Source organism: Peromyscus maniculatus, chromosome 3, assembly GCF_049852395.1.
Source record: "Peromyscus maniculatus bairdii isolate BWxNUB_F1_BW_parent chromosome 3, HU_Pman_BW_mat_3.1, whole genome shotgun sequence".
NCBI lineage: Eukaryota > Metazoa > Chordata > Mammalia > Rodentia > Cricetidae > Peromyscus > Peromyscus maniculatus.
In genome coordinates, this window is record NC_134854.1 from 22,685,667 (window position 1) to 22,797,503 (window position 111,837).

Below are 111,837 nucleotides of genomic sequence, written 5' to 3' on the forward strand. Positions count from 1 at the left end.
TCTTTACGTGCCTAACTCAATATGCCATTTAAACATCAAGACCAAGGTGATCTCATGTTTGTTTTTAACTAGTTGCAAATAAATGAAGGCTAAAGGGGAATTTACCTTAGAAGCACACAACTTCCTCTCACAAGGAGATCATAACGCACCAAACTCCTCTTGTTACAAGAAGAAAATTTTAAATGGATGACAGATGAACTATAGAGCCCAAGGCTGGATACAAATAAAATGCATCAGTGATACCTCCTGCCCCCGCAACAGCCATTGCTGAAAGGGTTTCACATCACACTGTTCTGTCTTTTGGCTGAGGGAAATAAGTGGCAACTGTCTTCTTACCAGCCCCATGCCCAACCATATGCCAACCAGTGCGCCTCACCTCATCCCCTCAGACTCACTAGGCACAAGGCCAATTTCTAATGAAGTTCCACAGAGTCCTGGGGGCCACTGATGTCAGGATCCTACACAGTAATCCCTGGCCCAACACCATCCAGCTTAGAGGGCTCTACTCTAGGTGAGAAAGAATACTCATTCAACATTGACTTTCATTATCAGAAGATGCTCGACTCCAAAAGTTCAGAGCAGCAACACACAGCAATTAGTTGTGTTCTAAAGCTCTACATTGATACACTCCAAGATTTCACTGGGTTACAAAAAAAATTTAAGGAAGGTATATGTGTGACCCATACTTATACATGACTAACAACAGCTCTACCTTCAGCCATTCAACCAAGATTCTGCTGTCCTAAAAGTTGAATTCAGAGACAGCAAAGCTTGAGTGTGTGTGTGTGTGTGTGTGTGTGTATGTATGTATATATGTGTATATATATATATATAAATTTATAACAGTCATTCAACATGCTGCTTGTGCACTGAAAAGTACGTGCAATGAGAAATGCCCTCCCCCCAGGTGTTTAGGACAGAAGAAAACTAAAATGAGAGCACAGTAAAAAAAATGACATCACTGTTTCTTGAAATCTTCCTGTCAGGTAGAAATATCAAAATGCAGTTCACAAAGCTGATCATTTGAGTGTAACATTTATTAAATTTCATCATTTATGATCACTGTTATAACCAAATCAACCCTGGCAGAAGCTCTGACAGTTAAAAACAGAGAACATACTGATTTTCAACTATTTTACTTACATGTTCTTTTTAAATTCTCATGCAGTGCTCATAATTAGGAAATACTGTACATTCATCCTCTCATGTTTATTAAGACACTCTCTAAAAACTATTCATAGACACATTAGTTGCTATTCCTTCTGACTATGTATTTATAATACACTCTTCTGTAAAATGTATAACTGTGGCCACATAATAATAATTACGACAATAAGATAATTTCAGGAAAAGGTTACAACAAAAAAGAGCAAATTTGAAGAGACTGGGGCATATAAAAGTCACTTGAGAACACCACACACACTTGAGTATTTTCATTTTCCAGTTCAAAAGGACATGCTCAAAGTTTTCTTAGCAGAGAATTGTCAGGAATGCATGAAAACGAACTTTCATGTCTTATCCACTGGCAGAAGATCAGTGCCTCTGAGGAAAGAGAGCTGTGGCCATTATCTTTTAGGTCTGTCCACATCATCTATGGCTGCTAGGAGCTTTTGTCTTGCTTTCTTATTGATATGAGATCCCAGGCAAACATTCACCAGGTTGGTCAGCTGCTTCGTTGAATATTCCTGCCGAAGGAAGAAAATTCAAGTTCAACACCCAATCTATGGAAATTGATGCATCTGATGAGTACAAGAGGACAGCAGGCAGATATCGGATGCCGGTGGGTGGTTCTGAGCACTGTAAGCCAGGGTGAATAGTGGACGACGTTATAGCTGGAGCACCAAAGGCAACTGTCTACTGTGCTGTGAAGGTGGGAGCTAGGGCAGAAGACACTGGAGGAGGCAGCAACAGAATCTGTTTTAATACTACAAAGTGATGGAATATGCTGTTTATTGCTTTAAAGGGCACACATGCTTTATACTTGTTTCTGTGGTAGTCTTCATGTTATCAAAATATACTGCCATTTCAAATTTTAAAATGCACTCTACATTTTATACTTCAGTTGGTATCTCCAACAGAACAATGATTCCTTTATGATATGAAGACAAGGCAGTGAAGCAGAAAGACGCCCTAGAAGACTTAAAAGATTTATTTATTTTGTTTTTATGTATATGAGTATTTTGCCTTTATATAAGTATGTGTAGTATACATGTGCTTGGTGTCTGCAAAGGTTAGAAGAGGGTGTTGGGAGTCCCTGGCCCCGAGTTACTGATGTTTGTGAGCCACCATGTGAGTGCTGGGAGTCAAATCTGCAAGAGCAGCCAGTGCTCTTAACTGGGGGGCCACCTCTCCAGCCCAAAGTCACTCTTTTTCAACTTCTCAGATTATAACTATTAGGCAATTAGTAAAATGAAGACTAAATATCTTTCACTGTCCAAGTCTATCTAGTTTATGTGTTCAAGAGGACATTGGGAGGATGGGCAGATGGTTCCTCAGAAATGCTGCATAGTGTTTTTCTTGTAGAACAACACGAGTTAAGATAGGGAGGGACAATTGTGCACTTGCACCTGAAAAGAGACAAGAAGGCCTGCTTATAGTAAGGACATTGTTAAAGAGAGCAGTGCAGCATGTTACAGTACGAGGAAGAGCTCATTCTAAACCTCAGCAGATGACTTCACATGTACACCTGGCAAAGCATCTCCTCTGTCTGCTCAGCACTCAGTGTCCATCATCACTGAGCACTGGACTTGCTCTGGAGATGAGTAGCTCTAGAAGCTCCCAGCTTTTCAGCTGGAAAGAGCCTGTAAGAAATTCCCTACTGCTGTTGGGAAAATGTCAATGAACTGCAAATACTGTCTAGTTGAAGCTTCTAAAACGCCAAGCTACAAAGTTTACTTATAGCATTAAAAGAATAAACCCTAAAGAGGGCATCATTTCTGCATCAAGCAATAGACAGGTAAGAGCTGTGCTTTCTTTCTGTCCCTCAATAGGCACTCTGTACATGCTCACAACCTTCCCTCAGCACCAACACTGAACATCAGCAGCTCACTCTGCTAACCAAGTGAACATTTAACAGCCCATCTGCAAATAGTGGTTTTGGTTCTCAAATATCAGTGGGGAAAAGAGTGCTAAGTTTTTCTCCATTTTGGCTTATTTATCAAAAAGTCCTTAAAAGTAGCATGTACATCTCAACTCACTTCCAACAAGCACTAGGCATTTACAAAAATCATTTCATCTTTTTACAATGTTAAAACTCAAAAGGATAAACCAAATAAGGTAGATACAAGTGACAACTTACTTCCTTATCCAAATGAAATAAAACATTACTCAGCTTTTACCCATGTTTAGTATCAAGTGAACACTGGAGTTATTACAAGTATTAATATTCGGTGATTTTCTTTTCTTTTCTTTCCCTTTCCTTCCTTCCTTCCTTTCTTTGTTGTTTAGTTTGGTTGCTTTTATTTTGTCCTATTTGAGACAGAATCTTATGTAGACCAAGGTGGCCCTCAATTCACTATGAAGCCAAGGCTGGTTCTGAACTTAGGAAACCCCTGCTTGGTTACAGGTTCCTTTAATCCTCTCCACATTTTCCTCAAGACCCCTTCACACACTGTCTATCTAACAAATGATCCAAAGATCACACAGAAGTGCTCTCTGCTGTGTGTGTGTGTGTGTGTGTGTGTGTGTGTGTGTGTGTGTGTGTGTGTGTTTTATATCCTTCTGAGGTCACTGATGTAGTTGAAGACTAGGTAGTTATAATTATAAATTTTCCTTGGTTATTTTAAAAGATGAATTAGACATGAAACTTTAGACTCACAAATATAGGATAGATGATAGAATATTTTCTTTAATTTTACAAAATAGACTAGATATTGTAATTGTAATTCTTACTTGATAACTGTTCTATTATATGTAATTTTGCTATGTTAAAGCTAAAACCTTCCTTTTTGATTAGACAGAAAAGGGGAAGTGCTGTGGGACACTGTTCTGTATGCTGTGAATATGTGTTGCTCTGATTGGTTGATAAATAAAATGCTGACTAGCCAGTAGCCAGGCAGGAAGTATAGTATAGGCAGGGAGAGCTGATGAGGATTCTGGGAAGAGGAAGGCTGAGTTAAGAGTCACCAACCAGACACAGAGGAAGCAAGATGACAAGGCAGAACTGGGAAACGGTACCAAGCCACATGGCTAAACATAGATAAGAATTATGGGTTAATTTAAGTGTAAGAGCTAGTCAGTAATAAGCCTGAGCTAATGGCCAAGCAGTTATAATTAATATAAGCTTCTGAGTGATTATTTTATAAGCAGGCTACTGGACTGCAGGGGCCTGGCGGGACTAGAGAAAACTTCTTGCTCTGCATGCGTGCGTGCGTGCGTGTGTGTGTGTTCATTTCATTAAGCTGCAGAAATTCAGCATTCTAAATAACCGAAGAAAAACAATCAAACTTATATTAAAGGCAAAATCTAATGCTTGGTAAGAGTCTAGCCATATGTACTAATATTTTCAAATCATCCCTACAGGCCACTATGATGAGGATGCTATCATTTCACTGTTTAAGAGTACAAAACTTAGGTTCTACAGCTTATGAATCATTTCAGTCTTACTTCACTCAATTTATTTTGATACCAACCACGTTCAGTCTCAACCTGTGACGCAGCACAGGAAAAGCAGAGCTCATGTTCTAATTCTAGGACTCAAAAGGATGAGATGAGCTAAGACATCACATAGCTAGTGTGAATACAGTGAAGCCAACCTAAGCAGCGTTTCTTTGTATTACTCTCTTGAGTCAGACAAGAACAGCACAATGGAAAGGAACACAATCTGACCCCTGCTCTCACCCTGTGTTCTCTGATCCAGCGCTCCATGTCATTCTCAGTTAGGTAGTAGGCTTTGATATATGTTTCCACAAATTCTTTATCAGGAATGGGTCTAATATCAGTTAGTTTTTCAAGCTTCATTAAAAACTGTTGAAAATCCAATTGCATCAAGGCACGACCCTCATTACTGCACTTCTTGACATTGGCGTATCTAAGAGACACACAATAACATAACAAGTGATGAGATGCTGAGAAAAACAGACAGCAGCCTTGTGTCCCAGGAATGGGCTGTGCTCATGCTACTCCTTTACCCATCTGCTTAGTCTTTAGTACTAGTCCTATCTACTCCTTGCTTTCCCCACTTGCAAAACAAAGAAAGTAAGCCGCTCAAAGGTTCCTCTTTGCCCTATGGACTATAGTTTTCTGCATTCAGTTAACACAGTCATCTGAAAGAAAACTAGGTGCTCTGACTACCAAGAATTATTTTTAAAACTATGCTCAAATACTCCGAAGTCATACAAGTTAGAAAACATTTCAGTATTATAGCAATTCAATGAAAAAGGAACAAATGAGATAATTCTCCCATCAACATTATACATATTTTCCATAATAAAATAATTCATGGATGTATTCTGATACACCTCATTACTGAAATACTGGATTTAAGGCGGATGTCTAATAATAATGGATATATTAACCCTACAGTACAATATTTTACTAAGTCAGTGATATAGTCAATGTTAGGAAGTGAGCTGTTTTCTTAAAGAAATTGACCAGAAAAAAAAAAAAAAAAAACCACAGCTTATATTATTTAGTAATCAATGGATTTTTGTATTTTATTTTTTAAATAAAGTGGTTTGTGTGGAAACAACACATATTTATCACTTTTTATTTAAACAAATTTATTTGTAATATTTCTAAGCTGTGGCTATTGACACGGCCATCTTATATAAAGCATGGTGCATCTAACAGGCCATCCCCATGACTTTCCCACTTCCCAAGGCATTCTTCTCATAACAAGGAAAAAGGAAAGAGAAATCAGATGAAAGATGGTATAAAATTCAATGTGTACATGGTCTTAAAAGAGCTGTTTGCCAATTGAGCAAACTGTCTTCTTTGTGTCAGATGATGTCGACAGAGTAGGGATGGCGTCAAGTTAGTGGGAGCACTACCGTGCACAAACTGGGGGTCTAAGGGAGATGAAGACGGGACGAGCGATGACAGGCAATCTGAAGACGGACTTTGCCGTGGAGCACCAGGAGTTCAGGAGCCCTCTCTGCCGCTGAACACAGTGCACCTGGCCAAGTTACTCACCCTCTCTAAGTCTGGACTTTCTGACCCAAGATTTCCCAGTGACAATTATAAACAGAGGCAACTCAGGATTTGCCAACAAAATCTGTGAAATCTTTGGCTTAGTAAATAATATTCAGTAAATGTTAGGAATACTCATAAAACTTATTAGATAATAATTATTAGTTTCACTTTCAGATAATCTAATGGCTCTGTATTCCTCATTCATCTACTATCTTGTCCAATATCAAAATAACTCACAAAATAATCCACAGGGATAGGCACAGAGTGATCTATGGCTCCCTCTCCAACTTGGTTTCAAGCATGTCAGCTACTGATCATTATCTCTATCTAGTAAACAAATATGCCATTCATATACTACATCAGAATTTAAGACACAAGGAATGCTTTCTTAAAACTTACCCTTCCACAATAGTTCTGTTAGCTAATCGTATACAATGTTCCCAAAGTATATTTGACACAGGCAAGGGTATCCGAACTCTCTTAGAAACTTCATTTAACCGCTTGTTAAACTGCTCAAATTCCTAGGAGGGACAAAAGTCATGGCTATAATTTTAATGCCACAGTATTTTCACACACACACACACACACACACACACACACACACAAAAAAAAAAAAAAAAAAAAAGATTAAAAAAAAAAAAAAAGAACCAAATATGTAGATTTTAACTAAATGAAGCAAAAAGAAGGTGGGGGAGATTAATGTCACAGACAATTTGGACTTAGTATAAAAATTAAAAAACAAAACAAAACAACAACAACAAAACAACAAAACCAGGGCTGGGAAACGGCTCAGCAGGTGAAGCCCTAGCTGCGGAACACCGGCTCACACACTGACCTCATGCCCACGCAGATCTTCCTCCTTCTCCTCTCATACACACACAATAAGTAAACAGATGAACAAACATTTTAAGAAAAACATAAACTATGTTACAGCACAGAACATACTACATTTATCTAAAGAAAAATAAGCATCATCAATTGACTAAACAATTTTAACCATGATTAAATACCTTTACATCTCAAAATTTTCTGATTGTCTACTGTGGACTAAAAAAAGCTAACTGACTTAATCTGGAGACATAGTTTTAAAATCTATTTTTATTTATTTATTTATTTATTTATTTATTTATTTATTTATTTATTTATTTATTTATTTATTATGTACACAGAAGAGGGCGCCAGATTTCATTACAGATGGTTGTGAGGCACCATGTGGTTGCTGGGAATTGAACTCAGGACCTCTGGAAGAGCAGTCAGTGCTCTTAACCTCTGAGCCATCTCTCCAGCCCCTTAAAATCTATTTTAACAAGCTTTCAACTCAAAATTAATTATTCATAGCATGTCAGTATTTATACTCCCTAGAAAATAATCTGATAAACTGTTTTCATTCCTAATCATTATTTAACATTAAATACACTATTACATGCAAAACAATTTGAAAGTTATGTCACAGTCACAAAACTTTAGTACAAAGGAAAACCACCATTAAACATTTTTATTAGCTACTGAAAAACTAAGCATTTTTATTGTCTTAACTTTCACAGCAAGATTATATTAAAGCTGAGAACATAAGAACTAATTTAGGAAACACGAGTGACTTCACAACAGCAGTAAAAAATTCATCTTTCAGTGGATGGCCTCTTTGGACTACTCTCAACTGAATGTTCACATACAAAAGGAATGCCATTGACTCTTCCCTGGCAATGTATTTCACATAAATTGAAGAAGGATTAAGGTGGGATTTTGCTGAACAGAGAAATGACATGACGTTTAGCAAGTTGGGCGCAACATGTGCTCAGAGGTCCTAACGAGAGAGACACAGGAGGAAATCACCTGGGTCAGGCCAGGTGTGCTGTGTGGCTGACAGCTATCCTGCCTGGTACTTCTTGGCTACTTCCCAAGGCACAGCTTTCCTTGCTGATTTATTTTTTAACAGTTCATTGCTTTTAATTATTTCTTCTAAGAAATGTGTCTCCAATCCACTAAGCTTACTTTTTGAAATCAAAGCTCAATAAGTAATTGCTCTCCATCAGCTGTTTCATTTCACAGATCTCACAGAGCAGCAGCACTGGCCGTGGTATTTATTCATGCTTTTGCTATAGTAAACTACTTTGGATTTCAAGTCATAGTTTGGTCATTTTCATCACTATTTTACTTTAGAAAGCTATAGGCTTAATACACAAACAATATTTTTCACTAAGTTCAGCACTCACAAGTACAGCTTGTTAAATAAACCACCGAATTTTACTCAGGAACATGTAAAAGCAACAACATCAGGTTTTGTTTTTGCACAATTTAAATTCAGGAAAGTAACACAAAGAATAGCAAGTATCAGACAACCTGTAAATTTAAAGATGGCCTTGGGCCACTAAAAAGGATGGGTTCAGATTAATAATCAAATGACATTGGCTCTGCTTTAGAATAATCATTTTTCAAGGAATTAAGATGTGAAATCAAGTAGTACCTTCTAGCACTGTACTTCTGAGCAAGAAGTCTTTTCCCTTTTCTATGCATCTGATGTTTGATATGTTTTGTTACCTCAAGTTCATCTTGTGAAATCCCAACGCCCCAGGATGACAGTGTTGGAAGTAGGGTCTTTGGAAAGTAACTGGGTATGAGGTATGCCTGGAGATTGATACTTTTATAAAAGATATCCTTTTTTTTTTTTTATCACATGAGCATGCAACAGGAAGTTGAGATCTGTGAAAAATCAGCCCAGCCCACTCAGCTAATCTGTCTGAGCCTTGACACTAGACTTTCTAGGCATCTGAACTCTGACAAAACAAAACACAACACAACAACAAAACCGACCTACCATACCCTATGTATTGCCTCAATAAACCAAGGAAACATGTCATAAAAGTAGAATAAAAACCATATTGTTTTGAAATGAGGAGACATCATTATTTAAAATCACACTTATTTTTTTATTTTTTTTTTTTATTTTTTTTTTTGGTTTTTCAAGACAGGGTTTCTCTGTGTAGCTTTGCGCCTTTCCTGGAGCTCACTTGGTAGCCCAGGCTGGCCTCGAACTCACAGAGATCCGCCTGGCTCTGCCTCCCGAGTGCTGGGATTAAAGGCGTGCGCCACCAACGCCCGGCAACACACTTATTTTTTTAAATTCCAAATTTAAAGTGGCAACTGAAATCTCAAAGACAAGACTCTCTCAATTTCAGGAGAGCAAAGCCAGAAGATTTGCATTTGTTGCTCACCCCTTGGATCCCAACGGCACTCCTAGATACAACTGAGCACAGCCTTCGAGTCTGGAGACAGCTTGATAGCCCTATAGAAGGGTGCTGTACGCTGTGGTAAGGCACAGCAGACCAATCCTACCTAACCCATGTTCTAAACTATGGCTTCATTGGTTCTCAGGTACCCCAGCTACTAAGAATGATTTTAAATGAGATTAAAACCAGGACTCTATGAGTCAATTTCTTTATGCTGAGAGGAATGAAAAAAATCTTTCTGAAAGTTGCTTTTCCTGGATACTCTTTATTAGATATTCCACATGGTACCTTTTCTTCCTTCTGTGAGTAGGCTTCTGTGACCAGAGCAATCAAGTGACATTCCTCTCCCACCTACTTCCTATCGTTCCCCTCTTGGCTGCTTTGTCCTATGCAAGCATTATATACCCTGGGTATTACACACTCATCTGTGGGCCCTCTCTCTACACTGACTAGGATGTCCCTCAAAGTCACACAGGCTCCTTGGCTGACAGCTATCCTGGCAGATTTCTATCAGCTGAGGTACATGTCGGGTGGTCATAAGTATCAACTGATTCACAAATACAAAAAGGTGAACTGCAATTCTCTTTAGGGAACATATAAAAGCAGGCATCACTCCCACACAGCTGATCACCTAGGACCTGGTAAAAGTGATGTGATTTCTAGAAAACACAACCTGGAGTGAGAACAGGATCCTGTCAGAAAGAATATACACAGAGCTGCAGGAATGACTCGAAGTAGAAACACCTTCTTGGGTTAGAGCTGTGGCTACTGGAGTCCTATCAGGAAGGCAGCCATGGCATGCAATATTCAAACAAATTTAACATTAGAAACTAGGGAGCAAAGTCAAAAAAATAAAAATTAAAAAAACCCCACAAATCTGTAAGTATCACAACTGAAAACAAGTACAGAATTCAGAGCCCACATACCTCAGTTGAACCCCATGCCCCATCCCAGAAACGAGCAGTTATTAACCAGAATTTTAGAGCCTGCCCACCTCTCAACAAAGTGATCATTAGCAGACAGTTCCCAGAACACTTGCCTTCAGCAATGCATCTACATATATGTTGTGCTGGGACATGATCTCTTTGACATCCCATTTCACGTTAGTCATCAGGAGCAGCATCTGTTCATAATCAATAGCTTTACCAGCCACAATCCAGTAAATGGGTTTGCGGAGTTCACTGGCAGTTGAGACTGTCTGAAATGGTCCACAGAAACAAAAACAATTACTTCTAGAAGTGCTACACCTAAAAAGAATACTTTGTCCTTTTGTAGTATGTATCACATACAAAAATACAAATTATATATTTGGAGATTTCAATTAAGAAAATATTTTAACATGAGATAAAGGCTTTGTTCCCACTTCCCCAATCTCTCCTGGTACCTTATTTTGGAATTCCATCCTCACTCACAGCCTTCAAGTGCCCCACCCTCCACCCCTAGGATATCACTTAACATTCTTCATAAATCTCCAAAGATTCCTTCCAAAACAGACATGAAGCCAAGCTGTTCACCTCTTTCCAATCATCCCAAGACCCTCCTGGTACCTTAGAATGAAGTCGAATTCTAGGGTGGAGCACTTCAGGCAACAAGGCTTCTGCTCATCACTCCAACCACCCTCCTCTTCCCTGCTCTGACAACTGTCGTTTTCCTCAGACTCACTTGCATCCCACTCTCTTCTCACTGTCTCTCCAACTTGCTCCCTACCCAGCTGGGTCCAGTTTAAACACAACACAGACACACTTCCTCCTGACAGCCTTGCTAGGCAAACTTCTCCCAACTCAGCTCACTTCTAGTCTGAGTTAAACTTATCTCCAGCTACTGATCTTCAAAGCACTTTCAACAGTGTTCTAAATTCTAATTGGCTTATGCTATCTATGTATCTATGTATCTATGTATCTATCTATCTATCTATCTTCCTTCCTTCCTTCCTTCCTTCCTTCCTTCCTAGCTCGCTCCTCTCTCTCTCTCTCTCTCTCTCTCTCTCTCTCTCTCTCTCTCTCTCTCTCTCTCTCCCTCTATCTCTACCTATCTATCATATGTATGTATGTATGTATGTATCTATCTATCTACCTACCTACCTACCTATCTCACCAGACAAAAATTTGTAATGCTCACTAAGATGTTTATTTAACATAGGAAGCCATAAATAAATTAGGATGTTTATCCAGCTCCCCTGGAACTTGATCTCTAGTGATGAACTATCAACTTTAATGATGAATGACTTTCTGTCTTATTCACAGCTGAAATGACAGACCACACCACCTCTGACCTGAGAGTAAAACTGCTGCAGAAAGGGCTTTTTGGCTGCAGGCATCACAGCATCCAGATGTGGCTGAAGGAACTCAAACTGTTCAGCCAGAAACACCCTAAAGAGAATAAATAACCATGGCGTAAACAAATTGCAGGATTTAGAACCTGTCATTGTTGCTGTGTAATGAATCTGTTATGATCAAAACCCAACTGAAAATGCTTTCACTTTAGTGACTTTGTTCTAGGAGCTGGACAAGTTTCTTTAACACCGCACTTATCAGTTAGTGGAAGAGTCACTTCAAGGGACACAATCAGGCTCCAAGTCATGGAGATATGCCCTTTGTCATCTAAGATATGAGCTTGTGTAATATAAGAAAGAAAACAAACAAACAAAAACCCTAAAAATGAAATAAGGCTGTTTTTTTAAAAAAAGGTTTATTTTATGTATGAGTGTTGTGCCTATATATATGCACGTATGCTATGTGCATGCCTGGTGCCCAGCAAGGTCATAACAGGGCATTGGATCCCCTGAGACTGGGGTTATCAAGCCACCATATCAATACTGGGAACTGAACCTGGGTCCTCTGCAAAAGTAACAAGAGCTCTTAACCACTGGGCCAACTCTCCCGTCTGTGGCTTGCCTTTTAGAGGATTTCTTTCAAAGATTCCATTCGATAAATATACAGAAAAGACGATTCAAAACGGAGACTTGTCTTAAGTAACCAAACATTACTAACACAGCACACGGGCTCCTCGGAGGCAGGCACATCTATTCTGGGTGCAGGAGAGGCAAGTGGTAAGTGCGCCTGGACTGTTTATTGCCTGCAGACGCACTACCACTGCAAACCGCTCTTCTTGGCTTTCTGTTATGCACAAGAGAATATTTACCTTACATTGGGCTGCACCTTATGAACAGGTTATATGCTTTAACTAACTTGGGGGTTTAGAAAGATCAGCGAGCATTCTTGCTGATGCCAAAAGTGAATTCTATGTAACGGTAACAACGGACTACAGTTATTATAGATTCTGTGGCCAACAGGGAATAGAAATATACCATTCACTTCTTAAAGTTTCACTTAACAAGGATCATCTTGTTAACTATCACAATGTAACATATTCCCTTACGTTCATTTATACAGTTAAAACCAACCACAAAAATCTAAGGGTGATGGTGCACTGTAATCCCAGTCTTGTAAGGCAGAGGCAGGGGGATCTCTGGGGCTCACTCTTCTCCTGATCTACCATACTTGGTAATCTCTATGCCAATGAGAAACCCTGTCTCAAAACCCAAGTTAACAGTATCAGAAGAATGATACCCAAGATAGTTATCTGGCTCTTATATGTACAAAGACACATACTTGCACTAATAGGAACACTTCTATACACATGAATGGACACACACAGACACACACACACACTCTCCCATGCAATTAAAAAAAATGAATTAGTAGTTTATGCTAACATATATTTCACAATAATGCTTACGTAGTTTAGGAGTAGTAGGAGTAGTAGTATTATACAGCAATAAGTATAATTACACAAGGCTTACTTTTAATAATTTTCCTTAAATAGTTATGGCAAAGCAACTGCTTTCAACAACTTACAAGGATTCTGTGGCTACCACTCTCTCTGCCAACCCATATAATGTATCCCCAGATGTCAAAATCACTAGTTGATTGAGGTGTGGGCTGGGTACCTTCTCCTTTCTTTCTTCTGCTGCTGTGAGCGTGGCAGTAGGATCAGCTGAAACCTCCTAGAAAGACAACACACACAACACCTGAAACAGCAAGTCTACTAGTGCTCAAGCGTGGCTCTGATGACGGAACTATGGTGAGCACACTCACAGGCACACATGCACTGGACACACACTGAGCGTCAGCCCTTCTTTCTTATTGTTATGCTTTGCAACTACTAGAAATTTTCTTTTATACTAAATTAAAATGATGACACAGATCACACGCACTGCATGGCGCCCTATGTACACGACCCAAAGTTGGCCGATGCAGGGAATCTTCATTAACTAACAGCTGTTTCACAGAGAAATACCTCTCAAAATCTGGAAAGCAAGGGACTGATCCTTAACACCTAGTAATAACACTGTGATGCATGGTTTGAGTAACCATTTCACAATCAAAGCTTAACCAAGATAATCTTGGTATAATCTCAAGAAGGCAGGACTAGAATGCAGTTATAAACTTGAACAAAACTAACTGCACTGTATACATTTGGTTCAGATTTTTATGAGAACAAAGATGGTCAGTGTGAATCTAGGTGAAAGATGTGGATGGAAATGCTGCACTCCTTGGCACTGTCGAGGAGAGTGGCACTGAAACAGATGAATGGCCATGTAGCCAAGAGAACTGACAGTTCAGTGGTCAGGAAAACGCTCAAGTTCAAATCCTTTTCAGCTTTACCTGACAGCAGGCTCACATGCAATCTTCTCATCACTAAATGATCTTTGCCAGCACTCAGGTGCCAGGCAAGGAGTAAACAGGGTACACGTTACACACATTCCTGAACATCACAAAAATTTATTTCATATCATAAGTGGTCTAGAGATGAGAGTGCCTTGAGATCTTAGCTAGGGTGCTTGACTGTCAACTTGGAGTACCTGGAGACCAGAAGCTGGACATCCTGGGTCCTTATCACTCCAAATAGTTGAATAGAGTTACATCTGGGTGGACAAGCTTTATGAAACAACCATGAAAACCTGCTGCGGAGAATATTGTCCTCACACCAGTCACTTAAGTAGCCACTACAGTCAATGTCAAAGAAAGATAAATTCATTTACCCTTTTTGAGGGTGACTCAAGGGGGCAACATTACAATTGCATTAAAAAAACTCCATAGTTCACAAATAATACCCAACAATGCTACTGATATTAATCAATTATAACCTTTGCCTGGCTTATAGCACCTTTTCTAGCAATGACTTTGCAATAACATGCATTTATTACATTTTGAAAAAGCTCCTAGAAAAGAAATTCAGAGTTTAAGAGAACATATGTTGTGTACACGAGCAGTAGCAAAGCACTGTGGGAGGGGCTGAAGTGCTTGCCTAACTGCTTCCTTGGTCCTTTCAACACAAATGTGTCGGTCTCACCCTTCACAGATACATCCAAAGAACACTGCAAAGTTTTTACGCTAGCACTTTCCTTTGCTCCTGGTATTAGGCATCAAGTTTTCTGACAATTATTTGTTTACACTGAGTTACACATAAGAAAATACACTCAACTGCACTATCCACCCACAGAAGGGGTCAGGCTGACATAAATGAATGGAGTGCTTATCATGCATGGGAGCAGTAGTGCTGCAGTTTAGCTTGCAGCAGCCTCATGAGCAGAGGAAGAGAAATTTTAATCTCTAAGCACGTCGGAAGTCATGTTTTTACCCTTTGCTGCTGTTATCCTACCACTATAAAAAGAACTTAAATGAACAGATTTTCTGGGCAAATTGAAAATATGTTTTCAAGTTTTTAAACAATGTTCAAGCTGGATGTTGTAGTACACACCTGTAATCTCAGATTTAAGAAGTTGAAGCAGGAGATCAACAGTTTGAAGCTAGCCTGGACTACACAGCAAGGCCCTCTCTCAAACAAACAATGGAAGTTGGCCACAGGTTTTAAACAATTTAGTTATCATCACTGTAGTGGTTTAAATAAGAATGACTTTCACAGGCTCATATGTGAATGCCAGGAAGTGGAACTCTTGGCTAGGATTAGAAGGATTAGGAGGTGTGGCCTTGTTGGAGGAAGTGTGTCACTGGGGGTGGGCTTTCAGTTTTCAAAAGCCTATGCCAGTGTCTGACTCTGTCCCTCTCTGTCTCTCTGCACCCACCCCCTCTCCACTTGTGGATCAGGATGTAAGTCTCAGCTACTTCTCCAGCCCTATGCCTGCCTGCTGCCATGCTCCCTACCATGATGAGAATAGATTAAACCTCTGTAACTGTAAGCAAGTCCCAATTCAATGCTTTCTTTTTTTAAGAGTTGTCTTGGTAAAGGTATCTCTTCATAGCGACTAAGGCAATCACTAAACAGAAGATAAAAGACCTATTTCTGGCAGGGTATCAGCAGCAGCCACTTTCCCATGAACTTTTCCTCTATTAGACCTTACAGATTTTCCCTTGATGTGGAAAACACATTTTCTAAAATTTAAATTGAATTTCTATCATGCTGCAAGCCACAAAAATATACCAAGTAGGATTTCAGCTGATTATGACAAAGCTAATACCTGGAAGAAATCAAGGGCCTTCCAGAGGTTAAGTTGAGGCTCAAGGAGCCTTGGTGATATTTGGCTTTTGATTATCAGCCATTTTCTGCTGTGAGTTTCTTGTGTGCTATTGTAGCTTTTCCATCATTTATTGGGCACCACTTCCCCTCTACTAAAGGAATATTTAGATAACCTTGTGAGCTGACAGGTATGCTCAGCCAGAAAAACAGTTCAAGCCTCCCTGTAATTATCATCATTGGCAACATGTGGCCAGGTCCATCCCCAGACGGAGTTAAGTGCCATATCAGAGATGCCTCTGTAGAACAGACTTAAGTGTCCAGTCTACCTGTTTGAGAAAGCCTGGCGGATGTGCCAATTAAGCTTTACTTCCTCCTTTCCCAAACCTTACCTTTACTTCCAGATCTCCCTTTAACTATCACCAGAGGCATCTAGCTGTACACAGGTTGCCTAGCAACCGAGCACACTTTCCCCCACCCTGCAGAAAAACAGCAGATAGCTTGGACAGATAGGAGCCACAGGAAAAAAGAAGGCAGTTTTATTTTCTCCCACTGAACTAGCAAATTATAGATTCTTAACATTTTCTACCAATCACGTTTAAGACTATAGTGGAGCACATAAGATCCCTCTTCTTAGATATTACTCAAATTTAGCCTTTAGTGAATTCATTAGTCACTTCCCCTTTGGGTTGCAAATGATAATTAACAATTACTGTCCCTCTATGTGATTCTTATCACCCCTCCATATGACCCTGGAAGCCTAACAATCACTGCCTGAGGAAACTCTTACCTGCCTTTAGGACCACACAGGAATTCAAGCCTGGTGATCGTGCTCGACCAGGGGATTGCTATTACTTGGGTTTCTAACTGGATTCCTGAGAGACTTAGGAGGAAATGTGGAGAACAGAGAGACGGAGAATGGAGAAGGATAAGGAGGATTTTGACCACAGGGTACGTATAGACGAGATGGAAGATGAGGAAGAGTCAGATGGGGAAGTACTAGCTGGGTAAGAATGAGATGTAAAGGACCTAGATGAGGCAGAATTAAGACGAGAGAATTAAGACAGAACTTGGAGGGAACAGTAGATTAAGAGAGAGGAATCAGGCAAGAAAGGAGCTAGGCATGAGAGCAGAATAGAAGCTGTGTAGAGAGAGAACCATCACAGAATAATAAAATGTATGGACTTAGGAGTTTCATATACATAGATTCATTTCTTCTCATCAAAGATTAATTATCAGCTGGTTGTAGATTCTTCCCAGACCATGGGAGGGGACTATCAAGGGGCTGGACCCCCATAATTTCCAATACTATGATAAATTACTTCAGGTAGCATTTTTAAGAATCAAAATGGTTCCATTTGCCATTTATAACTTAAAAGTGAAAATCAGAAAATATGTATAGAGAAAATAAAATTTAAAAAGTCTACGTTTTTAACTGGCATGAGGAGTAATAGAAGAAAAAGCATTTCTACTTAGTTCCATGTTGATTGGGCTATTATTTGTCTATCTAAACAATGTCCACTATATTTTCTGTCACTGTGGAAGTGAATTAAAGTTTATATGCTAACTTAAAAACAATCTTAGATCAAGGTATATTAAAGAGCAAACCAATTTTTTTAAAACAACAAATCAAGGCTTATCAGTGCAAAAATATATAGAGACTAACGGGAAAACAAAAATACCACCTAGAAACAAATGTAAAATGCCTTGAAAACTTCAACTGTATTCTAGGAAGTGCTTTCCTGAAGTGGGAACTGGGCAGAGCATTCACAAGCAATCCTTACAAACTGAGGACCAAATGAAGGCTTGATGGTTTCCATATCCTACAGCCAATCTGCTGATTTAAGAGATGGTAAGACTAGCACTTAAAATTAGGACATGTTTGTTGGGGATATTCAGTCATTTAGCATTTGCATTAATTAAATAAAATTAACCTTACATCAGGAAGCTGAGTGAGCAACTAGTTGACAGAAAGTAATCATAGAGCATCAGAGGACATCTGGAAGAGATAGAGAGACACGAGGGGTTTTAAGTGGTGCATTCCCCCGCCCCCCAGCAGAAGAATGGCCCTTTCAAGAGATATCAGCAAGGAAAGAAGGTCAGCTAGTTGCTACTCAGCCTCTCCAAACTAGCAGGTTTTCATCCCAGCCTTGACTCTCAAGCCTTAATTATAAATAGAAAGGTAGAGATTTCGTTAAAGCTACCTGTAGCAGGAGCAACAAAGCCAGTGCCTGTGGGAACAGAATGTCTGCCAGGCTATGGCCTGAGCAGTTAGGCCGTTAACTGCAGAGTCACAATTGCTAGCTGAAACAGCCGCAGATTAAGACACAGTCACTGTGCCGAAGAAGAGAAAGCAAAACGTTAGAAGGAAATATGCTCAAAAAATAGGAAGAAAGGAAGGCATACTGTTTTTTAACATAAGACTGTAAATTTGACAATTTCACCATGTGGGACACATTCATTTAGTTATCACCACAAGAATTAGGCAAATGTCATGGGCATTTTAATGTCAGGAAGATGAATAGCAATGTGTTTCAGAGAAGAACTAGCTTGGGACCACTGTTTACTTGGTTGTGTGATTCCATTATACACCTTATGGCAAACAAGCAGAAGTGACAAAGAAATGACAGAATGATTTTAATGAAGAAGTTAACCCATCAATGGTCCTGAGGCATTCTATCAGTAACAAGAAAAACTTTAGTTGAGTACTAAGATTTACCTAGAATAAGATCTGATGGCCAAAGCCATTCTAAGACAAAATGCATAATGAAACATGGAAAACTATCCAAGTAGGCAAAAGCTATTGACTTTAAAAACAAAGGCAAGCAGGTTAAGAAGGAAATAAATGCTGGGTCAAAAAAAGGAGCCATTATCTAAAAATGAAGATTAAAGATTAACCAACAGCAAAACCTAAAGAAGTCAAACTAAACCAGGATACAAAGATCCTAGGATAGTCTATGCATACTTCCCAGGAGAAGCCAAGGTAAATGCAGTACTACAGCTACACTTTCAGGCCTCCATATTTACGGGTCTGTGTCTATGTGTTCAGCCAATCACAGTTCAAATATACTTGAGGGGTAGGTACACATCTGTACTGAATGTCATTACTTTGAAAGGACACAACATACTACTGTTTATAAAACATTTGCATTGTGTTAGGGATATATGTCATGTACAGATGATATACAATACATAGTTATGTGTAGGTTATATACAAATATAATGCTATTTTTACACAAGGGATGTGAACACAGGTGGTATATGTGGGATCCTGGAATCAACGACCTGCAAATACTTCAGGATATAGATGTGTGAGACCAAATTATCCCAAAAAGGTAGACACTACTTATTTCTTCTACTGTTAGCAATGGTCATCAGAGGCAGCAACACTCAAATACTCCATCACTGCTCAAGGTCACCAACTAAGCACTCTCCATTTGATTTCATCATAGCACTCCCCAGGGCCTGACGTGATATTATATACATTACGGGATATTTTTTGTTTAAATGCCTTCCCATGACAACAAAATATATAATTTAAGAACAAGAGATAAGATTTGCTGCTTTTGTCCACTGACAAATTCATAATACAGTAACAATACTTGACATATAACATTTTAGCTTTTCTTTCTTTTCCATTTTGTTTGACTATTTCATCATTTATATACCTAAATACTTTCTAAGACAGAGTCTTACTGTATAGTCCATGTTGGCCTTGACCTCTCAATAGTCCTTACTCAGCTTCCCAAGGACTGGGATCAGAGTCATGCATCTCCACACCACACTTAGTCATTATTTCTTAAAAGATACATTACCATTGCTTTATAAAAGTTCCAATAACATAAGTATGTATGCACAATAAACATTATGAAAAAAAGAGGAATGTGAATACTTGTTTTGAGTAAGTTAAAGGAAAAAAAGAAAATTAAGATAAGACTGGGTCAATGTAGAGGCTGACAGATGTCTTGGCAAGGTATTTCTCACTACAATGACTGATCAGAAGAAAGAAGTGCCTTTCTAGTTTTCAATACTTATGCTAGCTTTAAAACCACTGAGCATCACCTTCACTTTGCTATATAATCTTAAACCATGCATTCCACCATCTGACATGCCAGTCAAAACCAAGTAGTTCCTGCTACAAAGAAAACCACATCCAAACTTTGCTCTTGAATTCCAAGATGATTGTAAGTGAAGTCAGACACTTCCTGAACATAGATCTTTGGTATCTATCCAATCAGAGATCAGTCAGACTATCAGCAACAGGTTCTTACTTCCTGTAAGACTAAACACTGTAACACTAAAGAGCTCAGACACTCCACAGGTGTACAGATGCAAATTTATATACAGTTGATTTACGACTATTTGTTTCACAAACTCCAGTGAATTAATTCCAACTCTTTACTTACCAGGTCAATAAGGCTTTCTTGTATTCTGTTGAGTGTTGTTCTTAGTCTGCTACTACTGAGGCCAAGTCCTGTGGATTCCAACTGAAAATGAGGAAAAGCACGTCACACAGCTCTGCAGGTACTGCTGCAGAAGACCTGAAGTATTAATGGGCTTTTTAGCTCAGACACTGAGCGTCCGCGGGTTTCCAGAATTTCAAGTTTAAATGCCAACACATCCAAAAGAAAAAATCAAATCTTAGCCCAAAATGAAACAACAAACTATGCATGGCCTTGAAAGTCACAATAACACCTAAAGAGCCTGTGAATTATTAGGAGAGAGTGCATCAGAATTTCTTTCCTACAAGTTAGTATTTTGAGTAACAAAAGTTAAGGTTTTAGATTCTTAAAGATGGTTCACTTTGAAATATATTATCTCTTGTGTTTATATAGAAACAAAAACAAAGCATTGCTATTTTTTTATACACAAATTAAAGAAACTCTATTGTCACTTGGAATGAAATCTTCTTGGGCCTATCAAACATTTGACAGCACTGAATTCTGTTCGTTACAAAGAGTCAAAGCACTCACAGCCGCCATCCCATAGAACATAAATGAGAAAGCCTGAATGCTAAAAGTTAATCAGTCCCTTGTACAACAACTCAATGGATGAAATTAAATTTAATTGAAAGATAATAATAAATACATACAGGTATTTGGAAAAAAGTTAAACCATCCTCTGTGACCCAAGAAACTAAAAATGTTCTTAGTTGTAAACTATAAAATACAATCTCATTAACATAGCCACAGAAATAATGAGTGTGTGATTATGTGAACAGACACATGTACAAACATGCACACATGTTTATTCTTACTTCCCTCTCACCCAAGGTACAAGACTAAAAAGGCTCAAACTAAAGCAGATGCGTGACACACTGTGTGAGCTGATTTACTTATTCAGGCTTTATACGCTCCATTAATTCATCTCTCCCCTCTAAGAATTTATATGAAACTAAATCCATCAATGTAAGTGTGTGATATTCAAAAATTGTTATGATCTTTCAACCAATGTAACTAAACTAACACGCCGAGTTTTCTCCCCTGGGAAAGGCCACCACAGGCTATGCCTTTATCTCCTCCCCATCCTCAACCTCTGACCTCCCTGTATCGCTATGGTTTGTGTTTTCCTAAACAAACTCAGAGAGAATTTTATTTTTGTTGACTTTTTAAAACTTAGTATGCCTTTAAGATTCATCTATGGTGTGAGACTGTTGGTACTTTGAGTTTCTTAATTCTATCTGACACTGTAAACATAGCACAATCCCTAACTGCACATCTGAGTACCAGTTTGGGTTTTTGCATAATACTATCTGGTCTTTGTCTGACCATTACATTTATTTTCATTTATTGGATAAATATCTAAAAGTGAAATTTCTGGGTCACATAATAAATATAATTATAATTCTGTAAGTTACTGCCATGGTAGTTTCTAAACTAGCTATGTCTTTTTTTTCTCCTACAAAGGAAGAATATGAATTCTAGTTGTCCCAAGTCATGAATGGAGTATTTCTCCCCACTGCCCCTACCCCTCACCAGGATGGTTAGCATCTTACCAAGTTCTACTTTGTATAAGAACAAGCTTTTGGTTTCAAGGACTTCTGTCCTCTTGCTTTCAATTTTTCTTTACTATTTATTTCTTTCTGTTCTTTTTTGGGTTTAATTTGCATTTTTTCTACTTTCTTTTTTTGCTTGTTACATTTAAGTCTAGACTCTTCCCTCAAAGCCCTAGTTGAGATGCACTACAACTTTCAGTATGTTATGCTTTCATCATCATCATTCAGTTCAAAGAATTTTCTAATTCCCTTGTGATTTCCTCTCTGAACCCTTCATTTGGATGTATGTCATTTAATTTCCAAATACCTGGGGTTTTCCTAGCTATCTTATTGTTAGTTAATTTCCAACCCAATTACACTGTCATTAGATTATATCTTGCATATGCAAGTCTTTAAAAACTATTAAGATATGCTTAGTGGTCCAGATCTGAAGATCAAATTTTCATCTGGCATCATTACCCTTTAGTCTAAACACTTCTTCAAGGAAACACTCTTAACTGCTAAGCCATCTCTCCAGCCACCAGTTTCTAAATTCTGACTGATGCTCAGTATACTTGAAAGTAACAAATTCTGGGGCAATAGTTTGTTGATATTTTGTCTCTGATTGCACTGGCATCCTTTCCAGGAAACATTCCAGAATTAAAAATATGGGTCATCAGAACCTCTATTAAAGGATCATGTCTTTGGTATACTTGTGACCATGACAAAAATGTAAATATTCACAGAAATGATGTAAGTATACATTAAAGTTTACACATTTTCAAAAGGGAAACACATCAATAACAAGTTCTTTCTATGAATCAGGGGTCCACTCTCACACAGAAAACTTGCACAAATGCAGGCAGGTTGTACAATACTTTCCAGCATGAGATGAGTCACTAACATTCAAGTAGAAAGAGATAAATTCAGGAAAAGCCTGAACATGAAAAGAAAGTATAGGAGACATAATTCTGAGGAAGGCAGATGTACCAGTTAGCAAAATTAATTCCTTAATAAATATCTATGCTACAGTTGTGAGCCAATACTTAAAAAGCTGTCTCAATTGCAGTGCAATAATTATACATAGATCCAAGTTTACATAAAGAAGTCTGCACATTTTTCATTGCCAAAATATATCTCAAGGTTAGAAAAGGCTGTTTCATTTTTTCTGCCAAAGATATGAACAATATGCAATATTTATCATACCAAAGATTAAAATTAATATATAAACCACACAATTAGACAGACATCTGACAACAATTCCAAAATTTATGGATAATTCTCAATAGTGTTACCCACTCACACAAAATATAAAACTTACACATATATATGTAATTAAATACATATATAACTTAAATATAAAAAAACTTCCCATTTGAGAAAATGAATGCATTTGAAAAGAGATTATTTTCCCTCCAAAAGTTGACTTACTGAATCATTCCGACCAAAAAAGGTATATATTGCATACAAGTAATAATCAAACAGCTGGGACATAAAATGGATAACATCAAAGGCGATTGGCTTAAGAATGTTCATCATCTGCATGTACTTCCCTGAAAGGAAACGAGAACCCAAAGATTAATTAAAACAAAATTAAATTCTGTTACTCTATAATTACTGAAAGGCAATAAGAATGTTACATTAAAATATTTAAATAGTGAAATATTGCATTCCTCCTCACATGAGTGGAATTTCTAGTACTTGGCAGTAATTAAAACAGTTCCAGCATCTCTGCAATGTTCTATAAGGCAGCTCTTCGAATGCTCCTACTACCATGTTTCCCTGCCATTATAGTGTATTGCTTGCTTGTCAAATTCTGATGGACTCCTTCACTCTTCTGCAGATGACACTGTAAAAACACACAATCCTTGTTCTCAATGATTCTACTGAAAATATTGTCTTCAAAAATATTTAACTGCAGTAAGGTAATATAATATACAAGATACTTGAGAAAAAGGGTTTTTGTTTGTTTGTTTGTTTTATCCAGAAGATCACAGATACACAGCAAAAGTGAGAAAACTGAGAAAAGTGTCCATGGGAAGCAACACCCATGCCCTTCAAACTTAGCCCTGTGAAATCGTGTCAAAGGTCAACAACATTTATCACATCACAGCCACATAAGTTCAATACCCTCAAAAGTGTCAATAACACAAACACTCTTTCTTTTGAGGGAACCCTATGTCCTCTTCTAAACATCTGCTCAGACTGAGCTTCCCTCAAAATTAAGAGACAAATACCATTTACCAATTCATCTGAAGGACAGAAGAGGAGCGAGTGCAGTTTTAACTATCGAGAACACTACTCCAAGTCTCCAGTTAGGTTTCTTTTCTAACAGGAAATATGTAGACCCATGAAAAATGCTTTATCTATACTTCCTTTATAGACATAAAATATTAAACCAGACCATGTGTTGAATTTCAAAATAACCCAGGTCCTGGCTCAACTCCATGTAACCTGTAGCTATAGATTTTAAATTGGCACTATTAAAGATAACAAGATTAAAAAACAAAAACAAAAAAACATACATTAACTGCAGTAGAGGAAAAGAAAATGTCTGCTATCTATGCCATTTCTTCAAAGTGAGAGTATATTATCTTAACTTTTATGACAGAAAATTCTAAGAGTCAGATGGTGAGGAAGAAAATAAATGCAAATATATCAAAGTGAAATAAAACCCATCAATCATCAATCAATCTATTCATGTGACTGTTTGCAACTCTTTTGTTTAAAAATAACTTTCGCAATCATTTCATACATCCAGACCTTTCCCTAAAAGTCACATTTGAAAAATACCTGAATGATTTGCTCCTTGAACATTTCAAGGTCACTCTGCCAGCATCTACTCAGCTACAAACACACAATTTTCTAAGCAGCATCTTGGTAACAGGTAAAGTAGCATGACCCCAGAAAGGAAAAGTATAAAAATAGCCTATTACTCCAGTCATTTAAAGAAAATAATAGGTGGTTAATTAGAAAATCAGCGCTCCTACACATCCTCTCTTCATCTCTACTAATATGAACCATTGCTCATATAATCCTAAGACACATAGATAATTTCTCAGTGGGTAAAAGCAATTTAAAATATATGCCTAAAAAAGCAAAACCATTTTTTCTTCAATACTAAAAAAGCAAAAAAGCATGAATCAATAAGCCCTTTTGGAATACAACAATGCATTTGGCCTTGTGTTAAAGTATGAAGAACTACACAGAGTCCCAGCTCTCACACCTCAAAAGCCTGCAGGTGAAAGACAGCACGGATCAGAGGCCCCCAGAGTATTACAGTACATAACAGGGAGAAATGTCTTTCCAATGCAAGGGGGCAGAGCAGGCCCACAGTCTTTGGGTTCTGGGGAGGCTGGCATATATCCTCGGAGCTAACGAAATTAAAGACTACAATGAATTAAGCCCATGTCTATGAAGAGAAACAAGTAGGAAGGAAAAGAAAGGTAGGTTTGAAGAAAGAAAAGAGAGACAGACAGACATACACACAGAGAGATGAGGGGTGGGGGAGAAGAAAAGTCTCAAAATATCAGAATGGGTTGGTAAATCTTTGCCACAAAGGACCAAGTTGTAGGTAATTTCACCTTTGCACACCACACAGTCTTTATGGCAAATGTACTGTGCCACTGGTCTTTTTTTAAATCTGCTTAATTCTGCTACTATAAAACAATAGGGGCCAGCCACAGTTGGCAATGTGTAAACAAATGAGTATGCCTGTATTCTAATAAAACTTTATTTACAAAATGAATGTGGTCCATATGTAAGAGTTTGCCAATTCCTGTTCTAGAAAAAAAAGATGATGGATGGACAGAGCTGGGTCAATGGTTTATTGGTTAAAAGTACTGCTCTTGTAAAGTGCCAGAGTTCAGTTCCAAGAATACATGTTAGGAGAGTCACAGCCCTATAAATCTAGCCCCAGGGGGATCCAGCAGCCTCTGCAGGCACTTGCACAAGCAAGAGTATGAGCATGCGCGCGCGCGCGCGCGCGCGCGCACACACACACACACACACACACACACACACACACACATTATTTAAGATAATCAAAATGCATCTTAAAAATAAAAATGATAGAAACAGGTTGATGGAAAACATTAAGATGCCAAAAAGTCATTAAAGGCGCCTCTGGGAAGGTGGAAGGTTCCCAGCCAGGCAGCAACTTCAGAGTCAAGCTAGCACAGCAGGGGAGGGACAGACAGGCTGAGAGTGATGAAAGAGATCCATGGGAGACACCAGGCACTGGTCTCATTCCCCACCCCCAATGTCCTCCCATCAGCAGTTGGAGGAATGACTGCCAAGCTTACAAAACCAATGTCCTTAGGATTTCTTTCTTAAAAACAAAACAAAAAATTAAATAGCAGGTGACATTCTCAGTAGCTGAAACAATGGGCTTCAAACCCATTGTTTCCAAACAAAAGGGCGAGAGGAACCAGGGTTCTTCCTAAGCCCAAGAGGTCCCTGAAAATCAAACCCTTAAATGGCTTTGACAGGAAAGGAAGGGAGGAAGGGAGGCAGGCAGGCAGGTAGGCAAAAAGAAAGAGAAAAAAAAAAGAGAAATGTTAATTTTGACCGCATACATTACATGGTTTTAAATTCCCAACAGGAAAGTAAAACCAAGGATTAAAAAGATTGATATGATCTTTAAAAACCAAAGGGAATGTACTCTGTAGACAGAGGCTTAAATTCACATTCACTAGTGAATCTCTTTTTGATAAGGAAAATGCTGTCCAGACATAGGGTATCACTTCCTTGGCTCAATTCCAACACTGTGGTATCTACATACCACTTGAAGTCAAGAGACATGTCCTCTGGTGTTTTAACCTAAAACTCAAATGGTGGGTAAATCTCCCCCACACCCCATCCCCTTCATGCCATTTGAGAGAGACCTCACACTGCGATTCTAGCCACTTGACCAATAAGCTCCTGAAAGTAGATTATTACTCTCAGACTAGTGTAACCTCAGGAAAAAATACCCTGAGAATGAACCCAATGGATAGACAGATGTCTTACGAGCCCATCCAAAGATCCTAACAGACTTTAATTAAAACATCTGAGAAGTCTGGCATCTCCTGGTTCTCTGCCTCAGTCTTATAATGGTCTTATAATGGTAAGCCACTGCATTAACCCATGCCTACCCCTAGTACAATGAATACTTTCCTCTGCGCAAAGGGCTCCAGCTTCAGTTCTCCGAAATCCCCTCTTGCCTTTACATCCCCTCATCCAGGCCAGCCAACAACTTCCTTTGTTCCTTACACCAGCTCATTAGACAAATGGGACTAATGGTTCACTTTCAGAGTTACCTAAACAGCCCCATTTGAGGGGTACCCCAAAAGCCACATCTGACAACCCCACTGAGCTTGAAACAAAACAGATGGACCACAGTGCCTAAATGTCAGTTAGGGACTCTTCAGAGGGGAGACTGATGAGAACGGGGGGCTAGAACCTGGACAAGCAGACTTGGTGATAGGGTCCCCCAAAGCACCAGTTCCATGGATGTTTTTCGTTCCCTGGTCAGCAAAGACAAAGAGAGCTGTTTCCTTGTCTCCCCCTAAATGAACACCCTGCCTACAGACAGGTAACTTTTCCTTTTCTTCTCTCCAGTTTTCCTGTTGGGTGCTGGCCAGAGCCTGAGTATGCTTTCTTTGATCTTTTTGATGTTTTTACCATTGCTCTAAAGTGCCTTTGCCCTCCACGTGGCTGCTCCTCTGCCGTGTGAATGACCTCCGTGACTAACCCAAACATCATGGCTCTCTTTCTCCCTCTTAGGCTCTCATTTAGGAATCTATAATAAAGTTCTCTAAACTCAAACAAGACAAACGACCAGCTGAGCAACTGAACTTATTAAGCAAGCCAAGGCTTATGAAATGGGTACAGGCACCAGATTACAATCTACCTTACCTTGGGATTCCAGGGCTCTGTTCCCATAAAGCAAAGGTTGCCAGGAAGCTGGCTGAGGCCACTTTATTCTGTAGAATAAATGCTTCTAAGCACAGATTTCACTGAGAGGCAGCAACTAGACCAAACCAGTTCAAATTCCTGGGAAGATTCCCATGACAGCTGTCTAGACCTTGACCTTAGACATGAGTAGATAATCAAACGCCACCAAGGGACTGACATTACAGAGAAGCCGGTGACAGAAAACAGGAGAGTAGTCATGGAGAGGACGGAGAAAAGCAGGGTGAATATGGAAGGACTCTCAGGGACTAGAAATAGAATTTTAAAAACCAACAAGCAAACAAATGGAATGGACAACAGAAGTCTCCTAAAAGGTCCTGGAAAGTGACAAGAATATGGGAGAGGATTTAAGGGGAATTGAGAGTGCAGGGCCAATTCAAGAGACTAGGCACCAGTGCAGCAGTGGGAAACAGGAGGTGTCTACACGGGGACAAGGGGAACACTCACAAAGTTCCAGAGAAAACAGACTTTTCATGGAGAGTTCTGTTCACAGATGAACTGTCACTCAAAGGAAAGAGCACAACAAAGACATTGTCAGACCAACAGGAATGCAAAATATTTAGTGCTCACATTCCTTTTCTGAGAAATGACAAGATCAACAGAACAAGAGTCTACCTCTGTACTGCTGTCAGGGAGCTTCGGGGTGTCTCCTGCTTTTTCTCAGGAGCCACAGTATTCAGGGTGCTCCTATGAGATTTACTACCTTGACAGATGCAGAAGGCATGGCCCTGAAGTCAGCACGCCAGCTTTAGAAAGAGTGGCCATTGCATCTGATATCCACTGAACAGTTAGCTAACACAACCCAGATGGTCAGGAGAGGCTGTGAATGCCATGCACTATGGGAAAGTCATATGTCTTCTTCCAAGCTATATGATCTCTTTTCTAGTCTGGGAATAACTTAACTCTGTCCAGAAATGGGAATTAGTATCCATGATTTCCCCTCTGGTTGAGAAGCATGGAAATTAAGAACTTATTGGCTTTAGGAAAGGACAGCCTGGATTCTCCCACCTACCTCACACATCCCACAAGGTCTCTGAGTTCCAGATGTTTAAAAAGGTAATTACAAAGAATTCCAAGACATCAAACATTCTCAGATGATACACAGGTTAGAATCTCAGCTGTTGGTGTTACTTTAAGAAAATTATAATTATGATGAATGCATTAGAAAGGAGCATGGGATGCTGCCTAATGGAAACCCAGTCCAATCTAAAGACAGGGAAAAGCTTCACAGAAACACTTCAACCCTTCTTCACAACTCCAGGCCTAGGGAAAAGATACAGAAGGACAGAGAAGAAACCAAATGTAAGCATGGACAGAACCTAGAATTAAGAGACATAGCAGTCTGCCTTGGCCAACTCATCAATAGAAGACACAGAGAAGAATGTGGCTACCTCCAGAACGACACAGCCAGGGAAACAGGCTCTCCTCAATCAATATCCACACCTCCTATGTGGGAAAGGGAATGCAGAGGGTAAAGGAAGCACCCAGGGTGGAGGGAATTCCTGGCACTCGGGTAATGACCATTGGGAAAGAGCTTCCCTAATAGTCAAAATTTTAAACATTAAGGTTCTATAGACACTGGAGATCTACAAAAGTGAAATAATCTAAAGCTGTTTTTAAAGCAAATTTATATATTATAATAACATGTATGAAATAGCAGTATTAATGTTAATATTGTATACAGTCTAAAGAGTGCATACATTTTTCCTTACACACCATGTATGAAAATACTGCTTTCTAATTTTAAAATGAGCTTATGTCTCCACCATGGGGTCTTTTTCAGTAGCTCCTACCTACCTTTTGGCCACATTTTCCTGATCTTATTTCCCACCCCCACCCAACAAGCTTGACACATGCCTACCAGCTGAACCACAGTGCGCTCTAAACATTCCATGTGTTGCACACATTGTTCTTTCTATTTAGAATGGCTTTATCAATTTCCTCATCTATGAGAATATATTCAACTTTCAAAGTCCACTAGGATGTCAGCCCCATTCCCAATAACCCATTTAATCATTAAATAAAAGGGGGAAAATTAATCATTCTTTCTCCCTGTCTCTTCTCTGCTTATTTATGCTGATAAAATAGCCTAAGTTTTCTCTTTGGTGTGTTATTTCCTATGTTGGTCTCATTAAGTGCAAGGACTAAGTCCTTTCCATGACTCTTATATCCAGTAGAGAGCAAATTGCCTGAAACAAAGCAGAGATGCTCAAAAGAAGAGTAAAAAGATTAAAACATAACTTCCTTATTATAGAAAAGTAGGTAAGAGATATAAACAAGAGTTCAAAAATAAATAGAAATGTAGTTTAACATATGAAAAGATGCTTGAACTCAATCATTCTTAAATTCATATTTGAATGAGATGTCACTTAGCATATTGGACCGACATCTCAATCTATGCGATGAACAGTGTTAGTGAGACTGTGAAACCAGTCCTCCCAGATTGCTGGCAGAAGGGCAAACGAATAGAACTTCTGCAGTCAAACTGAGAATGACTATCAAGCTGACAAGGTGTACACTCTTTAATCCAGTTTGTCCTAAAGTTGTATTTTCACATGAGCAAAATTATTTCTTCCAGAATACTTGTCGTGCCACGGTTTGTCATGTCATGTCATGTCAAACGAAACAACAAATGTTCAAAGATAGAGAGTGGTAAGTGAAGTTACACACATCTACACGTCAGGAGAGAATGTAGAAGAGAGAATGGAACACATTGCAATATACCATACCAAGATACTGTCAATGAAACCTCATGGAATATGAAATGGGGAAAGGGCATGATAAAGAATAGTATGCACAGTGTGATGGAAGTCTTGAAACCAAAGTAAAATCAACCAAATAAGGAGGTGTATACTATACACACTTGGAAAAGCACATGAGCACTTCTAGTAGAAAACAGGAGAAAGTTGGGTGCTTTCTCCAAAGAAGGGGATCTGGACTTTAAGGGTTTTGTTTAAACTTGGAGGCATTTTATTTTAAAACTCTTCTATACATTATCTTTCAAATTAAAATCCTCAGTAGTAAAATAAATAATAAAATAACAATGGCAGTGAAAAACAAATGTGCCAATGAAGGAATGGGTCTCTTCCATCGTATGCAGGCCACACTAGCCACACCACAGCCACACTCGGCCGCACTATCCCTAAGACCAATTTGCTTTCATTTTAAGTGCAGAGGTTTGAGTGTGTATTTGTTGTTGTAAGCTCTATAAATGTTAGAAGTACGGCCTCTGCCAACGTTTCTCCTGTCTTTTGAACCTATTAACCACGTTCAAGTGAAAGATGCCTCAAGGAGCAAACCCTTGAGTGCCAAAGCCCTGGTGAGACAGACAGACAGACAGACAGGCTCTCTAAGAGCTTCTCACAGGAACACAGGCAAGCCTTTCTGCTCACATGGCACATCCGGCCATCACTCCTCCCTATCAGTGGGAAGCCTCCCCAGCCTCTGAAATGGGGAGCCCCACTAACTTTTTTCTCTTATTTACACAAGGAGAAGCACTACCTTTGCTATTCAGTCTTCAATCATTCAGCAGTTAGAGACACCCCTCACCTCCCGACCTCCCAGCCCCCCTCCCCACCTCCAGCCTCTCACCCCCACCTCCTGCCCTTGCCTTGAGTGGCTCTCCTCAAACTCTACTCTATGTGTATTCACAAACTAATGAGAAAGGCACCCGCAGGGAGACAGCCAAGTCCACAGAGGGGAGATGGGGGTGGGACAGTAAGATAGGAATGATTTCTAATAGACACAGGAGAATGCACACCTTCAAATTCCTACATCAACCAAAAAGGGAAGAGCTGTGTCTGATGCTTGGATTTAACAGAAGGAAACATGACAGCATCCTTGCTCACTTTGTTTTAATGTAATAAAATATTCAGACTAAGATGCAATGACTCCTCTAGTCACTTGAACTGGGTAAGGTTTAAAAAAAAAAAAAGACCCTTTCTATGTGGCCAGCAGCATTACTTTCATTGTTTCCGCATTCCCTATCAGGATATTATCCACATCTCTTGGCCACAGCACTGCCCCAAACACTTCCTGTGGCTAAAGCTGATACGGCACAGCTGCTTCTAATTTAACACATTCAGCAAAACCAGACAAACTATCTCAAGCAGTGTACGCAATACATAAAAAAACTTCTAAGTCCCAGGAAGTTAAGAAAGACGACAAGGCTCCTGGCAGGTTTAGAGGACCTATCATAAAGAGCACAGGAGTGAGTGTGAAGGCCGGGGGTGGAAGGCAGCAGGAAGTACAGACAAAAGACTACCTTCACATATTTGAGAAGTGACAGTGCAAAAACTCGAGCACAAAAAAGGCTCCTTGAGTCAGACCAATTCTAACAAATAGAACCAGGAAAAGAATCTGATTCAGCACAGGGAAGGGACTTTTAGCAATAGATCAGTCTAAGAGTAGAATAAGTAGCCTTGTGATTAGCTTCGAGCGACTCTGAGTCATCAAACAAAAGCTTGACAGGCATCACATATTATGGACAACCACTGAAAGAAAATCTCATTTGGGGGGACTTATACCAGATGACCTCTCAGCACCCTTCCAATTCTGGTTCTGCAAATTCTAAAGAGTTATTCATGCCAATTCTGCTACTTCTCCTGGATAAAAGAAGAAAAGCTAATTCTCTTGACAATAATTAGCCACAGAATGGCTTTTTAGAATCTGTCTTTTTTTTCTGGGGCTTGAAAATGTATACCTTTTCTTCTTATTTCAATATGACTTTTGCATATTTTTCTCTAAAGAACATAGGACTAAAGCATTTTGCACATTTTATCATATTCATTGATGATATTTAGAAATTATCTTAAATAACACAGAGCATTTCATCAGAACTGAAGTCACTCAAACAAGGCAGTAGATAAATGGCATCTTTACAAATAGAACACAGAGATCCTGCAGCCACCTGCTAAAATCCCTGATTGGTGTAGACAGCCTGTGAGAGAAACTCTCCTAACTTATCTGTCAAATGTATGGACCTATTTGTGAAATATAAAGGCTGAAAGAATGCAAGATGTTGATATACCGACATTAAAAATCGATATCCCCCTTGGAGCTGTATGTTTAGGATGGCATTTGTTCCTGTTTGCCTTCGATGAGATCATCTAAAGGTCTCATCTGTAACGAGACACATCCTGCAACTGGGATGTTTCCTCTGTGAAACCCCCTGTCTGAGAAGAGCAGGCAATCACTATTCACTCTGCTTATCTGACAGGAAGGCTGGGAAGCTCTATGAGGCAATTAAACTGAAAAATATGGTGCTGTGAAACTGGCACTATCACCTTGTACACAGACCTCTAACTCAATCAACTGGAATGCTTCAGAAAAATTAGAAGATACAATAACTGAAAAAGTCGCTAACTGAAGAAGCGAACGGACAGTGACATTTGTGGATGACTGTGTGAGCACTCACAAGGTAACAAGCACTGACATGGAAGACTCTTAAGTCTTTCCCTGCAGCAGACACTAAGTAATCATCCAAAGAAACTTAAGTAAAACTATTTCGGTAACTAAAGCAAACTAACGTAACTGAGGTAACTTTTAAAAATAGAAAGGTACAGCTACTCACCAACAAGTCTTATTACATTCAATGTTGTGTTTGTTAAGATGGGCGCGTTCACTTTATTTAGACTGTAATCTGATTTCTTCCTGCTCTTAAGGGTCTCTCGTGAAACACTTCATATGGAAAACAAGGGAGAAAAGCCTTTAGATTGCAGACTAATAAACCAGCCAGTTACTCTGCTTTTTGTCTAGCTCCTACTCACAAATTAGTTACTGAAATCCTACACACAGGTGAACTCACAGCCCAGAGGGAGGAGAAGTAATAAACAAAGTGATGAAGTTCTAGAAATGTATTTCTTTGATTCTAGGCATTCTGAAGACTCCACCTTAAGTACCTGTCAACATTTGTATTTCTTTACTGAATTCAGTTTTCAAATTCCAAATAGTCTGCTATTTTATTCCACTTTCGTCTGTGTTTTTTTTTTTGGACACCACTCTGCTGTGGAACAATCTTTGTACACTGTGAATATGTATTACTCGCATTGGTTAGTAAAGAGCTGACTGGCCTATAGCTGGGCAGGAAGAGATTGGGCAGGAGAGCCAGGCTAGCAGGACACTGGGAAGAAGGGCACAGTCTGAGGAGTTCCAAGCCAGATGCAGAGGAAGTAGGATGTATAGAAAATGAGGTAACAAGACATGAGCCATGTGGTAGAACTTAGATGAGAAATATGGGTTAATTTAAGTTGTGAGAGCTAGTTAGTAACAAGTCTAAGCTATCAGCCGAGCATTTATAATTAATACTAAGTGTGGTTACTTGGGAGCTGGCTAGAGGGACAGAAAAGTCTGCCTATACCACTCAGTCATTTACTGTTCTCTTTTAAATTCCTTGAGTTGTTTGTTATGTTTTTAACTCCTTAGGATCCCCGATGAAGTGAGTGCTTTCAAGTTCTGAGTCCTGGGGTTCATCTAGAGGATTACAGTTGTTTTTGTGATGTGCCTTAGGCAGATGGGCTGCTTTTATTGTATGTCCGATGTAAGGCTGAGCCAGTAAAGGAGCTGTGACTAAGCCTGGTGTATGGGAATGGCAATCATTCTAAAACCTGCATCATTTCTGAAACACAGGTTTTTCTATCAAAGTTATACGCCTAGGCATAAATGTATCAAATCTATGGATTTCAGAAACTTATGAGAAAAAAAAAACATCCTCTATGGAATTGGAATTAAAGGAAGATATGATGACTGAGTATGAGGTTAATGGGTGACAGTATTTTCAAAAGCAAAGCAGAAATTATATGGTAAGGCCACTTTTTAAAGGGTATGAGGTCATAGGGAAAGATGAATATAATCAAAATGAATGAAATTCTCAGAAATTAGTAAAAATACTTTGAAAGGGTGTGGTTATGTAACAGGTAGAGAAAACAGAGTTGACCAGAACTTCACCATGCTGCCATGTACAATACATGGGCAAAGGCAAGTGCCAGGGAAGAGGCAAGCAGAGACCAGGCCACCAAAAGCATCAAGCCTGAGGAGTACAGGGGTTCTCTAAATGCAAAGGTGAGCCAATAAAATATAAACCAGAAAAAACACCATGGAAGTGAATCAAATTTATATCTAAGAAAAAACTCTAAATGCACAGCTAGAAACAGTTTAAAGGTGAGAAAGTCTGGAGACAAGGAGCTAAAGCAACTCCAGCAAAAATGAAAATCCACATCCATGAGCAGCAGACACTACCTTACATGTCAATTTCAACTAAAACAGAGCTTTCCCTTTGGCCAAAATATTTCCTAAACATATCCAATAATAAATTCAACAAAATCATCCTGTTCAGCTCTAAGATCTGTTAATGTTTTAAATATGCAAAACCCAATAAAACCAAACCTTCCCAATCAATATATTTACAACTATATGGACTGCTTACAACTGAAGAATTATCTCAGTCAAGGTTCCAAGTTAATCAATTATTAACTAAGTGTAAAGTATACTTACATCTATCATTTAAATATATGTGTGCTATTAATTAAAAATATCTGACATTAACTCACTTCAGCATAAAAACACCAGGTCCACTGAAAAGGATAGAGGTGACAAAAATTCTTAATAAAATTATCATAGTTTTGAAGAGTAGAGGTTATCATAAAGCAAAACCTAATCCTAGCAGGGAACCTTAACAAAATCAAATACAGACTCCAAAAGACTGGAAAAGTAGAGGAGACACTGTATTTACAAGATCAGTGCAAAAATGATTGATCTCTAAACTGAAAGCTCTTTGATTAGGCTCAATATTTTCATGAGATGATAGAGTGGTAATATTTCTTATTCTGTTAATGACATTTATTTGTTGGGGTGGCAGTGGCGTGGGTGCCGCGGTGCATGTGTGGAGGTCACAGGGCAATGACAGGAACAGGTCCTTTCCTATCATGTAAAGCTGGGGCTCAGACTCGGGTCCTCACACCTGGCGACAGATGCCTTCGCCCACTAAGCCATCCCACCAGCGTGATTCTCTAATTCTCATAGAGAAACAAGCACATGGATGGAGAGAATTTTATGAGACCCCAGTGCTAGACAAAGAGCTACAGGCAATTATTGGCTGCTAAGAGAGTGAAATCAGTCTGTCTCAGCGACAAGCCCCTTAGAGGTTATGTAATCCCAAATGGTCGGCCCTAAAGCCATATATCAACGATCAACATAAAATGGACTGAGCAGACTATATTGTATGCATGTGTGTATGATGGATGTGTGTAACAAAAATACTTAAAAAAGACTTCATGAATTTGAGAAGGAGTGAAGAGAAACATGAGAAGACTTGGAAGGGGAAGAAGATGAGCTGGAAATGATGTAAATGTAGTACTCATATATTAAATTCAATAAAATAAATAAAAACTTTAAAAAGAAATTAGAATATTGCTGCAAAAATCAATGGCAATGACACATATGCACAAAGATATCATAAGACATTGCTCTGTGCAATCAATGTACAAAAAAAAGAAAAACAGGTTGGTATCTGTGAAGGAAAGTGTTCTGTGGGACAAAACCATTGACTGAATGAGCAAATTTCAGAGTAATTTTTATAATGTTAAATATACTGTATAAATCAAAAGAAAACATTTAAGCATGTTTAGCAAAGTAGGATCAACTAATACTTTCTGAGCCAGTAACAGTCAAATTCCATCAAGTAAACTGATTTGTGGAACACCAAGTTAGGCTTTGCTTAACTTGAGTTTTTCATATAAGTATTTTATTCTTTTTCCTGAAATTTCACCGTTATTGGGGGAAACCTACCTACTCAAGTCTTTCAGAAATCATATTTTTAAGGTACATGAATTGCCGCATTATCAGTAACCACTTAAAATTTTAATTTTTGTTCTCTCTTAACCTTCAAAGGAACGTAAGAACCACCCAGTCCCCATCAGTCACCTCTTCACGGGCACATCGCCTGTCTGCTCATCCACATAATCCCGCTTCAGCTCTTCAGGAACATCACTGTCGCTGTCATACTCCTGATAGGCGCTCTTCTCCTGCTCATCAGACTCATACTGAAGAGAACACAGTGGCATATGCAACAATGGCACACAGGATCACTTTACTGCAGTCTCTCAACACAAGAACGTGTGCAAGTTTAAAGAAACGGCTAAAGGAAAAGTCTTAATGTAGTTTTAATTTCACCATGAAGAATCAAATTCTCCTCCCATTTTCCTTTTTCATCTTACTTTAACCAGCTCAAAAGTAAAAGAAAACAAAAATATCATTTGTGTTGCTTATTTGTAAAAGAAAACTTAAACCAAATATTCACAGCCACAACTAATACCCCACTGGACCTCAAAGAAGGAAGAATGTATGTATTTTAGACTTAAAACTATCTTCTGATGGTTTTGTAATATTTGCTTTCAAGTTGTGAGCTCTTTAGAAGGTTGAGGATCCAATTCTAGCCCTAGCACCACTACTTCAGCTTCACAAATACACTCAGCATACAACTGATCATCTCACTATGAGGATGTTCAGCTGCATGGAGAGCTGAGAAGGTAACACTTAGCAGCAAGAGGCCTCTTAGGAGGCTCACTGCTGAGATGAGGATTCCTTCCTGACATCTTCCTTGTCCTTATGGCACTATGGACCAATACAGCAGGGAAACCGTGGTAACACACCATCGTCATCATCAGTGTCAGACATGCAGTGACTAACTACTGGCGAGCATTCCTTGCAGCTTTGACCATGTACTGTGCCAAGTTCTCTCAGTAAATCGATCTCTTGAATCCTAAAAACTCCATATAGAGCTTAACCACATACATAGTTAAGTCTTAACCTCCTATATATAGCTGAGGAGACCAACATGATAAAAACATGGACAGAAGTTTGTGCCCCTAATTCAATTACTTTTGGATAATCTGTTCCTGGGTTATAATGTCAGGCCTTATTCAGATATGAACCAGAGTCCCAAGAACTTAGATTGTATCTGGAAAGATGAGATTCTACACTACAAATTGTTTTTAAAAAAATCATGACATTTCCCTGTATTTAGATATAAGGTGATCCTATCAACATACAGACAAAAATTCTGCTCAGGAGGCAGAGGCAGGTCGATCTCTGTGATTTCAAGACTAGCCTGGTCTACAGAGTGAGCTCCAGGTCAGTCGGAGTCAGAGAGAAACCCTGTCTCAAAAATCTGCCCCAAATAGGTTTCAAAACTAAAATAGAAAACTAAAAATAGATCTTCTCAGACATAAACAATTCACATTTGGTTTCATCAAGTATAAAATTAAAAATCATAGAGGGTTCCTCTGGAAATTACAGAGAACAAAAGGACAAACCAAGTAATATCCTGGGTCAAATGACATGATTTTGAAAGCAGGCTACAGAAGACTGTGAGACAGGAACTGCTCTCTACTACAAATATGGACAGACCAGGAGGCACAAATGTAAAGTAAGTAGTCAAGGCCCACACAGCTAACAAACTGGTGTGATGTTACTGCATCTAAACCCGTCCTACCAGCTAAGCAATTCCTATACTGAACATTATTTCAAGCTGCTCAAAGGATTGCTAAAAGATCACACTTTGGAATCCTAACTGCTAAAACCCTTGTCAGGCAACTAGGTCGTAATTCTGTGGTGGTTTGAATATAAATGGTCCAATATATTTGAATGCTTAGTTATCAGGGAATGGCACTTTTTTTTTTTTTTAACTTTGGGATAATGTCTTATGTAGGCTGGCCCCAAACTTTTGAACTCCTCATGTACGAGGGTGACCTTGATCTTTTTTAATTTTATTTTATAATTTAATTTTACATATCAGCCATGGATTCCCCTATCTTCCCTCCTCCTGCCCCCCCTCCCCCATTCCCACTTCCTCCAGGGCAAGGACTCCCCTGGGGATTCAGCTCAGCCTGGTAGTTTCAGTCCAGGCAGGTCCAGTCCCCTCCTCCCTTCACCCAGGCTGAGCAAAGTGTCCCCGCATAGGCCCCAGGTTCCAAATAGCCAGCTCATGTACTAAGGACAGGTCGGGGTCCCACTGCCTGAGGGCCTCCCAAACAGTTCAAGCCAATCAACTGTCTCACTTATCCAGAGGGCCTGATCCAGTTGGGGGCTCCTCAGCTATTGGTTCATAGTTCATGTGTTTCCATTCATTTGGCTCTTTGTCCCTGTGCTTTTTCCAACCTTGGCCTCAACAATTCTCCCTCACACAATCCCAACTCTTCCTCACCGATTAGACTCCTGGAGCTCCACCTGGGGCCTGGCCATGGATCTCTGCATCCACTTCCATCAGTCACTGGATGAGAGTTCTACCACGACAGTTAGGGTGTTTGGCCATCTGATCACCAGAGTAGGTCAGTTCAGGCTTCCTCTCAACCATTGCCAGTAGTCTACTGTGGAGGTATCTTTGTGGATTTCTGGGGACCTCTCTAGCACTTTGTTTCTTCCCATGGGGTCTTCATTTATCATGGTCTCTTTTTCCTTGTTCTCCCTCTCTGTTTTTGATCCAGCTGGGATATCCCACTCCCCTAAGCTCTCTTTCCCTCGACCCTTGCCCTTCATTACCCCCCTTCATGTCCAGTTTGCTTATAAAGATCTCATCCATTTCTGTCGTTGGGTGATCCCTTTCTTGGGGTCCTCTTTTCAAGGTAGCCTCCCTAGAGTTGTGAGTAGCAGTCTAGTCATTCTTTGTTTTACATCTAGTATCTACCTATGAGTGAGTACATACCATGTTTGTCTTTCTGAGTCTGGGTTACCTCACTCAGGATGATTTTTTCTAGATCCATGCATTTGCCTGCAAACCTCATGATGTCATTGTTTTACTCTGCTGAGTAGTACTCCATTGTGTATATGTACCACATTTTATTTATCCATTCTTCAATTGAGGGGCATCTAGGTTGTTTCCAGGTTCTGGCTATTACAAATAATGCTGCTATGAACATAGCTGAGCATGTGCCCTTGTGGTATGATTGAGCATTCCTTGGGTATATGCCCCCAAAAGTGGTAGAGCTGGGTCTTGGGGGAGACTGATTCCCAATTTTCTAAGAAAGTACTATATTGATTTCCAAAGTGGCTGTACAAGCTTACATTCCCACCAGCAGTGGAGGAGAGTTCCCCTAGCTCCACATCCTCTCCAGCATAAGCTGTCTTCAGTGTTTTTGATCTTAGCCACTCTGACAGGTGTAAGGTGGTATCTCAGAGTCATTTTGATTTGCATTTCCCTGTTGTGGGATGGTCTGTATGTCAAATGCTCTGATTGGTCAATAAATAAAACACTGATTGGCCAGTGGCTAGGCAGGAAGTATAGGTGGGACTAACAGAGAGGAGAAAAGAAAGAACAGGAAGGCAGAAGGAGTCACTGCCAGCCACTGCCATGACAAGCAGCATGTGAAGATGCCGGTAAGCCACGAGCCACATGGCAAGGTATAGATTTATGGAAATGGATTAATTTAAGCTATAAGAACAGTTAGCAAGAAGCCTGCCACGGCCATACAGTTTGTATGCAATATAAGTCTCTGTGTTTACTTGGTTGGGTCTGAGTGGCTGTGGGACTGGCTAGTGACAAAGATTTGTCCTGACTGTGGGCAAGGCAGGAAACCTCTAGTTACATTTCCCTGATGATTGGGGATGTTGAGCAATTCCTTAAATGTCTTTCAGCCGGGAATGGCACTATTTGAGAGGTTTTAGGAAGTGTGGACTTGTTGGACAAAGCCTGTCACTGTGGGTGGGCTTTGTAGTTTCAAAAGCCCATGCCAAGCCCAGTGTCTCTCTTTTTCTGCTGCCTGTAGATCTAGGTGTAGAACTCTAGGAACTTCTCCAGCACCATATCTGCCTGTGTACCACCATGCTTCCCACCATGAGGACAATGGACTAAACCTCTGAAAGTGTAATCCAGCCCAATTAAAGCTTCCTTTATAAGAGTTGTTCTGGTCATGGTGTCTCTTCACAGCAATAGAAAACTGATTAAGACAATCTTACTCTCAGATAAAAAAGACATGGAATAAAATACCAACTTGGTTACTCAGAAAGGAGTCATGACAGAAGTATAGGTACATCAGTCCCTCAGTCATCTCTCTGTGTAAGCTACCAAAATATTTCAATGAGAAGACTTATACCATGACTAGGTAAATACACTGATAAGAATATCAAGCCAACAAGAACAAATTTATAGTTCAGGCCACCATTGTGAATAAGCACAGTGTAGTCATTATCTACACAAGGCAAGGCATTCTGTAGGGACACATTATACGGCAAGAATATGAGCAGTAGTCAACAGATGAGCAATCCAGCAAGTTAGCATTTCACTGCCCAACACTTTTAAAAAGAAAACTCACTTCTGTTTCACAAAGCATTTTAAAAACATCACATACCCCATTAGAAGCCAAGACATCTTCTGTTTCTTCATCTTTGTGGTTGGCTTGAATTTCAAATGGATTCCCACCACTACAATACTGCTCAAACAAAGTCACAGGTTTTGAAGAAGTTGCCAATGGTTGCTTACTAGGTGAAACTGATGGGGAGCGAGACTGTTCCAGGAATTTAAATTCCTACACATTGAGAAAGGATGAAATAGCTGTTAGAAAAATAATAAAATCTAAGCATACAAACTTATCCCCTTAATGTAAATGTAGAGTTAGAACAGGGGGAAAAACATGATCTTCAAGTTACTCATCTTTACATCTTACAAGTCGTCTGAGATCACAATCTTGGAAACACGTAACCATTCTAAAAGACAAGAGTGCCACTTAAGTCAGAGTGGCCTGGTCAAGCAACTCCGGCCTTCCATGAAGGAAAGTTACAGACACATTCTGAAATGACAAGAAATTTGAATGACTGAGCCACAGAAGTCCGGGCAGCATACTTTTTAACCCACAATATCCTTCAAAGGAGCAACTGCTAAGACACTGCTGACTCATGCTTGCACCATGTAAGACATTCTTGCCACCACAGCAAGAGGATCAAGCACATATCTATCTTTTCATGTTGGTACCTGTAACTATCATTTACTTTCCTTTACAGACCAAGAAGCCAAGAGCACAAACATTCATTTGGCCAGATGTGTCTTCTGCTCCTAGACTGCTATATTCAGGCCATTATGAATGCCACCTGCCTTCTCTTTGAGTCCATTTCCTCATCTTTAAAATGGGAGGACCAATCCAGACTGGAGAAATAAAAAATGACAGAGCTAAAAAGATGTAATACCTGATCCAACTTCCACATCACAAAGATGAGCAAACTGAGGCAGTCTGGAAAGACTGAGGGCCAAGTTCAAGGCTACAGCTAACTGGAGAAAAGATTCAAATAATCTCTAAAGTTCATCTGAATTACAAAGCTCTTGACTTGACAACTTACCGCAAAATAAACATTTTTCTACACCTAACAATATTAATCCCAAATTTAAATGTCTGTCATACTCAGTACTCAGTATTAATCTTAAAAGGCCCAAGGGCAGTATTAAAAAGTTCCTTAAATTTCTACAAAGTACACTGACTTGTTCACTCTATCATTACACCATGTCTCAGCCCCAGCTTTCTTTATAAATTTCAACTACATGTTAAATCAGATCCAATACAAAGCTTGAAAATCATGACACTATTTTTATAATTCTAAACAAGTGTTTAATATAACATAATTTTTTTTTACAAATCGACAGGAATGCATTTGAATAATAAGTTTTAAATGGTTTTTAAGGCAACCATTTTGAAAAAAATAATGCTTGCTTAGTCAGAAATGACATGTTTCTAGTAAAAGTTCTCTTACAATTATACCAAGTACACATTAAAATATGCAGCATCAATCTATTAATTAACCTATTAAATAAAAATTCAATAAAATTATTTAAATACATACTCTAAAATGTTAAGCTTAAAAATTTAAATGTTAAGGAATCATAACTATTTTAGAAGTCACAGATTCTGTTAATTTAATGTTATTTCATTGATGCCAATTACAATTTATGTTACTTTTGTTGTCCTTGAGCACATACTCGTCACTGCTGTTAGTATCTTTACTATTGTCATGTTAGGAAAGCAATATGTTCGGACTGGATATGAAACTACAGAACATAAAGACTATCTCCCCATTAAAATTAAATACAGGGAGAAGTGGCTCAGCATTGAGAGCACTGGCTGATCTCTCAGAGGATCTAGGTTCAAGTCCCAGCAGCCACATGACAGCTAACCACTGTCTTTAATCTCAGATCCAGGGGAGCCCGTGGCCTCCTACGGCTGCCACATGTGTACACCGACATACATGAAGGCAAAGCACCCGTATATAGAATAAAATTAAAACACAATAATAACCACATGTGGAACACCAACATACATGCATACACGAAGGCAAAGCACCTGTATATAGAATAAAATTAAAACATAATGATAATAAAGTACTTTTTAAATATATCCACTTTTTTTTTTTATCTTCTAGAAGCCATTCCACCTGAAGAAAACCACCAAACACAATGTACTCAGGCCACGGACTACAACACAATCTTTGATGCAGGAATATTTACGACATTGTATTTCAATCAAACCAGTTAAAGAGTTTTTCACAACCATTCTTTACAAAGAACCTAACTAACTAACTAATAAAATTAGCATTTCTTATAAGTGTTCCTTTCATTTATGAAGCATTTTGTCAATACAAGCAAATCTGTAACCGTGCTATAACTTAAGTGCCCATTCATGCCTTCAAAAAATTGCTAGTATTTTATATCTATAAATAAGCATTTGTGTGTGTGTGTGTGTGTGTGTGTGTGTGTGTGTGTGTGTGTGTGTGTTCAGAAGCCTTTATTCAACACATTAGTAAGCAGAAATTTTTAAAGAACTTTAATGGGTGATTGCTAATATATTTGAATATACATAATGAGAGACCCTGAAGATAAGACATAAAATCAAACATAAAATTCATATAATCTTCTTAAATACCCTGCAAAATTGTCAGAAAAGTGTCAGAAAACATTTTAAAATATTTTATTTATTTATTTATTTATTTATTTATTTATTTATTTATTTATGGTGCGCGTGCGTGCGTGCATGCGTCAAGACAGGGTTTCTCTGTGTGTTTTTGGTGTCTGTTCTAGATCTCACTCTGTAGACCAGGCTGGCCTCAAACTCGCAGAGATCCGCCTGGCTCTGCCTCCCGACTGCTGGGATTAAAGGCATGCACCACTGCCGCTTGGCTTTAAAATATTTTTTTAAAGGAAACAAAAGTTTCTTATGGTGGAATATCAATATCCATTTGTTATGCCAGAAAAACAAAAAAACACTTTTTTGAATACAGAAATTGAATGTAATAGTAAACAAGGAAAACTATACTATTTTTTTAAGTATTAAACATAGATTATCATTTTCTATTTGATCTAAAACCGACGTGAGAATGAAATTACTCCTTATGAATTTGACAGGATTATTTAAACATACTTCTATACTTAATAATATGGATCAATCATGGTATTAATTATGTACACTTACATTAAGCATCCTTAATCTGAGTGAAATTCAAAATGCCTCCACATTTGAAATAAAAAAGCATTTTCATCACATGGTACCAAAATACAACTGACTCATTTTCTGAAAAACTTATATAAAACAGTGGGTTCCCTTTTGAATTCAAAAGAAAATTCATTGTAATTGTTACTTTCTTTAGTCAAAAGTGTTTACTGAAGTATGTAAGACCAACGTTGTAAAGTAGACTTAAGTCTATCAGCAGTTAATTCTTATCAAATGGCCATTAGGAATCCCTTTCAAGGAAGGAGCTCAAGAAGTTGTTATTAAAAGAAAAAACTAAAAGTAGTTACTAGAAGACACATTTCTCTGTTCTTGAGAAAAACTTACATGAAGCTGCAAGATGCTGAAATTTGACTTAACAGGGCAAAGCTCCCACGTCTCATTCTCTAGAAACATTCTCAGTTCATCAAGTCGTATTCTTAAAGGAAAGAAAAGAACAGGAATAATGGAGCAGGAAATACAAGAACTGAGGAAACAAAATACAATGTAACAACAGAATTATCATCACCATAATCACCTACAAAAATCATTCACATTAGCACATAAACTACACGAGTGTGCTTCTGTTAGTTACCCTATGATCCTTAAGAAAAACATAATAAACATATGTCAAATATTTACTAAGCTGAATATTTTTGAAAGTGTAAAAATGATGTGTAAGAAATACAATTTTTATTAAAGAACTAAATTAAAACCTGTCACTAACTCATGCACTTAAATTTGTCTTAACTATTCATATACCAAGTTTGAAATAGAAAAACAACTATCAGGGTCATATAAAAATCACAAATATTTATGTATTAGTGTATTATAATGTGACTAAGCGACAATACCAAGATAAATATCATTCTGAAAAGGCCTTTTACAGTGTCTATCTCTACAAAGCACTTAAAACTTAGCGGGTCAGCACTTATACTCCAGACAGTCTACTAACTACCTACACCACATGGATTGCTTTTAACACTACTTTACTGCTCTCACTTTATGTTCCAAGTCATCGTAATATTATACAGAAAGATGCAGAAAAACAAAGCTTTACTTCTGCTTGAATAAAGTTGCATTATATAGAAAAAGGTAGAAAAACAAAGCCTTACTTCTACTTGAGTAAAAGCCTGGTGCTTCCCCTTTTTTTCCTCCAATACACCACCAGCTACTGCTACCACACCATGCTAAAACAAAGCCTAGATGTTTTTTAATAAATTCAGATTTGACAACAAAGAGTGAGTAAATAGATGGATCTAGACAAACAGGAACACTTCTAAACATTGGGATAACTAGGCAGGGACTACAGCTCATAAATACACTCAGCAAAGTTACAGGCTATAAAATTAACACTTAAAAATCATGAGCCTTCACAGCAAGGAGAAAATACTATTCACTATCCTCAGCATCCCCTGTCTCTCCCCTGCCACCCCATACTCCCAAAGAAAGAATCTGGAATAAATCTAATCACAGAAGTGAAGAATACCTTGTACAATGAAAAAGTTAAGATGTGAAAAAAAGAAACTGAAAAAGATTCTAGGCAATGGAAGATGTCCCATGCTCCTGGATTAGCAAGATTAATATTGTGAAACTGGTCAACCTACCAAAAGCAATCTACAGATTCAACACAACCCCCATGAAAATTCTAATACAATTCTTCACAGAAATTGAAAAACTTAAATTTCATATAGAAATACAAAATATCCAGGAATCTGCTCTGCTAGAGGTATCATCACCTAATTTCAAGTTATGGGTATTTATTCAAAATTGTAATGCTAAAGAACAAACAAGGACAGACATCATGGTATACACCTGTAATTACAACACTCATGGGATGAAGCAGAAAGATTATCAGTTCAGGACAGCATGGGCTACACAGAAAGATTTATCTCAATGAATACACAAATTTTAAAAGCCAAGCATCAAAACGACATTTGAGAACTGAAAGACAGGATACCTTCAGTTAAAGCCTGATTGGATAAGTAAACTAGCACAGCAGGATTATCAGAAGAAGGATCAGTAGAAAATATCTACAAACTATAGCACAAGTTGTAAGTAAAATGAGTGAACAGAAAGGATCTTAAGATTAGGTAGAGAGATGACAGATAGATGAGAGAGACAGAGGGAGACAGACAGACAGACAGAGTAAGTGAGCATGTGCCAGAAAATGGCTGCACTGGTAAAATGTTTGCTACACTAGCATGAGGAACTGAGTTTGTACTGCCAAGCACCCATGCAAACAGCCAGACGGACACCTGTATTTTAGTGTTAGGGAAATGGAAATGGGGGCAATCTTCCAGAATGGATACGCTTTGACTCAGTAAAAGACCCTGTCTCAAAAATACAGTGAAGAGTAATTTGGAAAAGACAATCAATGTCAACCTCCAGGCCCCCCCCCCACACACACACAGAGGGAGGCAGGCAGGGAGGGAGGGAGGGAGGCAGGGAGGGAGGGAACAAAAGATCTAGTGTTCATGCAATCGCATGGAGAAGAGAGGAAGGAGGAGCTGAAGCAGTGTTTGGACAGGCAATAGTTAGTAACTCCTCAAGATGATCGCGTCCATGTGTAACCACAGGGGAAAAGTCTAACTAGGAACTAAAACTATAAAATTTTACAATTTAACAATGAAAAGACTAATAATCCAGTTAAAAATGGGCAAGGCCTTTAAAGACACTTCTGCAGGGAAGATATACAAAAAGCCAATAAGCACATAGGAAGCTGGCAGTATCTTCAATCATTAAGGAAATGCAAATGGAAACCACAAGATACCACTTACCTCTACCAAGACAGTTACAAACAAAAAGACAGAAACACTGTGGGATGATCCTTCTGTATACTGTGGATATATATTACTCTCATTGGTTAATGAAGAACTGACTGGCCGGTAGCCAGGCAGGAAGCACAGGCGGGACAGCCCTGGGATGCTGAATAACCTGTCCTCTCTCTGAGAGCTGGCACACACCAGAGGTGAAACAAAACCTGAGCCTCCTCTCTCCCAGTCCAGTTCTAACAACACAGTGTAGCTTCATCAGTGAGAAGCAGGCTCTAAACATATGTCTAAAGTCCTGAAACTTGCTGAGTATTTAGGAAATAATAATTAACTCCTTTTTGGATTCTCTGATTTCCCCAAGATAAACTTCAGTGGGGAATCTCCACCATGATCAGAGTCTAAAGTCAAAATGTCTACATATGGTTACCAGAGAGGCAGACACCCTCTGACAGTCCCAACAGTACAATGCAGAATGGACACCACTCCCCAGATCAGCATTTGACAGTGCCCATACCTCCAAACACTAGGAACAGCAGAAGTCTTCCAGTGATTATGCTAGGTATAAGGCACTCTGGGAAAGCAGACAACTGGCAGAGAATTCTAGGTTTTTATCAAAAAGCCTTTTCTCTTTAACATAAATATATTTAACAATCAATCTTTTGACACCCAATAATCTCACTATTAACATGATACATAATCTCTGTACAAAGGTATTGACAATAAAAAAGGAGAGAAAGAAGAATTTCAAACAATGACGCTCCAAATAAGAATAACAAACTCAAAACTTGGTTGGAAAAATGAAAAGTAATTTATAAATAATTTAATGGTAAAATATGTAAGAATACAACTTGGGAGCTGGCTTACATCAAGAAAGATCATGCCGGGCGGTGGTGGCTCACGCCTTTAATCCCAGCACTTGGGAGGCAGAGCCAGGTGGATCTCTGTGAGTTCGAGGCCAGCCTGGTCTCCAGAGCGAGTTCCAGGAAAGGGGCAAAGCTACACAGAGAAACCCTGTCTCGAAAAACCAAAAAAAAAAAAAAAAAAAAAAAAAAAGATCTAGGGGTTGAGATGGGTCAGTGGGTAAGAGCACTTGCTGTCAGGCCTGAGAAGGCAAGTCCAAGCCCCAGCACTCACACACACTGGAAAAGGAGACTCGATGCCCTCCTGTAAGTTGTCCTCTGACTTCCACACATATGCCATGGCATGTGTGTTTGCACTCTCTCTCCCACTCTCTCTCAGTAAAACAAATTTTAAAAATGAGAGCATAATCAGTGCTTTTCCTTTTTCTCTCCATCTGGTATGGCTTGGGTAAATGATCACAGTACATGGTAACATTCATTCGCGTCTTCTTCCACTCAAAGAACACCTAATCATCCTTTCCATCTTTGCAGTGATGGTTAAGCAAAGCAATGCCGCATACAATCTTAGCTTCGCAGCTAGGGTCTGAGTAGCACATCCACTACAAGCCTTCTTTTTCCTGGAATGCCACACTGAGTGCTGCCTCTATATTCTTACTTCCTTACTACTTGCCCAGTATGTCTAAAGATGCAGACCAGTGACTAGAGTCTTTCAGTAACCCTGATGTAATGATCAATTACATGTAAGGATCATTTTACCTCTAATGAAACCAGTTCAATGTCTACTTCAATATGTTTAATGTGGACTATCCCTTTACACTGTGTGAATATATGTTGCTGTGATTGGCTTAATAAAGAAGCGGACTAGCCAATAGCTAGACAGGATGAGGTTAGGCAAGAGAACCAGACTAAGGACACTGGGAAGAAGGGCAGAGTCAGAGGAGTTGCCAGCCAGATGGAAAGGAAGCAGGATATGCAGGAAAGGTAAAAGCCATGAGCCTCAAGAAGGCACACAGATTAATAGAAATGGGTTAATTAAGTTGTAAGAGCAAGCTAGTAATGAACCAATAGCTCATATTGGCTGAGCATTTATAATTAATATTAAGTCTCTGAGTGGTTATTTGGGAAGTGGCTGCCAGAACATATCCTACATTCAACCCACTCAAAACAAAGAATTTTAGATTTACAAATGAATAGTGAATACTTTCTAGTACATTATTGATGAAGTATCCCCAACTATCCTACAAAGAGATATAATAAATTTATTTATTAAAAGTTAAAAATGGCTTTATATCAGTTACTCTTATAAGAGGAAGGCTTAGATAAATATTTTATTGTATTTCTTACCTGTGGTGGTTCTTGAAATAATTGATACTTTGTTTTCTAATGGACTCCTGCAAAACTTCAGACTTGCTACCACAAAATTCTTCTCCAACTTGCATCAACCTAGTGGGTCAAAAAGAGCTATATAAATTTCAGGACCATGCTTATAAAAAACAAAAACAGTTCAGGTTCTTTCTTTAACAATTATAACTAACAGAAATTTAAATTTGGGTATTCGAAAAAAAATTAGAAAGACTCTACAAGCCCAGTCCATCAGTCATGAGTAATTACATCCTCTTCCATGAAGAATTTAGACAGAAAACTCATTAATTTCTGATTTTTTATTCTTATGGTTGAATGAATTAAGCCACAGAAGACAGTATCTCACATTACCTGCTGACTATATCCAAAACAAAGATAAAATCATCATATTTGAATATAGATAAATCAGTTCCAAGCAAGTAGGTTTTTACTTTTAGTTGAACATCCTGTAAGACACAAACAAATAAGTAAATTTATTCTGTAGTAACATATTAAAATGAAATAGTGGATTCTTAGTTTGATAACATATCTACATAGACCAACAGCCAAGTATCTTTAAGACTAACCTAACAAGGATAGTCTAATGAATGTTTTAAGAAATAGTAATGGCCACAATCTCACTAAAACTTGGCATAGCTATGTTAAATTCTACTTAATGTAATGGCACACATATATACACACACAATTCTTATGATAAGAAGGATATCATGTGCTGAAGAGATGACTCGGCAGTTAAGCACAAACTATTCCTGCAGAGAACTCAAGTTCTATTTCCAATGCCCCAACCGCTCACAACTGCCTTTGACTCTAACTTCAAGGGATCCCATGTCTCTGACTCTGAAGACACCTACTCTAAGGTGCACATAACCACACAGACACACATACACATAATTAAGTATTAAATAAAATCCCTTTTCAAAAAATTATATTCTTCTAAGAGATAGAACAAAAATCATTATGTATGCATGGCTTTGGTTCATTAGAAATCCAAATATAATGCATTTAAAAATGAGTAACTGTAAAATAAGCATCAGGCAACTGACAGTAATGAGCCTGAGTGGATGACTAACCAGTAGAAACCAATTTTCCAAATTCATGAAATTCCAGCCAAAATCGCAAGAATTTTTCTTCTAAACAATTATTCTAAAATTCACCTAGGATAGGCAATAATTGTTTTTAAAAGTGAAACTATGTAAAGATGGAATAAAAGTTATGAGGAATCCTGAAAGACTTATAATACATTAAACAGACTACAAACTATTTAAAATGAATGAAATGTTCAGATAAATAAGCCAAATAATTCAGTAACAGTAAACAGTAGACATCTAACATAGACAATGGTTGAATTTTTTTAAAAAAAAATCTGCTTTGTGATTATTTAACCATGTCAAAAACACTATGCTAATAACTTTACATATGGGATCAAACCAGCTTTGTCTGGCAGGAATTTTTACCTCTGAGGAGCAGAGTCTAGAGGGCTCAAGTATTATTGTCTGAACTCTTGTGCCTGCTGCATGGCAAACCTAAGGTCTATCTTCCTTCAAAGTCACAATTTTATCTCTATGCTTTGTAACAAATGAAGTAGACAGAAGTAGAATTATCCAGAAAGTGGTGAAGAAGAAACTTAACTAGTAGAAAGAAAACGTCTACTATTCAAATATCAAACAAAATATACAATGGATTAATGATTCCTATATATTTTCAAAAGGTCAAAATTAGAAATTATATAATAATTTAATAAAACAAAAACATTTCCTGAGTGTCTATTAAACACTTCAGGTAATATTCTAGGCATTATAGATAGAACAACTAATATGCAGTTTAGAGGCAGATATTCAAAACTGCCATGTGAGCACTGGGCTGAGCTCTACATGGGCAAGGTTATATGTGTAGCATAAGAAAAAAAAATACAAATCACAGTATGGCATCATAAAAATACTATCTGCACTTAAATAAGTAAAAAAGAAAAATAACAGATAAGGGGCTACTCATTACCATAAGTCACTAAGAATCTATAAAACCAAATAATTCACAAAAGAAGTTATAATAATACAGAACAGGCTGAATACTGGAGTAGAGGAGGCAGGGACTGGCAAGGAGGAGAAGAAATAACAACACACTAAAACTTGAAACTGGAGTATGACAGGCAAGAACACACGGTCACGTTTAAAAGGACAATGACTTCTATAAACTGGCCAAATACTTAAGTGGGAATGGTGTACTAAATTTCACATTGAATAGATTTTCATTTACCAGGAATATCATCAAGTTGTCATGTCAGATGAGACTAACTGCATAAGATGCCAGGCATTACAAAGGGCACCACTGATTACCAGAAATTCTACCATGAATATGCTAATTTCAATTAAGTACAATAAAGGTCTATAAGGAGACTAAATCATAAAAAATTCATGTCTGGCCCTCTGTGTGTATTTAATGAACATGAGCATATATTCAAATATAATGCTCAAACAAAAAGAGCCCCAAATCACAAATAATTGTTAAATACATAATGGTTTAATATTGTCCTAAGAGACAATATAGAAATTAAAATAATTATAAGTACAACGTAAATATATTTAAATGCTAAGTATAAATTCAAATTGTGTAATCCAATATATGATTGTCATAAACCAGAGCACTAAATTACAAAGATTAAGTGATTCTTGAGGAAATTTACATTTTTAGGATGTTTCCCTAAATGATTTTTTTAAAGAAACCCTACATTAGATAATTAAACTGAAAAGCAAACTAATTGGGGGGCGTGGGTAGTTTTTCAAGGCTTTTCAAGTTTGGATCAAAGATTCCAAAGAAATTACACTTTGATCTAGGAAGAACCAAATTTTAAGTAAATTTCAGATTACAACTGAACCAGTCAACTGAAAGAAAATGTAAAAAGATGTCTTCTGGTCTCACATTTAGGTCTACTTAAAATTCATGTGATGCTGTCTGAACCCTCAAGGTGAGAGCAACAGAAAGGCAGGTCCTCGTAAGGGCTGGAGGTCATGTGGGAGGGGTCCCTATGACTAGGACTTAGAGTTGATGCCCCAGGGACAGGCTTTCCAGTTCCACCAAGTACGGGCACAACAAAAGGCACCATCTGTGAAACAGGAAGAAGAACTTCACCCAACACAAACTCTAAGAACTCTGACCTTGAACTTCTCAGGCCCAGAACTATAAGAAACAATTCCTATTCTTTTAAAGCAGTCTAGTCTAGGGTATCTTATTATATATAGTAGTCCAAATGGCATACACTGACAGGAGCCCAAATTAAAAACAAAACAAAAACTATAGAGCTTTCCTCAAAGAAGCTCAGTGAGGAACTAAAATTTATTCTTCCCTATATTCTGCCCAAATGTCACCTACTTATTTCTTTCCTAAAATTAAGCAAAAAAGGAAATCAAGAAAACTAAATAAAATAAACAGGACAGTTCAATAAAAAAGGCACAATTTTTTTTTTAGAAAAGCAAATTCCTTAGTCATGCAACACATGAATATTTCTAATGGAAATTTTCAAACTAAGAGACTTTTTTTCTATTGCTCTTGGTAGTTAATATAATTATCAACTAATTACAGAAATTAAGTTAAATGATAGCCTTGTTCCAAAGACGAGTGAACATATGATTAAGCCTGCAGAGAGTACAAACACACAAAGTTTAGAAAAAGAATTTCTACAGCAACTATAACATGAGTGTTTTGGAGCCCAGCTTGAACACAGCTTCTGTGAAAATCAACACGAAAATAAACCAAACCTGCCATATTCGCGTGAGGCCATGCTCCAGCTTCTTTTTTACATAGCCACGATCAAAGTTGGTCTCTTCAGCACTCAACACATGACTTCCTTCTGAAAACAAAAATCGGCATGTTTTTAATTCAATCTATTTTTTCCCTAAATTTTTCTTATGAGCCAACCTAAGATAAAATACAATTTTTTTCAGGGCAGGAGATGTGGCTCAACAGTTAAAATCACTGGCTGTCCTTCCAGGGGGTTAGATTCCTAGCAAATACATGGCTCTTACAACCTTCTGTAACTGTGATCCTGGGGGAAGCCCACACCCTCTTCTGGTGTCTGCAGGCACTAGGCATAGTGTACAGGCACACATACACATAAAATAAAAAAGAAAGTATACTCAATATATGTGCATTCAAAATAATCGTAAAATCAGGCATTGGGATTAAATCCCTTTGATACATAGATAACTTAGAGAAATGCTATATATCCCAAGACTATGCACTCCCATGTGAATGGGCCTAGGAGTCCAATGAAGGCAGTGCAGCCCCAGAGCCACACACCACCTACTTCACTACCACGTGACAGGCTGATGTCAGAGCACGAGAAAATCAATTAATTCAACTGTCAGGTAATGTGTATGCCAACAAGAAGAGAGACAGAAGGAGGTAAATATGCATGTCTTTATTTTCCATAATTTATATTATGTTTTTATAATGAACTATTAATATTAATAATTCCAGATGAACAATTTAGCAATATTCAGTCCAACAAGCAAGATCAATATTGTTCCTCAAAATAAGTTTCTCTCCTGAGAACACAAACACACATCTGTATTAAAGAAACTGTATAGCTTTGTGTACAGCAGAACAACAGCCTATTTATTATCTTCTCCCAGGTTGGCAAGGTGTCCAGTGGTTACTAGGAAAAGACCATCCTTGCCAGTCAACAGACATGCTTGGTCTACCTTAGCGCTGCTAGAGCTTGACTGCATACATGCTCTAGCTGTGGTGAACCAGCAGCCTAGCTATGCATCTAGACTACATCTTTAGTGGTTTCTTTAGGACCTAAAGTGTTAGAATGACAATCAATACCACTACAGAGCTACAGAAAAGGAATTCTAGAGGCCTTCCCTTCAGCTTTACAAAGGGACTGGGAATAGTTTCATATCTCTGGTTCTTACCACTGTATTCTTGCATGTCTGCATGTAACTATCCAGAGTCCTAAATATTGCTGGTGGACTGCCGAATCAGTCAGAAAACCCAAATTCTCTTAAGATATAGATTAGAAGAGGGAATTTCAGCAAAACAGTCTAAATATGCAAGGCCCAAATCTGGTGTGACTCAGTATTCCATCACCATAGAGGTCATATCTTGTTCTCTGTATTTTTTGTTTCAGCATTTGTATTGAGTCTGTAAGTATGCATATCTAGAAGTTCTTCTATCTAACGTGTATGCTAATGCTACCTGAAACCCGTCCTTAGGTTTATCTTTTATTAGAACCATACCCAGAAAAATGTCAAGGAGTAACAAAGCCGAGAAAGTGTCATGAAACCCTGGCTCAGTGAGCCTGGGATTCCAGCTTTGACCGAACCCTGGCCCTGCACATGCTCAGCAGGCACTCAACCACGGAGCTGCACTCCTAGTCCACTGGTTTGCAATTCTGACTTGCCTCAACGCTCTCTCCTTTCTCCTCCCTCTCTCTTTACCCTCTCCTACAAAATTTCTAGTCCATGATACAATTTTCCCCTCTTAATTTTTACTGTCTATATGTATGATGAGATGTGTCTTCAAAACATGGCTTCAAAATTCTGTTTAATCAAACAGTAAGATTTTGGTATTTCCTGTTTGACCAAATCACAGAAACCAGGTACCCCAGAGACTGGAAGTTATCAAAAATAAGTTCAGAAAAAAAAAAAAAAACTGCATTAAATTGTATGACACAGCACAGTATTAAACAAATGCTAATAGAATTATTTGCTTTAAAAGTAATTGTGTGTGTAGGTGAATGTGCATGGGCATGCAGGTACACATGTGTGTATATGCATGTGCTTGTGTGTGCAGGTGCACATGTGTGAATGTGCTTGTGGAAGCCACCTGATTGTTTTGCTTCCATAGGCTCATATATTTGAATGCTTAGTCACCAGGGAGTGGAACTCTTTGAAAGGATTAGAAGGATTAGGGGGTGTGGCCTTGGTGGAGAAAGTATGTCACTGGCGCAGGCTTTGAACTCAATGCCAGGCCTAGGATCTCTCAGATCAGGATGTAGCTCTCAGATACTGCTCCAGCACCTTCTTGCTTGCCATCATGCTCCCTACCATGATGATAATAGAGTAAACCTCTGAAAGTGTTAAGCAAGTCCCCAATTAAATGCTTTCTTCCGTAAGAGTAGCTTTGGCCATGGTGTCTCTTCACAGCAATAGAACAATGACTAATGCAGAAGTTGCTGTGACAGGCCTGACCATGCTGCTTGTTGGCAGAATGCAGACTTTGGGATTTTGGATTAGGTAAGCAGTTGACTTCATGGGCCATACCAGTAGATGCATGGAAGGCAGTGGTGCTGAGAGTAGTGTCAATTATGACGCCCAGGCTCAAAAAGTTTCAGAGGTTAAGAATATTGGTAAGTAGCCTTCAGACCATGCTTATTATATTTTGGCAAAGAATGTGGCTGCTTTTTGGCCCTGTCCTAATAATCTGCTTGAGGCTAAATTGAAGAGTTTTTGATTAATGGCATTGGCAGAGATTTCATAACAGCCTAGTAGTATTGACTATTTCATACGGTTATTAGTGATTGCTCTTATGCAGATTTATAATAAAAAGAAGCAAGCAGGGCAAGAAAAATACAGACTGTTCAGTTTGAGGATAAAAGGAACACCAGGGAATGTTTTGTTGGAGCCAAATCCAGTGTTCAAGGAGATAAAAAGATAAAAGCCTGATGATAATGGAATAAAGGGAATAGTGAACTCAGGGCAAGACCCCAAATGGCTAAGCTTCCAACTTGTGAAAAAGAATTAAAGGAAAGATTAGGCAGAGAAGGAAACCATCAACAACAGAAAGCTGATGTAGATGTAAATGAACATGGAGGCTATGTTCCAGCCCTAGCAAGCAGCTTTGGGTATGTGGTTCTGGATTTAGACACAAGGATACAAGAAAGGGATTGTAAGATCTTCCTCTTTGGCTAAGCAAAGCCTCTGAGGCCAGGTATGTGTCAGGGGTGTCCCTGCATGGAGTCCTGGAGAGGCCATTGTGTGAAACTATGAAGGTGAAGCCTGGATTGCCTTGGAGACCTGCTGAGGGCTGTGGCAGTATAAAGCAGGTGACAACTAGTGTTTGACAAGTCCACCGACCAGACAGACATATAACTCCCTGATGCGGAGCCCAACCAGGCAAAGCCATAGGGTCACTGGCTGTGGAAACCGGTTGTTTTCTGTCTGCAACTTTCTCAGGTGCCACTGCTATGCCTCCCTAATAAGGACAGCTGTGGGGTGCTTTCCACAGCTCTTTGGTAGTGTGTTTTATATCTCTGGGCCCACATTTAGCTGTGGATTTCTGTTTAAGCTGTATAATTCTGATGAACAAAAATAATACCAGAATATTCTTCTTTACTGACACGGGAAAGTAACAGCATTCTCAGTCTCAAAGACAGCCTTTTACACACTTTGCAAAGACCTGAGAACTAGTCCAAAACAGACGAAGCTGCCCCTACAGAATGTACACAAAGACTAACTCCCAGGTGTTGTTTATTGCTAAATCAAGGCCAGGCTATTTACATCAACACATAGTCCTTGCAGTAGCTCCCTTTCTTCACGTACCCTGACAGCTCAAGGTTCAGGCAATTGTTTAATGTTGGGACCCCTCAACAACTTCAGAGCTACATGCATGGGTCAATGTGACATTGCTAGCCTAAGAGAAACCATGTGACTTTACCTTGTGTTTTGAGAATGGGTAGGGCCCTAAAAATATAACTTAGAACTGTCCAGAGTTTGGCTGTGAAGGAAGAGCAGCCACAATGTGAAGAGAGAGAAGTGTGAGGGAATGAGTGGGTGAAAGAGTGAGTGAGTAAAGAGTGAGTGAATAATCTAGAAGTATGTGTGTGAGTATGAGGGAGAGAGCTGTGTGTAATAGCTGTTGCTACATAGAGGAGCTGTGTCTAGGAACTGTGTAAGTGCTGTATGCCGAGAGAGCTGTGTAAATGAGAGGTTTAGCTGTGGCCATGTAGAGATTTGTAACTGTGGAGATAAGGAAGATGAAGCTGCATAGAATAAAGATATAGAAGAGAAATATATGTAAAAGGTGTGTAAACCTGTGACAACAGATGTAACTGTGTATAGAGATGTATGGCCATATGGACATAAAGAAAGACATAAAGCTGTATGTATAGAATGTAGCAGTGTGGAGATATGTAGCTGTATGGAGACAAAAGAGTCAGAGACCGTTATTAAGATGAAGTAAAAGAGAAAGTTAACATCAGAAAGCATGCGTGTTTTCTTAGTTTACCAGTCAGATAGCAACTTATTTCTAAACACCCTCAGACAGAAAAAGTCTAGCCCTTGCTGCCTTCGTGGATTTTCTTGCATTCCCATGGAGGTGGACTTGGAGCAGGCTCTCCATAGGCCCCAGATAGAGACCCCAAGATGTTGGAGATGCCAGAGTACTGGGATATCTGCCAGGAACACCTGAAGACTGGGTATGAATCCAGCCCAAGAGAGCGAAATGTTCAGCAATCAATGAAGCTGAAAGGAATTAGAGATCTGAAGAACACTTTGATATCAGACAAGAAGATGCAAAATTTTTTAGTTTGCTCTGCTGGTTTTGAATGTTGCTTTGGTCCAGTATTTCCACACTATGCTCCCTTTCTCCCTTTTAGAATGGGAATGTATATTCTGTGTCATTGTATGTTGGAAGTATGTAATCTTTTTTATTTTTACTTTATTTTATTTTATTTTTGGTTTTTTCAAGACAGGGTTTCCCGGTGTAGTTTTGGTGCCTATCCTGGGTCTCGCTCTGTAGCCCACCCAGGCTGGCCTCGAACTCACAGAGACCCACCTGGCACTGCCTCCCGAGTACTGAGATTAAAGGCATGTGCCACCACTGCCCCGCTTGAGTTTTTTTGTTTATTTGTTTGTTTTTTGTTTTTTTATTTTACAGGGTCTTAAAATTAAGAGAATGCTATGAATCCCAGAAGAGACTCTGAACTTTGGACTTTTAAACAACGTTGAGACTGTAATAGACTATGGGGACTTTTGAAGTTGGACTAAATGTATTTCTGCATTATGATATAGTTACAAGTCTATGGGAGCCAGGGGTAGAATATGGTGATTTGTACCAGAATGTACTTCATAGGCTCATATATTTGAATGCTTAGTCACTAGAGAGTGGCTCTATTTGAGAAGGATTAGGAGGTGTGGCCTTTCTGGAGGAAATGTGTCCCTGAGGGTAGGCTTTGAAGTCCCACCATGCCAGGCCTAGGCTCACTCCCTCTCTCCCTCTCTCCCCTCTCTCTCCTTCTCTTTCTCTCTCTCCCCCTCCCTCCCTTCCTCCCTGCCTATAGATCAAGATATAGCTCTCACTTTCTGTTCCAGCACCTGCCTACATGCCACTATTCTCCCCATCATGATAATAGAATAAATTTCTGCAACTGTAAGCAAGAGCCTAATTAAATGTTTTCCTTTGTAACAGTTGCCTTGGTCACAGCATCTCTTCACAGCAACGGAACAGTGACTTACGACACTGTTTCCCACTTTAGTTTTTGAGACAGGGTCTCTCCATGAACCTGTAACTTACTGACTTGGCTAAGTTGACTGACAATAACTCAGCTATAATCCAGGGACTAGAGCTGCCCACATGGCTTTTTACAGTTACAGGAGACCCAAACTCAGGTCTTCATGCTTGAGGGCAAGTCCTTTACTGACTGAGACATCTCACAAACCTCTAATTATTTGAAACATTTAATTTTGGCTATTGTTCGAAGAGGATCACTTAAGACATAAATTTAAAAAGAATGCCTAGTAAAATAAGAAGCTCCTACTTTCTTTATTACTTAGCATTGTATACCATAACTACTTAAAAGTTTATTTTCCTTACAAAAATGAATGCTTTAAAGGTCTTTTTTTTTTTTTTTTTTTTTTTTTTTTTTTTTTTTTTTTTTTTTTTTTTTAATTTCAGGTGAAGGTGCATTGGTGTTTTGCCTCCATATACATCTCTGTGAGGTGAGGTGTTGGATCCCCGGGAGCCAGAGTTACAGACAGTTGGGAGCTGACATGTGGTTACTTGGAATTGAACCCGGGTCCCTGGAAGAGCAGTATAAGTTCTTAACTGCTGAGCCATCTCTCCAGCCCTGTTTTAAATTTCTTATGACACTGTCTTCCTGTATGTTCAAAAAGGAAAATATCAATATAATTATTAATTCTTAGAACCTAACGTTATTTTCACAACTTGCAAATTAGAGTAATAGTGACTATTTAGTATTGCTTTCCTAGGAAATACAAAAGGACCAATGTCTTACCAGGTTCACAATCAATAACACTAAAAAAAAAAAAGCTTTTTCAAAACAATTCAACACTATGGCCATCAGCATGTACCCTCAAAAATGGAATTATGTGCCACTTGGAAAGTCCTTTGGACCTTTTAATCCCCAAAGAAAACTGAGCTTTCGTAGTGTCTGAATGACCTTCTCTGCTGAACATTCAATCTATGGCCACTAAAATGCCTCGATCCTAAGGGTGGGCCTTGTCCCTCTCACCATTATGGCAGAAATGCGGCACACATTGCATCTCAGTCTTATAAAGAGTCAAAGCCATCTCCTACCAGAGGCTGAAGTTGTCTCCTCCTCACTGTCATGCTTCTCGTGCCACTCCATTGTCCTGTAATAGCTGAGCATCACTTCCCACAGTGCTTTGCACAGGTCCGCCAGGCATGGAATATAGCTGTCTGGTGTTACATGCTGAAGAAAAGGAGTCAATTCCCAAGAATGATATTTTCTTAAATACTCACAGCTAATCAAAATGAAATGTTCTATTATTAATCAGATTCAAGTAAAATTACAAGTAAGGAAATTTCTTCCACTGGTATAGCATAAGAAGAAAATCAATATAAGAAAAAAATTTCAAGTAATTCCCATTTCAACATAGCTTTTTATTACTTGTTAGTAATAACAGTCCATATAGTATGATTCAATTGTAGTCCCTGAACCAATCCAAGAAATTATTGAACTGGTAAGTGTTCTCAAAACATACATTTAACTTCTTCAAACGTCAGAACACAGCCCAAGAATGGAGTCATGTGAGACTTCTGGGACCTCATGAGAAAATTCCAAATGAACAAGTCTTGTAGCCTCTGTTCTTCCTAACATGGGTTGTTCTTGGGATGTGCTCTCGTGCCCTTCCTGGTATAGGAGTGAGTTACTTCAGCAGCTGTTATTCATATGCCTACCTGGAAAAACATTGCTTTCCACGTGTGGCTTGTCCTTGTGATTGAACACCTTACTCATGTGATTTTTTTCACCCTCAGAGTATCAACTGTCTGATTCTCTGGATAAAGCTGGCTATTGCATGAGACTTTAGTCCAACTCATTTTGGGCCTCGTTTTCCCAGGTTCACTCTAACTAGAGTGGTAAACAACCAAATATATATACTTTTTCAAATACATGTCTAAACATTTAGACATGGCTCTATATTTATTCTTGGAGCAGAGTCACAAACGGCATAATGAAAGCTGGATTTACCATGCAATGATTTCATCTGTGTAAATGAGTAAACATTTTGACAATCTCTGAATTCTACAGATGTACCAGTAAAGTAAAACATTTTAAAGCAAGTTATTACACACACAGATTATGGAACACTGCAAAGCTCTAAGGGATGCACACGAGGGCCCTGCTCCCATCTTTCTACATCTATGAAAACAAGCCTTCTGCCTGCCTTGTTTTTCCTGTTCTACCTTGCAAGCTTCCCATCTGACATAAGGCAGCATTTGCTCCATTGTTAGATTTTCTAGATCCTTGAAGTTTGTGATCAACCCACCAGAAAGGACTCTTCTGATGAGCACAGAAGGGCTCAGGGACTGGAGTGAGTAATCCTCCGGGGGAAGTGCTAGCAGAGCAGAGCTGCTCAGGGTACTCACGTGCCCACGGCTATAGCTAGAATTTTCCTGCCTTGCCCACAGTCAGGACAAATCTCTGTCACCCGCCAGTCCCACAGCCGCTCAGACCCAACCAAGTAAACACAGAGACTTATATTGCTTACAAACTGTATGGCCGTGGCAGGCTTCTTGCTAACTGTGCTTATAGCTTAAATTAGTCCATTTCCATAAATCTATACCTTGCCACGTGGCTGGTGGCCCACCGGCATCTTCACATGCTGCTGGTCATGGCGGCATCTGGCAGTCAGTCCTTCTGCCTTCCTGTCCTTTTATTTCTCCTCTCTGTTAGTCCCGCCTATCCTTCCTGCCTAGCCACAGCCGATCAGGTTTTATTTATTGATCAATCAGAACAACTTGACATACAGACCATCCCCCAGCACAGCCAAGTGCAGACCATCTCAGACACCTGCACTCAGGCCCATGGTCCTAATCATCCTCTATGCGGACCTGCTGGGTAACGCCACAAAGAACCCAAGAAGGGCTCCCACAGGACATACAGAACATCCCACAGCACACAGCCTTCATGGAGCTGCTCAGGAAGCCTGCATGGCCATGACCCTCACAAGGTTGATGCTCAGAATGCTCACAGGCCCCCAGGCTTCATGGGATTGCTTAGGATGCTCACATGCCCAAGGCCCTTGCCAGGCTGCTGCTTGGGATGCTCATACATCCATGGTCCTCACTTTCAAAAGGCCTGCTAGTCCCAGAATGACTTCACCCCCACAAATCTCCGAACATTTACCGAACACTAACCAGGATGTCTCAGAACACTTTTGTGAAAGCACATCAAATTTCTCAAACTGAACCACAAAGCAGAAGACTTAACCTCTGGAATCAGACTGCCTATGTAAGACTTATGACAGAAATGTTTGACTGGTTTAATATTACAAGGCCAATTAATATTTGCTCTATTAATAGATCTAAGAAGGAAAAAAATGACTACCTCACAGACACCAAGACAGAAAAGCCGACCATCATTCACTCAACAGCCATTCCTAATTAAAAACTTATGAATAAATTAAGAATGACCTCATAATTCCTTAAAGCATAACTGCTATGGTCAAGAAAGAGTTAAGGCTTCTTCTACCTCCAGTGCTGTTTCGCAGTTTGGGAGACAATGGCCAATACAGTTAGACCAAAGGACTAGGGCTACACAGACGAAAGACCTCTTCAATCTCCTAACTGACACAGGAACTACAAGCTCCTACAGTCAACAAGACTCTCTGTAATAACCCAGCAAAGCCACAGGTTATAAAATTAGCACGCAAAAATAAGAGTCACATTAATAACAATCATTTAGATTTACATTGCATGGGGCATCTCACTTACAATGAAAGAGACAAAAAGCTTTAGGAATAATCTCTGCAATACATGTTCAAAGACTCCATGAGGAAAATCATGAGACACCCTGAAAAATGTAAGACTTGAGCTAACAGAGTCAAGCTTATTCTTGATTAGAATATTTCAGTGTTTATTAGCATACCATACAAAGCTAATTCATTACCTTATTACGATACCAACTGTTAAAGCCCCAGTCTCTCAGAAAAACCTAGTGTATGATGGAGGTGGCACCTCACATCATTAGGCAGTCATTTTCAGAAACGGTGTCTCGCAACTAGACAGCCAACAGAAAAGACTAAATGAGACCCGCTTCCTACCGATACACAAGAATATACTCTAAATAAGATATCTAAACAACAACAACAAATACCACTATTATAGAGCACTAGGAAAAAATTTCCTCTCTAATGTTACTACAAACAAAACGCTGCTTTGTAAACCTCAAAACGCAGAGGGAACAAAACTAAAACCTGATAAATGTTTACATTAAAAAAACAGAATTTGTATGACCATAAACAAAAACAAAACACAAAGATACACTCCAAAAAATTCACATATATCATAAAGAATTAATATCCTACATCTAGACATAACTCTAAAGAGTGTGAAAAGCTAGATGTGACAATGTATGCCTGCAGTACTAGCTGTTCGGACGGTTGAGGCAGGGGGATGAACCTATGAGTTCAAGGCCATCCCCGGCAGTACAAAAAGACCTCCCTCTCAAAAACGAGAATAGCAACAACGAAGTTTGGTGGGGACAGATAAAAAATGAAAGATCATAACAAACAGAAACACAAAATAGAACCTGAGACCTAGGCAAGAATACTCAGTTGTTAGTTTTTTGAGACAGGGTCTCAGTATGTATCCCTGGCTATCCTGGAACTCACTCTGTAGACCAGGATGGCCAATAGCTCAGAAATGTCCTCTACCTTCCGAGCGCTGGGATTAAAGGCATGCACCACAATGCCCTGAAGCTCAACTTATTTTAACTAGGCAAACTAGACAAAGAAAGCCACAGCCAAACACAACTCACACTCCACTGCGGGAAGGACCCTAAAACGGTATAATCTCATGAGGCAAACAGGAACCACCTAACAGAACAGCAAATGTACTTCCATTTCAATGGAGCAATCTCCCTCTAGAAATATATCCCGATGATGCACCATAACAAAATGTTTAACTAAAAGCTATTGAAGTCTACCTAAATCCCCAAACACAGGAATCTGCAGAAAAAACTACATTCATACACATAAAAGAATACCATGAAGTTATGAAGAATAATTTCACATGCTTATTTTATAATTGCTAGCAAACAATGAGACAGTTTTAATTTTTTTCCTCAATTTATTTCAGCACATCATGATGCGTAACTCATCTCCTACCACATATACATTAGAAAGAACAAGATCAGAAGATGAAAAGTAAGTGTATGGCCAAGTAAAACAAAACTCAAAGAGTTCCAGGCTGTACCTTGGCAACCATTCACCCAATACAAACACTGCGCCGAGATCAATTTTAAAAATTTTCAGATTCTATATTGCTTAATTTACATTTATATTATGTAAATGTATTTCATCTAAGTATGTCCCAACATTCTCATTAGAATATAAGAGGATAAGAGCATTAGGTGTATTTTATTTCTCTAAAAAAATTAAAAAAAAAAATTGAGCTATACAAATAGCTGCTACAGTCCACCAATGAATTTCTACATCACATTGTAGTTTATCAAACCACAAAATTAAAACTTAAATCTACTACCTCTGCTCTAAACAATGTGCTCTCCTATACTACGTCTCAGGGCTCCTCTCCTATGCTATGTCTCAGGGCTCCTCTCCTATGCTGTGTCTTAGGGCTCCTCTCCTATACTATGTCTCAGGGCTCCTCTCCTATACTATGTCTCAGGGCTCCTCTCCTATGCTGTGTCTCAGAGCTCCTCTCCTATGCTGTGTCTCAGGGCTCCTCTCCTATGCTGTGTCTCAGGGATCCTCTCCTATGCTGTGTCTCAGGGCTCCTCTCCTATGCTATGTCTCAGGGCTCCTCTCCTATGCTATGTCTCAGGGCTCCTCTCCTATGCTGTGTCTTAGGGCTCCTCTCCTATGCTGTGTCTTAGGGCTCCTCTCCTATACTATGTCTTAGGGCTCCTCTCCTATGCTACGTCTTAGGAGCTTACTATTGTTTAACAGATGGATCAAGCCAGATAAAATATATGTAATATTTTTCAAAAACAAGTGAAAGTATAGCAAACCTGTCACTGATTCAAGATTCACAGATCTAACTAAATCAATGTCTAAAAGTCTACCAAAAGAACTCAAATTTTATTATAATCCAATACAGCAATGTCTACAAGCATATGAGACTAATAAATTTAACACCAGACAGTAAGATAATTCTCATCTAAGTTTATATTCTAAAAGTACAAACTATAGAGACCATTTACTTAAAAAAAGTTTTAAATATATATAAAATCTGACATATTAAATCTCTGTGCTTCTAATATGCTCCGAATAGGACTCATTTGCAATAAAATTGAGCCATTTCCACTACACCATGCAAGCAATTAGCATCAACTCTCAAAAAAAAGTTTTTTAGACATGTACTTAAAAACCTTTGCAAGCCAACCATGGTGACACACACCTTTTACCTAACTGAAGAGAGAGAGGCAGAGGCAGGTGTGTTCAAGTCCAGCACAGGCTACATAGTGAGACCTTGTCTTCAAAACACAAATCAGTCAGTAGATTAAAAAAATTAAAAAAAAATCACTTTGTAACCTGTATATTCTAATTAGTTTATGAAAAGCACCTCTAAAATTAAACTGGGGCTGATATGGAAACATCCTCTCTGCTGACTAGATTTCACAGTGTTGAAAGGTGCTATGCAGGTCAGTGGGAGAGACAAGTCATGAATTTACTCTGTGGTTAAATCTTCATGCCGCTATAATGACCTGGCAAGCAAGATGTGCCTATAGACGTAATAGTGACAGGACAGTTATCGGAGTAACCAACTGCTTTCTGATTAGATGTGAGCCTGTGCCTGATACAGAAATTCATGCCTGATACTGTAAACCTACCCAAAAGCCCACAGCTAGGTAGGTCATAGGACCTGAGCAGAGGAGGAGGGACAGAAACCTAGTACTGTTGTTTTGCTAACTAGGTATGTCCTCAATCTGCCTTCTAAATATTAATGTTGATAGGTACTGCTTTCTACCTTGGTCAAAGGAGTTTCAGTTTTGTAGTGGCAGCAATCAATGGAGAGACTCATAACTGGTCAAAGAGCTAGTAAGGGACTCTGAGTGCTCAGACCCACATGGGACATCTGTATCAATTCCCACAGGGCTTAAAGGAGCATCACAGGAGAGAAGCTAGAAAGAATGTAAGATCTCTGCATGAAACGCTATCTTCTCAACATGACCTGGCTGTTTCACTACCAAACTCGTGGCAGCTAGCGGTAGCTATAAAAGGCCTGCACAAGATCAAACCAGTCAACAATTCCACATGGACAGGAGAAGGGAGGGACTCATAGACTTCCACCCTTAGCTGCGGGGCTGTACTAGTCTTCATGATAATGGATATATGAAGGCTTGATCTGGAAGGATTAAGAGGTATGGCCTTGTTGGATATGTGTCATGGGTGAAGGATGTCTGAAGTTTCAAAACCCCAACCTAGTTAGCTCTTTCTCTGCCTCCAACTTATGGATGAGATGTAAATTCTCAGCTACTGTTCCATGCCATGTCTGCCTGCTTGCTGCCATGCTCCCCAGCATGATGGTCATGCACTTACCCTTGGAAACAGTAAACAAGCCCCATTAAATACTTTTTTTCATAAGCTGCCTTCCTTCATCACTGTGTCTCTTCACAGCGATAGGAAAGTAACTGAGACAGGGGCTATTGGCTACTTGCTGCTGGGAAGGAAATCCTTTATTTATAGTCAGCACTAATCAGACTCCTCAAATTATCACAAAGAAGACTGTAGTGAGGAAAGACAAGGAAAGGGAGGCTTATATTGGGGGTCTGGGGAAAGTAAGACGGGGAGTTAAGTATCTATATGACTAAGATACAATGTATGTATGTATGAAATTGTCAAGGAATAAATGTTTTTAAAAAGCATTTCCAGATTTCACAGAAAACCTTATTATATTACACAGGCATGTATAACCATGACCAAAGAGTCAAAACAGAAAAAATAGGTAGATAACAACATAATCACATGCAATCATAAAACAGGCAGGAAAAGAAAACAAGCAGCCAGACAAAATTACTGTCTGGATTAATAGTCTATAAAACTTCCACCTAGAAATCAAATCTTCAGCCCTCTAAAGCATGATGGGGAAGACTCACCTAAGAAACTGGAGGCCCTGGTTCCACATGGAACTAGTTCCATATCTGGCCAGTCACTTCTCCTCACACAAGAAACCACTTTGGATCTGTTTCACCTTCCATAAAAAGAGATAGAGTACCAGACCCCCTATCTCATCATTTGCTTAAGTAAGTCATCAGTTACTAAATGTCTAACAAGGAAGCTCAGCTCCAGTTCTGACTTCATTTACTTCAGGCCAGGTATACTGTGTGTGGCTGGACATTGTAATTCCAGTTCTATGTTCATAGATGGAAAAGTGAAGTTAATCATGAATGAATCAATTCAGAAAATACTAACCCAGTAAAATACCTCTTCTTGAACTGTCTTTAAGGATAGGAAACAGAAGTGCAATTTCTAGTATCTCCCCATGTTCTACAGTTATTTTCCACGCTCACCCCAGGGAAGGTGGTACAGTGAGAGGAAAGAAAAATGCAGTCTCTGAGAAACAGTGTTTGGTATAGAAAAGGATTATTTTAAATAACTTTTAAAGGAAAAACTTCCATATCTACAGAAACGATTTTCATGTCTCCTAACTTGGATGAGTATAAATGGCAATAAGCACCCTGCCACGGGATCTGGACCTGAACCTGGCTGTCACAGTGCACAAATGTTGAACACCATGAAGGCTCCTTAATCTAATCTTGATTAATGGCTTAAATTCAACAGATCTGGCCTCTCATGTCACCTCAATCAGTTCAGAGAAAGCCTAGGACCTCCCCGCTCTAGTATTAACCACTGCCAGTAGCCTACCTCATCAGAATTCAAATGAAGAAATTAACTTCTCAAAAGCAGAGACATGTTAGCCTTGATTATAAACAGTGAATCTAGATGATTTTCAAGTATAGTGTACATCAAGCCATAAATATAAGCAATCTTTCTGAACTTTAAGTATACAATGGAAGAATATCATCTTTTCAAAGTTGCTACAGTAAAGTAATAAATATGAAAGACTAACAGTCTTTTATTTATTATACAATTGTACTCATAAGAAAACTCTATTAAGTATCTACTCAAAAAACTCAGAAAGATGCTTTACTATTAAAACACACCACACAGGAATTCTTAGGAGGTCCTTACAGAATTCCTGCTGTTTCACACTTAGATTTAGCACTCCACTTACATCCTAACAAACATGCAGAGAACAGATGCCCTGGTATCTTACGGAGACCCAAAATCCACAGTGCCAGTGCGCCCCCCGCCCAACACACACACACACACACACACACACACACACACACACACACACACACACACACACACACGCAGAATCAGAGATTTAAGCAAATAGAGCCACAAGGTCATTGGCACCACTGGAAAAATGCTGCTGCAGCGGCAATGTCTAGTCAAAACATCACTAAAAGCATCTAGGCAGATCCTGAACTCCATCTCTAAGTGCAAAAGTGATTAAAAAGACAGTTCCTCTCAGCTGCAAATCTCTAATGATCTCTGCGTGTGCCAGGCTGTATGCAATGTCGACATCACATGCACTTTCTGACCCCCAGAAACCTGAGCAGTCTCAGACAAAGCAAAGGACTGGGTGGGACATGTCTGGGCTTGAAGCCATGACTCCTACAGAACACCAGAGACAATACGACGCTCCATAGATTATATTTTTTTAAATAGAACATTTGACATGTATTCCTAGCACCTGACTAGCTTCCTGACTAAAAGCACAAACAGCTCGTAGGGAAAGACTACCATTCCCCACTCCCGAGCACTTGTTCGTCAGCGCTGCATAGGCACACAAACAAAAAGACGACGTCAGAGTGGACTGCCTAAGGACAGCTGGCACAAGGCCTGAGTGCCGGTCGTAGGTGTTTCTAATTGCCGGCAAACAGCCTCAGTCACATAGACACCAGCATTATAAAACAGACAAAGCATGCACCGATACACATATTTCAAAGTTTCAAATGATAAAGTGTGTTATGATGTCTGAAATGACCATAAAAACAATTATTTAAATATAAGAACACTGTTGAAGTAAGAATGGCAATTTTTTAGCAGGCTTCAAATAGTTTTCTACCAGTAGATTATTTCATTTCTGCTGACAGCATACTGAGGAATACTTCACATGTGTGTATGCTTTCTTTTTTTATTTTTAATTTTCACTATCTTACTTTTACATACATATATAAATATATTATAATTAATTTAATTTTACAACCGCAAATTCCCCTGTCTTCCCTCCTCCCACCCCCTAGACCTCCCCACCAATCCACCCCCCAATTCCCACCTCCTCCTAGGCAAGGTCTCCCCTGGGGATTCAGCTCAGCCTGGTAGATTCAGTTGAGGCAGGTTCGGTCCCCTCCTTCCTACACCAAGGCTGAGCAAAATGTCTCAGCATAGACCCTAGGTTCCAAAAAGCCAGCTCATGTACCAAGGGCAGGTCCCAGTCCCACTGCTTGGGGGCCTCTAAAACAGTTCTAGCTAATCAACTGTCTCACTTATCCAGAGGGCCTGGTCCAGTTCCATGGGGGCTCCTCAGCTATTGGTTCACAGTTCATGTGTTTCCACTAGTCTATTTGTCCCTGTGCTTTGACTAAGTAATTTTAAAAAGCATTTATCAAGAGACAATCCACAATGATATTTGTAATCTGATCATTTAAAAGCATACAGCCACTTCGAAAGATCACTTTATCATCAGTTTTTTTCTCAGTGAAAATAATCCAAAAGAAACACAAAAGGGAATTAAGCATAACATTATGAATAACTTTTCATTCATCAAAATACATTAAGCCTAGTCCAAATTGCAGCCTTAAATTAATTTGAATGTAGAGAACCATCTCATGAAGTCTTGACTTTAAAAAGCATATGAAAATACACAATATGCACAAACCAATACAAACAACAGATCTAACCAGTGTAAAAAGATCCTTATTTGTCTAAAATACCTTTTTTAGTTAGTAGGAATTATTTTCTGTTTAATAGAAATTGCAAACTTGTAGTAACTTGCTTTATCACTTAAAGTCATCTATCAACTATAGCCCCACTAACAAAATAAAAAAACAAAGGTGACTATTTTGGTAATAAAATATATATGATTAAAAAAAAATAAATGTTTCAAAGTTCAGAAACATCAAATGATGGCTCTATTTAAAAGTGGACAAGTATGTAATTATGTAACTATATCAGACTCAAAGTTAATAACCACAAAATGGGTAAAACAGTCTTGATTTAAAAAATTATTTTAAAAAAATATTCCAACTGCACTAATACCTGTCATTATTAACTCCCTAATATATCAAATACACTTTCTAGACCAGCTGTTCTCAACCTGTGGGTCAAGATCCCACTGGGGAGTCAAAAAACTCTTTCACAGGGTCACCTGAGACCATCAGAAAACACAGATATTTACATTACCATTCACAATAGTGTTTACATTATAATTCACAACAGTAGCAAAATTATAGTTATGAAGTAGCAATGAAAATAATTTTATGGTTGGAGGTCACCACAATATGAGGGGTCGCAGCATGAGGGAGGCTGAGAACCACTATTCTAGAATATTCAAAAGTAAGAAAATTTCTCCAGTTCCCAAAAGACGTGTGTGTGTGTGTGTGTGGTGTGTGTGTGTGGTGTGTGTGTGTGTGTGTGTGTGTGTGTGTGTGTGTGTGTGTGTGTGTGTGTGGTGTGTCCTGTACTTTTCATAAACTTATTGAAGAGTGAAGATTAGTTGATTCTTCTTGCTAATATCTGGAAATATTTTTAAAGCAGCTATCTACTTCCTAGAAGTGTTAGCATTTCCTTATCTGGAGTCTGCAGAGGCTCACACTGTCAGGAGAGACCAAGCTGGATGAGTGAGCACAGTACACAGCGGCACCCACACTGCAGCCACTGGGCCCATGCACTGCCGCTGCACTCAGCCTCCGGTGCCATCCTCCAAACCCTTCTTGCACACTGCTTTGACACCACCCTCTTGGCTGCCCTCCCGCCCTGGCAGCTACTTTTTCAGATTCTTTATCCCCTTTCTATAACCTAGACCCAGAATGCCACAAAGCCAACAGCTTCATGTTTTCTTCACCTCCCTTCACCCTTTCCCCAGCCGTATCTGGTCTCAGGGCTCTAACTACAAGCAGACTCCAATGACTTCCAATTCTGTAGCTACAGCCCTGACCTGCCTGAGCTCTTCCATCCTACATCAGGTGCTCACCAAGGCACCTGACATGTAACAGGAACCAAACAAGCAGAGGTGGTGGCATGTGCCCACAGCTCTGGAGATCGGGGGACTAAGGGAGCAAATACAAGCTCAAGACTACTTTGGGCTATAGAGTGAAATGCTTTAAAAACCAAAAGGATCTTGCTGATTTGTCTGCTAGCATATGTCTTATTTTTCTTCTTAATCATAGTTACATCATACAGCTAAAGGTCCTCAAAATTTCTCACTAATATAGATTTATCTATTTAAAAAAAAAAAAAAGGATGAGTAGCCAAGAGATGCCTGGTTTCTGTCTGTGGTTCTGCTGCTCCCCAACCTGCCCTGTGAAAGCAACTGCCACTACCATTTCCAGCAGTCAGCCTCTGTGCTTCACATCCCGAGCTATGTCAGCCAAGCCTGCTGCCAAAGCACACTCTCATACGTCCACTCCTGACCTGCCTTGTATGAAGCACCACATTGGGAAAGAAAAAGAAGATAAACATGTTTGTTTTTGACTTCAGTGGCATCTTCAGAGAGTAGTAGGTACAAAGAAGAGGGGAGCTACTGCCATAAAACCGAAGGGAGTGAAGAGCAACGGTGAAACGAATGCATACCGTACAGAGATCTTTATATTGCAGCTTCTGGAACTTTGTATCTGTGTTTCCTGCACACAGCTCCACATAGCCAAGCACAACTTGAAACACAGTGTTGTGAATGGCTTGAGTGAAGTGCATATGAAGTTGATCCATTGCAGTCTAGGAAAGAAAAATAAATGATGAAATTTCATAGTCTTAATAAATGTCAAATGATTTGACAAAACACAGAAGAAAACCCTCATCAACTATAACTATAACACAGAGATCATTATCATCCTTACAATTAACTACGGTACAGACTGTTTGCAAAGAAGCTTTCACATAGCCATGGCGTAACCCCACTCAGGCTGTGTCAACTGTGAAACTGTGCTCCTGCTCTGTTTTCTAGCTGGTCTTCTTGTCCATTCTCAACCACGTCATTTATAGTTGTAGCTCTGTGTCCTGTCCTACCAGATGCGCACTCCCTTACACTGTTCAGGACATTGCTCAATGGTCAGCTTCCTGACCAACCTACTGAAATCAGCACTTCTCACCACTCTTTTTGCTTTCTCTGGTTCCGGCTCTTTGTAGCATTTCCTATAGCACCTGACAGCATCTTCACTTACAAACTTAACATGTGTATATGTGGTGGTCTGAATCAAGAATGGCCCCCATAGGCTCATATGTTTGAATGCTTAGTCACCTGGAAGTGGAACTGTGTGAAAGGATTAGAAGATTAGGAGATTTGGCCTTGTTGGAGTAAGTTTGGTCTTGGAGGTGTGTCACTGGGGGTGGGGTCTGAGGTTTCAAAAAGCCTGACTCAGACCTAGACCCCCCTCTCTTCTTGCTGTCTACAGATCAGGATGTGAAGCTCTCAGCTACTTCTCCAGCTTCATGTCTGTCGGCATGCTCCCATGCTCCCCATCATAACAATAAACTAACCCTCTGAAACTATAAGCAAACCCTCAATTGAATGTCTTCTTTTATAAGAGTTGTCTTGGTCATGGAGGCTCTTCACAGCAATAGAACACTGAGTAAGACAGCATCCCTCACCAGAACAGAACATATATGATAGTCTATTTTCTGGCACCTGGAGCAATATGGCAAGTAGGTACAAATGTACATTTAATGAACACAACACAATCTTATGGAGGAAATTAAGTCATAATTCTATTTCCAAAGGTCTTTACACGTGCCACTTAGAAAAGCCAAGTGACTTTCTTCTTGCAGTTTTCCCAAGACATAGCTTAAGATAATGGAAATTAACAAGATACAAAAAGTAGGCACTTTAAATGGTAAACAGAATTTAAAACATTTTGTAAAAGTCTTAAATTTCCTTCCAAAATATGGCACCATTTAAAAGAAAGAAAAAGAAAAAAAGCTTGTGTCTATCATGTTTAAAAGTTGACTGAATAAATGCATCATCCTAGACACAGAGGACATGCATGACCCTTGTTTCATGTTTTTCATGGAAAACTTGGGATAATGAGTGCACATTACATAGCAAGTGTCAGTATTGGGGAAATCTGCTAGATGAACGGACTTATCTGACAGGTAAATGTACCCAATGAACAACAGCTTATATACCGTCTGAGGGAGTCAGGCTAGACAATCTAGGAACAAACAAAGCCCCATATTAAGATCCACATCACAGGACCAAGACTTAAAGTACAAAACACTCCATGTAATCTCTCATTGAATTTGAATTTGCTTGTACTTTTCTTTCCTCTGTTTGTGCTTATTTGTTTGTTTGAAAGCAGGTTTGGTTTTGCTGTGCAGCGCAAACTTCCCTTGGTGTGCAGTCTTCCTGTCTCAGCTCTCAAGTATAATATACTTTCTTAAATCCTACAGAGAATTGTGAAAATATTAAACCTGACAAACATCATTCAAAACAAACTTTTAGGCTGTTTCAGTCACATTATTTACACTCTGAGACTCTGTTAATATCATGTTACCCCTATTAATTCAGCACTAAAATATACTTTAAGTGAAATTGTGTAAGGACCACACTGGTAATATTCAGACTCAATCATGAAGGTTGATGGGTTCCTAATTATGAACTCTGTTTAGAACTAACCTGTGTTTTTCCAAGAAGTCGATAAGCTTGCTGAACCTTGGTATAATGATTAATGTCAAAATACTTGCAGATTTTGGAAAGAGCTACATCCAATTGTTCCTATGCAATCAACAGAAAAAGAGGTGATGAGGAAACTGTTTTCAAGCAATGGAAAGAAAATATTAAGACTACCTTCCCTTCCTTTATAATTAATAACTATTTGCCATTATACTGGATTAGTCAAAACCAAGTATAAGTAAATTATAATTAGCCATTTTAATTAAGTTTTATATAAAAAATTAGCATTATCAATTCATCTGCCTTGAAACCTATGCATTGCAGAAAAAAAACAAAATAAGTATAGTTTTTCAAGAGACCTTACTTTATAGTATTTCTTAGATTTACATTTCCTCAAAGATCTGCTAAAATTACATAATTATATAAACTGAATGTGTGGGATTATAAAAATATAATACAACAATCATTTTGCAATCAAGAAAAAGTAATTCTCAACAAAACTCTGACTTTGAAAATAAATACCCAATTAAGTTTTCCTTTTTTTTTTTTTTTTTTTTTGGTTTTTCAAGATAGAGTTTCAAGGAACTAGCTCTATATAGAACAGGCTGGCCTCTAACTCAAGAGATCCACCTGCCTTTGCCTCCTGAGTGTTGAGATTAAAGACATGCACCACCACCGCCTGGCTAGCTTTTCCATCTTAAATGCACTTTTTATTGAGTTTCTATTTCAATGATTTCATTTTTAAACAATGATTTTTCTACATGCATATAATAATACTTTGTATTAAGAATTAATAGAGAGCCCAGCAGTGGTGGCACATGCCTTTTATCCCTGCACTTGGGAAGTAGAGGCAGGTGGATTCTCTGGGTTCCAGGCCAGCCTGGTCCACAGAGCAAGTTCCAGGAAAGCCAGAGCTGTTACACAGAGTAACCCTGACTCAAAGTAGCAAAAGAAAAAAAAAAAAAAGACTGAATAAATACTGAGTTCTCAACAGAAAGTCCTCATTAAAAATATTGAGTACTATTTACTTACAGAATTCAAGTCAGTTGCTTTTGTGATTAACAAACAAACAGACACTGTTATAATTAGCAAATAACTGTATTTATAAACAAGGACTTCTTTAACAAAAGGCCATTTGATAATCTAACTTGTACAATTATGGTACCTAAACCAGGAAAGCAAAAGGTAAGAAGAGAATCCAGTAACTTATTGCTTATTAAAATGAGCCCCCTGCTTTGGAAATACTGCCAACAAGGCAGGAGGATTCTAAATGTAAGCAGGAGGATGAGAAAGCTTCATGATAAACCCTTTTCTTCCTACTTCTACATTTTTAATCTGAACATGGTATTAGGAGGTTCTGGAATTTAGGAGGGTTTTTAACCAGTTAATAATTAAAATGAAATCAAGTTACTGGGCCAAAGGATAAGTAATTTATAAAACATGACCTGTGGAAAGTGTTTCTATTATACTACAACATGACAACACATCTATCTCCAGTTTGGAGATTACTATTTCTAGAAACAGTGGCATTTCCAAATTCTGCCTTCAGGCCCCTAATTCTAGAAACATTATTTAGTTTACAAGTGAATTACTCTGACTATACATGGACATTTCAAATAAAACACAAGAGATTTGAATGTAGTGATCTAGGGGTGAGAGAAATAAAACAAACACAGAAAAGAATGCTGTGACTGCCTGGACAAACACCCCCAAAAGGAAAATGCTGCCCAACTTGTTGTAAAGCTCCTTACCTCAATTTGTTCCAAAGTATCCTGCAGCTTTGAATTCAGCTCACTATCAAATAAAAGAGTGTTAGAGGTATCTGTTTTTAAAGATTAAATGCTAAATAAATATGGCTGATGAGTGAAGAACAAACCAGTACCTACAGTATGTGCAGTAATATGGGCTACTGATGACAAGCAGTACAGTTAGATAAGAGAAAGAAATAACTAAAGAATCTATAGAGAATTAAGAATTAAAAGTTCACAGTACATTTTAAAATTAAAAGGCATAATTTAAATAAAAAGTAAAATTTCACAAAGTTAATCTTTACAACACAGGAATAAAGAAATAGAAAACAAACTTTTTAAAAATACAATTGAATGGGACCATATACCTAGAAAGGTTAACAAAAGCTGTGTAATACAATGCCAAGCTGAAGTAAACTAGGCTTAAATACATGACAGAGCACAGCATGGTAACAGATAAAATCTCCACCAATGTGCTCACCAAAGTGATCTCCTATAACAACCAACTCTAATCAAAAGCTGAGCAAGCCTTCTTTTTTTATTTGGAGGAACCAGTAAGTGGCTTCGAAGTCTCTGTAGCAACTTAAGAGCTAAGAGCAGCTGAGACAATCTCACGGGACGAGGTTAGCAACGCCTCATTGTAAAATCACAGCAATGAGACTGTGAGGCTGAAAGGACAAAGGATGGAGGGGACATATGGCAAATGGCTCCAACAGACACTTGGCAAAGGGGATATTCAAATGCACAGAAACAAAATAAAACAATAAGTGGCACTTGAATCCATCAGTCATTCTGGAAAAGCAGCTATGAAAGACAGCAAAGTAACAAGCAGAATGGCCAGAAGATTATTTTTAAATCAAGATTGCATCCTCCAACTCTGGCTGGATGTGCAACAAATGGAACATTCAAGAAATGCTTGAAAGAGGGGAACATTCCAATAAGCTCTCTGGAAAACTTTAAATGCTACTGCGGTCCACACTCAGGCAGGCTATCTCTCAGCTATTACAGGGCTGTGCACACATCTAGTCAAAGTGCACACACAATTCTTGGAGCCTATTTGTAACAGACAAAAATCTTCAAGTTGATACTATTTTAATTATATATTATCAAAAAAGGGTCTCTGAAGTTCAATAAAATAAATTCAATCTCAAAAAACACTGACAAATTTTTTAAAGTAATGAGTATAAGATTTAATTCAACACATTCAAATCTTAGGTTTTTTTTTTCAGTGTTATCTGCTAATGATGAACTTGGCTCTCAAATTCCTGGTAGCCCATGCAAATAGGGAGGATCACAATGCACAATTCACCATGCATAAGATCAAAGCACTCTAGTAGCTTAAGGGCAGAAAAAACATACAAAAGAAGAAGAAAGTTTACTTTTGATGTCATCAGCCTCTGGAAGAATTTTATAATTTTTTTAATAAAGAGGAACACTCATTGCCAAAGCACCCTTGACAACCCTATTCTCGTACCACAGACCTACATGGGCTCCTTATCTTGCTCCTTCCAGAGCCTCTCAATGCACACCAAGGAGCTAACACCACAGGGAGCCAGGTACACAGCCAGCCATAAAGGTACAAAGCAATCCACCAGAAAGGAAACCCAGCAGCATCAAGTCTTTGATAGTCTAAAGGATAAATGTTCACACCTACAGAGAAAATTTTACTTTTTAAAAAACATACAATGCTTATCATATATATATTTTTTTCACCTAAACTCAGATGCTGGCAGTTAAGTTCTCTGGTAAAACCAACAGTGAGCAAAACTAGATCCTTAAGCCCCCAGAATTTCAGGGTTTATGCCTTAAAAAATTCAGATCTCTAGCCAGAACTGACACATGATAGGATCCACAGCAATAGGTTAAAGAAATACTTATAAGCAGAATGCAGATTTTCTTCAAATAAATAAATAAATAGATATAAATAAATAAATAAATAAGTAGATAGATAAATAAATAAATAACCACTTCAGAACAAGTTCTCCCCAGGCCCATGAGCCCTCCTGCCTTACTCCCTGTGGTCTTTTATCCGCACTTTCACATTGTTGTTGCCTGCCTGGTTCTTAAACACAAGGACGTTTGCAGTACCTAAATCAAAAGTAAGATGACAACAACGTCCTATGTTCAATATATACCTTGGTAGCTTCCCAAAAAGTAAGGACAAAACAAAAGTCAGCGTGGAATGTGAGACCCTGGACTTCCCATTCACTTTTCAATGCTTTATCCTTTACCCATGCACTTCCCTAACCAAACCCCAGACTTTCACAACCTCTGTTCCTGCTCACAGTTTTCACAACTAGAATACCTCTTCTACCAAACACCCACCTAGCTTTCCAGTCCCAAAAGTCATCTTCTCTAGGAGATTCTCTTCTGCTCACTTCCTGTTCCCCAAAGATACCATTACTCTGTTCATCATCCCTTCTATTAAACAATGGGGACTGTGACTGTGCCTCCAGGAGACACCCCAGGACTAAACTCACTACCTGAGTTGGCCAGCCAGTAACAAAAATCTGTGGGTCATATCTGCAATGCCAAGAAAAATCATTCATTAGCTCCCATTTCTACTTTAATACCTAAGACCATAAAAGACAGAAGGAGAAGGAGAACAGCCCATTAGACTCTGGGTCTGCAGGTGCTTCGGCAACAGAGAAATAGGCAGAGCTAAACCTAGACACTCTCCTCTGCCATGTGAGCCTGAGCTGGAGCCAGAGCGACAGAGAGCAAGAATGACAGCACAGTGGCACTGCAGAACTAGTAACCACTTCCTTCTAGGGGACAGTCTCACTTGGGAGGGAAAAGAAGCGTCTCTAAATCCATTCACACTATGCAGTCACTGCAAAAATGGTTATTTATAAAACTAAATCTAGCTGTTGTTTTACTGCAGTTCTTATTTATAGCTGCAACATTCTCTTTCTGTGAGCATGGTATGTAAACAGCATGTAGAAGCCTATAAATATAAAATCTAGAAATCAATTTCATTTTATTAAAGAGGCTCTCGAAATCTCCAACTGCGGTTTGCCCACAATTGACTACTAATTAAATATACACAGAGAAAAATTAGTGATAAAGGAGTGGGCATTAGCTGTGCAGCTTTTAAAGAAGTCCTTGGGTATCACTTAGAAATGCTGAGTTCAAGCCATTTTAGTCACTTAATCAAAGTATATTAAAAGATTTACCCATAAACATTTTGATAAATAAAAGCTACATTGTGGTTAAAAAAAAAAAAAAAAAACCCTAGTTCTAAGATGGAAGGCTAGGAGCTTTTAAACGCTCTCTGCAAGCCCAACAGAATGGACTGAATGCTTCTGCTGAGTCCAGGCATCACTAGAGAAAATGTAAAGATAATGTACCCATAAATAACTAATTAAGTGCTTTTATGTACCTGCCCTATACACACACACACACACACACACACACACACACACACACACACACACACACACACCTTAGGAAGACTGAAAATAAATCAAACCTTTATACAAATCTGATGATACAAAAAGACAAGATAGTATACAGAAAATCAGCATTGTGCTGAACTTTGCCTGACCTGGGACTTATAAGGTTTCAAGTCAACTCCCTTAAGATCTCTGGGCATCAGTTTGTATATAAGGTAGGCTAACTCCGCAAGACTTCTGGCTCTAAGACTTCCTGAGTCTAACACATACTGACCACCTGTTACTCAATTATCACATCTTTCTATGTGGTTTTGGCAAGTTCTAAGACTTTTAGAATGAATATAAGTAAATGGAATTCCAAAATTTATAGTTTATATCCATGGTCCATGAAAATATTAGTCTGTTTAGCTTAGAGCCACCCTAGAGGGTTCCAAATCTACTCATGGGAAGGAGAATTTATCCACAAGCCTCAAAGAAGACCTGACTTCCCAATACTGTAAAACTAAACCAACAACCTTGAGAAGCCATGGAGTGTCTCTACAACCTCCCAAAGCAAGTATGATGACTACAGCAGAACCGATAAGATGACTTTGGTTATAATCGCATCTCTGTCCTCAATTTGTCCAGAAGTCCCCTGCATAACTTAACACAACCAATCAGAACAAAGTGTGGAGTCCACACCTAAGGATGCTAAATAGTCAAACATCTCCAAACGTTATGAATTCTTATTCTTACCGAATTTGGGAAAACAAAGAAGGAAAATCCTCAGCACAGATGTGTCCATAGCTAAAAGCTGTGGACATTTACTATATAACTGAAGTTCCGAAAACTGTCAAGATCGTAGTCTGAGAAAAACATATAGGATTCTTTAAATATTGTGTTATGGTAAAGTGCTGCACTGAACAAACTAGTTCTGACAACTCACAAACTTCCCACAATAACACAGAGCTCTCAGGGTCTGTCAAGGAGTTTCTCTCCAATGAAATAAAAAGTAATAAAGTAGTTATGACTTCCGGGACAACTTTCCTTGAAACTAATTTAGATAAATTTCAAGTAAAAAAGAAACTAAATACTTCATTCAGATACACTTTAACATAAACACATTGTGAATCTTATTCCCAGTAAATTTCAACTATATGACTCCATGTCAATCAACTCAAGAATTTTCAAATAACATTGCAGAGGTTCTCTGTCAGTCATAAAGTGAACAAAATTGGTATTACAGTTTATTTTATTAAGGATTCTGAAACACAGCACATCTCAACAAAGACACAGAAGAGGTGCCTGCTGCCTTTCACTTTGTAGACAACGGAGAACCTCAAGTCTCACTTGGAACAGTGAGTGTTAAACTGCAGGCATCTTAGGTGAGGTCCCTCACACAGGGCCACTGTTTCCTTATATAAAAGCAAAATGTTGTGAGCCTAGCCTTTAACGGCTGAGCCATCTCGGTCTGGGAGGGTGGGAGAGGGGGACTGGACCTGCCTGGACTGAGTCTACCGGGTCGACCCCGGTCCTCGGGGGAGACCTTGATCTGGAGGAGGTGGGAATGGGGAGTGGGCTGGGGGGAGGGGGAGGAGGGCAAGAAGGGGAGAACGGGGGAATCTGTGGCTATTATGTTGAACTGAGTGGTATTGTAAAATAAATTAAAAAAAAAATAAAGGAAAGGTGAATTTTTGGTTAAAAAAAAAAAAAGCAAAATGTAAATTCTAGTTTTCCTGCTTTCAGACCCTTAAGAGTCAGCCTAAATTGTCTCTAATCTACTCTGCACCTCCTCTTAGGCCATTAGACCTCTTTGTTCAACCTCAATCTTTCCATTTTATTTCAAATAAAGGAGTCATGTGACTAGAACCCTCTAACAATCAAGACCAAATTAAGACATGGAGATACATGGTTCATAAAACTTAACTGAAACTTAAAAAAAAAAAAAATCTATCAGAATGCAGAAATGTTCTAAATCATGAAGTAGTTCTCTTAAAGACATTTCTACTAAGGGGAGGAGGCAGGCATGGTAGCACACACCTTCAATCCCAACACTAGGGAGGCAGAGGCACAAGTTTGAGACCAGCCTACATATATGGCAAGTTCCCGGCAACCTCTGTCTCAAAATAAATAGAGGGGAGGGGTGGGGAGATAGATAGATAGATGATAGATAGATGGATGAATAAATAAATAAATGGATAAATACAAATAAATAATTATAGGAGAATATTAATGATTCTCTAGTATTCAACAAGAATCAAAGACTTAAATAGTACTTAAAATTTGAGTATAGAGATTCAATTGTAAATTAAATATTACTCCTAAGATTAATAGAGTGTCAAATTGTTTTTTACTGATTCTCAGGTCTACACACTGGGGATTCACTGGATCACCACAGGACACAAAGCCTTAGTAACACAGAGCAAGTTCTGCATTTTAGAGATCTGTTGTACAAAAGACAGAATGTCACTAACTGAAGAGAGTCTATTTCAACATTGCTATAGGAATAAAAACTCAAATGTTTTTAATCACAGAAAATCAAATATTTGAGGTCATAATAGGTTAACTGGATTGATTTAACCATTACATGCTATATAGGGAAATTATATATCACTTTGTACTCCATAAATATGTAACTGTTAATACATAAAACTATAAATCAATCTCAAAACTGAGTAACTATTTCTTAAAAAGAAAGAAACATGTGTTTCTTCCAAACAGGAACAAGGAGTAGCATAGAGAGATGGAGTGAATGGGAGGTGGCAGCGCTAGGCAGGACAAAGCAAACTCTGCTCCCATGGGCAGAGAGCAAACAGCCCTACTGAGCTGCACAGTTAGAGAAATCACATGGTAAAAACCCAACTCCATTCAGCAGTTTTCTTAAGGAACTTAGGGTGAACTCATGCAACCCCAACTTTCTTGGCACATGCAAGTGCACCTCTACCCATTCATAGAAAAAGACAAGCCTCACACACATCACTCTCTCTCATGTATATAAACAAAGTGTGCGTTCTAAGATCAAGCAACTATTAATTGAGACTGTCATTCAGATCACTTTCAATTTCATGTCTGATAACACCCCTTCTGTGTATCACAATATCCATTAATATATAAAAGGTCTTGAGTGGCACTTCCTACTAACTTTAAAAAGCCCAAATTGGAATTACTTTCAGACATTTTACAGCTAAATCTTGTTATAGAAGACATTTACTTTAGCATAACTAAAATAGAATTTTTAATTAATGGAAAGTATAGTTTCCACAGCTAACCAGCTTCCTCCATTTCCTGCCTCCAAATTCTAGACTCACCCTTTCCTCCTGTAATAGACAGTGACCTTTGCAAAGTCAGTCCTTGCAAAGTCCGGCGTTTTATGTTCTATTTTACTTTCCAGATCTTACTCTTTTCCATCAACTTTCAAATATTCATGTTTCTTTGTTAATTCCATGTGTTTTCACAAAATTTCCTCATTTTACACCTCCACTTCAGCCAACTCTCCCTAAATCTGACTCCAAAATGGTTGGTTATGACTGCTTTGTTGATAAATACAACAGATATTCTCAGTCCTCATTTTGCCTGGCAAATAAAATTAAGATTTCACTCACGGTGTAGGAATTTCTTATCCATGGCTCTTTTATTTTGTCCTAACTATCCTTCAGTCCCTTCTTCCTTCAGGTCCTCCTAGGAGACCCCCCAAGGGCAATGCCTGGAGGAAAAGTGAGATCTCAGTGCTCCTAGTGCATGGGTACTGTTGGCTTTGCACGCCCAGTTCTAGCTCTATTCAGTCCATGCAAGAGCACATAAAGGTTTGTACTGGCTGCACTGTGTATGGTCCCCCACAGTCTCTTCACATTCAAAGCAAAGAACCTGGTATAAACACTCAGTAGACGCACAACCGCCTCCCAAAGCCAAGTTATTACCACTGTAACAAATGTACCAAAAAAATAACTAAATGGGCACTCTATGCTTTTTTTTGGAACTCAGAACATGTCAGAAGTTTCCAAGTATCTGTGCAAGGCCCTGGGTTCAATTCCCACCTTTGCAAAGCAAAAATATTAAAACGAATGGAAGAAGAAGGGAAGAAAGGGACTTCTGAGTATAGTCAACATACTAGAGGAAATTCTATATTCACTTAGATAATCCAGTTAAGTGGAAATGCTGTTGTCAAGCTTTTTAATAATGACAGTTAATAAATGGCAGCCAGTTCAACACTGTATATTTTTTAAATATCCACTTCAAACAAGAAGCAAAACACATTAAAATACAATCACTAAATACCACAAAGATGGTTATTATATAAACTAAAATAATATTTAAATTTTCCAAAAGACTAACCATTTGAACCATCTGGATCTTTAAAACAAGCTGAAATAATACTCTCAACATTTCCATGATGGACAAAGCTTAGTCCAGTGGTTTCCAACTTTCCCAAAGCTGCAACCTTTAGTCCAGTTCCTCATGCTGTGGTGACCCCCAACCATAAAGTTACTCCATTGCTACTTTCTAACAGTAATTTTGCTACTGCTATGAATCACAGTGTAAATATCTGAGATGCAGGCCATCTGACATTCAGTATCTGTGAAATGTTCATTTGATACCGCCCCAAGGGGGTCATGACCCACAAGCTGAGAACCACCAGCTTAGAGGAATAGTCCTCAAGAGATCCAAGGAAGATAGGAACAGATTTATTCTCACCTATGAGTGTACCAAAATGACATCACTAAGACTGGAAAGACCATGAAAAGAGTTTTAAGAGGTAACAAGGGGAAGGATTGAAAAGCATCTGCTCTTCCATACCTTAACAGCTGTGCATTACTTTACTGTAGTGCCCATTAAGAACACAAGTGTTAAACCAAGAACTCCATATTAAGCCTCAATGCTTATTGACATCATATGCTGAACAGGTCCTAAATAAAATGACTGACAATAGCATCAGGTGGTGCCTTACCTTATGCAGCTATAGTGTTTGAAAGTACTGGCAGCCTTCTGACACTCCAGGCACAGCTGAATCGCTCCTGGGTAGTCCTCCTCCTAGGACAGAGGGGAAGACATTAGACTAGAAACACGGCCCTGCTGCTGATAACCCAACAATATGCCTCTAATCAAACAGCAGACTGCTAATGACTGATGACTAACACAACAGGCAACTAACCTCAGGTCTAAAATATACATAGAGAAAAACTGTGCAACTACTCTGTTCCTTCGAATACTGTGTAACAGTTTCCCCAGAGCATGACTTACAGAGTCAGAGCTGCTTCCCAGGGAGGGTTTTCTCTAGCTTTTGGGTATCTTCCTGTAATGTTTCTAAAAAAATGTGCCAAACAGTCTGCCTTCTGCTATGGATGATTGATTGATAAATAAAACACTGATTGGCCCATTGTCAGGCAGGAAGTATAGGAGGGACAAAGATAGAGGAGAATTCTGGGAACAGGAGGGCTGAGTCAGGAGATGCTGCTAGCAGCTGAGATAAGAAGCAGATGTTAAGATATCAGTAAGCCACAAGGCACGTGGCAACTTATAGATTATAGAATGGGTTAATTTAAGATATGAGAACTAGATAACAAGAAGCCTGAGCCATGACCACACAGTTTATAAGTAATATAAGCTTCTGAGTGACTATTTTATAAGTGGGCTGCGGGACTGCGGGGGCTTGGCAGGACCTGGAGAGAAACATTCCAGCTACAGAATTCTATTCACAAGTAGGTTTCAACTGTTTTACCACCAAGTGATCAATAAATATTTCTGAAAAAATACTGGCAACTGCATAGCTTGAAACTGAACTATACCCCAAAGACCCATGTGACAGTCTTGGTGGCCAGCCTGCAGTGCAGTCTTCAAGAAGTAGGGCCAACTGGAAGGAAGCAGGTCACTGTGGATGTGCCCTCCCCTCCGCACCCCTCTCCCCTTCCTGGCTGCCAAGAGACGAGTAAAGTGATATTTATCTGCTAGGTCCTCTGCCATGCTGGAATGCCTCACCACAGCCTTAAAAACAACAGACCCAAGTGACCATAAACTGAAACCTTGGAAACCCTGAGGGGAAATCTCCCTATTAGTTTATTCTCTCAGGTATTTTGTCATAGTAATTAACTAATTAACCGAGTAACTTAAGAACATGCTGTTAGCCAAATCGTAATTTAATGTCAAATGAGTATTTCCCATAGATGTCTCAGAGCCTAATGGAGTAGTTATAGTTTAGAAGTAACACTGGTTATACAGAAAACCACAAAAATAGTTCTTTATGCTTGTATTTAAATCCAGCAGATATAATTCAAACACCATGGATGCTAAGACAATGACAACGTACTTATCCCAGGAAGATCAAGTATAATTTTCCATAATATTTGTCATTATGCTTTATTAAGGCTTACTGTGACAGAGAATACCAAAGAGAAACAGATGGCTACCTTGAGAAACTAATTACTATATGAAATACCAAATATAAGGAAAATATTACTCATTTCAGAAGTCACTTCTATAAGTTCATTGTGAAATTTAATTTGATTGTTTGGACAATGGCAAAAGCCTAAAGCCAGCATGCATAGGCCACTACAAAGTAAATGTTTTCCGAAACAAACTTCATTTTCCAAATATGTTGACAAAAAAGGCTCGAGTACCTTTCCTGTTAAATGTTCCCCTTATGGCAGATACCAATCAAATTCAATTAGAATTTTGTCCTCTATGATTTTTCTTTGTAATATTAATTTAGCATCAAGAAATTTACAAAGTTTGTTAGCTTACCTCTAGCATTTCACTTAGGCGTACATCCGTTCTTTGCTGAAAAGGAAAAAAAATCAAAGGTCAAATCTGTTTCAACTCTGAAACTATTATTTTTTTGAAGATTTTGTTTTCAATTTAAATTATGTGCACATAAGAGTGGGGCAGTATCAGCATGTGAGCGCAGGTGCTTGAAGAGGCTGGAGGCTCTAGACCCCATGGCCCCTAGTCACAGGCAGGTGTGAGCCGCCGAAAGTGGGTGCTGAGAATTGAACCAAGTCTGCTAGAAGAGCAGTTTAGGCTCTTAATTACTGAACCATCTCTCTAGTCTACAAGTTTTAATTTTTAAAAAGTGACTCATACATACCAACGTTTTTATGGTTCTCAACGACTTCAGAAGTCCAATCAGCAACTGACGCTTCCTTTGATTTGCAAGAAGGCCCAAGCTGGCCTGAGTAAAACCTTCCTTCGCAATATTCAAGTGTCTGAGGATGGGAACACCAGCGTGAGAACTTCCTATACGACAGGAGTACTACCCACACACAGCAGTTAGGCAAGCAATGAGCTCGAGACCCAGGTTACTACTGAAGTGAGGAGCATCACTCACACATGGTGGGTGGACTGCTGCCACCCATCAACTGCTCATGGCCATGGTAAACAAAGCACAGCGATTAAGAACAGGCATCTCAAAACAGTGCGAAGATGGACAGAATAATCTTATTATTTGTAAACCTAGTAATAAAAAAAATGGAACTGATGTAGCATTTGTTGTTTCCTTTTCTTTTCTTATAATCTGTTTCTATTGTATATTACAAAAATAGCCTATAACAGAGAGAAGGAGGGAGGCGGGGAGAACACACTGGTTCTTCACTACAAACAGTGGGAGTACTAGTTTCATTGATTTTCTAACCTATAAGGAAATTTGTGGGTATTCGGCAGGTTTAGATTACCTGTCTGCTTACTGAAGGGTACTCTATATATTATGGTATCAACAATATCAACAATACCACAGGATCAATAAGAGATCTCACAGCTGCTCTTGAAATAGTTCTGAGCTTAGCGAACAAACTCATAGAAAGCAATACCTCCTCCCATTTGTGCAGATAACAGCAGCCAGCTGAAGACCTGTCTGCAACGAAGTCACTCTTTCAAGCTCCTGTACCAAGAGGAGACAGATTACGGTCTCAGGCATTTGCTGTCTTCCTACTCATATGACATTCTAGCAAAGACTCTAGTGTTTTCAAAGAAAAGCCAGCTTTGAAAACAAACTAGTAACAAAGATACTTCAACTTGAAAACTGTTAGAACATTACATGAAAATTAATTTAAAATACCTACTTCCAATTGATTTCCACAATGACAAATGACAAAATATTTAGTCAGTATTGGAAGGAAATCTAAACCCAATCAATCTGTTTCAGGCAGGAATACATACCAATAATATATCCATTTATGTATGCTTCTGCCCAACATAGCTTTATAATGTAATTACGGATATGACAAACCTGATTTCTGTTTGCTAAGGGGTTTCCATGAATTTTGAAAGCTTTTCATTTCTTTTTTCCCTCCCTTTTCAATGTATGCGTGCACTATGAGAAATTGTGCATGCACACAGAAGCCAGAGGATACTGGATGTCCTGCTCTGTCACTCTTCCATGGTCCTTTTAGACAGGGTCTCTCACTGAACCCAGAGCTAGGCTGAAAACCAGCAAATTGATCCTTCTGCTCCAAGTGATCCTTCTGTCTCCAAGTCCCACAACACTGGAGTTACAGGCACACATATAAACACACCCAACTCCTCACATGGGTACTGGAATCCAAACCCATGCATATGCCTCAAGCATTCTTATCCAACAAAACTTCTTTCCAATGTAAGGCTCTCTGTTTCTTGTGAGGACAGAGATCCAGCTATACAGATCGAGTTCCAATAGCAATGTACTTTCACAATAACCCAGATTGAATTACCAATGTATACAACTGACACAAAGTTCATGAGAGCAATTTTCATTGGTTCTTCTATATTCAGTTTAGTAAAATGTCACAAATATACACATACACACATGCATACACATGCACACACTATACTGCTATAGAATATAGACAAAAGAATAACTTTTGTATATCTTAAGTTTCAAGTAAGTCACTCAACCAATTTTAAAATTTTACTACAATAAGTGGCAAAGAGTTTCCTACCTTTACATAAGCAGGCTGTTTTTCAAGAATCAAATCTGCTACTTTTTTAGAGACCTACAAGAACATACAATCAAATAGAAGAAATAATGAAAACTCCCTCACACTTTCCATTATACTATATACTTCAAACTTTAGCCAGTAATATAAGTCTCTGTGATAACTTCTGGAACAGTATTAGAATGATCATCCTGTAAACATTTACTTAGGCTATGAAGTAAGTATAAAATAGCGTAGCAGCAACATAAGACATAACCTCACTAGAAACTCAATGAAGGGCCCTATGCATGTTGGGAATATGTGCTTCACTTTCTGACTTAACAAACACCAAGAAAAGCACAACCATTTTCAAGGGGAAGGGTCTCAGATAAAAGTTAATTAACTGATTTTACAGAGATAATTCATCTGTAGGGAAGAGAAGCTGCTTGCTGCTTACACCACATTAGAAAATAAACAAGTCACTTCTTGCCCTACTTTGAAAAGCTAAAAATATGTGGGTTTCTTCATCAGTTTGTTTGGGTTTGTTGGTTAGTTGGAACACTATGAAGGTTTTGTTCTCCAACTCCATGAATAATATCAGTGTGCACAGGTTAATAATATAATGACTTTGAACATAAGGCTCTTAAACTTTAGGGGCCTTTTCAACTATTCATAACATCTAGTACCAAGCTTTCAGTACTGGGCAGGTACTTAGTGGGTGCACAGTTAACTCCACTTCCCCAGTCCATATGAGAACAAACTTTGAAATATATTAAGTGACTCCATTTACCCTTTAATGTTTGTTTAATATGCATATAACAACTTTGAAGTGATATAAACTATTTTCTATATACACTGTTTTTGTCTAAGAAGTATTTCATTAAAGTTAACACAAACAAGCTTTAAACAGCTTTAGACCAGATAGTGAAGAAACCTCAATGTTAATCCTCAATATTGTTTTAACAATTCTAAAGACTCTGCAGGACTAACAATAGCTTAATTTAGACAACACAATTCCCATAAGAAAGTGTCAGGGAGGAGCCATAAGAAAATGAAGTCAAGAAGCTCTAGCTCTACATCACAAAATCCGCCACATGGAAATGTGTACAACATGCAGAAAGAGCCCTTCTAATTGTATCCCGCTGAGTTCACGAGGAAGACTGCTGGTGTGGTCACTGTTAGTCTGCACTGTACACCCCACTGCTACCCGACCCCAACAAAACCTCCTAGTGCTCCTCTGTGGGTAAGAGACAAGAGGAGCATTTATTTCCTGGACTTGGAGATGCGTTAGTAACAATCATGTGTTAAATCCAAACTCTAGCTTAAAATAATTATAAGACCACTGTATCATTAACTAATCTTCCAGTGAACTTCATAAAAGTTCAGCTTCACACAAAGGAAGTCCAGAATCGCAGAACTTCATAGCATTAAAGGAAATGTGAGCCCACCTATCACTGTACAAGTAAAACAAGAGTCAGTGAAGTTAGGCAAGCTGCCCATTGTCACAGTTATATAGCGACAACTATGACTTTCTGACTCGTAGTTCTACATTCTCTTTACTACAGTTCAACTGTAAGTGAGACTTCTACTTTGAGATTAAGAGATGTTCCACTACAAAATCCTGGATAGGGAAGTCATAGAGACAAAGCAGGCACCTACAGGTGCCTCCTAATCTGGGGGGAAGCTCTAAGCCCTTTGAGTACATCCTGGATCTAGACAGGGCCTCAATCTCCAAAAGGAAACCTACCAAAGCAACAGCAAGAAAAGTACAGCGACATAAAACAATACAAACACGTCACTGAATCGTGACTGACAACAGGATGTGTATATATTAATCTATAGTTCTTCTCTATAAACATTACATCTCCTTTTCATGTACAGTTTCACCAAAAACAAATGCTTTTACTTACTGCAGCTTGTTGTTGCTTTAATTTGTCTCTGTATTCCTCCAATTCTTGCAGATTGAGAACAGGTGGAAGCTTCTATAGCAATAAATAAATAAATAAATAAATAAATAAATAAATAAATAAATAAATAAATAAATAAATAAAAAATGAATGAATGAATGAATGAATGAATGAATAAATAAAAGCTAAACAGTTCAACAAATTCAGTTTCCTTTCCCAGAACACTTCCACCTAGAGCACTACAAAGTGGACATGCAACAGTGGCCCATCCCACTGTCCTCCGATGTTTGCTCAACTCCAGGCACAAAGCCTACGGAGCTGTCTTACCCAAGCCTCTGCTTCCACCCTGTCCAGTCCTGCCACACCCTCTGCAGCTGCTCTTCCTCCAGGAAGCCAGACTCCACCAGCCTCCCAACAGGGAGTGTTTACAAACAATTCAGGCCAGAAGAAATCAAGAAAAGTTCTAACATTGATCCCTCACTCTACCTGCTACCCTTAATTATAAGAAATCTCAACGTAGACTTTTGCCTCTGGAATATTATGAATGAACTGAATACCACGGTGACGGGCAACACTCTGAATTAAGTCAGCATGGAAAAGCAGCAAGAGAACATGCAATTGTATAAGCTGGGAAACAGATTCCAAGTGTAAAGGTATTTTGCTATTCTGACTTTTCTTACGGAGTCCCATGAGTTTATACTGTCAGCATTCAGACAGTTTTGTACAGGGGCCTTTCAGCACAATACATAGTCATGATCAAAAGAGTCAGTGCCCTAGCCAAGCTGGAGTAGCAAGGTCACTTAAACCTAGGAGCTGAAGTCAGTCCGAACACCTAGAGTCAGGCCCTGTGTACAAACAAAAGGTCCTACATAGCTTTTCTAAGCATTCATTTTAAATCTTAAACAATTACGTTTTAAATTTCACTTTGGTTGGCATCTCCTGAACATATTAGGTAATGGGGAAAACATGATGAGAAGCAGCACTGCAACATGCTGCCTCCCCACCCAGCACGCTCGAGCTGCACTTAATAACATGGGCTAATAGTTCAGTAAGTTCACATTGTGATAATCACAGACCCATTAGTGTTATTAAGAAATATTAGTTCTCTCCAAACTTCCGATCTCACAAAGTCATTCCTATGCACTGAGAAAATAAGCTTTAGATGTCTTTTAATCAAAGTTTCTTTTTACCTCCAGCTCATATTTAACAATATCAAACGGGTCCGCAGAAAAATAGACTTGCTCGATACTATTAATTAGCTCTTGTTCAGCTTGAGGGTCGCTCGGCTGTTCTCGAAGCTCCCTGAATTCCTCCTTAAAAAAAAAAAAGTCAAAATTATTGTATGTATAACTGTTCAAATCCCATCTACACAGAACAAATGACCTGTGGCTCCAATCATGCACCTCTGAGAGCCATTCTGACCAAGGACACAATTAGGAACCAGAAAACTAAGAAATAGCCCCAAACACTAAAATACTGCTTTTCTACTAGGCAGGAAGAAAGAATTCCAATTGTATTCTGAATTGCTCATATGCCAAAAAGGTTAAAGGAACTAATGTTTAAGAAAATAAATGCAAGCAACTCCCTGAATCTACCTTAGGCACATATCACAGACACACATTTTATCCCATCAATAATATTCTGTGATCGGTCTAATCACACATAACAAAACACCTTCTCAATGACCTCTGGGACCCAGTCAGCACCGGAACTCTGGCAGCCAGCACCTAACTCTGCTAGAAACCAGAGAGGGCAGCTCAGAATCACTGGCTCAAGGATAGTTTCAAACTTCACGCTGTGTTCCAGGATGCTTCCTTCAATGTGTACTAACACTGTAATTCAGGATCTGACTGTGTATCAAAGCTGAGTATTAGATAAAGGTCTTCTTTCTCATGATACACAATGAGGCCTAAAGAAGATTGACAGACAGATGCCTATCTCTAATATTAGTGTCCTTATGCTATGCAATTTCATTGAATTATTTTGACAAACCTTTGGTTAGCTGAAAATGTCCTCAATTTATCAATATCTACTTCTTCCCACACTGGTTAATCAAGATACTACAATAAGGTAGGTATGGTACACATGCCTATAATCCCAATACTTGGAAGGCTGAGGCAGCTTGAGCTATCCAGCAAGACTGTCTAAGAGAAGCCAAAGACTTCCTCACACACAACAGCAAAACAAAGACATTGTTTTTAATTAGTTCTTTGAATATTCCACCTAATATGCTTTGATCTTTCTCAGCTCCCCACCCTCCTCCTCGATCCACCCCTTCTTATCTACCTTCCCAACTTTGCATTCTCTTTATAGTTGAAACCCATCAAGTCCAATTTGTGTTTGCAAATATCCTTAGACTTGTGGCCTTTTGACAGACCATGGGCTACACTCTTAAGAAAAACTAACCCTCCTCCTCCTGACAGCTATAAAATGCCAAAAGCCCCCCAGCTATTATAAACATACAACTTAGTCATCCAACTTTTCAGAGTTAATATCAAATATATTTAAGTACAAAAAAGAAGCAATTGTTTTAAAAACTTACCATCATTAACATACTGATTAGCAAAAATCTTAATGAATCATCACTAACTGTGTTTGTTTGTTTGTTTATTGGAGGGTGTGCCACAGCACACACATGCAGGACAGGAGACGACATGCAGGAGTTGGTTCACTCCTTCTACTATCTCCTTCTTCCACATGGATCCCAGAGCTCTACCCCAGCCTACCAGCCTAAATCATCACTAAGTAAATCTACAAAATCATTAGACTATTTGTAGCCAATTAAAGGATACAGAATGATGTTCTATGATTTATTGTGGGCATACTTTTTATTTATTAAAAATAATTTGCTTGAATGTTAAGGCATAACATTTTATATTTTTAATTTATAAACTAAGAATTCCTATTGTAAATTCAAGCTAAAAGTGTTAGAACACTATGTCAGAAATTTAAAAGAACAATGTAGTATTTAAATTTAAAATCCTACTACATTTGAAAGAGAACACAGGAATAAAAAGCAAGCCTGTGTACACCAAACTCTATTTATAAAATACTCTAACAGAAAGGGCCAATAATATGCATACTCTGGACAACAGTATGTGATAGGTCCCATGAGCACAGCAAGAAACCCAGCATCCTGGGCCTGAGAAAATACTCAGTTGCTAACATGTTTTCCTCATAAGCATGGAACTTAAGTTTAATTTCTAGAACCCATAGGGCTAGAGGTTTGCACCTGTAACCTCAGCAGCAGGGAGGTAGAGACAAGCTAATTCCTGGGCTCTCTAGCCATCCCACACAGCCTATTTAATACAGTCCGACTTCCAAGTGAGAGATCTGGTCTCAAAAAATATGGTGGAAGGCTCTTGAAGAACAACAAAGTTTGGCCTCTGGTCCATACCCATGTGAATATTTTCAAGCACCCAAACACACACACACACACACACACACACACACACACGAAAGCTGCACTTCTGGGGTAGTAGCAGATGGGAAGGGGAAGTTATTTGCAACTCTAACCCACTTAGCACCCTGAACAGTGAGTGGTGTTCAAATTTGGCATAGGGTGTGTGTGTGTGTGTGTGTGTGTGTGTGTGTGTGTGTGTGTGTGTGTGTGTGTGTGTGTGTGTGTGATCCACACCACCTGTGGAAAACAGGCAGCTTTCACTCATTCGATACAAATATAAAGTGAGAGGGATGGAAAGAAAAGGGACTCAGAATTCTCTAGCAAACCTCCCTCCCTTAAAGGGACACAGGCATCTGAAATACAAGCCTCGGGAGGGTAATGCTGCCTAAGCACCACAAACAAATAAATGCAGTTGGTACCATTCAAAAAGAAATGTTGTACATTACAAAATCACTAACATTAGAAACTACCATTTGTAGCTAAGCCAGAAATCCAGTACACGAAATGATCAAAGGTATCATCTTAAGGGCTTGATTGGCACCGGCACACGACACCACGCTGATGCTCTCCAGCAGTCAGTACCGGGTGGATGACCTGAGGCCAGGGACTCGGCCTTTAGTTGCATCTCTAGAACCTTGGAAATATGATTTAGCCTCTTCAAACCTACACTTTTAATTTTTCATCTGTTTTAAAGTTATTAAAATTGCCAAAGGGAAAAAAATGTGATTTCATTTAAAAATATCTCACAAATGTACATTTCAAAATGTGATGAATTTATAAGAACAGTACAATCTGTATAAGTGCAAAGGTCAGACGCTATTCCTTCCTGGAGATCTACTCCGTCAACATCAGAGAAGACAAAGAACTACCATGGAATACTTCATACTCTAATACAACATTCTGAAAAGGGCAGCGATGAAAACTAGCAAGGCAGGAAAAGACACAGAACATACAATGGAGAACTCCATCCAAACTAAAAACCCAGATATGCCACTGTATCCCTATAAAATAGCCCTCCTTTCAGCCTTTCGAGCAAGCTCCCTGTGAAACACACAGCTGAGCTCATTCAAACTGTTCAAAAGCGACTGTCTCTTGTGCCGCTGCATGTGCAGCCATCAGGCTCTGCTCCCACCTAATCACTCCCTAAATGCTTCCTCGGCGCTAGGCTGCATGCTCAGTCAGACCGCACACTTCAAACTGCAACCGCTCCTTAGTCTTCATCACTATGCTCTGCAGCACCAGGCTTCACAGCACGCCGATAATTACAGATCAAACTATATTCAACAGTCAACTGTATTCAAATGGAATAGGAAACAAAAACAGTTTTGGTAGGCAACATGGTGCATAAACTCTTAATTCTTCTATTAGCAAGAAATAACGAAAGTATTAGATGACTTGGGAGTATTTTATGTATGCAAATGAGAAAAATAAACAGAAAAGGCTTTATTTCATAGCTTTATATAACTGCTGCATAATTCTGCTAGAATTAAAAACTCACTTCCTAGCATTGGAGATGTATAAAAATATGCAATTCTTTATCTAAATCAGAATCTGACAAAGTAATTTATAAGTGTGAGATAATACTTTATACACAAAATAAAGACTTCCTACAAAAAATTTTAAGGCAAACTTGAGAAAAAATAGAACCAAATAAAATTCTTCATGGCATATCAATATATGTTAAGAAAAAAGGTTACAATAATGAGATAGTCAAACTAATTTACAATTAAACAGTTCAGTCTTGCCAACTGTTTATTATTAATGAAGTGTTTAAAGGATTTATTTTATAGTAAGTGTTCTGGTTGATAGTATATGATTAAATGAGTATTAAGATTAATGTAGTGTAAATGCTCTCTAAAATGTGAAAATCCAACCTAATCTGCCAACAAGGCTATATAAAATGCAACAACACTTAACTGCTAATCACTAAAATACAGAAAATGTACATCAATGCACCTCAGAACTAAAGCTGGAAAGGAACAATTCAAGTCACGGATTTAAATGCAGACAGAGGAAGTGAACGCGGAGAAGCAGAAGAGCAAACCAGCTCGCCCCACACTGCCATCGGGAGCTTGCGAGCCCGATCCACAAGCTCCACTGCCTTCCCTTGCTCAGCCGGAGGAGCTACAGCTAACAACAGCCATTTTATTCTCAACATGTTCAAACTCTCCTGGATGACAGCAGCCAGGGGTGAGTGAAATTCTGCGTCGCCCTAACCGGTTACTAAAGAGGGACCACGAACAAATAAACAGCCAGGAGAGGCTGAGCAGAGGGAAGGACGGACACAAAAGACACCGAGACACAAGTGCTCTCAACCTGACAGAAGAACAGAGAGAAATTCAAGTCTAAACTGAGGAACAAAACGAAACGCAACTCTGAAATTATGCCGCAGGGTCAAGCAATAAAGAGCCCTAATTAAAAAAAAAAAAAATACATATTCTCCAAGAAGCAGAACATCCATGTATGTATATGCGTCAGAATTATGTATTCCTCTAGTTAAAATATGTAAGATATGCCATTGTGTCAGACACTGTACCAACAGCAAGCATAAATGTTCAGTGTTTCCTTAACAGCATAAAGCAAGCAGGATTATTTTAGCAGACTGTCAGACCAAGAGTTTCTTGATGTTTGGAGCTGTTTCCCCTCACACAGGTTGAATACATTACCGCCTAGGCTGCTCTTCCACTTTTATTATCTCGGAGGCAGATAAAGCTACATGAGCAAACACATAAAATGCACATATGAATGTAACTTTATGAAAAACGATCATAACAGACATTTTAGTCAATATCTCTGCTTTAGCCAGGCTACTTCTTATCTCAACATAAAAACAAAAGGTTTTATGGGGATTCAAATCCATAAAACAATTTAAGCCCTCAAATGAAAGATGTTATGAAAACATTTCTAGGATGTTTATGTAATCTAAGGAACTAGACGATCCCTTTACAAAGCAATTTCATACTAAGGATTCATCTCTTAAGAGAATGCATCTGTGCTTAAGAAAAAAATAACTAAGTTTTGCATTTAGCTATTACTTTCAAATTATCCCAAACTCCATACTAATTGAGCCAAAGTCAATCCAAAAGTAACTAGTTGTAACTGCACAACACCCCCCTCACAGTTAAAGTCAACACACACAACAGCTCAAACACCTAACAGTTAGTTTTAGGTTTTTATTCAAGTAAATTACATAATTATGTCATGTAAATTGACATGAAATTCTTCAGTTCATAGGCTATAATCAAAACTCTGCAGACAATTAATAAATACTGGAACCCCAACTCCCCCCTTATCACACCACCATTTACATATGCTTGATTATATACCTAGATGGCAGTGTCTAGAGACAGACGGACAGAGGGAGAGACTGACTGTGTGTGCTGGAAGGACAGTGGGAAGGAGAGACTCTGTTCTTCTAAAGTACACATTTGCCGTTTGTTTCCCTGTCTTGCTCGGCTTTCTTTTTTGAACGGTTAGCTTTCTCTCACCAGCCAAGACAGCAACACAAAAATGACATTCTGTTATAACTGCTGCAGCCAGAAGCTGCAGTCTCATAGAGCTAACATCACGTTAGAGCTCTAACTGAAAGCAAAAAATAAATTTAGTTGCCAAAATCTACACACAAAGAATAGGAAGAAAAAAATACAGTTCTCAATATTCGATCAGTATTATTAAAGTCATAAATCACTGAACAGATAGATATAGGTTTGATCTACTTCCAAATGAAACAATTCAAAATCTATTTTCAGATCTCAGATACCCTAAAACCATGTACCACATAAGATTATAATGAATTGCAAGATGTTTGATTACATGGGGAAATGGCACATTTTCTCATATTCCCACTAGAACAACAGTAATAATCTATCAAATGCAGCGGCTTCCTCAGTTTGTCTCTGTGCTTTACATAAGCAGGCTTTAAAGCCTACCCTGTTTTCTTCAGGTTCTCAGTGCCATCTAGTGGAAGACTGGTTACATTACAATTTGGAAGGAGAACTCAGCTAAATAATTTCTGAACATTTGTACAAGGCTGTAAAAATACGACTATTTTAATCTAGACTTTAATAAAATTAGGTAATAAAAGAATTTTAATCGTTTTATGCAAAAAGTAATGAATAAAAATGATTTTAACCATACAAATTCATTGCATTTGATAGTTTTAAAAATCACAAAAAAATAATCAAATTTTGTATTTGATCCTTTGCCAAATATTTGTACTTATTTCTTGTAATCAGTTAAAAATGTCAACCCAGCCGGGCGGTGGTGGCGCACGCCTTTAATCCCAGCACTCGGGAGGCAGAGCCAGGCGGATCTTTGTGAGTTCGAGGCCAGCCTGTGCTACCAAGTGAGTTCCAGGAAAGGCGCAAAGCTACACAGAGAAACCCTGTCTCGAAAAACCAAAAAAAAAAAAAAAAAAAAAAAAAAAAAAAAAAAAAAAAAAAAAAAAAAAATGTCAACCCAATGTCGAGTGATGGTTGGTGGTGGCGCATACCTTTAATCCCAGCACTCGGGAGGCAGAGGCTGGTGGATCTCTGAGTTCAAGGCCAGCCTGGTCTAAAGAGCGAGCTCCAGGACAGCCAGGGCTGCACAGAGAAATCCCAAGTCCAGGATTTTATTATATTTCTAAATTTATTATATGAAAAACACTGAAGATAATGACGTTGGAAACATTAAAATTTTTAAGCTATCTTTAAAAATAATTCTCGCCGGGCGGTGGTGGCGCACGCCTTTAATCCCAGCACTCGGGAGGCAGAGGCAGGCGGATCTCTGTGAGTTCGAGGCCAGCCTGGGCTACCAAGTGAGTTCCAGGAAAGGCGCAAAGCTACACAGAGAAACCCTGTCTTGAAAAACCAAAAAAAAAAAAAAATAATAATAATAATAATTCTCAGCTTCAATGAATATTAAACTGTCTGCCAATAATGAGACCCTAATGCTGGAGGGAAGGGACTGCACAAACAGAGAATCAGGCAGAAAAAATCCAGTGCAGACCCTCTTTGTTTTTCATTAGTTTTAATGTTTTTCCAGACTCTCTTAAAAGAATAAGCTCTGTGCTGAGAGAAGCCACCACAGCACCTCCAGCCTCAGTGCTTTCCAGTCTTTCACCTCCCACATCTAGTGAGCTCCTCCGTCTTGGACTCTGTGGTTTTCAATGTCCCTCAACTCAACGCTTCTGCATCTCTCCACCTCAGGTCTGCATCTCCTTATCAGCAGGCTCGCCTTCAATCCGAGTAACAAGCCAGCACAGAGCCCATCACCCTCTTACATCAGTCTCTAGAGGACCCTGCATCAGTGCACCTGCTCTGCAACTGCTCCTTGCTCTCCACCACCATGAAGATGATTCCCAGCCACCAATAGTACTTACACAAGTCTCAAAAATACAACTAAACAAACAAACAAACAAAAACAAAAGAAGCAGGTCTTCTGGCTCTTCAGTTCTCCTTCACTGCCCTCCTTTTCCTAGGGAATTGAACCAGCATGGAATCTGCAAACATTAATCATTTTTAACCTAGCCAACAGTAATATGATCCATCCTAATAATCCACTCCCATACATTCTATTGTTTATTCTAAAGCCTTGCAATATATCACAACTCAAGCTAATCTATTTCTTTCCTGAATTGAGAGTTTCTTCTTCCAACTTGAACGATATTATAATAAAGAAAAAAGAATTCATGCATTAAACTTGTAAACGGAGCTGAATATTAGGGGATTCAAATCTACAATATATCAGACTTAGTATAAATTGGGTTTCACTTGTTTATTCAAATTCTCTGCCCAAAGGAAAAACGTAATTAAATATACTCTGGGGTTCAGGGATGCTATAGCATTACAAAGAAAAAGAAACAAGCTCATTCTTGAACAGAGGGATTATTTTCAATGTTCTGCCTATATATTTATGTGTGTGGTGATGCCATTAAGTGGAAGTATTTAAATGTTCCTTCACTGCATTTAAATTACATAAGTAGCATAAACTAAGTATCAACACATCCATCTTAACCCACCACTAAGTAGCTTTAACCCCACTAATATACTGTATTTTCCATGCAAGAGATAGATTACAGAATTTCAAAATCTCTGAAACATATACCACTCTTGCAACACAACATGAGGGGAACACACTTCAAGCAGAGCAACCCAGCCTCAGAGTTCATCTCATCACCTACTCGCCTTCAAGGTTTTTGTCATAATTTGCAATCATCTTGTTTACTATGTGCCTTCTCTGACATGAATGTAACAAGAGCAAAGCCTCAGCTTTTCGGAAGGACCTGTCTTTCCACTGCTGTACTGCCAGTTCCTACAGTGTGTCTAGAACACAGTCAATGCTCAAAATTGTTAATGAAAATTCACAGGGAGACTACAAGAAGAAAACATCAACCTTCAGAATGCTGAAAAAAAAAACATATATATATATATTCACATACATATATATACACATACATATATACACATACATATATATACACATAGATATATAGATATATATCTATGTGTGTATGTATGTATGTGTAATGCTCTGCATTAAAGTTAAAGTAAGCCACACTCAGTAAGCAATCCCAGAGTTCTTTTAGCTGTCATGCTCAGTAGTGACTGCAAGCCTGATTCACATCAAACTCAGTCTACCAACCAGAGCATCACCATTCTGTACTGTACGGCTCTTGTGTACGTAGAGCCATTTAGAGAGAGGGTAGCAGCACTGCAGTCCCTAGTTCTTGTGAGGCTGTCAGCAAGCAGAGAATGAACAGGCATGAGGAGCTGGGGAGGCTTTCTTATCACGAGGCTAGCTGCAGCTTACATCAGAGGCATCACTTCCTATTAGCTACTTTACCATCCAAGAACTCCTTAGTATGTTGTCAAAAAGACCGGTGCTTAGATATGACATTCACCTGAACCATTTTCATTTGCTGATCTTGTGACCCCAGACTGTACACTCTACCCAGGGCCACATATCTCAAAGAAACACAGTCAAGTGTCCATAGGAAAACTATACGTAAACCCACTGCCACTACTGCTGAAAAAAAAAACAAAAACAGATCTTGAGGTTTAACGACAACAGACCATTTCTATTAAGAAATTCATATATTTTTACTGAGATTCACTCATCAACCTGACATTGATTCTGAAACATAATACAATTAAATTCAAAGTAGGTCCACAATGTATAATCATCTTTTTTCTTCATCAAATAAATAAAAACAATTGCTTATCAGTTACGATGTATGGTTAGTCCTTACTTCCTAACTGCACCACATCCATTTATAACATATTTTATAATTTTATATACATACATAATTATATACACATATATATGATGCCCAAGTCTTTGTCTGAACTACTTCATGCAAAAGGATTATTGGCATTTTATCATACAGAGACACTATGCTTGTGTATGAACTCCAATAAAGATTAACAGTAAGTCCAGATGTTACTCCACTGGTGAAGGTGTCTAAAGGAGATGAGAGCGGACACTGGGGTGTGAGAAGCCTGGGAGAACTGAACAAGGTAAGTCCTGTATTAAGGAAACAGCACATATGTTGACAAGGATGGGAACTGCTGGTGGGACTGTAAACCAGTCCACCCATAATCAACTAAAAACTGACCTACCATGCAATTCCGTATACAGTTTCTGTGCATTAACCCAAAGACTCCTGGCAACATAGTAGAGACAAACTTGCACATCAATGTCTGCTGTAACATTAGTCACTGTAGCTAAGCTATGAAGCCAACAGAGGTTTCCAACAACAAGGAATAGATGAAGAAAATGCGACTTACATACATAATAGAAGGTTCTTGAGCCATTATGTAATTTACAGAAAAACAGACATAATGATCATATTAAGCAAAGTAACTCAGTCTCAAAGACAGCCAGTGCATATTCTCTCTCATTTACAGGTCCAAGACTCTATAAATACATAAAATTGGTTACGTACAAATGACATAAAAGCAGAAGCTAAACCATCTGGACAGCAAAAGGCTGTGGAGAGAGAGGTGCCCAAGTGCATTATAGAGTTGTATGAAGATGCCTTATGTAACCCCATATAATAAAATAAAAATGTAAAAGAAATTATAGTAAGAGAAAAAAAGCTTCTTGTATTGAGATGCCAGACACAGCAGAAGAGTGTTTTTAATTATGATGCTCAGGGGCTAGAGGTTTAGTTCAGTGATAGATTACTTTCCTAGCAAGTAGGGGACCCTGGGTTCAAAAAAAAAAAAAAAAAACAGCTGTTAAAAAAAAACAAATCACACACACACACACACACACACACACACACACACACACAAATCCTCCAATTAAACCCCTTTGAAGTCCTTCATCGTGGCGGAGCTGTGATCCACAGCACAGCTCACAGCAGCACAGGCACCAGCAGCAGCACAGACACCAGCAGCAGGGTTAACAATGGCTGGCGGTCTCCAGGGGAAAGCCAGCTAGCTTTCAAGTGGCAAATATTAAACTTGTAAACTGAGATGTTCACATGAATATTAGGAAATTAAAATCTGAAATGCATCAGACTTAGTATAAGTTGGGTTTCACTGGTTTATTCAAAATTCTCTGCCCAAAGGAAAAACATAATTAAATATACTTCAGGGCTCGTAATGCTACAGCATTAAAAAGTCAGTTAATAAATTACTTTAACTTTTTAAATTATAGCAACAAAGTAAGCAAAATATACATATATATCTGCCTTCAAGCCAGGAATTTGATATAATAAACCCTAACTTTATTAATTTGGCAGTGTGGACTCTACCACTGACTCCCCTCATAATGAAAGCACAAACATCACCTGGCTTAGCCCAGCAACCACCTGCTGTGGGAAGCAGAGCTTCAGGGAAGCAATTAGCACACAGAGGCAGTAAGTCTGCTCTTGTGGAGGTGAGAAGTCACACCACACATGTAGATCAATACCTTTCCAGGGACCCGAAGACTCTCAAAGGCACCAAGATCACTGAGGCTCTCCGGAGGGCTTTTCAGACCCTTAAAAAAGACAAAATGAGACAAACACAATTTAATTGTGCTAAAGAACTGTAAAAGGATTGAACACACCTAGTGAAACAGGCATGACAGTTTTCAAATGAGATTTACCTTCTTGAAAATACAGAGAATATACATTCTAAGACCAACTATTACAATACATATGGTCTGCTATGAAAGCAAGGATGTGCTCTTAGTAGTTTAAAATAAGAGTGTCATGTGGCACCGTCAGCACAGCAGCAGAAGTCTAACTTAACCACAACTTTAAAACAACCAAAGGAGGGAAACATGACACCATCATTAACAAATTCACCTTAAAAAAGGATCCAAGCAAGCAACAGTCTCATGATTTACAGATAAAAATACACTAACCAACCGCTCTAGTTCAACACTTTTAAAAATGCTAATTAAAGCCCTTTGTTAACCTTGACTATTTCTCACTAATGTAGCCAATTCTTGCTGCCTAAGATAAGACATAAACTCCATGTTTCACTGTTTCCAGCCATTCTTTAGCACTGTGGTACCGTCTATATGCACATCAAGTGAAGGATTCTGAAAGCCTTACATATACCAAGGAAAATTGGGAAGACAGAAAGAACTCGGCATTTAAACTCCATTTCAAAGCCCCATCTTTAAAATACGCTATTTAAAGAACTGACATTAGTTTTTAGGCAAAAGCAGCTAGACGTTATTTTGAGGAGAGATTTCTAACATAGCTGCACTGCGCTTGAGGTGCCTCATACTGACCTTTTGGGGTCCTTAGTCACCAAAATGTATGGTGTGCTTCTGTCAGTTACTTCAGACTCAAACACTGTTCTCTGTAAGATGTAGGGTGCTTATCTTGCTTGCAAGGAAATAACACCTGCCACATCTACAGGTTTATGACAGTATTTTCTACCATTGTTCCTAGAGTATCCAGTCCACCCATCCTTATTTCCTGTTATCACTCTCTCCTGTCTCCAAAAAATAGAAAACCAACACACCACCAGCTTCAGAAGTATCTCATCTTAGGAATCTTCCTAAATCCCTATGCTTCAAGGCATACAGTACTTCCCAGCATAACTAAAGATTGTGTCCAGTAATATCATCCAGGGAACTTTTAAAGATCCAAGGGCCCAACATGAAACTAACGAATAGGTACTTCTGGACTGGGATCAGGAATTTGCATTTTAACTAGCACCTCAGGTGTCTCAAAGGATTGTTAATACTTCAGAAACACAGTTATAGACATTTTCAAAACAATCTCTCAGCCCAATCAGTGAAGTTTTAAATACTAAGTGCACATACTTCCTTCATACTTTAAGACTCAGGTTAAAGGAGAAAGCAAATGGTATTTGCCTCTATTGTCCAATGGCTAGCAAAGTTTCCAAAGTTTTGCGCGCGTGCACACACACACACACACGGAGAGAGAGAGAGAGAGAGAGAGAGAGAGACAGACAGACAGACAGACAGACAGACAGAATTACTGGGTAGAAATTATTGTGCAGGCTCCACTCTCCAACTCCTCAGCACTTTGTTCTCCTGGGAGCATGCAACTGACTGCAGCCTGCAGTTTCCAGAAACACTAAAGTCTACTGTAGTCTAATATGCCTTGCAATGGAGTACATGTTGGAGCCTATCGCAAGGCTTGGGCTGTTTGTCCTACATTGGGTTTCTCACATGATGGCACAGCATCAAAAATGGCAAGGCTGACTTAGACAACTAAACTTCCACAGACATATATTAGCTATAGACGACACACATAGGAAGTAAAACTTCATTAATGATACTGTTACTCAATGATAATTCAAACAATACTGTTACTCAAATACCATTTTCAAAGTGTAATTAGCATGTCTTTAAACGTTTTCAAAGCTAACTAATCTGACAGAAATCTTTGTGTGAATATAGCATGTCTGCCTCTTTCCCTAAATGCTAGAATGCAAGTGTGATATATACTTGTATCTAGAAAAAGGTTTCACCTCTAAATTACTACATAATTATCAAGAGTAAGCATGGCAGCTTTCTGCCAAATGTACAAAATAAGAATAATAAAAGTTGGAAGCCCTATGTCAGGAGCCAGGAGAATGGGAGACCACCTGGTTTGTACCCTGACTCTCCTGCATCCTTGCACAACCTTCCCAGCCAGCCATGTTTTGTGATTATACCCCAACCATGTGATAACTCAGGGATTGTTAGAAAGAATGAGACAGCTCCCATGAGAAACCAAAGCGGGACCAGCTACCTTGCAAACATTCCTTGAGTTTTAACCATTATTCTTAGTATTACTAGGATCACAGAAAAATGGCTTTTCTTTCAACAAAACAAAAATGAAAAAAAATAAAGACCTAGCTGTCTATAAATATATCTGGCACTCAACTGTAATTTAAGACTATAAGTTATTAACCCTTTCATCATCATCTTTTTTTTTTTTTTTTTTTTAGTTCTTACCAAAATAAAGTTAGTTTTCTGCTATTTTCATCTAAGGCTCAAATTCATTGCTGTAACTGTGGTGCTCTATTTTTAGTAAACAAAAACATTTGTTATCATCACTATCCACTATCTTTTATTCTCTTTGCTTTTTTTTTTCTTTACAATTTAAGCATATATAAATTTCAGCATCAATACACCTGACTTTGCACTTTCTCTGTCCACATCAGACCAATAACAAAGACACTTCCATTACAGCTATATGAACCTCTGTTCCTCTTATGAGACTAGCCATTGTGTTCTATCAGAACAAAAGGACATTTGCAACTATTCGTGTTTCCTTCTCTTTTTAGCAAGATTGAGTGTTCACAATTTCTCTCCAACTCTCTCCCCCATGTTTCTCTTGAGCCTACCCTAGCCAGAATTTCTTCCCTACCACTTCATAAGTGCCGGTGTCAGGGCTGGAGCGATGGCTCAGCGGTACGAGCACAGGCTGCTCTTCCAGAGGACCCGGGTTCAATTCTCAGCAACCACATTGCAGCCACAACTGTCTGTAACTCCAGGTCCAGGGGATCTGACACGCCCACACAGACATAAATGCAGGCAAAACATCAATGGACATAAAATAAAAGTTAAATAATTTTTGTGAAAGTAAGTAAGTGTTGTCAGGTTCCAAATCTAACTCTCACCCAAGTCTTACCTGGTTGATCTACAGCAGCTTTCAAAGCCTTGTTCTTTGTTTTTCTCTCTATCTAGCTTAATGAATATTCAGTAAATATTTATTAAGCATCTGCTACATGCTGGTGGTCATTTGAGTTGCTAAGACTTCATAAAACTGACAGCTCCTTCATATTCCACTCTGCATAATCTATCTCTCAACATGGAGTGGAAAAGGCTTTTCATGTGTCTACAGCCACTCCACTTGACTTCAGGCAGTGCTGTCTGTCTGTCTGTCTGTCTGTAACTGAAGGAGTTACAGCCATACACTTGTAACTCCTGAAGGTTTATCTATGCCTCAGATTCCTGCCCATAAACTCAGATACATTTGGTGAGGTCTCTGCTTTTTCTCTATTTAATATCTAAGCAGCGTTTCACAAGTCGAAAAGCCTCTTCACTCAAATCACTCCTCCTCCTACTTCCTCCATCTCAGAAGAGTCAGATTCAATTGTCTATCTACGGGGTTAAACCAACGTGGACCATCCTTGACATTTACACACACATAAGGACATTTTTCTAGCTCTCCATTTACAACCGGTCCACAATCCAGCCTCTTCTGTGCACCTCCACCCCTAGCACCCTGGACCGGGCCCATACTCTTTACCACATGGGCCACTGCAGTCATCTCTCAATTCTTGCTTTTTCCTCCCTCAGTCTATTACTAAAAAAACAGGGGCCAAAATGGCCTTTCTGGAGTGCTCTATCAGACTACATGGCTCCTTTGTCTGTCACTTCACTCAGAATAAAAGTCGTTATTTCTATCACCTTGTTCAGTGTGATCCTGCTTCCTGCCTTCAGCTCTATGCCCTCATCCTGACCTCATCTCCTAAGGTCTTTCCCCTTACTCCCTTTACTCTGCCCACATTGGGGCATCTGAATTTGTTCTTCTGCTGGTATCTGCCCACCTAGCTCACCTCCTCACTTCTTTCAGGTCTTTTGCATTATCTTCCCACTGAGGCTTTCTATGCCCACCCTGCATGTAAAGATGTAACTGATGCTAAATTGTCAAAATTCCCAAGCCTGCTCACCTTCTTTCCCTCAAGCACTGCTCACCATGTCTGCCTTAGAACTTGTCTATTCTATTCACTGATGCCTCTTTCAAACCTGGAATAGTGCCTGGCACATAATGCTCAATTCAATTTGTTGATTGAACTGAAAGAAAAGAGGCCAGCATAATGGGGAATGGTGAGTAACAGATCTCATCTAAATAAGGCCAGATAGCAAAGTGCATCCTTCCCTGCAAATCTTCTGCAAAGAAAGATCAAAATGGCCAGAGAGAGAGAGAGAACACAAATAAAATTAAAATCTCATACACCAGAATTTCATTTCTCTTTAATATTCATTAATAGCATAATAATCAAATATGTAGAAACCTTAGATATGTAGAGCTTTAAACACATATAATTAGGAGGGCCACACATTTGTATAAACCTCCTAACGTTACCTTACTTTTTTTTTTTAAAGTACAGCTCCAGCTTCCTGCATATGATCTGGAGATTTTTTTTTCCTCTCCAATTAAACACAGATATAACCTACTATAATTCAATAAACTGACTGAGGTTTAAGAATTAGCAAGTTCAGCACAGTCTGCACTACATTTACAAACACTATAAATATATTAACATCAGTTATCCGGAATTTTTTGGTTCTTCTCTCCCACTCATTCACAAGGTAAGGTTCAAAACCAAAAACTCAAATCACCAAAGCTACTACATACCTCTGGTAACCCAGGCACCAAATGGAATTGAGCACCAGCTTTAAGGACAGCAGCCCCATGGCAGTTTACAAGTGGCATAACAGACAAATGAGCATACTGCTTACCAAGCAGGACCAGGCAGACAGAAAGAAAACCAGCACGTAACTGGCTAGCACCTGAGGGGCTGCAGGTCAGCTCTGAGTTGATCTGCTCTCTCTCCTCCCCACTCAGGATGGAGCAGCCTCCAAACTCCTTCTCAGGTAAGAAGCAACAGGAAGCACCAGTGTTCAAATGTGAAGGCTGCTAGATGCCTCTACTCACCTACTTCTTTGTTTGACTTTTATTATTCACAGAACATTTTCTCTACTTTCTTGACACCAATCATATTTTCCTCAAAAAGGGAAAACTGTTATACCAGGATCATGTAAGTACTGTCTATCGGAAATTATATGAAACTGTCCCACCATCGCTAAAATTCTGAATTCTCAAGTATGTAAGGAAGTCATTTGTATTCCTGTTCTCTTTTGTTAGGAAAAAACATGGCAAGTGAAACTTTAGTGAAAGGATTCTACCAACATTTTAAGCCACAATGATTTAAAACTTTCATCTAAACTATGCTTGCTTCTTATTAAAACGAAGAAAAAATAGCAAATTCTATATATATGCTACAGTCAAAACAAAGGTTTCTGAAATAAAGTGATCAATACCTAAAAAAATAAATTTCAGCAGCTTCTTGAAGGAAGCTGAGACACAGAGCAGTCTTATTCATGAATTATCCTTCTGGCAAGAACAAAAAAGACACTGTTTTGCCATAACAAGGATTTTTTTTTTTTTTTAAGTAGCAATACACAAAGAATGTTCGCATACACTAACTTACTGATGACCTTCACAGCGGTACACTGAGATAGGAGGAACAGAAAAGCAACTGTCATTTTCATTTTCACATCCAGAAAACATCTACAAGGTTTGGAGAGTTGCCCCCGAACCACAACGGTAGCAATGTTGCCTACAAATAGCCCTGTTTCTTCACTTTAGCTCTTTTCCAGTCTTCTCTATTGTACAGACCCATGTCCCTACCCAGGACACCTACTGGCAAATCACCGCCAGTCGGGATGAGGGGGACGCTGCAAAGCAGCTGAGGCTGTCCTGGAAAGGAAGCAAAAGCAGAGGGGAGACAAAGACAGCCCAACTCCCTGGCTGGCCTTGTCTAAATGACTGTGTCTAAGAGGACACTACCCACAAAAGGTCGAGGTCGGATTAAGGAGGCTCAGGTGAGTTTTCCAGGGTACTACTTTGCTGCCCAGCGCCCCTAAGACCTACCACCACCTATAATTGAAGCCTCCGCCCACCACTGCCCGGGGTCTGGGCGCTCGGTTCCTCTCCCAGCCGGGAGGAAGGACCTGTTTGCTTCAGACTACAAGACTCACCTGCCGGGTCATTAGAGATTTGATTTTTTGCATGTCGAGGTCGAGAGACGATTACCCTGGCGCTGAGAACTAACAAATCACACAAGACCACCAGACAGCCGGCTACAACACAGGGAAGCCATAGTGAGTAGTCACGTGGAGCCGCCCGCCTGGGTCAGCCTTCCTTTCGCTGAGCATGCTGGGAAGTGTAGTCTTCCGGCTGCAGTCGTAGAAGAAGGCCGGCCTGGGTACTACATTTCCCAAGAAGCCACGCTCTAGCCGACAGCAAATCTTATTGGTCGAGTGACCGCCTGTACGTGGAACCGGCTTAGCCGAGGCTGGTGCCTAAGACTTAGGTGTTCTGGCCAGTCAGCTAAACAAACTCTGAGGAGACCGTAGATAGTCCAGACTGACAAAACGCCCTCTAGGAGTGCGGGTGGGAGGGGTAATGAGACCGTGTCCTGGAAGGTGGGATTTCCCAGTGGCTCTGGGTGTGGCCGGGGGAAGGGGGAGGCAGGTACCCTAAGGTGCTGATGGCCAGTTGTAGGTTCCTCTTCATTCTTGGCATTCCCTGTAAAGAGCTCTAATAGCATCAAAGGATTTCGTCTAATCCTCTACTATCATTTTCCTACCTGCTTAAGCAAAGGCAAGTCATGACAGCTGTCAGTCATTCTGAGAGCATGTGTCACTCTAAAGTTACAAAGGAGACTGTAATAGGGGAGCTAAGGGGACTCAATGTTACAAGGATTTCAAATCATGAGATTATGGGGGCAGCAAACTCAGAGCTAATAATAGTAGGTAACACTGAAATTTTACAAATTGGAAGGGACTCTGTTAATGGCTTCATGTGTATGACCTCATGTATCTGCATGAGAACCTTTTTCTCCTTTTTTTCAATTACAAATTGTTTTCCATACAATATTTTCTGATCAGGTTTTCCCGCCCCCAACTCATTCTAGATTGGCCCCGCCTCCCCACCTACCAACTCCAAGCTTGCTTGCTCCCCCCCCCTCTCTCTCTCTCAAAAAAAATGCAAATAAACAAACAAGGATAATAAAAAAGAAAAAAAGAAAAAAAAGACACACCCAAGCCCATATGCATGATGAGCACCTTATGGAGTTACTATTTCCGTGTTAAAAATGAAGAATCGGGTGTGGGGAAATTAAGGAACTTGTCTAAGACTATTGCAGATTGTAAACTGATTATTCAGGTGCTTAAAGGTTTCCTGTATCGTGCTGAGGAGTGATTCCCAAATCATGACACCAGTGCCTTTTAACTATATCAGTTTAACGTTTATTAGAAAAACCGGCCCTCTGGGAGGCAGCAGTTCTCAAGCCAACTGTACAGAGGCTTGGTGGCTCCCACAGGAATCTGCATATGCAGTTGCCTCCTCGAGGGGTCAGCTCTTCCTGCAGACTGTACAGCCCCTCAGAATCAAATGTAATTACAGTATTAATTATAACAATGAATGCCCCCTCAGTTCATCTTATACACAACTGTTCCTGTCATCTTAAGGATGTCACCAACTCTTCTCTGTTGCTTTTGCTATTCCATTAAGGGATATGTATTAAAGAATATAGGTGCTTGAAATGCATGTAGTAGATGTCCATTGTGTAAACAAAACCAGCCTAATCATTTAAATGAACTAGACAGTAAAGGATGTGTGACTGGAGAAGTCAGAAAGCAGCCATGCTCTTCTCTCTCTCTCTCTCTCTCTCTCTCTCTCTCTCTCTCTCTCTCTCTCTCTCTCCTTCCTTCCCTCCCCCCCCCCTCCACATGCATTCCCAATGACTCCTTGCATTCCTGGGAATGCAATCATCATGGACAGAAATTGTTGTAGGTTAATCATTTTTAATGCAACTATAACTATGACCAGTAAACAGTGAGAATATAGTCCCCCCCCACCTTTTAAAAACCAAAACAGTTGATAGATTATGAACTTGCTATAAAATAGTGTTGAGACAATCCCATCCCACCCTTGTCCCCAGCCCCAGACAGGATCTCACTGTATAGCCCAGGCTGTCCTCAAACTCACAGAGATCTACCCGCCTCTGCCTCCGAGTGATGCCATGTGTATGGAAGAATTTTTCTTATACTGACAAAATACTTTGGAACTATTTTTAAGAATTCTGTCAGTTTGGCAGCACTTGAAGTTAAATTTGCTTGTGTGAATTCAACGTAAATTTCCTGAATTCACAAATTACTCTCGTAAGCTGTTATACTTACAACATACCACTAGAGGGCGCTTGGTCAAGGTATACAGTCTGTACAAAACACACAAGTAATGCAAATTTTTTAATGTATGTAATGACAGGAAAAACAGCACAAGAATGGTTCATTCAGGTATTTAAATTCTTATTATATCACCTATTATCTTCTGTCACAAGATGTATATCTTAAGGTAAAACGAGGAAAATACTGGAATTTTTACAAATCCCTTAAATGCTGTACATTTGACACTAGGAAAAACCCACTCTACTGTCTTTGTTTCTCACATTTTGGCAAGGATCCCGGAGCCCTCATTAAAAAAATTATACTTTGGTTTAAGGACACTATAAAAATTTTTATTTAATAGGAGCAGCTTGTGTTAAGACTGATCTAAGTGGAGTGAGGGAGCTTGTGTGGTATCTAAGTCCAATGTGTCTTTCCAATGGGACGTTGCACCGTTTAGTATGAAAATTAGTGTGCATTTCTTAAAGGAGCAATTAAGACGAAGACAGCTTAGGCTAAAGAGTGAAAGGAATTTATTTCTGGGGGAACATGTTAAGGAAAATGAGCACTATGCTTAGGTGCCAACTGTCCATGACTACGACGTTCACTGTAGTCAAGGACCTGAGAAGTATACATCTAAGCAAATGAACTGAAGTGAATATGGTTAACGCTGCAATAAATGAGTGTGCAAGATTCAGAGAGTGAAGAGAAACTTGTCATTGCTTGGGGTTGAGGATGCTCTTGACATATTTCTGAGGAATGGAGTATTGTAAAATGACTGACTTGTATAAAGGAGTTGAGTTTCCCAACAGCAGTGCCTTTGCCTTTAGACACTTTCTTAACAAGTTGGGAGCTTTGATATAAAGAGTATTTCCAAAGTTGGTTTCCAGAATAGCCATTGTCCCTTTTTTTATTTTTAATATTTGAACAACAGTCTTCGTTTAAGCAGTTAGAATGAAAGTCTATGCCTTCCTTCTTCCTCTTGTCACTGAATTCCTTCAGCGGAACTTCACTGTTGAAAACGACTTGTGCTGAAATTCTACTTGCTTTTTAAGTAATTTTTTTTTTACATAAAGCTTGGGCCACAGCATTCTTAATGATAGCTCACTTGTAACTTACCAAATTAAGCAGCAATTCTCAGACCATCTTCTTCCATGATAATAAAAGGAGTTAGGATGGGAAGATGTAGACAGAATACACAGGTAAAGATTTTATGGATTGTTGGTTCACTTCCTCTAAGATTCAACTGAGAAAACTGAATTATCTGTTGGCATATGCTATACATTATAATAATACACAATGCATGCCTCGTCCCTACTTAGAAACATACCTGTGATTTGTTTTTAAATCTATGAATATGTAGATTCAATAAAACTATCGCAGCCATTTGTAATAGAATATATAACAAAGAAAAAATACATCTAAAAATACTCTAATTATATGCTTTGGTTCTTTGGTACAGTCCTTACATCATAATCAGTAACTTTATGGAGATGAATAGCTACATGGCAAATTCATAAAGTACTTCAATTTTCAATAGAAAGTAATTTTTCAAAT

General features: G+C 38.9%; 1 protein-coding gene across 1 annotated transcript; it reads right to left on the reverse strand.

Annotated features, from left to right (window-relative positions):
* Nucleotides 1–1,019: 1,019 nt before the first annotated feature.
* Nucleotides 1,020–108,267, reverse strand: Vps50 (VPS50 subunit of EARP/GARPII complex). The gene is made up of 28 exons (XM_006991203.4): nt 108,091–108,267; nt 101,776–101,844; nt 90,662–90,784; nt 89,475–89,546; nt 87,589–87,642; nt 86,482–86,552; nt 85,764–85,881; nt 85,421–85,456; nt 83,631–83,713; nt 75,315–75,357; nt 73,567–73,665; nt 71,529–71,669; nt 59,755–59,890; nt 52,971–53,062; nt 49,570–49,664; nt 49,201–49,299; nt 44,571–44,661; nt 41,106–41,282; nt 36,685–36,803; nt 33,338–33,444; nt 23,242–23,363; nt 20,243–20,323; nt 13,217–13,365; nt 11,632–11,728; nt 10,399–10,557; nt 6,532–6,653; nt 4,840–5,029; nt 1,020–1,685 (listed from the first exon to the last, which is right to left on the reverse strand). The coding sequence occupies exons 1-28, from the start codon at nt 108,121–108,123 to the stop codon at nt 1,566–1,568; spliced, it is 2,898 nt and encodes a 965-aa protein (XP_006991265.1). The 5' UTR covers nt 108,124–108,267; the 3' UTR covers nt 1,020–1,565.
* Between the last annotated feature and the right edge of the window lie 3,570 nt (nt 108,268–111,837).

Excerpts from the sequence above, each read along its gene's own strand:
- Vps50 (XM_006991203.4), bottom strand. The coding sequence starts at position 108,123 with ATGCAAAAAATCAAATCTCTAATGACCCGGCAG. Across the intron at positions 87,643-89,474 it reads TAAAGCAACAACAAGCTGCA|GTCTCTAAAAAAGTAGCAGA; the intron begins GTAAGTAAAAGC and ends ATGTTCTTGTAG. Across the intron at positions 59,891-71,528 it reads AATATAAAGATCTCTGTACG|CATGTAACACCAGACAGCTA; the intron begins GTATGCATTCGT and ends CCTTTTCTTCAG.